Source organism: Xiphophorus hellerii, chromosome 8, assembly GCF_003331165.1.
Source record: "Xiphophorus hellerii strain 12219 chromosome 8, Xiphophorus_hellerii-4.1, whole genome shotgun sequence".
Lineage (NCBI taxonomy): Eukaryota > Metazoa > Chordata > Actinopteri > Cyprinodontiformes > Poeciliidae > Xiphophorus > Xiphophorus hellerii.
The window spans coordinates 11,896,943-12,033,398 of record NC_045679.1 but is presented as its reverse complement, the minus strand read 5'-3'; the positions used below and the strand labels follow the sequence as shown (position 1 = coordinate 12,033,398).

Here is a 136,456-nt window from a genome sequence, read left to right as displayed (position 1 = left end):
TCTGGTACTATTACAAACATGCATGTCATGATTTCCTTGTTCCTGCCATGTTTCATGCTGCTCCTCTGCTCTGGCATTGCTAATCCAGCTCCTTCTAGTAGCTGATTGCTCTCGCCTGTGCTGCTGCCTATATAAACTCCTGCTCTGCACTTACTCAGGGTGAGATTGTCTGTAGCCTTCCCTGTCACAGCCTTCAAGCAACCCATGAGTTCCTGATCATTTACCTGACCTGTTTTCTGCCTTCTGACCATTGCCCTTGCCTGATTCCTGACTGCTCTGTGAGTTACTCTGCTGTTGCCTCTAAACCTTGCTCCATGTACCTGAACTCTCATTACTGCCTTACAGATTTTAGTTCTCTTCTGACTTCCCAATCCTGGTTTCCATCATGTAGTGTTAAACTCTATGCAGTCCTGTGGGTGAAACAATCCCTGATAAAATTAAATTTTTCAGTATTCAACAGCTACTTCTGTGAGGATTCATGTTTCTCTTTCAAAAGGGAACAATTCTTCCTGTTCACCATTCACTCACCTTCCTGTCGTTTGTCTGACCAGAAAGTCAATTCTTAAGAAGCTGCCATCCATCGGTGCATTTCGCACATTCTAATTTTAGTCAGTGAAACTTGCTTAACCTTTTTCAGGCTTGTGGCTCTGTTTCATACATTACCCTTAACAACATGGACATGCTTTATTTGCATAAAGTTGAGTATTTCACAGCTTCCATCAAGCAAAATGACATTTAAAAAAAAAAAAATCTTATAGATATCTTCAGAATAGCGTTTAAAACAAGTACAACTGTACTTGTAAAACAAATTCAATTTAGTATTGAATTTGTAAGTAAACACAAATTCAATGCCAACTCGTTGGCTAGTGACCACCTCCAAATCTACAATGCTTTTGTCATCATATTTGTTGTTGAACACAGATGAAAAGGTCTTACTATACATTTACAGTTGCTCAGTTTTATTGTGTTTTTCTTTTTCCTCCCAAGCTGTGTTTTTGCGCTTCAAGAGGAGCCTAAAGGCAAGGCTTAAACGTCAGCACAACAGGAAATCAGACTTCAAAGCAGGCAAGCTCTGGCTTTTTCTATTCAATTGCATGTCTGGATCCAAGAACTCAACATTATAAAATAAGCTGACAGAAAAAAATCAGCCCAATATACAAGCTTAGGATTGTATATTGAGGGTAAACACAGAAACACACATCACTGATATTCTGCTTATTTTCTGTGATGCTTCGAGGAACTAATTTTATTATTAAACTATTGCTATTATTGACGAGCTCTGTCTCACCAAACTATTTATTATGTACATTTGCAAATTAATTCAAATCATCAGGTAATTATCATCAAGGAGCCATCACTCCCACTTTACACCATATTATTTACAGTTGACATTAAATGTTAACATTAAAAACAAAATCATTTTCATGGTCATTTTCTGACATTAAAAAGGATTAAATATGTCCTGTTTTAGGGGAGTTAGTGAGATCTATTTCTATTTGCAAGGAGTGACGAGAATTTCTTTTGTGAGAATTTTTGGGCAGTGCATTCAAAGTCAGAAATTTATATAGATTTGTATTGCTATTTCTGCAAAAACCTGGGTAAACCCAACTAATATCATGAAATAGATATATTTCTTCCCCACTTTGTAATTTTGGTCATTTCACATCGACTAAATTGGAGGTACAATTGTAGATATATTTTAAAGTAACATTGTAAAAATAGTTTGCAAGCTTGAGAACACTATCCCCAATGAAGTACTGGAATTATCCTATCATATTTAATACGACTTTTGCTGGATGGTCAAAACGGTTATTACATGAACTATAACTGATTAAATGCTGAACCTAGATTAACTTAACCTTTTAGATTCAGACATATCATTCAGTTTTTCTTCTATAACGTCATATTGAGAAAAGAAATTATCCATTCATCCATCCAAGCCTTAAACAACTATTTTTCCCTCCTTTTAGTACAAGAAAGTAATTGGCATTCGCCAGGAGTTAAATCCAAGGAGGCCCCTGCAATCACCAAGTAAAGTGTTGGGTCATATCCATCAAATCAAGGTAAGCTTATGGTTTGTTTAGTCATTGGGGTCCTATTCTGTGAAACACTCTGCCACACAAGCTAATTTGTTGCAACTGCATCTATGTTTTTCCCCATCCTTTCAGCTACATTTATATATATATTTTTTTTAAAGTTTGTCTGTTTCAATGAGCTACTTTTGTTGTTTTTAACCATCTGTTATTTTTGTTATTTTTTTAAAAATACGTTTTCATAACACATTGAGCATATAATCGGCACATCAAATGTACAGACTTGATTCGACAAAAATTTTTGCAATCAAGTCTTTTTCTACAACCATAAACTTCACAAATGAAAAGCAATATTCATCATCAAACTTTCCCATGCGGCAGCTGGCAGATTAGCTTTGCAGTATGAAGTCTTGTCACAACCTTATTTTTCTCCCACTTTCAGTCATGAATCTTTAATCAGATTCAGAGCAGAAGTGTTTTCTGGCCATGCAATTAAACTAATATTTCTTCCTTGAAGAAAAGTTTTCACACTCAGTGATCTGTCGCACGATGCGTTACCATCCCAAAATACCATTTCATCATCGACCAATGTATTTTTGGTTGATGAAATGACAACAGTGTCCAAGTATTCAATGAACAGCTGCAAATTTATTGTAAAAATAATTAGCTCTACCTTCTCTGATCCTAGGTATACACATCATCAATCAATCACTAAAAATATGCTTGCTTTCTTAAGGATGTCAGCTTTATGCATTTCTTTAGATTTTCTCAAAATAACTGACTCATCTCCTTGCTAAATGGATACTCATGTTTCACTGTATAAGACTTTCACTCAATCATCCAAAATCTATGACACCATCTTTTCAGAGCATAAAGTTGTCTTCTTCAGTGTTGGTCTCTTGTCTCAAGGCAAATTTGTGCTGTCCTCCTCATCACACCAGCCTTTCAAAACCCATTGATGAAAAGTTGCATACTAGCCACATTAGTGTTCAAAGTGTGTGTGAGTGTGTGGGGGGGAAGTAGCTGTTTATAGTCTGGAAATTATCGTATGTATCATTGCAATGCGAATGTTATACTTCAACAATTATATTTTAATCCTGATCACATTTTTCTCTTTTTTTCTTGTTAGAAATTAGCTTACCATCTTTTCTTATTCACCATTCCCTCTCAAAAATACATATATAGTTTTAAATTGTTTTCACTTCTTTCTACATCTGTGATACAGTCTCTTATGTGTAAATTGTATTCATTTCTTTCCACAAGTTGCACTTGAAAATAGGTGGCTACCTCTCAGAAAAAATACCAAGAGCTTTTACAACATGGAAGTCAAGAGAACAATAAAAAAAATAGGTATCTTTCTTTGAGGGAAGTGTTTGTTTAGACGGGCTTTTCATAGGACTGAAGAAATGTCACCAAATTAAACTAAAAGTAATACATAATCCAAACATTTTTCAATATGTTATCACTGACCATTTTTCTGAAAAACCTTACATTTCCATTTGTAAATTACACCACAAGGCTGCATCAAGTTGATAAAATATTACAGCAGTTGTAAAGCTGCCTCACTTGTCTCTTCAGAAGCCCTGAATCTCTTTCAAGTTCCCCTAGCATGTAAGATTCAGCTCAGCATAGTTCTGCCTCCATCTGGGTCTCTGTAAAAATAAAACCTTGGTAATATACAGAGATTTCTCAGCAGCCCTAAAAAGTAAAGTAAAAGAAACTTTGTTTCTCTGGTGTCTTGCCTTCATTATGGCAGGAATTATTTTTATATTTAAGTCTCTAGATGGAAATATATATATGTGGCACTGTGTATTGCTCATGAAAAACTCTGACCTTTCATCTACTTTAACTATTTTTTTCTCCAGATCCTTTTAAATAGCCAAAGTAAACCTCTTTTCCAAAACAGGGATTATCATAGAAGCTTCAAAATATTTATATTTTTATGACCCTGACAGTCATACTCAAATGCTCTTTCAATATCTGTCAACATTTCTTAAGGATCAACGATCTTGTGGATCCATATCTCCTAAATGGAAGAACTACACAAAATGTTAATATAAAAAAAAGAGACTTTTTGCTCAATGGGTAGAGAAAGAATTGTTTCAGTTTTTAATATATTTTATGGGTTTGATTGATTTAATTTAACAGTTTATTAATTCCAAATATTATCTTGGAGAATATAGTTTTTTTTTTGTTGCCAGTATACAATAAGTGAACTGCTAAAAGCTTTTCTGACATTGAACTACACCACTGCGAATGCCCTTCCCAATGACTGGCTGTGTTGCAGCCAACATATTCTAAAATTACGCCTCACATACAGTCACAAATAAGATGGCTTTAAACCTGTTAACATAGTTGACATTAGAATAAAAATTCTGTGTTTTCTTGGCCAGCTCTCTGGATGACACTGACTACTAACCTTCCAGTCCTTTGCAGAAAACAATAAGCCACAAGTGCAGTGGATGGCAATTCAATTCACACTGTAAGGGGAGTATAATCACACTATTTTTTCTCAAATTCACACTTATTTTCCTTCTTGGGTCTTTTTTTGTATCAAAAATACATGCACAGGGATGGTGAATGTATTTGTTCCTATCAGTAGCTGAGTTGCTGTTGCCTGTAGGTACCAATGCAACTGTAAAACAGAAGAATTGACAAGTTGAGAGAACCGCTGAGTACCTTATGGGATGAAAAGGAAAATCTGGAAGATTACATGTTTCATTATAAAAGGGAAACTAAATAAAAAAATAATCTAGTAAAAGATTATTGCTGAGAACAAGCACAGACAAATGACCCTGGATTTCAGCCAGACACAGACTGCTAATGGATTAATGGTTTGTCATTAGCCTCATGTCTTTACCAAGTGTGCTTTAATTACTTTATGGGGTGAGTAAAAACAATGTACTAAAGAACCACTTTATATTTACTGTAACAAACAGCCGAATTAAAATCATTACGATCCTCTCTTTTCTGTTTAGTCTTATTTTATGGAGACAGTTTTAACTTTAAGACTAGCTAGTAACCTCATTGACAATATTACATTTTACTTCTGTTATTCAACCATTAATGTTTATATTTTCAAACATCATGTAAAAGCTATTTCACAATATATTTGCCTTATAATTGGGATTCAAAAACAGTTGAAAAGACCAAGACTACTTAACTGTTGGACCTATTGTACAAAGAACACCAGCAGTCTTTCAGTCTAATTTAAATCTGACCTTTGAGGTGCTGCTGCTGAAAAAAAAAAAAGGTTTTTTTTGTTTTGTTTTTTTTAAGTAGACTTCAGGAGAATATTCTCACAATAAAACCATGTGTGCTTTAAAAGCTGTGTTTAAGTTTCCTAATTCTTAACTGATCCAGTGCATAACTGACTAGAGTTTTGGTCACATTATTTAATAATCATTCTCAAGTAATTCTATACTAAAAATAAAGTATAAACTCTGTTTTACACCCATCTTTTACTCTAAGGCCATACTTGGTTTATCCACAAACTTACTTGGCTTTGTCTATGTTTAACTAAAAGTACCTGCTGAATCTATATTGGTAATGTAGAGAACAAAGGTGTCCCTGTTTATTTTCAAGAAATTCTTGATGACCCAGCTCTTCATGGTCTCACTCCTACCGTAGCGTCTACCCAGTACTTCCTGGCCTCCTCTACTGCACTTCATCCATATCAACCATGAACCTGAGGAAAGGTCTTACTTCTAAGTAGCCTATAGTGTTGATATTACCTGCACTACTGTCCTCATTTGCATTTTTTTGACCAAGCCATATGGAAATGCATAACCACAAAACTTGAGAAAGAGAAAAAGTCTAAGCAATTTTATTCCAACAGCATGCAGATAATTGTGAAAAACTATGGATCCCCATGAAAAAAAAAGATATATGAATATGCAGGGTCTTTCCCTATGCAACACAAATTACTTGGTAAATTCTCTCTCCTACATTTCCAAGAACTCTCAGAATAGATTAGTGGCAATAATTAGTTTAATTATTGAAAACACCTTCACAAAGAATCAGCCACTCATCTTAAAATTTCACTCTCTCTTCTCATATTAAAGTCCTTTTATTCTTGTTTTATTTTGAGGAAATAACAGAAATACTTTTCACCTTTTATCTCTTGAAAAATGTAAATGTGGCCCAGCTCATTGTTCTTTCTTGTGCCAGATACAGAATTGTAGTTTCTCTCTTTAAGATGTCCCTTCTTGAATATCTTTGTCTGCTTGTTCTGATTTGAATATTAACTGTAACTAACCACTTAACTGTTACAGCATTTAGCTATTTAAATATGCATGACCTGACCTAGCAATGGGCCTTTAAGATAGTTACCAGTAGTAATCATTAGTCACAAATACCAGCTCTACTGCAAACATGCCAAGTGTGAAAATTCTTAGTTTTGCTTTTCTTATTTAGAATACTAGTTTAAATACTATAGAAAAAAAACAGTTCTATAGGGAACAATGAATTTGGGATTGAGGCGTTAGTCAATACTGGAAGCTAGAAGAGATGCAGATGCTTATAGATTTGAGTTCAACATAAATTCAGGGCAATGGAAGGAAAACAAAGGGCCTGATCTAACTGACTCCATAAGATGAGTTTATTCTATGTAATTCTAGCACAATGGCAGTGACACAACTATCTGAAGGCAGCTTGATTAGACAAGTGTGTGCTGGTGGAGATCTGTTCAGGCTCTGGAGCACCTGAGGCCACTCCCGCCAGCAAAAAATAAAGAAGTGAAATAGTGAATGGCTGGAAACTGGAGAGAAATCGAGGCAGAAGTGGAGGATATGACAAAACAAAGTTCCTATGTTTCACCCACAGTAGTGTTCTTGGTATGCATTGAAATGGTATCCTAATTGACCATGATCTTTAGCCTTTTTAGCAACATGAGTTGCTGAGTTACACGGGGACCAGGGCCTTGGCACATCTCATACACTCATTTGGAGTCAAGAAGCATAAAAAAATCCATACTCGGTAAAGCATTAAATGAAACTAGCTATTAATGTCCCCAAAAAGACATCTCAAAAGCTCTTTCCTCATCGAATAACAGATTACTCCCCATTCACACAGTGACAATAAACATATTTAAGCTTCATCTTGTTAGAGTATATTGTTGTAAAGAAGAAGGGTCATGGATGGCCACTATCTTATCTTATTGAAAACACAAATGTTTTGGGTCATGAGCAGATATTTACTTTGTCCTCAACTTCCTGACTTCAAACAAAACATTCACAAAGTAGCTTAGAGTTCTTTCCAGTAACACTTTATTTGACGGGTTGTGAATAAGACTGACATGACACCGTCATAAACATGACATAACACCTGTCATGAACATGAGTAAGTCTTCATGAATATTTATGACTGTTGTCATAAAGTGTCATTTGGTAAATCATGACACTTTTAATACAAAGTTGACATTATTCAAAATGTCTTTGCTATGACAACTTGACATTAACCTAGAAATCAAGATCTGACATAAATTTGTTATAAAAATATTACTGATTAAATTTTAAAAATTATGTAGCTTTATGTTATTAAAGCTAAAGTTTAATCAGTAATATTTTTATAACAAATTTAGCAGCGTTTGAGTCATAGTTGCCCACAGACTTATTTTCTGCCTTGGAATCATTTTATTTGCATTGATCTCAATTCATTCAGATCCAAATGTTGACTGTTTGTAGTGCCTGACATGTCAAAGGACTTGCCCCTACTTCAGATTGATCCAGTAAATAATTGTTTGACCACTTGGGGAGAATGACAAACTGAATAGTCCAAAACAATCGTGTGATTATTCCACATTGTTGATGTTACATGATGCCATGTGCTGCATCTGTTCAACTTACTGTTTTGAACCAAAGTGAATTTTGTGGACAATCATTAATGTTGCTCAATACAACAGTCTGGAAATAATCTCATCGAAAAAAAGAAAAAAAAATGGAGACAGTGAAACATTTAATATTGTCGTGTTCTCCAAAAAACTTTCATAAATCAGTAGGAATCATTTTTAATGTATCTGTTGAAAATACAGTGATTTAACTAAGATAAACACTAAGAAAGAATTTTATTTATTGAAAGATGTCACAATAACATTCTGAGGAAAAAGTGAGGACAATCTCACTTCTAATAGGTACTTTTAACCCTCTTGACTGAAATAACTTTAGAGGGATGCTTCTTGGAGTCATGTATTTTCTCTACTATCAGTCTGCTTATTCAAAGCGACTTGCAGCTGTAATTGATGCAAACAATAGTTCTTCAAAGTACTGAATTCAGAATTTAGGGGGGTGAATAGTTGTGCACACTTTCTGTCATTTCTTTCTATCTGTTCTTTGTTGCACAATAAATGAAAATTGAAAAACTACTCAAATTGGCAGCACAATCACATACTTTGGGTTATTTGTACTTTTTAGAAAGCAGACATATCAAATTAGTACTTATGTGAGGCTTTTGATCAAATTGAATCATCTGTAAAGTTAATTACTGTGCCTTGACACCTCAACTAATCTAAAATGACAGCATCGTCTCTCAATTTGTCACACGTCTGTGCTCATCCGCACACACCTATAAACAACCCCCGGTAAATTGTTAATGCCTTAGACTTTTTTTTTCCATCTGTTTGCTACGATGTGTTTAGTAATTAACAAATAAGATTGTATAAACTCAAAACATTATTTGTTTGCTCACTTCAGATAAGGTGTGGCTTATTTAAAGCTTAAGCATTTTTAATCTTTCCAACTTATCTAAATCTGTGAATTGTGGTAGATTGAGAGTTTTAAGCAGCTGCATGTGTGTGCCCAAAGTATTTCACCTTTTTCTTAGTTTTTCAAGGTGCATCAGCTAAAAAATATTATTGACATAAGAAGGTTTTTGAAATGGATACTATATTCAAAGAAGAAATAAATAAATAAAAAAAGAAAAGAAAACAAACTGAAAGCTTGTCTCAATTTTTCTATTCAAAGACAAATTTTTTGAGACACCTGGTAAGGATACGTCAAAAGACATAAATAAATGTATCCTTTATTTTCAGTAACATTTCCCATTTTGTCTTTCTTCATAATCATTAAATCATGTATTACATGACAATCCCAAGCTCATGGGATTGTCATGGCATTATGTGCCTTTTTGGTCCTGCCACAAACATGACACTTTCGTTCATTTTGACATGTTAATGTTAATTAAAAACAGTTTAAAGTTGACTGAAAACAGAAGATAATCTGTTTTTTTGTTCCACTTTCTTTTCTGACCTGTCCAGGTGTACCCCACCTCTACTGAACCGTTCGCTGGAGATAGGCACCAGCACCCCTCTCGACCCCATTTTAACAAATTACTTGAGTTAAGCTAATTTACTGCAAGAGCCTTTAAGTAGAGGTGTAGAAACAACTCAAAGTTAAATAGTAGTCGACAAGTCTAATTCCAAATGGCATAAGATAAAGACAACAATCACAGAAGCTTCATGTTTCAGTGTTCGTTTAAATAAAGTTTTCAGTATTTTGTTACTGTGAGACGTTGCTGATTCATGGCAGCTCAAATACACAGTTAAGGCTAAGAAGAAAAACAAAGTCTGTTCAGCTGTGAAATAGATTTCAAATTGCATATAATTACTGCATGATGAGCCTGATACATCCAACATGAGGCCCCTTCACTTGCATTGGATTCATTAAAAATTTAATCACTAAATCACCATGGTGTACTAGAATATTAAACAGGGTTAATAACATTCTTTTCTGTTTCAGAACTTATTTAGCTTTAGCTATCATTTAACTAATTTTCTTTGAATCTTGATATTTTGTAAAAATATGCTTGCGATTCCAATAAAATGCAAAAAAGGAAAAAAAAAAATACAATAATTGAGAAATACTAAGAAATAATGTTTTGATTTGGGTGTCTTTTGGCAGGAAGGTCAGCCAAGATGAATAAAAAAAAACACTTGTGACTAGATTAAATAGTATCATAACTATTGCACAGAATTTAATAGAGGTCACAGTGAGGGTTCACTTGACGCTGGGTGTTGTACAATTGCTCAGCATATTGGTCATTTGGAAAAAATAAATGTTTGGCATTGTGACACTCTTCCTAAAAAATTAAAAGATGACAACTAAACAACAACTAAATCTACTATAATTCACGAAAGCATAAGGTAGTTTCAGCCCTTCAATTTTAGTTGGGTAAAATCATGTTTAGCATTGGCACCACCGTGTTGTTGAAGCACAAAATAATAAAATGGCAACTAAAACTTGAACATAAAACAATATCTGTAAACATTTTCCATATTGTGCACAGAACACTGGTGTTTTTCTTCATATTAAGGCATTTAGACATACAGAGTTGGCAAAATTTGAATGGAGACAAAACCTTACACAATACCACAAGTATTTTCACTTCTTGATGTCTCACAGTTCTTTATGCTTGTTGGGAGCAACAACAGGGGCACAGTGATATACTGTAGGTTAAAGAGACATTGCAGGGCATGCTCAACTTGCATGATCCTCTGGGATAGACTCCACGCCTGCAAAAGAGATTATTTATCTTACTTGGTTCAGAAAAACTGAAGGATTTTCCTGCTGGAGTTGGGGAAAAACAGTTTCAAAGAAAAGCATTCTTTTTACCACAACCCAGTTCTGAATTTTCGACAGAAAATAGATTGGCTAATGGATGTGAAATAGCAAGGTGCAAGCTTAAGGTCCAGGGACGCGGTGATTAAAGGAAACAAACAAGCCTGGCCATGTGTGAGCAACAGAATGAAATCTGTAATCTTACTGGCTAAGAAAGGATCTTGGAGTCACAAGAGGGCTTGAACCTGTTTGCTGGTAATGGAAACCAGATCAACATTCATAATGTGATGCAACACAACATGACAGTCTGGGAGTAGAGCTGTATTGAGGTTGTAACACATTATATCAAGTCACCTGCTCACAGCTGAAAAAACCAGAGTTTAGTCACCTAATAGTTTAACCTGTCACTCTAGACTGACAGGTTAAACACAGGAATGTCTTTGTAACTTTGAAACTGATACTTAACATGTGGATGATTACCAAGGGCAATTTTTATATAAATGTAATAAATTTGATCTTGTACTCATCATTCCTTCAACCTTATCATTTACCTAAATGTGGCATGTTTACCTTTTACCCATCAGGGTGACATTGGTATTATTTACTACCACACTGCTTTGTGAATCCTTACTTTTCAGAGGTTAACTGGCCCCCTTCTCCAGGGAGCTGCAGCTATTTTGTGCCTATAAAAGCTATTCACCTCTCCATGCTCTTCTTAATCACCATCTTCCTCCTGTAAATTCTACTGTTCATCCTCAAACTCTCACTGCTTCCACCTGCTTCATTCTCCTTTGACTCACCATATTTCCATGTCACCTGTCTCCAGTTCCAAGCCCTACATCAGGATAAACCACCAAACGAGCCAAAAACTACACATTCAACTAACCCCATACCCCGAGTCTTCCTCTCCTTCATATTGAACTACACCATGTGATGACAATCATAAAGCATCAGTCTTCAGTCAGAAGCTTCTTCCTAGTGAGATTGCTAGAGGAGATATTTCTTGCCTACAGCATCTATCCACAACAAAACTTTTTTTGAATGAGTTACATTTAATTTTCCATTGGGATAAGTAAATTATTTTCGAATATAATGCATATATATGTAATTTATATATATAATTTATAGGCTGCACAGCCCTTAGAGATATGAACATGTCCTCTATTTTAATGAGGGAAGTAATTCTGGAAAAAAATAGAGTTCATACTGAAGAGGTTTGATAACTTAAGCTGTCGTAGTTGTTAATATTTTATTATGAAAAGTAAAAAGTAAAATGATTTAAATAGGTGTACCATCGGCTCAATCACATGAAAGCATGAATTTGTAATAAGAGTGAAAAAATGGCTTTTTAAGTATGTGTCCTCTCTCAATACTGAGAAACCTGTCGAATAAGCTATTGATATAAGAAAACAAACTATCCTTCCTCATGACATGAGCACTATGTCAAAACATAGCCTAAAATCTATTAAAAAATTTCCTAAAGAGTGGGTCAAGCGGCAGTCAGTATTTTAAATTCAGTAGAAACATTCCCTTGTCTTCCATGTATTAGTGAGCATGTCACTGAAATAATGAACATGGTTTCTTTTTTTGATGATAGTTGTTTTCTTGGAACACTTTCATTTGATGTACAACATGATATTTTTATAAGAACCATACAATCAGTCATTGGTATTAAGCCATGTCAGTTTTGCATCTGGAAATTAATGAATTAATAAAAAAATAAAGCTCTACAAGATGCCACTTCTGAGGCAGACCACAATGTGTATCAGTTAAAGGCTGACACAGTGGTAACGTGATGGAAATGGAGTGCTTAGTTTTTACATTCTTTGATATGCTGTGTGGTCTGAAGGCACAATAAATCCCCTTTGCTTAAAATTCTATCACAGCTTTGCAGAAGCATTTGAAAAATCAAAGACATGCTGTGATGTATTGTCTCCCTGTGTGTACTTACAAGACCCCTTGTGAACATTAAAGATGAAGTTTTAGTCTGAACATCCATAAGAAAGAGTTATGCATCCACTACAAAAAAATCAATAACTCATGCTCTGGATAAAATTGAATGTATCACTGGGAGGTGTTGTAAGTCTTTAAGGCTGTACTCTGCAGTGATTAACTGAGGCAGCTCAGCTGCTGCAGGCTGACTGGTGAGAAGGGGTCTTAACAATGCCACACATGCACCCGTTTTTAGTTAGTATGCATGGATATGTGTGCATTAATCTGTAGGAACAGTATTTTGTTGTAAGTAAAGTTATTGTTCCTGTTATTCAGAAACAGTGAGTGTCTTGAAGGATCATATGGGAGCTGCAGAGACAATACCGTTTCTTTATGTAAACCAGATAGCAGTACTTAATTGGTCATTTCACTCTGGCTTTTTTTATGTCATAATCACCAACTTTGTAGTAGTTTACTGGGATTTTGTACAATAAACCACCACAAACAAGAAAGGCAATTTTTAACAAAAAATCAATCAAAAAGGTGGTGTGCATTTGTATACAGCACTGTATCCAATTGATCCTAGTTATCAAACAACACAGTCAGCTCAATTAATTATTCAAAATAACTTTAAAAGTTAATATCGAAGGAATGTCACCCATTATAAAAATACAATCTTTGTCAGGATTTAATTTAAACTCAGAATAAATGAAGTTGAATGTTTCACTGACCACTGTTCAATCCAGCATCTGAAAATTAAAACAGTTTGGGACTACCACACACCTGCTAGCTCAGATGGACATGGCTGTCCACAAAAGTAACTGACCAGGCAAGATGATCAATATTAGGAGAAACACCCACAAAACCCAGCAGCAGAGGAGCTGAAGAGATCCAGAACTCCAGTTGGGAAATCTTTTGACAGGACAGCTATTGATTTTACATTCCACCATTCTGACCTTTATGGAAGAGCAAATAGACATTGGTAATTGCTAAAAGAAACCCCAAATAATTTTAATGTTTAACATAAATGGGAGACAAAGAGAGAGCTGAAGAGTATCTCCGGAAAGATATATGCCCTGCCCCTAACCTTCCCCCCCACAAGGGGTCTTTTTGTGGGCTCTAGTGTCCCTTTTTCAAAGTAGGCTGACAGGAAAGGGGGGAAGACATGCGGTAAACGTCGTCGGGTCCGGGAGTCGAACCCGCGACAGCCGCGTCGAGGCTACGTTTTGCCTGAATGTGGGTCGCTCTAACTCCTCCGCCACCACGGCACGCCCCCCTAACCTTCCCCTTTTACCATTTTGATATACGAAAAAAGATACAATTGATATTTCTAAACTGGAACAAACTTCAAGAAAACCGCAAAACGGTCAAAACACAGAGTTTCTTAATAGTACTTAACTTTGCAAAATAAATAAATAAAAATCAATCAAAGCAAGTCAGGTAAGCAATGATTTCTTGTTCATTTTGTAATTTATTTCAAATATGTTCTATTTTGACACCCAGAGGACAGCAATGAGTGATTGACTTGCAGAACTGACACCTCCAGGATGAGCATGTGTCCACATCCCTAAGAACGACCATAAAACTATATCAAGAAACACCATTAGCTGATACATAAGTTACCTGAGGTCATGCATGCAAACTGCCATATAAGTAAAGAGAGAAAATTACATATGTGTAATAAAGGCACTGTTCTTGCTGAAGTTTTAAGAACACTCATAAAAGCTGACTTTGTCACATCCTGACAAGTATAAAAACAGCTTTGCCCTCCAGTGGGTGAAAGATATCCACTGCTTTGCCGGAAATTAGATTGCACTGCTGCCAACTGCCGACTTCTTTATTTGTGTTCAGTGTAGCCTTCAGTGCTTCAGGTTAGTGCCAGTAACAGTAAACAGAGGAGTTGTTGGGAAGCATTTCTGTTAATGATGTGGCTATTTACCTAAAAGCCTTTTTGACATCAGCTCTTTGGTTATGCTCGACAAAAAAAATAAGAGTTTATGTGTGATTGGTTAGCCCGGATTCTCACAATGAATCTGAAGCAGTGCTCAGAACAAAAACAGTTGGTTGTGTGTGTTTGTTTTCAGTGCATCTATTACTGTCTGCCACATAACCGGGGGCTGAATATATCACTGTTTTTATCCAAGGACAAATTCAACATCAAGTAGTTCAGACTCAGACACAAAAACTCCCTTGCACAGTACTGTTTTGAAGTTAATAAAAGCCAAAGTGCCTTATTTCAAGGCAACAAATTAAGGACATATTGGTTTTTGATACAGCTACACTGAGGCTGGAAAAAGAGGATCTAAACTGGTCTGATACACAGAAATGTAACAATTGGAGACATCCCGAACCTGCCACAGATATTAACTCATCGCTATTTTTTAAATAATCAGCATGGAAATACCTGAGAAAATTTAACTCCTAATCCCTGTAATTAATTTTCTTTAAATCACACCCTATTTTCTTGTGCAATACCTGCAAAACTGTACGGCTTTTGATTGTTGAGCAGCAACTCATTCCTCTGAGCCATAGCCTCCCTTACGTATTCTATTCTGCTTTTCAAGTTGCAAACTTGAAAACCAGTGATTGGATGCCTGCCTTCTACCCAGCTGTTGCAACATCAAGCGCTTGAGAAAACCCCTGCATATTGTGTGAATTAGGGCCACTGGTGGGCCAGAATCCCAACAGCACCCATTTGCCAAAGGTGATGTCAAGGTGTTTTCATGGTTGCTCAGCTCCATTGCAGCTTTGTTGACATTCTTTCTATACTGCGAGTAAAAATACTTGCTTTGCTTTATGGCTCATCTTGCAACTGGAGACATGATTATTAAAAACAAAATGTATTCTTGCAGGAAAATGGAAACTTGTTGACCAAGAATTGAACCATTCTTCTCCACACAACAAGTACTGGAAAACATGTATACAGGACAAATGACTAAGTAGTAGAATATTTTCTGCTTTCGCTCAATATGGACCCGGCCTCTTTTTGATAGACTATAAAAACACGACTGCTTGTTGTTTAGAGATACATGAATCCTTAGTTAGGCATAAAGATGGACATAGCTTCATAATTCACAAATCTAAAAACTAATGCACAATGTAAAAATTGTTCATAACAACTAAGGCTTTACAAATATTGAATGATGCAGGAAGAATGTTTAGCATATTATAAATCTGAATATATGTGAGAAATACTTTTGATTCAAATCAAACACAGATTTTGTAATGTAAATGTTCTTCTGCTTGGCTCTGCTTTGAAGTTTGAATGGTTAAGAAGATGTACATATTTTATGTTTGTTTCTTAAAAATTCATCCTATCTGCTCTGAACTCAGTTGGGCATAATCCAACACAATTTACATGACTTGAGAAGATTTCCTCCTCAACTTTGCTTCTTTAATGGTCAAAGATCCCAGGCTCATTTAATACTCTGTGGAATAAAGCAGCAAACATCAGCAGGATACCATCTAAGCTTTTGTTAATAACGATGCAGACTGCATTGTCAAGATGGAGCACTCTGCAGGAGGCAGGATGGCTCAGTGGTTACCTCACAGCAAGATGCTCTTATGCCTCAACCCAATGATTATTTGAAATTTGCATGTTCCTCTTCTCTTTGCGACATTTTGCCACCAAAGATTATCCAAGACTGGATGTTAGGAAAATATTTGTAGGAACCTTATGGGTACGTGCTAATAAGAGTGGGGTTTTTTTCTCTTCATATTAACATTAATAATTTAAAGAAAGCACAACTTAATTATGCCACTGTTTTAGAGTGTGTAGCTTGGCAATCCTCAGGACAACAGTGTTGCAAAAACATTTATAGTTTTAATAAAATAATGTGTTTCCCAGTGATGGTTGTTTGTCATGTTAAGAGGACATTATGAAAATAACAACCTTCAAGCAGATATTGAGCATACTATAATGCACCCCCAGAATTTCCATGGATTCAGGACCACAGATGGAAATCTACAAATACCTGAGACTCCTTAAAATGCTTAGAACTGCCCATTTCAGTGGTTCAGACACCAAATACATCCACAGTGACAACCATCTAAATATTACCTCAGTTTTTTAAAAACATATGTTAAATATGTTCCATGAAAAATCTACAAATGGTGTTTGCAAATAATTTGCAGTCCTTAGATGAATCTGTAGGGGGTCCACTGTATTCATTATGTAGTGATTGACTGATTCCCGTAGCAGGAAAATGCAGGTAGTACAACAGCAAAAAAAAGACATACATTAAAAAAATCACATTGATAATCTAAGATATAAAGAGACTAAAAGCTAATAAGAAAGTATTTTTATTGGTCTAATGTAATATTGTTAAATATTAAATATTGTGTTTTCATTAGCAGCCCCAAAGTAGTAGTGTACTACCCTGTTTATGGAAATGTCTAGGTTTAATTCTGGCTTGTACCGGACCTGCTTTAATTAAGTGATTAAAAACTGCATTGGTATCTTAAAATAAGAGCAATTGACATCAACATAACGTAAGTTCTGAAATAGCGTTATTAATGTCAATACCTTATGATATGAATTTCATAGCCAGTGGTACATGGGAAGATATTATTACAACAGTGATGCAATAAGACCAGCTTATTCTGCCAGATTTTGATTTACATATATAAGCATTTATTTCAAATAAAACAAAGTATGTAGGGAGAGCACAGTTAATTTATTTCAGTTTGGTTCGTTTTTGCCTAAAAAATTAATTGGTTCAAAAAAGTTTTCATGAGAATGGGTTCATCAACAGGGGGTAATTAAGAGTATAAATAGAAATATAATATGAAACAAAAATACCCAAAGAGCAATAAAGAGTTCTATTTAACAAAAAGACAAACAGTGAAGAAATAAATAAAGCTTACCACTGAGCTTCTATGTGACAGTGATTGTGAGCCAGTGGGACATCTGATGTGTTGTGACATACGCCTATCATGTCAGCACTGACATGACTGCTGTGAATGAACACTGTGATGCCAATCATTCTGAAATGATGTCTGACAGCATAACAATCCAAATACTATTTCTGACTGAAAAAAGGTCAGGAAAACGCCAGTAGAATGAACAAATCTTTAACCCTAAAAATGCACAAAGCATTTTTATCTGGTGGCTCAGTGGGCTGCAAAAAGCTGCAAATGCATTTCTAACACAAGCTTCAGCTGAATTGTGGTTTTATCCTTGCATCAGAGGTAACTAATAAGTTTGAATTAGTTCTTTTTTTCAAATGACAAAACCAGAGGGAAGCTGAAGAAAAACACAACCTGCTGTACGGATGGAAATAAAGACTCATTACGGGGAACATTTCCATGTGGAAAATTACTTTTCTGTGGGTCTGTCTGTTCCCGTAAAAATAGGGAATTGAACAGACACAGAAACCTGCATTTCTGATAAGATCTCACCATTACTAATGAAGAAGGGATTAAACTGTGCATTTCTTCAAAGGTTTATTGTGTTCATGCAAATGATACATGCAATTTCTCATGTACTATTAAAATTGTAAAATAATTTGTTTTACACACAAAACAAAAATTAAAAAGCAAAAATTATAAAACCAGTTCTATTTGGAGTTACCAATGCTTTTATTTAAACATTTATCCAACACAAAAAGAGCATTTGGAATCATCTTTCTCCAAAAACATACTTATACGATGAAGTGTCTTCTGAAACTGAAGAAAACAAAGAAAAGATAAAAAGAGAAAAAAAGAGCTTTGAAATGGGAAAATGTTGAGTGGATGTGTGACCACTACTATAGGACAACAGGGAAATTAAATGGTCAAAATGAGAATTTGCTTTCTAGAAAGACTCTGCTATAACGGAAACAGAGAATGAGTTTCAAGAAATAATTACGTAAATCCTACGACATCAGTTTTGTATGGACTTTGTTTGTTTTCCCTTTGTACGCATAGGTTCTCTCTGGGTGCACCAATGTCCTCCAAGTATTTCAAGTATTAATTGGTGAATTGCTCTTAGCTCTGAGTATTTGTGTGCTTTCTTTATTGCTTTTTGCCTCCACAGGGCTGTGTAATGGACTGACAGTATATCCAGTGTGTATTCCACCTCTTGCTCAATATCAGACCCCTACAACCTTGCACAAATTAGGGAGCTACAGATGACGGATGTTGACACTGTTGATAGTCACAGGTAAACTGAACTTACCGCAGCCTATTATGTCCCTCAGACAACATTTCTTTCAGCTCACTTGTCTCACATTTCAGCTGGAAATTTGACTACTTTTTTCTTTGCTGTTCTGTTGCACATTGATCCTCAGGTTTGATGTTTCCAATTGAAATGTCATGTTTAAGCAATTTTTGCCTGTGTTCCTAGCTGAGCACAGCGAGGCTAGGAACATTTTTTCTGTCACACATTTTTCAATTATAGACATGGAAATAAATATAACTATAATACACTGAAAGCTTGAAAACAACTGAAAATGAAAGGTTATAAAAATGATGAAAAATGCCCTTTAAAGTGCAACTTTAGCATGGCTAAAAATACATTTAGGTGATGAATGACCTTATGAACAAGTTAAGCAGAGCATGGTGATTTATAATTTTTATCCACTTTGACCTTTCCATTTCGCTTTGTATTACATTAGATAACCCTCCTGCTGTGGCATGGACTATCGTCTCACCAGCCTTGACAAATATATGATGGGATTTCATATAAATTAAAGCCACTCTTATCAAAAATATTTATTTTTTAGTGCAAGGCCGTGCATTATTGATATCATCTGATTGGCTGATTCACAGGATCTACTTCCACCTGACTGAATTTCTTATGGCTGCACATACTCAGATCACATTTAAAATTCTCTTTATTTTCATCTCAAATCAGGTTTACTAGCACAACTCCCTTCTGGATCATGGCATTTAATTACGCTCAATTACTGAGCTCTGAGGCATGAAAGATGTTTTTGGCTCACTATTGTAAACTCTTGACTTTTGACTGACCCTTCAGCTTTTGTTACATCCTTAACTCAGCTTATACATACAGTTACAGATTCTGCCATTGTAACTGTACTTGAAATCAATTGTTCTGGTGGAAACCTGGTGACCCCAAGATGCCACTCTTTGCTGTCGTACCCTGACAGTGAGATTTAGGGATTTTTTTTTAACCTTCCCTACCATAATTCTCACTGTGCGTGCTGACAAGATGAACGAGTCCTTTTCTAGCTTTAGTTGTCGCAGTCTGATCTGTTAAATTACCAAAAGAATAAATGAATGAATGACTAATCAAAAGCTCCTAGACATTATGAATGAGGGATATGGACTTACAATTTTATATCATATTTTGTAGCACTCATTGTGATAATAACAAAGGTATGAATGAAAAGTATTTTAAAAGCCACCTTCAGAGCATTACAAAAAAAAATCTAAATAGCAGTATAGCAGAGAATGCTCTCAGGTGGAGCAGAGTGTTCTGCTGACACCTGTAATCTATCTACCTCATTATCTGGAAGATAAGCAGAGCTAGTTGCCAGTGTTTTGATGTCTGAGAGTTTACCATTGTGGTGACTGAGCCTTCCAGTGTTTGTTCCTTGCTTTGAGTGCTGACCTTGATCTAATTGCTACCTGTGTTCTTCTTTAAAAGTAACCCTTTCGTTGTTTCCTGGTCTTTGATTCCAAAATCAAGTCTAGAATAATTGCTGGTTTGCTTACCCTCTGCTGGAAACCCTCTTCATCTCCTTGTCACTGCCTACCTGTGTTCATGTGACATTGTTCAAGAAAACAATTATGACCTAATAAACTTAATGAAGCTATGGGGAAAAAGAACATTTAGAGCACAGGTGTCAAACTCCAGTCCTCAAGGGCCGGTGTCCTGCAGTTTTTAGATGTGCCACAGGTACGAAACACTGGAATGAAATGGCTTAATTACCTTCTCCTTGTGTAGATCAGTTCTCCAGAGCCTTGCTAATGACCTAATTATTCTATTCAGCTGTGGTGCAGCAGAGGCACATCTAAAAGTTGCAGGACAGCGGCCCTTGAGGACTAGAATTTGACACCCCTGATTTAGAGTTACCTTGAATGTGGAGCAGTTGTTGTTGACTGGTCTAAATGTTTCATAATTTGCTGATCTGAGATATTTACACACAACCTTCTCTTGAATTTACTGAAAATTGTCCAAAAAATGTGAAAATATCCAGTGAATAGCAATTTCAAGGAAGAAAATGCTGCTTTTGATGGCAAAAGTTGCTCAAATAACTTTTGCCATCAAATAAGTTATTTGATGGCAAAATAACTTATTTGCCATCAATAATGGCAAAAATAATCACTCACTACAACCAATGGATGCAGAATACCATTTGTGAAAGCACATGTCAAACCTTGAAGTTAATGGGCAATAGCAGCCGAAGACATTGGGTGATGATCTTGTCAGCTAGAACAATACCCGAGGCTAGGCTACAGTTTGCACAGCCTCTCAGAAACGATCTGGAAAACATTGTCTGGTTTGATGAGCATCTACTATTGCTGTGGCATTCAGAAAATAGGGATCCGTCCTGCATTGTAACAACTGTTCAAGTTGTTGCTGGTGGTGTAATAGTATGTGTAGCATTTTTCTTCACACATCTTTAGGCTTTTTAGTTCCTTAGTCTACCTGAGTGTCATTGCTTACCATGTATATCTGGGTTATGGCTTCTTCTAGCCGAGTAACACACTATGTTTCAAAGCTAAAAGTCACTCAGAAGGCTGTCTTGAACATGAAAGCAAGTTCACATTACCCTGATAACTTCTACAGTCACCAAATTATCAATCACCTGTTTTGATTGATTCACTGATTGCTTTATTTTGAGCTATGTAAAAGAAAACATGTTGTACATGCTGTGCACATTAAACTTCACACTTTTCCAGCTTAGAGATGCAGTGGAACTGGATGTTCACTTTATGGATGTGCAAGCAAATCTGCAGCAAGCATATGATGCTATCATGTCAACATGGACCAAAATCCCTGAAGAAATAAGATATTTTTGAATACAAAATGTGGTTTAGCACAGTGTTAGCAAAGTAGTCCTAATGAAGTGGCTAGTGGGTAGCTACATACATCTGGACAGAAAGAAATTACATACAACCACAATTTTGAAAATACCAAAGAATGGACCACGTAACCTAAAAAAATGCTTTCAATTTTTGTTTGACAATACTTAAAAAGATACTTTGACATATCTGATTTACTTTCCATGATAATGATGAAATGTATCATTTCAAAGCTCATCTTTGTGAGCAGTCTTGAATAAAATACCTGTGTTATTTCAGGTCGCTATCTAAAATAACTGAGACAGCTGCATCAGAGTCTGTTACTGTTGCATATAGTTTGAGGTACTACTACTGTTTGTTTGAGTTACTTCAGACTTGACAGATGAATTTCTGGCTATTGCAGTCTAGTCTGAAGCTCTCCAAACAAATATGGTTTCATTTTAAATGTATTTTTAGTCCAGGTTGGTTGGTTAGTAGGAACACAGAAAACGTGGTCATATGTTTCTCTATTTTAGACATATAAACATTGTACATGTTTTGTGGTGTTTTCAACAGCACCGTAGTACTTATTGGAAATAGAAGACTAAGAGAAATGAAAGTTTTGACCAATTTTGTTCTTTGTCTCTGAATCACATCTTTTTTTCACAATGTTGCTGAACAGTTTTACTTCATAAATTAACAAACAACTGCACAGTAAAATAAATACGGCTTGAGTATTTCTCAAGTTTGGAAGATCAAAGCAGGGAGTTAGGGTTTTAAACATGGCGATCACAAAATCTTGATTGGTTGCTCTCTCTCCAGCTTCTGACAAAAGTAGTTCCTTCCTCTGGTCTAATCAACTTATGCAATAGCACAAGTTCACTATTGCAACCGGGTCAGTGGGAAAAAAATAAATAAATCTTTTCTTCCTTTTATACTTTGTTATACTCTTCCCCTCACCAATTTTTTTTTTATTTTTCTTTCATTGTGCATCCTAAAAAGAAACCTTCTCTAAGGCCTTGCCTTTTGTCCAAATGTACCACAAACTAAATTATTCACAGATACTATAAATGCACAGTTGGCAGACTTTACTTGTATTGTTTGAAGTCTTGCTCCAAAAACAAAAATACCACAGGGAAACAGGAACAAGGAGTTCATTGTTGCCAGAGCCGACCTGCTCTAAAGTATCTCGGCTTCCAGTTATTCCATGCTCCACCTTCTGACATCAATATTTCAAGTTTAATGCACAAAATATAGACAAAAGGAACTGTTTCACCCACTGAGCACTATTTGGTCGTGTGTACAAAGGATATGAACAAAGGTGCATTTGCATAAAGGCACCCGGACGAACCTGAACTACATTTCTGTAAAATTTGTTAAATATTTCTCTTTTCTGCCCACTGTAGAATTTACTGTGAGGTTTAAACACCCTTATGGGTGAACCCAGGAAAACAACATTCTGTAAAATGGAAAACCAACAATGATAGGATAGGAAAGAAAAGCAGAAAAGGAAAGAGTCCAAACACAGTGACAGGCTGACGAGGCAAACTTGTTAAATGATGTGGGAGAATAAACAACAAGGACAAATTTTCTCTCGTGTCCAAGATAGATGAGAATGAAATGTAGAAAGGGCGGCTGGAATCCTGCTGAGTGTTTAAGAAGCGAAAAGAAGGAGGAGGCAGAGTGAGAATAAATATTCTATCCCTTGTATTGCTCTGTCTTGCTGTGCCGTCTTTTCTCTGCTGTGTGGGTGTGAGCAGAGGCGGATGAAGAGGTCGCCTGTGGTGTGCAGTAGAAGGATGGTTAGGGGATATTTGTGTCACTGTGTGCCCAAACCATAATGCGCCTAGAGACGAGCTGTGCCAACATACAATGACAAGAGGTATTTGGATCTTGATACACACTTATTTGTATGCTTCTAAAATGTTTTTTTTTGGATGCCTGTCCATTCCTGTGACCCATGGTACAAAATAAATAAATATATAAAAACAGCAAAACAAAAAAACCCCTCTATGTGGTAGAAGAGGGAGCAGGAAGTTCCTGTATGCCGTGGGTCACTTTGACAGCTAGTTAGAGCATGGGTCTTCAGAGCATCTTACAGATCCATATAGTTCCCTGCAAAGGGAATCTGAAGTGGAAGCTGGCAGACTAAGATATTTATAATACTCTTCAAGGAAGTCATTGACATTGAAGTTCTCAAGACACAACAGAAAACGATTTAACTAATTTTTTTTGTTTAAATTGCAAGCCAACATTGAAGGTTTAAGGTCATAAACAAATACCTTACACTAGCTCTTTATGCACTAATTATTAGAGCAAAACCAGAAGTGTATGATAATTCTATACACTATAGATAAATAAGACACAAAAGATAAATAAGCAGTAGACTTACTGAGATGGTTATGCCCTTTTGGGTAGGAAGTGAGGATCTGAAGGCTGAGGGTACTTGCCAATGCCCGCTAGTGTCTGGGTTCCTGGCTGGTTTCTTGATTCTGGGCTGTCTTGTTGCCAGGTACTCGTATGGCCCTTGGCCACAACAAAACTTTAACTGTATTTAAACTAAATTAACTGCAAGAATTTCATCATTTATTTGAAATTCTAAAAAAGTACGGTGTTATCTTTGCCAACCACTCACTGGGATATTGTCAAAAGAAGCACACACATGCACATAATTATTCATACATACATCTTGCTGTGACTCCCACCCACAAGGAAGTACAAATGCTAACTCACCACACTTAAAATGTGAAAATCTGGCAAGAAAAATGAGCTTGTGCTGATAGTTACAAATTTAGTTGCAACAAAATCATGTTGACTCAAATTAATGGGAGTTTTGAAAAAACACAAACATGATTCTGCATAATTATTTTTGCAGTTTGATTTATGAGACATGCCTAAATTATAATATGTTATGCAAACGATTTAACATCCAACTTTAGGACATACAGCTTTGAGGAACTAAAAGCAAACATTGTGGTTTCCACAAACACAGTAAGGACAACATGCCCACAGAAGTAGCTAAATTAACTTAAATGCACTAAATATGGACAACAAATGCTTCATGAAACTTTCTATGTTGTGCTAAAGGACATAAGTTGGCATGAAGTAGTTTTAAATTTTAATGAAGAAAATTAAAACTGATTTCAAAAACTTCAAACTAAGTCTGTGTAAAAATATTTGTTTTTATTTGTATGCTTGTAATGTTGATTGTGTATTAGGCCCACATGAACAGTCTACGTTATATTTTGGGAAATAGCTTTATTTAAATTGTCTCTTGTGAGATATTTTGTTTAATGGTTTATTGAAATCTCATCATTTGCAGCATTTTGATGATCAACATAACAAAAAATAAATTTACTCAGATGCTAAGTAACTAATTGCTTTTGTCAAGTTCTTTTTAGTAAATACCTTGCTGAGGTGAGAAATTTAGAAAAGGATATCAGAGGCTGCATGAATCAGTTCACATCAACTAATTTATTGAAGGGTGTTGGAAAGGTGTTTAGGACAGACGTTCCTGAGACTGAGTTTCATCCTGAACTAAACACTGTGGATTAGATATTATTCTTTCAGTTAAAGAAGTTTAGTCATCCATTTCACATTATCATTATTATTCTTTTCTACTTTTGGAAGAAGATTGTTAAATTGTATGTATTGCCCGGTAATATGTTCTTATATTGATTGTATATTGCAGGACTACAGATGAAAACTAACCTTTATGACTAACTCTGGCATACTATGTAATTTGCATTGTCCCTTTTGAAATAAATACACAACATATTGTAGAAGATGTTTGACAGCTCTGCACAAGTTAAACTTTTTCCCAGTGAGGGTTGGACAATGTCTGGGTCCTTGGTCCTATTTATAGAGTTCTTACTCCAGACCTCACGATGTAGATTTTGAAAGGAGGGTGTCTGGATTGGAAACCTCAAGATTTCATCTTTTCTTTTTACAAATGAATTCCCGTGGTTTGGTTTTTCATGGATGGACAGAGACCTAAAATCATACTGCAAAAGTGTCAGTATGTTTGTATGATAATGTTTAATGGCTGTGTGGGTGGATTCCCTGTCTAGAGAAGGAAGTGATTGTTCACAACTGTTGGCTTATTGTCCTGGCAAAGCTTAATAGTCTCTGAGATGGTTATTCTCTCTCTCTGTGTGGGTGGGAGTGTGTTTGTGCCTGTAATTATTACAGGAGACGAGACAGGGGTACATATGTGTGTGTATTTAGGTGCAAGCCCATCTTAGTGTGAGCTTCTTCTCAGCATCACCTGGGTTTGTCTCTTGGGATTAATGAGTTGTGTTTATCTGCCTGCTTCTGCAACATTCAGACGCTCTGGCCTTACTTAATCAAACTGCAGGTATGTTTTCTCTGCAGGAAAGTTGAATGCTGAGAAGGTCTGATCGCAATGCCACAGAAATGCAAAGTTTGCAGAGCTAAGTCACTTTATCTGTTTAGCTAAAAAAAAAAAAAGCCCTCATATTATCAGCAGGTGCAAATTGCATGTTTATTCAAAGCATCCCTTAAAACAGCTTAACTTGGCAAACATGTTAGTGCAGGAAATAATTATCATATGTGGGATCCACGCCCCTGTTGTTAACTAAGCCATTACTGAATCATTAGGAATTGTCACTGTGGAACTTATTCTAAATAGGGCAGTATTTTCAATATCACATTTACATAAATATTATTATTAATATGAGGTTCTAGCCTTGCTAAGAGATTTAGTCATGCTTGTCTTGGATGGGACCTTTTATATGTACAATTAAAACATCTTCCTCACGTGTGAATTATTTTTTTGGTTTTGGGGTGTCTTGTTACATTGACTGCTTTGCAACTTTAAACTGCTCTGAGTTTTAAATGTGTATGTGTAATTTTTCTATCCAGACAATCACAATGTTGTTTGAGGTGTCAGCCCAGGGAGGGGTTGTTTTGGAGTTGAAAGAGAAATAAATGTAATACTCTGCTTTTTAAATGTTTTAAATGGTGTCTGCATAGTTTAGTCTTGCATTTAGTGACATTATTGAGTCATTGCTGTAAAATTTGGGTTGCAGAATAACTGTTTGTGCTGCACGTGTGCAGTACACATGATATGTGGGAGCTGTTAGGCTTATATAATGAAAATTTTCAACAAATCCAAAAAAAATCCACATCAGTAGTTTTTGTTGTGATCAGATTGTGTATGTTAAAGTGATAAATGTGTGGGATGAAATCTTACTCACATGCTATACCACTGAAAAGAAAGTTTGATACACAAAAGTGTGACATGGGTATAATATTTGACCATGACCCTAAACTGAGGAACGAACCAAACCATAATTTATGCATACTACAACACCTTCTTGGTATAAAACATTGTATTTTTAATATGAACTGACAATACAATAGTCATTAAAATGAAACATATCTTTGCCCAGCGGTAAAATCTGCTAACATAGTGTTTTCTCTGTCATCTGAAATAAATGATGGTCTTACTTGGAAACTGAGGAGCAAAAAAATAAATCAATCAAATTTTCATGTCCAGTTAAGCATGAAGAAAAATGTGTAATGTTTCTTTGAATTGTGTTATGAAACCTTATTAGACAATAAAATACAAACTGAACAAAATATAACTAATCATAAACTTAAATTATAAACTATGGTTGAAGAGAGACCGCAGTGAGCATAAATAAAACACACAGACTTCATAATGCAAATATGTATAGAGTTATTTATTTATAAGCTAATGTTTCTTCTGAAGCGTAATGTCATTTGAGTTACTAGTTCGTGGAAAAATCCAATTTAGTGTAATGGCACTTTGTAAAAACAAAATATATAGATTCATACTTTTCCGTATTTAACTCACCATTCTATACATCCACTCTCCCATGTGGAGGTCACAGTCCTGAGAAAACTGATGGTCAGTAATACTATGGAGACCTTTTGTCTTCAAAACGTTTTGATTTTGTCTTTGAGCGCATGGTTTTTGTCAAGCATCTTGTGAAATTTGAGGAAACCAATTCAATATTTTATATCTCATTATAAACAATGTCTTGTATTTGCTTGATAACTTAGTAGCATTAAAGCACAACAGTGATATTTCTAATAATGTATCGGATTTGACACACATAGCTACAGTCTTCTAAAAGATTCTGTTTTGCTTCTGCTGGTGTATTACACTTGAACAGTCTGCAGAACTGTAAGGCTAATGTGTGCATGTTTGCTTTCTATTTAGATACAGCTTGATTGTAATTTGGCTCATGATGTTTGCTGAGTTTTATTTGTCGCACATACAGAAAAAAGTTGTTCTCCTGCTTTATAAATATGGCACTTTGCTTGTATTATATAAGGAAATTACCTGTGTTTAAACTGGGCTCTTTTCAGCTTTCTTTCCCCAAGTCAACAGCTGTACGGACAAGAACACAGAGAAGAGGAAAATTGACTTAAGGAGGCAGAAAATAAATCCTATTGGAAAGAGTGAAAAGAAATATTAATGGAAAATCCAGATTTTTTAAGATGAAATAACTTTCAATCCCAAAACCCTACCGACTTGTGTAATGCACATCCCATGTATATATGAGATTAGGAATTTTTTAATTGCTACACCTGTCATTAACTTCTTCCTTAGTAATTGTTCAACTGCCATGATGTTTGATGTAGTAGTCATCACTTATTTCCCAGTCTGGATCTGGAATTTTGACAGGATCTTGGCAAAGCAAAGAATAATACTTCCAAACAACACTTGACAGTTCACATATTGTTCTCTACCCACTTTTGTTGTTGAATTTCACCCTCTTATGTGTTGGATTATAACAAAGGTTAGCTAAAGTTTAGATTTGGACATCTGTAAAATTGTATCACAGTTTATGCTGTATACATGTGAAATGGTATCCAAAAGAAGCAAAGTGATTGTTATTGACACGTTAAGCCAACCATAAGGCACAAATGCAAGTGAATGTTTGCGTGAATGGATGAATAACTGAATATAGTGTGAAGCGCTTTGGGATCCTCTGGACTTAAATCAATATACAAGTACAGGCCATTTACCAATGCAAATGTTGAAAACAACAACCAGGAAGAGGCCTTGAAGAAGTTATCTACTGCCACAAAGAGTAAGACAGATGCTTGTGAACAATGCTGATGCTATCAACACACTCTTATGTCAGGTATCAGGTTCTCTGCTGGCAAAAAAAGAGACTAAAGTCATTGATATCACCGCAAGCAAGTCACTCACAATGTATGAAGGAGTTCACTCCAAATTAAGTGCCTGATAAGAAAGTGTTGGTGGCTTCAGCATTGTTCACAAGGGTCTGACACAGGGTGCAGCTGTGAGGGGAAAGCAGATGGCTGATTGAGGGAGAGAGAGAGAGGTGGCACAGAGGAGCAAGGAGGAGAAAACAAACTAGGGAACAGATGGATAATAATAATAAAAAAAACATTTTGTGGTCAAAGAGATTCTTAAATCCTTTCTTTTAGTTTTTAATTGAATAATAATAATAATAAAAAAACACCAACATTTTTGCACAAAAGTATCACATAAACACAGTCATGATCCATCAAATTTTTCAAAGTATGATAACATTTCAAGATATGGTGTAGAAAGTGGATTATAAATATTATTGTCTTTTCCTCCTTTGACTGAAACGTCCTTTCACATGGATAGTTTGGCCAAAGAGGGAAAAAATAAGAAGTGAAAAAAATCAAACCCTTGAGGTTAATGTCAGAGAGGAAGCTACAGGCAGTCTACTTTTGTACATCTTAATTATTCAGAAAGACAAGATTTTTTGTCATCATTAATCTCCAGCTTTGTTAAAGTTTAATTGTATGACTGAATCATGGTTTGGGGCTATTCCCGGGGCAATGGTCCAATTAAGATAGAACTTTAAGGATTCATGCGATCACGTTTTGAAAATAACTTTGGGAAAAAACACTGCAGAAATGTGCTCCGTTGCATGTATTTGTTTTAAAACCATGTTTTTTCATCACATGTGGAGAAAACTGCTAAAGTTACAAATATTTCCTGAACTTTGCTATGTTTCGTTGAGAGGTTACTCGTGATTCCATACAGAAAACTGTGTAAAACGTGGTCCTTTCTGTAGTGTCCCACATCAACTGGCCTAGTTGATTTGTGCACAAATAGGAGGGAAATAAGAAAAAAGCGGAAAATCACAGGAGGATTCTAAACTGATTTGACAGAGAATTGGTGTGAACTGAAGGACAGTCTCTCCTGCATGCTGAACAGAGTGAATCAGATAAAAAAAAAATCAAGCCACAAATATTTGTTTAAAAAAATAGCCTGTCAGCTGCACTATACCTCAGGGAGTCCATCTGTCCTATTTCCTTTGAAATTACTTTTTTATACACACGCTACAGCATGATAAAAAAATAACAATCAGAAAATAAGAATTATTAAAACATAACAAGATGATGTTTGTTACTGGTTTATCAATTGGTGACTGTATGTTGTTTTTAAGACTGGTTATTTTTGTGTTTTTATGATATAAAGCACTTTACCTTGTTGCTGAAATGTGCTATACAAACAAACTTGACTGATTAAAATCTTCAGCTGGCATGCCTCTAAGTGCTACTCTGATTGGTTAATTTAAACTCAGATAGAACCCAAAAGGTGGTGGTGGCAAAATCATTTTGTAAATCTGTTTCTCTTGTCCCACTTGCATAGAAGAATAAGATCTGTCTACTAATAATTTTACACTTCCTGCAAAGCTACAATGGGCCTCCTGAATGCTTCTCTAAATAATGTACTTCTCCTTCTTCATAGTTGCTGCATTCTCTGAAAACTATGTTTCATTGTTCTTCCACTTTGTCATTAAACACTACTTTGAGTTGGTCCATCACAAAAAAATTCAATAACACAAATTGAGGTTTGTGGGTAAGAGGTGAATAAAGATATAAAGTTTCAAGGCATAATAATACTTTGTCAAGGCACTGTAGCAACATAAAAGATCATACCTTTTAAAGCTGTTTGAAATCATTAACTCTATAGATTTTATAACTCTAAAAATGATAGCTGCAGTTGTAGTGTTCAGTATCAAAATGTTGACAGCACAATGAAAGTTTATGATGTCATCTGTTTTCAGAGAATTGAAAGATTACTGGAGAGTGATCACAGAGTGGTATAAATTTTGACAACCTTGTATTAGAAGGTACAGTTACTGGCATGCTGTAGTGAATGAGAAAACACTAGTTGTCACAGGACAGTTACATGCAATAAAAGCCAAAAGCACTAAGAAATGATTTTCAGCCCCATGTGAGCTACAGTCCCCTGCAGTGAGAAGACCAATATTCAGCTGGGTTTCCACTTTTTAAAGCATTTCAGGGGCCTGTCATATATAAATGAGCTTCTGTACACAAGGCAAGATAAAACAAAAAACTTTCACACTGGTAGAATTTGCAGTATGGGAAAATATTTATTTGCTATCTATTTTTGTTATTTTCATAAAGCAACATCAAGAGCTTAGACTTGATGTGTTTTTTTTTCTTGGACAACTTAAAAATACATACATTAATTTACATTAACATTAATAAGAAAGAAAAATTAACATTAATAAGAAAGAGAGGACAAGGTAGTATGGAAAAGTATTCACTGAAACACTCTAAATGTTCTTACAGAAGGAGTGTGTTTTTTTCCAGGGCTGACATCGGGCAAGGTTGGTAATACCACGGTTTTAGATCTTGAAAAGTTGAAAGAAAGGTATTCATTTGACAAGAGTTTATATGTCTTTACATTGGCTTATCTATTTTTATTTTCACATTACTCTTCCTTGCTGTACATAACTTCTCTAAAAGAGAAATCATCTTGCCAAATATCAGCAGAGCTAATCATTCCAGACAGCCTTGCAGAAAGATTTGCTCACTTTAAAATTATTTTCACTGTCTCCCATCCATCAGTACCTTTCAGCTGTGGGTTCCCTGTTCATTATCCTGATCTTTCATCTCTGTAGCTGCAGGGCAAACAGCAGTTTTTTAGGGTAATCTCCACAAACAGTTGCACTTGTGAAATCCAAATCGCATGTGCACACATGATAAAACACAAAATGCTCGCAATAAGCCTTGATATTAAATGAGTACTAGCCTCTATGAGATCAAGGGGGTGGGTATGACACCATATTTCATAACATGGTGGACAGATTCCTCCAGGCTCTATTCTTGTTTTTAGTCTGATTGCTACAACCCGTCTAGGGGTGGCCAGATCATAACATGAAGGATCCATCCTCTTCAGATCCCAAACAGCCAACACACACGAAGTTGAACATTTTATAATGATATTTATTTTAAAAAGATGTATTTTTGATTAAGATGTTACAAATGGAGCATATGGCTTCAGAGTGAGCTATAATGCCGAAAACAACAAACAAAAGGAAACTATCTGAATATTGATCGAAACTTACCTAATTGAAAGTAAATAAACCGAAAGACAAAAACGTACCCCCCTAATTAAGAAAAGCATGAGAAAACTAAGCAAACATAAACGGCAGCTCACTCCTACAAACTCCACAACTTTACATGGTGTTAACAGACACACAGTGTGGCTGGTTGAGATGAGCTGAGGATGGATGGCAGGTAGTCCGCGTCTGCAGCTTTTACATCCGTCACCTCCGGGAGGCCACCGATTGGACGTCTCAGTCGTCTTCTAGGAACCAATCAGAGACAGGGTCCTGGACCCTCATATTTACATAATTAAGTTGACGACACCAGTCGTAACACTGATACATCTTGCTACCTTTACTTACCTTGGTTTCAGTAAATTCAGCAAACCACTGATGCCTCTAGACTCAGGCTGTATCTAAGGGAATTCCACTGGTTACATCATGAATTAGTCAGGGAGCTTGGAAGGAAAACAAGAACATAATTAGGGAAGACCACCATCACGCTATGTATCCTGTAAGGCATTAGTTTCTGCTGTATATCCCCAAAAATAAGCACAGGCAGAAAAGCTCCTCATATATGTCCAACCTCACAACACTTGTGTTCAAATCAACAGAATAATTGATCTAGCAGAAGAAAATGAAAAAAGTTTGGGTGTTCTCATAGTAAATTATCTTATATCACAAAAAACGTGGTGTTTTAAAAAGGGCCTGGGGTCTCTGGAGGAATAATGGCATAGAGGAGCAGTACTACCTCTAGAACTATCCACTCCATTCCTCTACCTTCTCAAAGAGATCAAAATTGTACTCCAATCAATTTTCAGGCATTGTCAATTAGCTGTGCTGATAAGGAATGTCCTCTTCTTCTCTGTTTGATTAACTGTCTTGTGATAGTGTCTGTCCCCATAGATTTAGTGGCAGGTTGGACTTATCCACTGCCATCTCCAGCTGTGTAGTTCCCACCACTTTTAAGCTCCAGCTATCAGTCATGATTGGAGCACTCCGATGTGATACTAAGGTCTGGCCTACAGCATTAAGACATGCTCAGTAATCCTTCATGTCAGCCTGTAATGCACTGAGAGCACCTGGAGTGATGGATGGTCATTGTTGCCCACACTCCTTCATTTGGTTTCAAGATCTTCTTCCTGCTGTTACACTCCTTCTTTCAGTTGAGTCCTTTCTCATTTTTTCCACATTGTTCCATTTGTCTCCAGGTTTCTTCCTATGTTTACTTCTGCCTCCTCCCTCAGGCGTGACTTTATTCCCATGGTGGTAACGATTGGGCCGGTCTCACTGCAGGAAGCACAAAGAGAACAAAAAGCTATGATTACACAAACAGTGTGTCAAAAGCTACTGTCTGTTCATAAACACAAGTAAAACAGTGTGGTAAAAAAATATTTTTCTTGAGACTGCTTACATGGTGTTTGCTTTTTCTTTTTTTTTAGTTTTTTTTCAACTGGCATATAGATTTTAAGATCAAATTCACAAAGAAACTTTCTTGCTATGTTCAAATATACCTTCTTCTTTATATTTTTGTTTAGTTCTTTGGTCTGTGATTTTGTCTTCACTATGTGTGTGGGGGCTCCAGAAAAGCCCTCTAATTATGCACTCATTTAGACAGATTTTTTACTTGTTGCTTTTTATTCTCTGTGCTAGGGAAAAAAAACAATCATTAAAAAGCTGCAACATACACATTACAGATTTTTAAAGATTATTTAGTCTGACAGGTCAGTCTGGCTGAATGTCTGAAAAAATGCAGTTTTTTTTATATTTGTACTATAGAAATGCCTATATATGTTCTGACCAAGTCTACCAAAAGAAGTTATCTTCCCACATTATTCAACAAGAGTACAAACTATTTTTTGGGAGGGGGAACAAGCTTTCATTATGCATTCTCCAAAATGATTTTCAGCATTGTAAAGATGTGCTAAAATTATAAAATAAACTAACCCTTCTCAATAATGAGGATGGTAAAATATGGCAAATAAAAAGATCTCTAGAGGTGACTGTAGTTTGGTGGAAGAAACCCAACTACAGTGTAAGGTGGCCTGACACAGTCACTAAGTGTCGATAACAACCAATTCACTCTATTGATATGCCAATTGTCTGGCAGCCACTATCAATGCTCAAATGATCTGGACTAACGGATTACTGATTCCCGTTTTAATAAGAAGATATGAATCATCAAACAGGTTGATTAAGCTCTACAATATATAATTGTTCTTACTTAAGTTCTGGTCAGGATGTATTTTTTTCACAGAATTATGCTGTGTATTAGGATACTTCCTAGTTTGATACTTTGCCAAGATGTTGTTTTAATTCTTTCTTTTATTTTGTCAGGAAAAAAAAAATCCCTTTTTAATTAAATCCTTACAGTGTGAGGGATAAAGACACGCTGATATGAGTAAAGAGAATGGAAGTGGAATTTCAAGTCTGACAAAGAAGGATACATTTTCTACACTGCAATGTCAAGACTAAATACCAACAAAAGACCAAAAGCATTTCTTAAAGATTTTTACATCTTATTTTATGATCTATTCATAGTGAAATCCCACGGGGGAAACACTTTATATTTAGATGTACATTTCTGTCTGCTCCTTCCATGGCAGTGCAGCTCTGTTTCCAGTGTGCGACTTTAAGAGCTACTTAAACAGATTACATTTGGAATATTATTTCTCCTGCAAGCTGCACTGATCAGATTGGTCATGGATCAGGGGGCAGATGGGTTTAAGCAGAAATAGATATTGCAAAGCTCCTGTCTTCCAAATGTTATTGCAAACCATTAAAACATTTTGCACTCTTCCCTCTTTAATACCATTTCCTTCCTCCTGAGAGGAATCTAGTTTTGCTTAATGGAATTCCAATAACAGACTTGATGCTGCCTTAATGAAAAGCAAATTGAAGGGAAACAAATCAAGGAGTAGTCTGACTCTCTGTATATTTGAATGTACTTATTTTAAGTGTTATGCTTTAAGGTGAAGTAAAGCTAAAGGTATTAAATATAACAGTCTGGTTTTGGTTGTTTTTTCTCTGTATGAAACGAATAAAAATTGAATCTTAGACTTTTTTTTTGTGATTCTCATATATTATGGTAAGGAAAATGTACCCCAAAATCCTAAATAAAATGATCCTATAACAGAGGCAGGATAATTCAAAATTGTAACTTGAATCATGCTGGGATTTCTTTTAGTCTTAGCATGAACTGATTGAATGTCTTACCACAGTTAACCTGCCCTAAGAGTCAGTTGTGGTCAAATTATATATAAAAAAATACATTATTTTCTTTTAGCATAAGCCCCTAAGGGAAAACATCTACTCAATATTGTAACTACCAAAAACTATTTGAAAACAGTAAAATACCTTGCTTAGGATATTGACATTTTGATCCCTCTTGCTGCACTGGCTCCTGGGACTGATGGATGTGCCGACTGGCCTTGATTTAAGCATCCGAGTTGATAAGGCGGACTGTATTAAGACTGTTTGCAATCTAACGGGTGGGTAAAATGGTCCAAGGGAGAAATGATATGAGCAAGTAGTAAACTAGTGAATGCACTTGAAGAAATTAAAAAGAGGAGTGGAGGCTTTAGCAATTACAGAAATGATTTCTGGAAAGTCAGGAAAGCTGGGACAGCTGAACGGGTGTTGCATGTTGAGAGCTGAGATGTTGTGAAAATATAATAACTTAGAGCTGTTTAGACCAAAGGCATTTGGTCTAAAGTATTAGTCATTAGTATGACTAATACTTAATACTAATTAAGTATTAGTATTTTAGTACTAATACTAGTATTGGTACTAGTATTAGTATTAGTACTAATACTAGTACTACTACTAGTACTAGTAGTAGTATTAGTATTGAAGTACTAATAGCACTAGTATTAGTATTTTTGACTAATACGTAATACTAATTAAGTATTAGTCATACTTAATTAGTTAAAAGCAGGGAAACATCTGGTGGTGTCCATGCATTGTTTTTTTATCAATCAATTTTATGTGCAATATAATCTTGCTTATTTCTCTGATATGATTAATCACTGACTCATTTGTTACTGTTGATTCAATTCCCAGAGTGAATGGGCAAACGTTGAGGTACACCCTGGATTGATAACCAGTATGTAGCCAAAATCAAGACACACATGCTCACATATGAAAGAAACTTAAAGTTGCTGAGCATATTAAATCTAAGGGAAACTGGTAGCCCAGATGTGCCAGGGCAGTTATTTTCTCTACAAAAAGGATATCTCAAGATGGTATTCTAAACCTTGACTGACTTTATTAAATCAAGACTTCATCTGGTATAAAAGCAGACAGGTTGTTCAGCCAATCAGATTTGCTTTCGTGCTAAAAACAAACATTATATATTAAGCTATTTTATACCAATTGTTCCCATGATTTTAAGTCATTATTTGTTTTTGTTATGTGTTTTTTTTTTTTTTTTTTTTCTTGGATGGCTTTTAGTTCAAATTTTGTCATGGCATTACTTATTCAAGTTTAACCTTTAAATCTTCTGTTAAGAGATTGAAAGGAACAGATGCTGATAGAAAGAAGGCCTTCTCATCTCAGGACCTGAGGTTTATCAGTTATTTTAAGATAACAGAGGAATCAAGCAATTTTGAGATTCTTATCCTTTAAGGCTTGTGTTTTTACCATTTCTGTCTCCTATTTATCACCAGGTGATAGAGAAACCAACAATACACAGTGTATCAACTGTACTTCTTGTTATTGTATATTATCTACTGGGATGAGGGATTTATGGAGTTCTTCACTTCTAAGCTTTGACTGTGAGTGTGTGTTTGAGTATTAATGAAAGAACTTAAAGTCCCCAGCCTGTGGTGCAAAGGAATGGAATATCCTCCAAAAAGATGCCTTCAAACATTCACAGTAAGTAAATGAAAATGTTTATTTCATTTTAAATCTATTGCATCATTATATTTTGTTTGAGAAGACTGGATGATAGGTACGCCATTTATATTTACTTTAAAAGATTTGAAAATAAATTGACCGTGATCACACTATTAAAGGTCATTTTGTCAACACGCAAAGGACAGCCCCTTGAATTTCAATGCAAATAAAGGTTGACGATTTATCTTTTTTTTCGGAATGCAAACAAACTTAGGTGATTCAAGCATTTTAGATGAGTAATTTTCATAGAAGACACCTTCTATGAATCCACGCAGACCTTTCAAAAATGCAATGTTTTCCTTGAAGCCACCACTATGAGAAGGAAAGGCTATATTTCTTAATCACTTTCAATCACTCTGTAGGAGGGCTGTTGCTGCACAGATGCATTCTGATTATCGCATCAGCTGAAAGGTCAATCTACAGGTTGACTCTCATTCCATCATATGCTGCCATTAATGAGTTTAAAAGCTTTCCTACACGAACACTATCAGCATTTGCTGCTTTTGAGTGTTTTTCATCTAAATGCACTGCACATTTTTTTTGAGCACTTAGTCCTTTCTTTTTAATTGCATGTGCTTTTTTCACTGTATATAAAATTTACACTGAAAGTACAACAGCCAAGCATAGATTTGAAGCATAAATGAACTACGAGCTCATGTGAATTTATAGTTTGATGTTACTAGTATGGTCAACAGACAAAACATAAATATTGCATCAATATTAATGGATGGGTGAAATTTTGGACAATGTGATCTGGAAATGCAAATAATTTTCCTCTCTCATGGAGAACTAAAAATATCTTAAATGTAATCATTTCCAGGACCTTTCCAAGGTTCAAGTAAATAAAATATTCTTAACTGAATTAAACCTTAATTTTCACAGTAAATTTGCCATGTTTTGTTTTCTTGTTGGACGCAAATGCAGGCAGAAGTTAAGGTGGAAAGTTTTAATAATAAAACAAAAGAGCTGTCACGGATGGAAGGGGACAGTAACCAGCGTAAGTGTCACAGACACTCCAGCAAGGAGCAAATGAAAACCAGATGCTTAAAAACTGAGGCAGGGGTGGAAAATGAAAAAGGAACTAGATGAACTAATCACAGATGTGGTACAGCTGTGGCAGAAAGAAGCAGGGAAACTGAGTGAGGGAGACCAACTAACACAAAGGGAGCTGAAATAAAGGCCCAGAAGGAACTACAATCAAAGGGGAAAAACTAACATTGATTTAAGATGCACAATGAACAGAACCGAGAAACTGAACACAAAGGACTTAACTAATATGGGAACACTTTAAAATGATGGACACATAGAAGTAAACAGAATATGTCAAGAGATACAGAGCATAAATGAAGAATGAGAAAATGACCAGGATACAAAAAACAACACACCCAAGGATCATAAGAAAAATTGTTTCACTTGAGATAAATAACACTAATTTCTTAATATACTTAACAGCTGCATGGTGGTTTTGTGCTTTCCTTTCTTTTTCCTCTTCAGTGTTTTTATCTATCTCGCAGAGAAATGAATCCCATCAGACATTACAGAAATGTACCACAGAGGCTGAACACAGCAAACTTTAAATCTTAATTTCCTGTGCTCAGAAAGCGATACCGTGCTCTTTCCAAAAATCAATTTCAAACCAACAAACAATACATTAGCATGCTGAAGCCGCAGCAGGGCTTGATGCTGCGAGTCATCGGTGAAACACGGGTGGAATGTGTGGAACTTCAAGTCGTCCTCAAAGTTCATGGTATTTAGATTTTTGCCTCTGTCAAAGCACAGTCTGTTTCACACATACCCCATAAAATCAGTGCAATCAGCTGGAGAAAATGGTACTGTTCCACATCCTCAATCTCTTTGCAGCAACTTTTACTTTAGGATAAACAACTGCAGCTGATTACAAGTAATCTGATCATTTAAGTTTTCAGCATTTTACTAAAAACAGAATCAAGAATCCCCATCAGCTGTACCTGTTTCCTTGGTTTAGCCATAAAGGTACTGCAAAAGTTTACCTTTTTCATGTTATTTATTCTTTTATATAAATATGCTTTTTTTTGCTTCATATGTATTCACAGTAATTCAGTCACTGAGCTTTCCAGTGCTAAAAGACATCCATTAAACATTAAACCTGCTCCTCCTGTTGGTTTTAGTGCTGGGCTGACCTCACTTGTTATTGAGTTCATTGTGCAGAGGCCATTTACAATTGTTTGCGATCTGAATTGGCAACCATGCTGTGCCCCGCCGATGGTGTACGCTGTGGGGGGATGCTTTCTGGTGCAGAATTTGGCAAAATAAAAACACACCTGCTGGTCTAAAGTCTAATTTTCCAAAATGTTTGATGTGTTAAATGTGGTAGCATGGCATCATAACTGTGAAAATAAATCTGTGGGACATAGTCTGTAGCACTAACAGCCTGGGCAGTTTGTTGGATGGAGCCTGGCAGGTGTCTTCATTCTCTGATTCCTGCAGAGGAGAAATGACTGAAGTAAGTTGACTGGCTTCACTTAACTACAGAAAACCAGTGGGTGATTTTCAGTTGCTTCAATCTCCTTCAACTCCACCTTATGTCTAACAGAATCACAATGTTTTTTTTTAAAGTTAGCATCCTGCTGTAAAAAAATAGAGTTGCAAATATCTGAACTATTTAAAGTCTTGTAAGGAGTTCTATATGTTGCTTAATCTGTTTAGTCTCGGGTTTGTAAGACACCATTGTCAAGAAGTACTTAGACATGGCCGTGATTCAAAATGTATTGTGTGCTTATGTTTATTCACATATTCTCACTTTTTGTCACAGAACACAAACACATGCCCAAGTGATGCTCTTCAGCTCCTCCTTTATGGAAAATCAAACTGTTCCTTCAGGCAGAAGGGATTAATCTTTCCAGTGATTTCTTGATTTGTTGGGTTTCTCCCAGTTGGAAGGATTGAGAGAATTTCCAGAGGTGAGCAGGATACATCCTGATCAGATGCCCAATCTGTCACACTAGCTATTTTTTTTAGCTCTTTTTGAAGTAGGAGAGAAAGAGCTTTACTCTCAGCTTCTAAATGTTGAGCATTGTGTCGCTGTAACAAACTCCTTGATTTGATCCATCATCTGTTGGTTTCCTCCATTGACAATCATGTTTCTTCTCAGCTTCATGCTCAAAGTTTGACCACTTCCATTTTTGTTTGATTTCATTCGTTGACATGGTCTTGTTTACCTTTTTTTATTAAATGTTTTTCTTTTCCCTCTGAAAGAACTTATCCTGCTACCCATCTCCTTTGAACAGTCCCATAAAAATGTGTGACAGAATCAGTCATCTTTGATTTTTCAGGTGTTCATGATGTTGTCTATCAAGTTGGATGCAGCTGTCCAACTGCAACAGGTTGTTAGTCTTCGTGTTATGGGTGATTATAGGGGATGTCTGAAGGCTTTTCCTATCTCTCAGATAGGAATTGACAAGTGGAAGCCTTGAAGACAATCACTTACATTGCTTTGAAAATGTATTCATACTTGTTAAATGTTTTTCACATTTGTCATGTTCCCATTGCGATTTTCAACATACTTTTTCAAATAAAAGTCCAAGTTCTAAAGACAACGTTTTTAAGTAAATAAAATCTATTGCAACTGCCTTCGGAAGTCACCCAATTTAAACGGTTATTCTGTAACGGCCTCAGAGGTTTAGTGGAAAGCATTGGCAAACAAACATTATCATGAAGACCAAAGAAAGAAAAAGTTGTGCACTAATATTTTTAATTGAAATCTTGACCTACTTGCAAAATGTCATGTTTGAAACTAACACTGAGCGTCAGATCCGGGTTGGTGGCAGCATGATGATAGGGGGAGGCAAGAGCTTGGCAGAAATAATCAATGGTTTGTGGTTAGAACCTGACAAAATGAGGAAAAGATCAAGGTATTGCATGAATCATGTTGCTTGGAAATTGCAAAGACTTCCATTAATGAGGTTCACCAAAGAAAAAAACAGTAAAAACAAACGTATTGATGGTATTAAGTTGCATATTGACAGATGAATTCTTTATCAGGTAGATTTTAGGGGCATATGTGTCATGTTATTTTTTATTTACATTAAACTATTAAATAATTTTACATACAAAGGGAAGTTTTGGTTACCTATCACAATTTACTTTCTTATAAAACTTAAGACTTTAAAAGCTCATGGCTGTTTTTGATTGCAGTTATAAATGTACAATGAGGATGGCTTTTTCCATGTTGAAAGCAGTCTAATTGTTGATGTCTGCCAAGCTTGCAGATCATTCTTTTATGTTATGCTGGTGCATTGGCATTATGTTCAATCATAAACTCCCATCTGTCCGTTTCACTCTTCACAAGGCCCTCGGTGGTCTTTTGCATCATTTTTGACTGTGATCTACAACTACAAATGTTTTAGTACATTCTTCAACTTAACATGTGAGCTATGTAGATGAAATCAGTGATTCGTTGCATTTTACTTTACTAACTCTCACTGCTCATTAAGAACAAACAAAAACAAAGTTATACTGCAAGGCACATAAGACAGAAGGGAGGATGAAATAGGGAAAAAGAGATGAAGATAAAATGGAAATATAGTAATTACAGTCGCTGGCTTTAAAAAGGCCAATACAGTAAAGGAAGTTAAACAAGCTTTGCATTCATTGGTCCTGCACATGTAAGTTGTAAATAAAAGTTAGCTCATTCTGACAAGTGTCGATTTATTCAATGCTCTATAAAGTTTTTTGATTTAGTGCCAGCCACTAAAATGGCCGTCTCTTCAAACCTTTCATATATAAAGAAACTGCTTTTTTCTCTACATTTATCACAGAAAAATCAGAGGGGAATCTCTGAAGAACACATCCAATAAAAATATCAGCTATTAAGTGGAGAAATCTGTCTTGAACACTAAGGAGAATAAATAAAGTCAACATGATTAATAAACAATGTTGAGTTCCGATGAAAAAAAATACAAAATGACAAATTACCTAAATAAGGCTATCATAATACCAAAAGATTCAGATATCACACAACATCATACAAAAACATCTGAAGGTTTCTATTGATGTGATTAGCTCAAGTGTTTCAGTAAAAAAAAAAACCCACAGATTTTGAATTTTGTGTGCATAAAACCTTTATTGCACGTTTTTGAGATATGTGCAAATGGCTGTGCACGGTTAAAATTAATATTATTACTGTCAAAGAACAGTGCTTCAAAATGGTTTTGGAGATCATGGAGAGCATGGAGCAGTATCAATCCAATGTGACAGGTGCTTAAGTAATAGCAGCATGAAATCACTTGGTTCAAAGCAATTGTTGTTTAAAACATTTATACTAAGAATGCTGGAGATTTCAATAAGGAGATTTAAAACCTAAAACAATAAGAAAATGTTCTGCATGTCATATTATGTGTAAAAACTCCTACCTCTTAGAGACCCTTTACTTGAAAAGCTCAGTCTGCCGATAAAACGCATCAATTAAATACAAGGTCAGTACAGGAGCACTATCTTCCAAGGAAGTACAATTTAAAAAACACACAGCAGGATTTAATAAAAGTTGATTTTATAAGAAGTCTTAAATTTAAGATCTAATAAAACCCTGAAATATGTCCCCTTTTGATCTTGTGTGTTCTGTTGTCCTGCTGCACTGTGGACCGATATTAAATCAAGTTCATTCAGCTGCGATGTACAAATTGATCCCACAAACATAGAAAGAGGAAGCTTCTCTCCTTTGCCATTTCTCCTGAGAAATACATACCTGCCTTCTGGTATTTTGGTTTCCAAACATGAAGACAGACAGGGACTTTATTGTTTATTTTTAGTGTAGGTGTTAAAGACGAGTGGTGACGGTGAAGGATTTCTAGCAAAGAGTATAGATGAGAAGGGAATAGGTTGGAAATGCAAAACATGGCTGGAAAGATAAATGACACGTGAGAAGAAGTGCAGTGGCATAGCAGAATAACCGGCTGAGAGAGTTGTGTGTCAAATGAGATGATTGACGGTAAATGAAGGGACGCTGGGTAAAGCTGAGCAAGCATGCTGGAGAAGTGCAGGAATCATGAGAAAGAAAATAGACAGGAGCAAAAATAAGGAGGCGTTAATCTGTGAAAAACACAGGTGGACTGATCAGTTTAAGCTGACATGCTGAAGTTGAACACTGGCTTATGTACAGTTACCGGAGGGACACAAAAGAAAATAGAACATATAGGCATGCACACATCATTAATGAAACAGGGCAAGAGTACTGAAAAGCCCAGTAAACATAAGGAAAAGAAGAAGCTTTTACTTTTAGAAGAAAGTATAAGCTATATTGACCAACTTTATGCAAAATATAGGTTTTCTCACTGCAGATATAAAACAAGGAAAACTATAACAATTTATTTTGTACCATCCTGAGGAAAATAAATTTTTATAGACTCTGTTTAAGTCTATGCAAACTATTAACTGAAAAAGGACTTTAAATGCAGAGCAAAGAAGATTTTCCTCTCTCCTAAAGGGATGCATTGCTGGGCTTGGACAGCTCTCGCTAGCCACACCAGCAGTAAACATCTGGTGTCATTTGTTCTCCATCTGTGGGTTCCATTTATAACAACTTGCTGGTAGATGTTCCTGTCTGCAGTCTGACGGTTTGGTTTTCATCTTCTTTTTTTCCCCCTCATAATTCTGTTTGCCATTTTTTACATATATATTTAGTCTTAGAAATTCTTAGTCAGACTTTTGCCATTGAAAGTGTATGTTGTAATAATACTGTATCAGTAACTTAACCAAAGCACATCTCACACAATCTCCTGAAACTTTAACATTTGAGGCAGAATTAGTTTACTTGTTTTACGACCTTTATTATCTGGGTTTTGTAATCACAAATTTAAAGGATGCATCAGTTTTAGGATCATGACAAATCAAGACAGTTACTTATTTCAATTTATATTTGAAATAAACATTACATTTTAAAAAAATTATGAAAAGCACCAGGAACACTAAATGTCTTCCTATGAGTAGCTTTAGCTTTATCTCACTGCTATACCCCTTAAACTTGTTTGGCATTTACACATAAAAAGCTATATCAAAATACAGCCATGTGTAAAATAATAGAACAAGTGCAAACACAGAAAAGGAAAAACACAAACTATAATTTAAAAGATACCAATAATATATAAATAAAAACAAAACAAAAAAATGAATATAATAAAATGAATAACATAAAATAAAATAACAAAACAACAAATAAAAAAACATTTCCAAAGACCTGCTCTACTTGGCAAAATATAACCAAAATCAGTAAGCCTGATCACATGTCTCATCCATTTTAACGGCAGTTGCGCCCCATAGCTAACAAGCCCTGAGCACCAAACAGCTCCGACACTTTTTCACCTCCCGGGGTGTGTTCCTATGAACTTTAAATAACCTTTAAACTATCATTTGATTGGAGGTCATTTGCCTTTGGGCAGGTTTTCTCTAATTGGCTCATTTTCTCCTTTCCTGATAGTGACATTTTAGGCCCTCACATGCCTGTCACTTGCTTCCCCTTCTGACTCAAAGTTGTCTTTCCCAACAGCAGGCCCTGTGGAGAAAAATCATTAGAACTTTCTATGAAGAAATGTAATTGTTACTGTTTGTTTCAGAGTAACTCTGGCTAATTTGTACCCTGGAGTGATTTTTTTTTTCCTGTTAGATGTGTGCTGTTCTAATTGTATTGGTTATGGGACAAATGAGCCAAAACACCTAATATTTCAATCGATATGACCTTACATAACCTTGACAATAGTTTATAAGTATATTGTAGTGCAGAAAAACCTCCTACATTTAGAAGAATGACATGTGAAAGCTCAAAAGTAAAATAGCTCAATGCTAATACATTTTGTACAGATGATTTCATTTAATGTATTATGTTTTAATAAACATACAAATTATCTTAGGGTTATTGTAAAATAAGAATTTTTTTTGTTAGTTAGTTTTTGTCCATCTTTATGAACTGAAAACAACTGTTCTGGGTCACCTGTCTGCAGCCATGTGCCATGTTTTGTTGTCTAATTGTGTCCCTGGCAGGTAGCAACAAAAAGACCCTGTGTGCCAAGAGGGGGCTTTTAACTTGAAACATCTCCAACCAAGAGTAGAAAGGCTGCACATATGGTCACATGAAACACAGGCATAGCAGATGAATGAAAAACCCTCTTACTGTAGTGCAGTTATATTAGTTGGCTCTTATCGTGCCAACTTTCTGAGTGCACCTTTCTAAGAGGCACAGCAGGAGAGCAGGCCAAACCCCTTTCTCTGGGTTAGAGTGCTCTACCTCAGGAAAAAGTGGAAAGATGGAAGAAGCCAAAATGTTTTATTTGTAACATAAAATCCTTCATTTTAGGCAGTGATAGCTGTTTATCTTTCTCATATTAAACCACTGTGTTATTAAATGTCATTACAGGTTCTACTTGTAAAATTATTTCATTTAAATATTGTCTTCTAAAAGTGTCCTGACTCCTTAAACTTTTTGACGTTGCTGCAACTTCAAACTTCCATTTTATGTACTTTTATAATAGAGGAAAGGGGATTTCTCCCTTTATGAGCATTTGTCATTTTAGGCAATAAAGTGTTACAACACTATGTTGACAATTCATAAAGCTAATTTGTTTATTATGGAAATTTGTACAAAAGCACGCCTCAGTATAATTACAGCCACTCATGCTCTGTTTTAGCAGTGTCTGAGTGATGCTGTGAGGCATCAAAATAAATTTTAAAAGGCTGTCTGTCACTTTTTTCAGATACTGTCTTGTGTCACACTGCTCCCAAAGTAGTTTTCATAAGTTTTGATTAGACAAAGATTGTTCCGCCTTTGTAGCTTTCTGACAAGTGTTAATTTTCACAGCTGCGGACCACTGTTAGAATACCCAGGGGAAATTCTTCCTCAGTTGCTATCTTTTTTTCTTTTTAGATTTATAGTCTAAAATGCGCTGAGATAAGTCTTTGAGCTGAAGTCAGCAGAGACCTTGTCAAAACTAATGACACTTCTTTTAATTAATTCAAATAAGCACTCAAAATAGAACAAAAATAATTAAAGATAACCGGTCTACGCTGTGAGCCGGCTTCACTTGTAGCTGGAAGGCGGTTTTGCTCAGCAGGATGTGACACACACGTTTACAAAAACACACACCCACTGCCATGTGAACTTTTTTATTTATTTCAAATCAAACTAAATTTGAAATTACATGAGGTATAATTTTGCACTAATCAAAACATATCACAGTAATGCAGGACAAGCAAATATCATGTGCATAAGGATTTATATTTAGAAACAACAGCTGCCCTGGATGTGTCCAAGTGAATACTTTGGATTAATAAATGGAAATGTAACGTCACATCTTATGTTGGGAAAAATCTGACTCTGAGCAGAAATAGCAATGTGGCTACAGACATATGATAAAAAATAGTTCCATCTGGAAAAAAAGAATTATGAAATGCAATAAAAATAAAAATAAATGATCGATTTAAATAGCTGAAGCTTGATCCATGTTCTAGTTTTTAAAATAAGTTTTTTAAATAATTTAGTTTTTAAGTATCCCGTATTTTGTAGCAATGTGTCATGGTGGGGGTTTGAGCAACAAGCTTGTCAGCAGTAATGAGACTGGATAAAAAGAATCAAGGAACAAAAGTGGATTTTAAAAGGATGCTTTCTGAGCAGTAGCAGTGATTGTGGGTCCCAGAACAGAATGTGACTAAGAAGAAAGGATCAGAGTTGCATCAAGACACAGGGACTTAAATCAGAGGACAATTCTCCTTCTTTGGTATCTGTCAAGTATTTGAAGGAAACTTGTACAAGTGTCATTTTTCCTGGCAAGAAAGTGAGATGAGACATGATTAAAATTGCACCTGGATGTTCAAATCAGTGATAAATGGCACTGAGTCAGTTTCATATTTCAAAAACACAATCAACTGGCTGGATATACAAGCTCATTTTATATGTATGTTGTTCCTTCATTTGAAAAGTGATTCTGGCAGCTTGTGAGGCAAAGAGGGGCACAATGAGCACAAAACCAGCATTTACTATGAAACTAAATTCAGGTTCCTCAGAGGATTCATTGTCATATGACTTAGTTCATATGCAGAACTGAAAACCCCAATAAAAATAGTTTTAAAGGATTGTTGGTTAGCTGCTGAACAAATGATACAAGGAGGTGAAGATGTTTAGAATCAGAATTCACGGTACTGATTCTTTCATATAAAATTATTTCAACTTTTGGTTTCCGTCCAGAGCCAGCATGGAATACACGCAAATTAGGCTGTTTTGAGGGTCCAGGCAAGTAGGTGTTATCAGGAAGCATTTGAATTCTCATACCATATGAATCTTGTTTTTTATTGCCTTGTTTTCTTTTAAAAATTTGAGTTCAATGAATTAGTGAAATAACCAATTTCCCTCATTTATTTAAACCTTTCCATGTTCTAAATCTCTTTATCCAAGCTATTAAAGTTCATTTTTTAAAGTGCAAAAATCACCCAGCAATTACACAAAATTGTATTGTTTTGGCTTATGGCCTTATCTGCAAGTGGGCAACCAAATGAAATTCTGCCTCAGCTCCATTTAAGCTTGGGCTGGCACATTTTTGCTTTTGTCACAGAAAGGTGTTAACTTTTTTATTCAGTATATGTCCATATTCATCATGAAACTCAGATATTTTGTTAGAATCTATTTACAAATTGAGCCCATCACTCAAATCTGCAGCAATAACGTTCTTGTGGAAGTACATAAATAGTCAAAACTACACATCGAGAAACAATTGGCTTTCTTTTCTCGCAGCCATATTAAAAGGTAAAATAATTCCTTTTTTCCCATATGGGATCAAAGACAACTTGCAGAACATACTTCTTCAGTCTTTTCTCTGTGGTGTTAAAGACCTCTGAGCACTTTCCTTTCATGCTCAGTTGTCTGCCATTGCCACTTTCCTCTGGTGCTTTTACTTTCATTTTATGTCCTCTCTCTCCCACATGAATTCACGGGATCACGCAGCTGATATCCTCCCAACAGCCCTGTTATCAGGACGTTTTTCAATAGAGCAGCTGAAAATAGAAAGAAATGGTTGGCAGGTTGCCTCGCTGTTGTCACCTTTGGGTTACAGATAAAAAAAAAATCCTGCAGCAGCCCATGGGACAAATACCATGAAAGTGCCAGAGTTTAAGTACTTTATTTCTAACTTTACTTAAAACATTGAGGAAAACAGAGTTCTAGCGTTTGTCATTTCATGATGCAAACAAAAAGATTAATTGTCGCTATTTAGTGACTTAGTTTAGAGCAAATGGTAATGATTTATATCACTAGTTTAAAAAAATTTAAATGATAAATTTTAGGTACGTTCTGTGTAGTAACTTTCCTACAATGTGGAAGTATTTTCCCCCTCACTAGTCGTTCTCTTCTGCTCTGCACCTTTCATGTCGTCCATCATAACAATTGTTCTCTCAGCTGATCCTCATCCTGAGGAACATTTGGATTCTGCACAGATCCATCCTAAATCCACAATTCAAAATTTATTATATTTTCAAATCATGTTTGCTCCCATTCTGTTCTTCTGATGGGATAAATAATGCAGAGGAAGCACAGCACAGTTTAAATATTAAGCTCAGTGTCGAAACAGCTTTGGAATGGTTATATTCCAAGGATCGATTTTATCTACAGTCCTGTCATTTTTAATTCATATGAGCAGACATACTGAAGAACTTTAAGACAACCTAAAAGAACAAGAGCATAACAATTATTTATGTACTATCATATTCTTTCTGAACATTTGCAGTTTAGGAACCACACTGTAAAAAACTGTAAATACACATATTTTCTTTGATTTCATACTAAATACATACAATATTTAATAAAAGTTAGTCACAGATTTCAATAAGAATTCAGAGGCCTGATTTAGCATCACATGCAAACCTCAATATTCATGCACAAACATAGTTAAATATATGATTTTTTTTTCCAGTGGTGTGGGTTGCAGCAAATTGTTAGTCTGTGTTTGTACAGTGGAATGTTAATGCCTTATTAATTTAGACTTTTTCATATTGTGTACTGCATAGTACTGAATATGTACATACTGGTATTAGCTCCTTTAATACTAAACTTTGAGTCTAATGAGTTAGTATCTAAAATTGCCTTTTAACTCCAATAACTTGTTTGTTCAAACTAAATAAACAGTTAATAAACATTACATACTGAGTTAGTTTCTGACATCACTGACATCAACAGCATTGTAGAACTACCCCATATTTTAGTTTAGAAAAGTATTTTTAGAACTCTCACAAATAAACATGTTTAAATTATTTAAAATTGGTTACACATTGCTTTGTACACAATGTGTCTAAAACATTAGGAGGGGGTTCTGTATGTTGTATATACTGTATGTCCATGCTTAAACTCATCTGACTAAAGTGCTTAATAGTAATTACAGTCATAATCAATAAACTGGAATGTGCATTCTGATGAGGTGGATTTGATAGATTAAAACTAAATTTAATTTTTAAAATAATGGAGAGGTTTTAAACACACCTTTCATTAAGCCCATATTTTCTGTAATAAAAATGTCTTTTCATTCATCAATTAAATATTGCATTTGTATTTTAGAAGTCAGTCTCTTAAACCTGAATTGATATAATGTCATTGCATGGAGGGATTAGAGTTTGACACTTTGAAATCAACTTGATGGAAGAAGAGAAAACAAAGCAAAAAGAAATAATAATAAAAATTATTAAAAATATATACCCATAATGGCAAATATTTGTGGATGTCACAATCAAACTTTTGATAATTATATAAATTTCAGAGGAAACTCATTCCTTTGCTTTGTCAGTGACCTCAGAAGTGTGTAGCTGTGCAAGCTTGACAGCTCATTGGAAAATTAACTGATACTGAAAATGAAGTGCAGTTCTACAAATAGCAATCTTCGCTGCCTTGATGCTGTGCTACTTACTTTATTCTTGCCTTGGGAGCAATGATGGCTGTTTCCAGCCAACCTCTCAAGAGGATCAACTTTTTTTAGATTCAGACACTGAACACTGAGGATAAGGAACTGGATCTATCTTCCCTGCAAATCAGTAAACAAACTCTTTATCTACTCTACAGTCAAATTGGAAAAATCCTCATGGCTACTGCTCTTTTAGATTTGCTCAGATACTTTGGATGTCTTGACTGAGAATATTTTTTTTTCACGGTCCTCTTGTTGCTGACATTCTGTAGATAGACAGATGTGATGTTGCTGGTTTTTAGGTCTTATTGCACACTGGAGCATGTTTATTCGATGCAGCAGATCTTGTTCTGTTTACTTGCAAAATAGACACCTCCTTCCTACTACATGGCAGTCTCTTCCTTTTCCTCTTTCATCTTCATCACATCCTCCTCCTCTTTTCTCCAGAGGTGTCCTTGATGATCTTCACATCCCCTCCTCTTGCTTAACTTCTGGAGTCTTCCCTGCTGTCTAACACTGTAAATTATGGGTAAATTTTGTCAGCAGCTTGCCACTAGTTTTAAAATTTGGGTTCACTTAAAAGATCCAGCACACATAATTCACCAAAAATTAACATAGGTGATAACTCTGCAGTGACACAAGCGATTTGAAATTATTTTCCCTATCAAACACACATTCACTCTGGCTGAGCTAAAGAATAAGTTAACATCAAAATTATGAGCTCTTTTTTTGCAAAATGTCAGAGAGCTATAAATATCAACCTCATATATCAATGTTTATTCTCCAGGTAAAGACGTGCTCAAGTTTTAATATATACTCTGCTTTTTTGCCTCTGAGAATGAGTTTTTCATATAAGCAATCAGCAGTAAATGTCTTTGCTGAGGTAAAGTAGCAGACATATTTATTGTATTTTTGCACTCTACAATGCTTTTTCAGGCTTTTGGCATGAAAGTTATCTTAGATGTATGTTAATGATCTTGTTCCCTAAAATCATCAACACTTCAATCTAAATGCATTTCTATATTGTTTTGATTTAGGCTTTTTTTGTTTGTTTGTTTTGGCATTGTTTTTTGGAGAAAAAAAAATCAAAATAAATGTGTAAATATATCAAGAAGAGAACTATGGCCCAGTGCAGGTCTGGTTCATTTGCTACAATTTTCAAATGCCTGAAACTGCTACTACAAACAGTTATGGACCAGTATAAACACCATGCAAATGTCCAGCCATCACAAATGTCAGAAAGGAGAAGGTCTTTTCAGACCACAAGAATTGAAAACTTTCTATATTTTATTGAGAATCCTGCAATCTGCTGGAAGTAAAATAAATATGTTTGGCCACATAACCATCAGTAGATATATAGAAAAAAGAGGGAATCTTGCAAGTCTGAATAAAACCATCCCAACTGTGACCTATGGGAGTGGCAACATCATGTTGTGTGGGTGTTTTTTTGCAGGAGGAACTCCTGCACTTTATAAAATAGATGGCATCACACATAAAGATCAATGCATTAAATAATGATGCAATATTTCAAGGGGCCAACTAGGAAGCTATAAATATAAATGAGTCTTCCAAAGTGATAATGACCCTAAACCTGATGCCAAATAAGTTACAAAGACAACAAAGTCAGCGTTTAGATGATGCAAACCTCAAGTCTGCTCTAAATTTTGTGGGCAGAAGTGAAAAATGTGTGTGAGGAATGCATTCTACAAAGGTGACTCAGTTACACCACCCTCTGTCAGGAAGAATCTTGTGGTAATGTTCAGAGAAGAGGAGGACAAAAAAGATGAAAAAATGGATGAAAACACATTAAGTCAGTGATAGGCTACAAGGTGAGCTGTGGTTTTGCAGATGCTATTTACAACTTACCAAACAAACAAATGCTTGATTATCTGCATATTTCAGATTTCTGAATCTCAGTATGGCCAGGGGGCTTTGTGTTCCAAATTCCTTGTTTTATTTCATTTCATTTCACAATTTGCGAGTTTCCAAAGCAGTCAGGAGAAGCGCTGCTGTCATAAAATTACTTTGTGTGAAGTCCTTAACACTAATATAAAGATATTCAGCAGGCTGTGAAATCATTTAGCAAACCAACGTAAGAACCTGTTCACCTAAACGGTTTGAGATGCTGTATAATTCTGAAGATTAAGCTATTCACCCTCAATGCCAGCCCTTAAGAGTTTTCTGAAAAAATAAATTATTTTAAAACGATTTAATATTATTGCTTTTTAATTTGGTTCCTAGTGAAATGTGTAAACAGGTATATGATTACAAGTATAGCCTAATAGGCGTTGCTTATATTTTTCCTCTTTTGTACAGTAGAGTACAAATCAGGTCAATTCTTAATTAATCTCAAGAAGTGTATATGGTCTCATCCCTTATCTGCCCCATTTTAGTTTTTGCTTTAAGAGACTTTCTCTGGAGCTTGACAGGAGGAACTTTTCATCCCCCTTAATCTTTCCATAAAACAGCATGCAGGCAGGTGCATCTCAATAAATTTGCATAATATTATAAATATTTATTACGATTTAAATATTGGCAAAAAGTTCATCCATTTCACTAAACAACAGTGAATCCTTTCACAGTGGGAATCCTTTCACTGCATTCCCAAGATGCTTTTGACATCATCTAATGGCATGACAGTGGCTTAATACAATGACTGCTACAACTCTAACTTTGATTCTGGATGTATCTGTGTTCACTTGTAGTACTAACTGAAGCACCAGTCCAAACTCTAGAATGGGTTTTGCCTTATAATCCTTTCAAGGCTGCCGTTATTCCATGTGCTTGTGCAAAGTTTTTTCCTCCACTGAGCTTTTCATTACCTTGCTTAGATTCAGCACCTCGAGAACAGCCAGTTTCTTTAGCAATAACCTTTTGTGGCTCACTCTTAGCTGAGTCTGTCAACGACTGTGTGCTGGAAAGCTGCCAAGTCAGCAATCTCACCTTGTTTAGGCCACAATGCGACCATCAAATAGAATGTCACTTTAGGTTTTGTCATTATTATAGCGAATGTTGTCACCATTTTCATGGTTCTTCAATATTATCGACCTCTTGTTATCTTTACCTCTTTTTATTTTTGTTTAGGTCTCTCCTCTATAATGTAACCGTAATTGAATTAAGTTTTCAACAAGGGGAATATTTCATTATCCCTCTTTTGCAGAGCAAATGTGAACTCTTACTGTTAGACACACTCTCATTAAGGCTGGAAACACAAATAGGAATTTATTACGATTTAAATAAACTTAAATAAACCAAACTGAGTGAAAAAACGACAAGCTGTATTTAAATAGAAGTAAATGTTCATGCAATTTTTTTTCTCCAAAATGTTGACTGGTGTTTTTTGTTTATGATTTAAAATGAAGTGCACTATGATTCAATGTCTGTGAATATGAAAAATATATGACGCAACATATTTACAACATTTATGATTTGTTTACAGTTTGTTGATGAATAACAACTCAAAAAATAATCTCTTAACAAACATGACCTTTTGTGGAGGTTGTGAAGGATCTATTTTAAAAGTATTGTTCTAGTTTAGCAAATCTGCAGTTATCTGCAGCAGCTTTTATCCCTATTTTTAAATTTGTCTCCTGAAATTTTCCACCTTTTTGTACGAGTCAGTCAGTACAACCCCCAGCCCGCGTCTGTCCCCATCTTGATCTTGAATTATGCAGTACTGAGGTTGAGATCATGGAGAGAGAATCCCACTTTAGAGAGTGCTTGTGCTGTGACAGTCTACTACAACCTTTTATATTGTTTCTCTTCAGTTGAAGATTTAAAATCAACACAATACAACACTTCACAAAGAGAAAAAGGGCTCAAGTCAAGTGTAACATAATTTACCAAGTTCCCTCCCCCCTCCCAACACACACATAGTCTTTGTAGTTGTTCAAATATGTTTTCAGAGCTGTGATATAATAACACCCACCTTGTAGGAAAATTACATTTTAAACTGAGGAAACCACTTCGGATTTTTTTTTTTTTTTTGCATTGTACGAAACTAAAATGAGCATCAAGACTCAAACTTCTTTAGATATTTAGAGCTTTCCAAAATGCATAATGCTCTTTTTTCTGTCTTCCTACCAACTGAGTCTTTGTCTTATTTATTTCTCATTTTTATTCCCTTTGTTCATGTTTTTCTGAGAATTTCTGCCCACTTACCGCCTCCATTGTGAACTTTAAATCTAAGTGAATTTTCATAATTGCTGAGCTTGGTTCTATCGCAATAAATTATTAAAATATTCCTAACTAGTGAATGTTTGAACCTTCCTCAGGTTTAAAGCACTGATTAAATTTGGGGGATTAAACAAAAAACAAATAAAATCCTTGTTTATAAGAGCCTGTTTGCCCTTCGAGGGGTAAAACAGAACTTGATAAGGTTCTAAAGTTTCAGACCTCAAAATAACTGGTTGCTCAGTAACTGTATTCAATGGTCAACATAACAGGAATAATTCTTAGAGAAATAAACTCTCTAGACTGAATGAACGCCACAATACCTCTTATCACAACCATAGAAAGTCTTAATGAGAAAATAAAATTCCATTCAGTAGAATTAATTGCATCAGATTTTAATTTCCGTCCCAGAACTTCTTTTTATCTCGTGATTCTCATTACATAAATGCACACCTGCCTGTCATTGTGCACTATTATCAGACAGTTGTTCATTTATCAAATTAACACATTTATCAAGTGTAAATATACATAAATAAAAAATTCTGTTCTCATAACAAAAAATGAAATTAAAATTCTTTGTTGCTTTACAAGTCTTTTTAATTTGTCTTAACATTCAGATGTTAACTAGCAAATTGTTATAAAATAATGTTTAAGCTACATTATTGAGAGACTGTCAATATTACTTCATTGACCCTTTATGGGTTTTCAACTTTCACAAGTTTTGTAATTTAATTCTCATGTTGTGGTAAATAATATGAAAGTACAATTTGAATTCAAATGGATAGATGATGGCTCCAAATGTGTTTTAATTATGTAACAACATAATAAGATATGTGTACATGCTTTTCCAAACCCAATCTAAAACCTTTTCATTAAATGCCATGAAAATCCCAATTGTTATGTTCAAAGACTTTTCCCTCAGTTTTTCATGTGAACTCTATTTGAGCAGCCAACATTAGCAACATTCTAAAGACAACTAAGAAAGTATTTTTTGATGAATCCCAAAGTAAAGATCCCAGAGGGAGTTGTCCCTGCAATCTTCTTCCCACTAGGTCTGCATTGAAAAAGAGTCTAAATAGTCAAACATTTGTATTCACACCTCTCAGATGCCTCTGCTTCATCCCTTTATCTGCCTATTTAGAAGTCTTTTTACCACTGTGAATGCAGCCTTAATCTTTTGAGATCCTCTTCTTTATGGGTGGAACAATGTGTCCTGACAGCCAACAGGACGATGTCCTCCCAAGGGCATGCACAACTGTGACTGCTAACCAGATTAGAAGGTTCAAGATAGCATCTCATGAGAAGACCGAAAGCGAGAAACAAAGATTGTAATGATTTTCAAAGGAAAAGAATCAGCACAATACACCATTCTCAACATCATTTTAATTTACTGGAAATATTGTTGTGTGATGTACTTGGTACCAAAATATGTGCGCAAATACAATGCATGTAATGGTGTGCATATGAAAATGAAATTCACTTAAATATTATCCCTAGCTTTCTTGTAATTCACCTTCACTTTTACTTGTCCTAAAACTTTCACAAAGATCGCCAAATAGTTTTTAAAAATGAGCTGATTAAAACATTTAGAGGATAAAGTTTTAAAACTACTACAGAAGCTCTGTGTCATGTTTTTGACTTGAGACATTTGTCTCCTCTTCATCCCTTTTGTCTATTTTACCCTGATGTTGCTGCAGAGATTACGCACTATCCAACTGTCCTTGCATTTAATCCTTTCCAGTATCAGAGGATTTACTTTGCTCTAAGATGTTTAAAAGTAAGAGGATTCAGCGCAACAAAACCTTGAAGAAAATAGGTAAACCAGGTAGAATTAGAGATAATTCCTTTTAATTTCAAGAGAGTAAGTCAGGTTTTAATAAAATATTCATTACTTAACCCCTTAATGCCATGATTGTCTTTTTAATAATTGACCTTATTTTTGGCGGCTCCCAATGGTAAATCCAATATGAGATCTGAACATGTTTTTGTGTTGGTTTGTTGTTTGTTCGTGCAGAACATAATCATCTGCTTCATCAACAGCTTCACCCATTACAAACTAATTACCTTTCCCATTATCAACAGACAGGCAATCTTTAAAAAAAAATACAGCTTTTTCATACAGGATGACCCTCGTCACACTGTGACAAAAACACAAACACAACAGAAGCCTCTACAGCAGAGGCGTTAGAATTGTGAACCATGGTGGCTTTACCAATTAGATTCAGATTTTCACCTGACAACTGCTCTATTTTCAAGTAATTTTAAAGCGAAATGAATTTGAGATGAAACACAAACACTCAAAAGGTTTCGGTCAAACGTGTAGGCTGACTTTTACAGCATAAAACCCGAGCAGTTATTCAACTGTGTAATTTCCTTTAAATCAGCAGGAGAAAAACTTCAATTGAGGGCATGCACTTTGGATGTTGAAGTTATACACTTGATTATATGCTGTTAATTCACTGAAAGCAATTTTGATTTTGGACCAACCACTTTCTGGATACCTTGTGCTTTGATGTGTGAAAATACCTGAGTTTATCCTGAGGCAACTCTGATTAATCTGTTAGAAAAAAAACCCATTTTGATAGTTAAAGACTCTAGAAACAAAAAATGTGTTTGACAAAAATGCTTTAATCAGCATCACATGGCTATTCACTTACAAATAGAGGATTAGAATTTGGTTTTCTATAAGTACATATCTATTTGGTTGTTTATAAACCAACTGTAAAAGTCTTACAATTGTTTCCCTCAAGGTATTTTGTTGGAGCTTCTGCTTTTAAGAACGTCCAATTGTTCTACGTCTAAAGAAAGAGCGGCGTCCATATTCTAGGCACAAAGGAAAGCTTTTTACCTATTCAGTTTGGATTTTGTCCTGTTTGTGATGATCATGAATAAAATTTCAAGGTCTGGTTGTCAGGAAGAGGGAGTTTGATTTAAGGACCTCAAGGTCCACATTAAGGCTTTTTGCACTTACTGTGGTACTGTGGCTGTCTTCAATCAGCTCTCAGTGTCTTCAAGCAATAGCTTTCAGAGTACAGTTTGTAGTAGATTGTAGCTGATTCATCTTACAGTAGCAGGGTGAATCAGCTACTGTAAACCTGAGGCCATGTTTTCATCCTTCGATAGTCAGATTACTCCCTTGATGGTGAGTCTTTGTCACAAAAGGGGTGTTGGGGACACCCCTTTTGTGCCTTTGTCACAAAAGGGGTGTTTCATTTATCTCAGTTTCTTGTTTCCAGTCATTGTAATCACTGTAGAATGTAGAATTTGCTTTAGATTGAGGAGCCTCATCATCTGGGCAAAGCTTAAAGGAAAGCCACTGCTTCTCCACATAGAAAGGACTCAGCTGAGGTGGTTGGGACATCTAAAAATGATGCCTCCTAGACACCATCTTTGTTTTTTGTTTATGGCTCATTAATATAAGACCCCAGGATACACCCAGGACCAGCTGAAAAGATGTTTCATCATTCATCATTTGTTGTCTGGAAATGCCTTGGACCTTTACCAAATGAATCAATTTCAGAGAGGCAAAATACAGTAGATGGAGGATTTTTATCCAGTAGTTTTGCTTTTTCTCCCTTTAGAAATGTTAGCATAATTTTAGCTTTTTATTTTCTAAAACAAATCTATTAAAATGTACTGCTGTCATTGAGATTGATAAATGCTAACCAATTTCTTAGCTTTTATCAACATTGTTGCTTTAAAAATACATGCCATATTCAATTTTATTTACTACATCCAGTTGAGTCAATCTGGAAACATCAAAACTTAAAGATATCCATTTTTGAATGGATGAAGAACAATTGGTTTTACAATGACGAAATATCTTGGGAATTAACTGTTGCTTCATATCCTTCAATTTCAAAATGTGCAGAAAGACTGTGCCAGATGAGTGCTGGCATGGCTTCGTACCATTAGTGACACAATCCAAAATCGGCCTTCTGAAGCGAGAAATTATGAGTTTACACTTCAGACATGGAGGGATTTATAAAAACTGCAGTTTGCTTGATGCTTGGCCCGACAATTTCATGTCAGCCAAAGGTAATTTACAAATTAGCCTAAGCTAATTAGCTCCTTGCTGGTGATCTAGCTGGCTTCTTTTTCCAAAGCTATGATTTTGGCAACTGTTTTGTGTCAGCCTTGTTTTCTATTCCAAAGTCCAGGTCATTTTGTAAGCCTTTGGGATCCTGTGATGAATCTAATAAGGTAAGGGCATTTGTGAGTTAGCTTGGAATGATTCTTGAGACTGATTTTGGTATTCTCAGGTAATTACAAAATCAATTTACAACGAAATAATAGGCTGGCAATTGTGGCAAAAAATTATGCTCAAACAAAATGGGATTTTCATATCTAAATTACTATATACTAGGGCAAGGGTGCCCAGACTTTTTGAGACCAAGATCTACTTTTTCTCTCACTAGCCAGCTGAGATCTACCGCATGACATGAAGACATAAAAATTGTAAATTAAACTCTACTGACTTTTTTTATATACGAATATACATCAGTTATAGCAGAAATAATAAAGTGATAGTAAACCTAATGCAGTATCTTCCTCAGTGGGATTCTGACACTGGGAGGAGGTTACTGGTTTCTCAGTCAGAAGCTGGTTGCAAACCTGAGGCCAGCAGGTGTCAGTGAGTTATGGTAGATGCGAAATTTGGTTTGATGATCTCAATATGAGAAACTACAGACTGATAGGAGGAACTGTTTGTTAACTGTTTGTTAAAACTTAATTAAATATATTGATGTTTGTTGTATACTTACAAACGAATGAGGTGATTAGTCCAACTTTGTCGTTTATTGAACATTCAGAAATTATAGCGGCTGTAATACACCACAAGTAAACTAAGGTAAAATAACCCGAACAGGTGATCAAATCAAAACCACTCCTACCTTTTTACTTTTTTTTTGTTAATGGATCTGAAACGCACTGAATTGCGCAACACCTTGATGAACAGTAATTACTGAGATTATTAATTTTAACACGTTTTGTTGATTTTTAAAAAATTATTATTATTCTTTAATGAAGCTACAATCTTCTTGGTGAATAGTTTGATAAGCACGTCTGAAGAGGAAGTGCTGGTCTCAGCGTTTTGGCGGCGTTCAGTTTTCAGGGGATCGACTCAAAACCTTCCCGCGATCGACGTATTGAGCACCCTGTACTAGGCTCTTTGAACTGCTCTATATGTAGATGTCTATTTAATTGTTAAAGGGTGTTAAATTCATTTTATTTACCCTTACATGTTAAGAAAGGTCCAATCTACAGTAAAAAAAAAAAAAAACCTTACTTTTTTTTTTACAATAAAATATGAGGTAAAGATAGATGAACAATTGATTCTTACAGGGATGGGATGATCCTAATTTGTGACCTTCTGGTGATTAATTTGTCAGAGCCAAATATTTTTGCAGTTTTTTTTAACTGCAGATATCAAGAATTGGACTATTCAGTAAAAATCTTGTATCTTCCTTAAATCATTCAATATGCTCCTGATGCCATAAGGAAATAATTTTGTTGCTGCTTACTCATCCAGTTAATTGCAAACAAGGCATTACCTCTCAATAGTTACAGTAAAACATATTAAGCCTCCATCGATGCACAGTCAATGCAGTTGAACAAACATCAGATAATCTCCAGCTTTACTTGTTAATTAGCATCTATGTATCTAAATGAGCAACTAAAACTGGAATTTAATTAAAAGTCTAATGCTCAAGCCTTGTGGGATTGATCAAGTTTGTCATACAGGCAGACACTACGTATTTAGAATACTTTAATAAAATAAACACAAACACGCCTGGGATGATAAGATATGTAGACTCTGAACACAAAAGTTTACATATAATAAGTAAAGTCCACTTTTTCACAAAGGCATCTTTACATTCGAGCAGGTTGAGGGCAGACCAAAAGATTTAAAGGAAGTCGTTATAATACCTTATATATATTGGATTTGGTGGTGGTATTCTGACAAAATGTGTAAAGGTTCCTGGCATAAGAAACACTTTTGCAAGGCATTATAGTCTGGCAAAAGTGACCATAAGTCTAAGGAGTTAGAAACATTGCACAATTTCTTTTGAAATTTGCTCAAACTAACACAAGTCACCTTTTTTTCTCTTGATTGCTTCTGACATACATAAGAAATATTTAAACTAAAGTCAAGATATTATCTGAGCACAAATGACGTCGGATTGAAAATGCACCCAGGAATTACATGACATTAAGCTTAAAGTTTATTGTTTTCTTTTGTCTTTTCTCAGATCATCCAAACTCACATTCAGACATCAAAACTTTTTTCCTTTATTTCATCATGAATAAATTATTCATTAACAAACATGTTATATATTCTGGCTCCTTCATTACGGAGTAACACAGCTGCTCCTCAGCAGCAAATTTTAGTCAAAGACACATTAACATTTTACCGCCTACAATTCATCACTGTATTACTAATTCAAAAACAGACTGTAATTGCCACACTCTGAGGCAAACCTCTGACTGTCTAAGCTATCTCACTTGAGGCTTGCAAGCCCCAAGCACAGAAGGAACTTTGCTTTAAAACTGTGAGCTATTAAATAAATGCTCTTTTTTTTTTTTTTTTTTTTTTGCCTAGTGGTTAACTTCTGCAGCTCTGCCTCTGAGTTATAACATTCTTTCCTGTGGCAATGTGGGTAGCTGTTTACATTTAGCATTAAGTTTAGATTGGCAAGGCTTATGGGATTTAAAAGTTGCACAAATGGAGTTAAGGGGTTTAAAAGTAGCACAAAGTGTAGTATGGAGCTAGCAGTGCAGTGTTATGCGAGCCAGCAAGTAACATGAATATTTAGGAATGTGTCTGTGAGCATCCATTTGTAAAAGGCATGGATGGGTGCATTTCTTCTAAAGAAGGGGCTCTTCCTGTGCAACAATGCAAAAATGTCTTGAAAAACCTGGTGGAAACAAAGCATTTGGTTCATTTCTTTAGCCGCTGGTTCAGCTGAGATATTGCTGTTGATTAGGTAGAAAAATATTAACTTTTCGTACCTTCAAAAAAAGTCACTCAATGGTTAGCACTGACTATGCATCAATTCATACCAATATTAGGGACTTTTCAATCCCCTTTGACCATCCATGCTTTTCTATAATCTACCCAAAGTCTAAGGGAAATGGGGTTTTGTAACTTATTGACCAGCAATAGGTGGCCACTAGTTATTTTGATTTAAAACTAAAGCTCTAGCTGCAGATTGCAAACATCTAAAAAACAAACAAACAATAAAAAAGCCAACAAAGACCATCCTATTGTATTTCTGGTTATTTTGGTTATTAATTGATGCTAGTTGTGAACTCTTACTTTTAGCAATGTATGCACATTTATGCAGCAAGGTGATCAGAACTTTTTTTTTTTTGTTTGTACACATTTTTTGTATTTTCACTTGAATTGTATGGGATAAATTTACATACATTATATGTTGGAATATTTTTAACATATAGTTTTTTAACATCACATAAACCTGGTGTTTTAAAAGTGATGCGTTTGGTTTTAAATTGTATGTACTCTATGAATTCATCTTCTATGATTTAGTCCCTTTTCAGTGCTTGAACATAACCTTTTTTTTGTTTCTATAACAGGGATATGCCAGGACACTTCCCCACTAATAGAGTGTATGCAAAAGAAAGATGAAAACTATAAAACACAATTTCACCACATGTTAATGTTAGTTAACATCTAGAAAACACAATTTCACCACATGTTAATGTTAGTTAACATTCAGTGTCTGTAGAGATTTTAGATATCCCTTGGCTGCTTTGCTATCTCCTTTCATTGTTTCTGCTGAGGTAGAGGTGTCTCCATGTAAAACTCAACATCCTTTTCTTAGCTGTTGTTCATTTTTAAGTTTGATTTTACACAGTTTGTTGAGAGACATCAGAAAGTGATCTATTCAGAATATCTAAATGCCTCAGTTGTCAAAGCAATGTATCATCACGCCACATTCTCTCAAAAATTTAATTTTACATCCACTCCCCCCACCCAAAAGCTTGTAATGGTTTTAAAGTAATGATGCATTGCAGGGAACTTGCTTCACACATGTCTTTTTACAGACGTTCATTAAAAAAGATGTTTGGAAGAGTGGATGGGGCTATTTTTGACAGAGTAGGTTTTTGATGTCCTTTTGATGCCTCTCTGTTGGAGTGGTGCCTCTCTACCAGCAGGGTGCCAGGAGAGGTGTAAATGTTTGAGTGGAAAGTACATGCAGGGCTCTGTAATGTGGTGTGTACTCAGTGCAATCTGGGAGCTGACAACTTTCACTTTTACCTTGTGCCAAGTCTCTGCTAATTTGTTGAAACTACTGAGTTATGTATGTGCAGCCAAAAAACAAACAAACAAAAAAAAACTTGATGCTGTTAAATTGAAATTGTTGTTGTTGCTGTTTTCTGTGAACTTCCCATCTCTTTTTTTGAGTGTGTATGTGTGTGGTAGTGAGGTGTCAGTTGAATCATACTAAAACTTTAACAATTGGGAAACAAGGGAGATATTTTTCTGGGTGTATTCCCATTCCAATTAACCAGAAACACAAAGGCTGAATCTTCTCATTTGTGTCCAGAGACGTGATTTTGCCTTTGCACACAATAAACACAGAAATGAAAGTATAAAATAAGAAGGTTTCATCACCTTGATTTGCCATCACTGTTATTTGGTGTATTTCTGCAGATGGCAGTAGGACCACAGAGAGGAGGCAAAGGATCTTATTTTTTTTTTACATACTATTTTTCTCATAGTGTACTATCAGGACACGGGGATAGTAATAACAAATATGCAAAAATCCTATTGTTAAAGTTTGCAACTTTAAATATGAAGGAAAAATAAGTAAAAGATGGATCACAGCGAATATAAATAATATAAACCTGCAAAACATCTGCAAAACCACAAAACACTGAATTATTTCTTCATGTGCTATGACCCGCATAACACATGTTTTTAGAAGAACATTATGCTAAGTAAATCCTATGAACTATGAATTACTGAGTTATCTGTATACTGCTGAATGTTCAAGAAGCCAGTATTTTTAAAATATATCTACCAATGTTTGCCTAATAAATCACATATTGGACATTTAGATAAATATATATATTTTTTTATTTCAAGGCTGCAGTAGTTTGTCTTGTTTACATATTTGAATTTGTATATTGATATTACTCTGTATCAGTTGGAGTACTAATGGCAAACAGCACATACTAGAGTGTTATTTTCTCATGTTTTATTGTTCTTGAAAGCTTGTGTAGAACATTTAATTTTGTTTTTACTGATCTGACAGCCAATCAACCAATTTGAATGACAAGTTCATATAAGGGCAAACTTGACAAAACATGACAAGAAAGCTTTGATACATTAAAGTTCATAGACACTGACTCTGCAATCATGCAGCTGTTGTTTTTGACTTGCACAATATACTGGCATTTGGTCACCAGAGTTGGTGGTAAATGGGCCAACTGAATAACATAGATAGGTCAAAAGCATCCTGCTATGAAAGTTTAGTTTGCTTGATAAACAAGCACTTAAATGAAGACAAATTAGTCTGTGGGGTCTTGTCTACCTTGGGAAGCAACCAATTACAGGTGATGGCATTACCATTTATACGATGGATGTTTGCCAAACATGCTTAGTTAGAAAGAGACACTTTTTGTAATTTAGCAAAGGCACAAAACAATAATTTGTTCCTCAAAAGAAAAAAACAAAAACCACAACAAAGTGTAGGGAAGTATAGATGTGATCTGTCTGACACTGAGCAATTGCTCGTCTATTAACTGGCTCTAAACAGAGACCCCATTGCATCTCATACAGAATCAATTTAGAGCCATTCAATAGTTTTCTCCTAGATGCTTTCACTTTGAGGTACAAAGCAGGCTCTTAGGCCTGTCACAGGAGCCGAACCAGAATGGTAAATTAGGCCTTCAGCTACATATTCCCTCTAGTAGCAGCTCTGTACCGACACCATATGCTGACTGCATTATACAAACACCATAATAGATTGTGTGTGCGAGACAATAAATCATTTTCCATGACAGTTTCAACAGGTAGTTACAGTGTCTGGAATTATTGGAGAAGGAGTCTGATTTTTACTGTCTTTGGCAGTCCAATAAGAAACACCGGGCAACATAAGCCCTATCAATATTCTGAATATTTTAGCAAGTCTTAATTATAAATGAATATTTGACAAACACAGTAATTACAAAATGGAAAGAAAATTTAGCTGTTATTTCATGGCTATCTAGGTAGAAAATTGGAAAATGTCAATATGAATACACAGCTACACAGCTTGCATTTTATCTTGTGGATCACATATAAATGTTGGGCGTGACCACTGGTTTTCATCTTGTGAAAATAAAATGATGATTAACTTCTTGTGTAATCAAATAATGTTATGTTTGCTCTACAATAATTCCCTGCTGTTGAATTTTAGAGTGGATACAGTAAAAATTCAAGACCAACATGTACAAGCAACAAGATAAAAAGTCAAAACAACTAAAATAAAACACAATCTCAACACAAAGTTATGTTACACATTCATTTTTTATTCATCATTTATTCCTGATTGTAAAAGGTTTTCTAAGGATGCCCAGCTGATTGCAATGCAACTCACCCTCTTTGGGAGACAAGATTCTGACATGGTTCAAAATCCATAACAGAAAAGTGTTTTAATTTTGTTATGTTTGTTATCCTTTGAAAATGTGTTCATGATGCTTAGCATCCTACCAAAAATGTTTTACGCAGTTCTTCTATCAGAACTAGTTAACCCTTTTATCTAATCTAAATTCTAATAGTTTAAAGCCTAATGCTTTTTATGATCCTCAGTTTCAGCAATAATAAGACTCAATCGCTGACATACTGACCACATATTCTTTGGAGTATTAAGAAGAGAGGTTTTAGTTTTACAGAAAAAAATATAACCACTACAGACATTGCATTGTACGGTACATAATTTAGCCATAATTACTAAATTAGTACAAAATGTATCTCATGTTTGTTTCTACACATCTTATAGACAGTTTGAAAATGTCTGCAGACTCCCATGTCAAGCTACTTACATATTTAATTGAGATGTATCCTCAATTAAATTGAGTTACACTCTGTGATGTCCAGTTTTTGATATATGCCACCACTCAGCCAGCCCTGCAGTCCTTGCTCTGTCAAAGGCCTGTCAGGTTGCCATTCCATTAGACTCCAACCAGGCTAAAGTGAAGAATGAGCTCTCTGCTATACTCTGACCACAGCCCAGTCATAGCCACTGAAGTGTCCTATTCATCATTTGCTTGAACTAAAGGAAAAGGCACAGCACTTATACGATTGTTTCCCCAGAAATTTTTAGAAGTATAAAAAGTGAATTTCCAAAACTGTATATTAGTAGACATTTTGCCTCTCCCCATATAGTTGTAAGACTTATTCTAGTGATTGTGCTTTATCATTTATGACTTAACCATTCTACATTTAATGTACAACTTCGGCTATTGGACAATATTTTAAGTCATTAATGCTTTGGATAAGGCCTTATTCATACTTTCATGAATCTTTTTAACAGATTGCTGTTTTTGCACCTTTGGTCCAAATGACAAAGATGGTTTTGATAAAAAAAAAAAAAAAAAGAAAACCTGAGATTTCTTCATGATTCAATTTGAAAACTATGTGGTGAAACCTATTGGACTGAGGTTAGATATTAATGATGACACAACTTATACTTCAAACACAGTCAGTGTCAATTTTTGAGCAAGAAACTACAGAAGTTTTACACTCACCTTGTTTTTTTCTGAATTTTGTTTCCATAATATATAAAATGTCTATCACCTGAAGATGACACACTAATTCAAGATCCTCATTATTATATGTTTCTCCACCATGACTGAGAAAAACCTCTTTTCTCAGTAAAGCTCCATCAACACCATGTCAAGTTTGGTCTCAATTTGGTCTGATCTGGTCAAAGGTACTTCCTGTGATCCTGTGAATAGGTATTTTGGTGCTGCAGTTCAGTGAGTCAAATGCCAAGTCTGAGCTTCACGAAAGCAGCTATATATCCAGAGACACTGGTCAGGATAAAATGCACTTTACTCCATGGTAATTTAATTCTGCTGAGAGCCGCTGTCACATAGCATTTCACTTCTACATGGAAAAAAAAGGGCACAGGAGAAGGTCAATTCCCTAGAAGAGAACTTCTATTGATTAAAATGATTTTCGTAAAAGTAAATAGTTTTGTCTAGTCTAGCCCAAACAAAGATACAGAATACACTACTTGTATATTATTATGTAAAGAAATGTATTAATCACAAAATAAAGAAAAACTGACTTCTGACTGATTCATGTTTTCAAAGAGCAGAACTCAAGTTTATTTAAGATAAATTTAAGTCTATTCACTTTGTTGAGTAAAATGCATTGTATAAGAGGGAAATTAAATCAATTCCAAGTTCATGGCTTCATTGGATTTTTGCTTATCCTCCTTGTAGACAATGTCATTGATTCTGCTGGAAAACTGTCAAATCAGTAGCATTCCCCATCATTTGTAGGTGATGTAGGTCAAAAAGGTTTTATTTGTCTGCTTTATATACAGACTTCCTGGAAACCTGAATTTGAGTTTTACAGCTGTAAGCCATGTTCATAAAAATTAAGAGGAAAAACAATTTTTCATAACTTAATATAGATGATTATGTATTTGATGACAGTATAAATCAGACAGTATGAATTAGTTATATAATTTGACTAAAATACAAAACAAGAAACAAACTAGAACAAGGTAAAGGTAGCAAGTTTTGACTCTTTGAAATCAGACCATCTTTTTTATGCCTTTTATCCTATCATTATTTATAAGCTGGTGTTTGCAGACATTTTTTATTCACTGTGTTTTTGTACAGCATGTCATTTGAAGACAAATCATAAACACTTTGATGATAGATGGCAGTAGCTAATAGATGCAAAAAATCTGTCAGAGTTAAGATTTAATCACAGCATTAATCACTGAGATAAGGTGAACAAAGCAGGTAAACAACCCCAAGGTGCCGAAGTCAACTTATCTAATCTACATCATTCCCAGACAAAATCTTGATTAGAAATGTGCCGTTTGGGAAAGCTATAAATATTCGTACATTAATTTCATACTTTGTTTAACCCCACGTGAAAGGGTTGGCTCTGTGTAAAATAATGATAAGAGCTCAGGGGTTCTATTAAGCCTCCGACTCATCCTTATAAATCCACTCACCACTGCAGTAAAATCCTCCCTGACTTGTTTCAAAACACTTGTGACGGCTGCAGCATTGAGACATTTGCCCTTGATGGCTCATGTCCTGTCCAACTTGTCACTCATGAAGGTGATCACCTGAATTTATAGCATGAATTTAGGCATGAGCGGTGCAAAAGAGATGCTTGGTCTCTGCTGGTGTATAGTACGGCATGAAGGGAATGATAAATAGAGTTAAAGAGTCATTTCTAACAGCTCTGTCTGACACCTGCCATTTAAAGATAAAGAAGAGATGTCCCTGCTTTCTGCAGTCGTCCACGGTCATTGCATGCTTATAATTTTGAAATGCTATTTGCTGCAACAATAAATCCAATACCAGTTTTTCTGCATGGATATCATTCTCTCTTTTTCCTCACCCTGGGGAATGTTAACATGCTGTGGTAAGCATAACAAGAAAAAACAAAGTGTCTAAATGTGGGAAGATTTGCATTTTTCACTCATGCTGCCACACAGTTTCTTGTCACAAGAAGATAGGAATCTCACTGTGGGAAATTGGAAGATTTATGTTACTCTCCACGGAAAGGAATCTATCTAACATGACAGTTTAATCCTCTCAGAAAAATCCCTCAAGATCAAAAGCAAGTATTTCAAAAGTTTCTTTGTGTTGTTGCCATTATGATTTGTTGCTACATAATAAAACAGAAACTCTGACAGCTAATTTTGAAAAGATTTCCTCTTCTGGGTTGTAGGATGTGAGTGAGTTTCAGCTTATTCTTCTTCAAAGCATTAACTTTTAAAATCCTTACCCAAAACAATAACTTAAATCTCACTTGTGTGTCATTGTACATTTTCAAATTAAATGTCAATTTATCCATTTTTCATTTAGGAAGAAATTACATACAAATAAAAGTAGACATTCACATATATTTGTTTTCTCAGAGTCCACAATATTCTGCCTACACGTTTCTTAAGGTGAAAAGAAATTATCAAAATTATTTCTATTTATGCAATTCTAGTATAGATGAGAGAGAGATGTTTCTGTTGAAATGTATAAAGGTTCAGAGGTTTACATATATTTCCTTATTGGTAGAGTTGTTTTTTACAGCATCATTTAGTTGTTTAAAAGCCAAATTATGGTTTTTGGCATCATTTGGCAAAAAGCATCATTGTTTTGGGTGATTCTTCAATCTTCTCACAGTATTTGGCTGGAACATAGACCCATTTATTCAAATTTATGCTGCCTTCACTCAGTTAGTAGTGTCTTCAGGCTTGCTTACCTTTGTTTCTTTCAAATGGTTAGATCATTAAGGCCAACTATGTCCGTTTTAGTTTTAGACCACAGAGCATATATCCACAAGGTAAGGTTTATATCCCTGAATGCATCTGCAAATAACGTTTTTTTTATTGCTTTGAAATGATGGCTTCTTCCTCTCTGTTTCAGTCATGTCAGGACAGAACTGTAGATAATAGATACCTGTAAATAATGCAGGTCTGTCTGTCTGCAGGTTCACAAAGTCTTTTTCTTTGTTCTGGGGTTCACAAAACTGGTTTATCTCTGTGGCACTGAGCCTGTCTCCTTCCCTAACAATGGTTTCCATTATAGCTTACAATCGCTTGGGATGATCGCAAACATCTAGAAATTGTATACAATAATGTATCAGACAAGCAGAGATCCACAGTTTTCTTGCTGTTATCATACCCAAATTTATTTGATGGTGTCACACATCTACAGCACACATACTGTATTCTGGGAGTCTTTAAATAGACTTTTTTTTGGGAAAACCTTTAATCTCAAACAGTGAAAAAAGATTTTTCAGTCTATGTAAATAACTGGTTTAACTCTGACAGAAAACAAGCAGTTTTGATGGCTTTTGACTGCATTAACTATGGCAAAGAGACTAAAAGCCTTTTATGCCAAGCTCTCAGCATGTACTCATGTCAAAACCTTATGTGACACAGAACTTGCTTGCAGTTGGAAATATGGCCACAAAATCCCTTTGTGAATGTTTGAAAATAGAGAACAGCACAGCCCAACTTGTAATTGATTTATTTTATTTAATCTAGCAATATAAAAAACTCATGGGCTCCCATTCTATCCTTTTTTATGTCACATATGCACACACCAACCAAGTGGTGCTTTCCTGACTAATTATTTTCTACTGTGAAAGGAATAAATTTGGGGGCTCATCTTGCAAAAAAGGCAAACATAACAGCAGTAAACATTATTATCATAATTATCGGTGTTCACGGTAAGTTTTTTTTCAAGGACACTCATGTGTAGAAGATGAAAAGTGCAAACCTAAAAATGCAGGTTTTTAACTGTAAAGAGTTGGATGGTCTCATCTAGATGACCGTCTTGACATTTGGAGGAGAAAAGGGGAAGCCTGTAAGTCTGTGAACATCATCCTGACTGTGGAGTATAAAGGAGAGATTTTTGCACTGCCAGGTAGATGTTGACAAAAAGATAATGGGGCTGACCATACTACCAAGTTAGTTAAAAATAATAATATCAGTGTTATGGATTGGTCATCCTCATCTTAGTCTCATGGAAACTTTGTACAAACTTGACTCAGTTACACTGGTTCTGTCAGGAGGAATGACCCAAAATTTCAGCAAACTAATTAGCGAAGCTTGTGTGAGAGATGTCCAAAAATGGTTAAAAGGACTATTCTGTCAAACTCAGAGGAAAGTAACATAAATGGAGACTGCTGCCTTGCATAGCATCAGTTTTTGAGGCAATTGTGAAGAAAATCCTCCAAGGTATATCATTAAACTCTGCTAATTAAAAAAAGGCTTCAGCTAAGCTTGAATAGAGTCCAACACGACCTATATCTCAGCCTTTGTAATACACACACACACACACACACACACACACACACACCCCCACACACACACACACACACACACACACATCCACACGTACATGTAGTGATGGCGATTTCAGAAGCTCCCCCTATGATCTCAAACTTGAGAAATGTGGGTGTTATTTTAATGAGCACTCCAAAGCATGAGTATGAATTGGTTTAACATTTCAGTGCGTATCGCATAGGATAGAATTAATCTTGTAAATCACTTGAGATAATATAGCCAGTGTTTGATATAATATTTAAAATGTTCTTTTCATTTAAGATTAGCTGCAATACAACAAAACATTGTCTAAACCTTAAAGCCTTCTGTCTTCCTTACTATCACTCCCATGTGTTTCAGTCTGTTTGTTTCTAACAACAAAGTTTAAGATAATACAGCCAGAGGTTAAAAATAAGAAATAAAAAAGGTGAAAACTGTATGGATATACCAACACTATGATCTGTCTTCTTTGTATAAAAGTACTCTGACACCTCTGCTGTGAACTTCATTAGTCTTCCAAAACTCCTTACATTTCTTGAATAAATTATTCAAAGGGCAGCTTCTGGGCATAGACAAAAAGCCTTGTTATGATTATAATAGTGCACTGCTTCTTATACACACCTGGTCATTAAATCTCTTATTTATCAAGCAAATTATTTCAACAGAGCTATCTGAAAGCATTAAACTGATACTTATGAGTAAAACAAACACACACATACTGAAGGAAACTAAAATACATTTAAAGCACATCTCCATAATATCTCAAAAATATACAGCAATTACGATGTTTTTATGATTGATGTGTTTGGTATGGTTACTTAGACAAAGAGAATCCAGATCAGTTCACAAAAAAGAAAACAAACACAAAACTAAATTAGCTATTTTTATCTCTATGTTATGTACTTTGTTTCTCATGGCATATATTTTACTAAAGATTCAGAACAACTATTTAGTTGTTTCTTTCCTAGATATTCCCTAAAAGTGCTGCTACCATTAACTTTTTTCTTTTTTCTTCAACATAAAAAGTAGTCCTGATCTTGTCCTAAAGACCCTTTATATTTATAAGATATTTATGTCTCATGAAATAGAAGTGGTGTCACGCAAAAAAGTATTTTTTAGGAGAGATAAATTAAAGATTACACCACCTGGCTTTCCATGCCCCGTTCAGTCAGCTGGAAGAACGTAACAAGAACAATTATTTAAGGCAGATTCGACATAGAATGGGAATTCAAAAAGGAAAACGAACACAAGCGTAATACAAATTAACCCCTTTTCGTAAAAAAATAATGCAACTAAAAATATTCAACAATTACATGCATTTGTTGTAAATACATTTTTCTGAAATATTGCTCTATGTATGACGCTTCAGCCGAAAGTGCTGTCGGGTTTAATAAAGTTATGATACTCCCTTCCCAATATGGCGACACGCTGAGTGCAATTTGTGCTAATCGTTGCTAGTTGCTAAATCATTTTGACTATATATGAGATATTTAGATTCCAGGAAGTCATTGTCGTGTGACTATTGTTATATTGTTCCCTTTAGCAAAACTAGTTTTCTAGTGATTTCGAGATGTTTCGCCGCGGAGCCGTAAAGAAGGACCCCAACAACAAACCTGTAAAGAAGGACGTGAGCGACAGCGATAAATACGCCGATCTCTTGGTTTTTGGTTATGCCTGCAAACTGTTCCGAGACGACGAAAAGGCTCTTTACCACGAGCATGGAAAACATCTAATCCCATGGATGGGGGACAAGAGCATCATGATTGATAGGTCGGTTGAACAAACGTAGACTGAAACATTATGCTAACTGTTTCTGCTAATCGTTAGCCTGTTTCAAATTTCAAGGGACTACTCCAGAGTTTATGTTGCAGAAGCCTGACAAGACCCGAAACAAACGCCGAATCCTTTATTTCTGTCTGCTAACTTATCTTTAGATGTGTTAAACTGAAAAATGCTATATGTAGTTTATACAACAACATGCTAATATGCAAAGGCCATCAGTCCTTGCTAACTTTAGCCACAACAGAATAACTACACGTCAGTCAAAATATTTAATTTGTCAGATAAAACTGCTATAGTACGAAAATTTAACGATGTCAAAAATGGATGAATAAGATTGATTTTTAGTATATTTGTTTTCTAGATTCTAAAATCAACATTTGTCTATGATTTCACATTTCTTTTAAAGCATGTATTTTAGACCTCTACTTTCAGTATTTGAAACCAAATGCCATTATTATTCATATTTATTATGTTGAACTAGAATAGAAATGCACCTCATAGATTTTGTAGCTGATTACTGACTCACACATACTCAAAAAATCTTAACTTTGAATCTTATTCACAGATTTTTAGTATCTAATTGGCTGATCAGTAATCAGAGTCGATCCAGGATGATGTATGACAATCCCTACCACCAGAACCTTTCTTGGTGCATCTCTGTCTAGAACAAATAGGACTATTCTGGTCAGCTTTGCATACTGGCATGTTACATGAATTTCCTCTGGAAACCTCTGATTGCTAAATAAATATTATGATTTTCACTCTGTCAAATTGTTTCTTCCCTTTCAACTGCTTTGACTTTCAAGTGATCAATTTGACATTTTAGTTTGTTGATGGGCATCATCCCAGAGAATATTCTAACTCAGAATAAGTTCCTCTGGTCAAAATGATTCAAAACTTTGCATCAGCGCTGTTTTCTTGTTAAATTGTGCATCTTATTGCTATTGCTATGTATTTACTTGAATCATCTTGGTCTGCAGTGGTCCAGCCTTTGTTGCGTTTATACACGATTTGTATGTGTGTCTTTATCACATAATCAAGTTTTTCCCCAGCAAGTTAGGCTTAGGGGGTCGTTCCAAACCCTGATTGTCAACAACAGCACCCCATTTCTTTGCCTTCATGAAGAAACTACATCAGAGAGATGCCATAGAGGGACCCTGGAATATATCCTCCATTTGGGTTCTTACGGATAGGTATTTATGTGCTCGGGTTTGTGTGAATGTAACTTTCTTTGCAGATTTAGAAGTAATGATGAGTGTTACAGGGGGGATTTGAACCCTGTAAGGTAAGAGGCGAGTTGCTTTGTTTGTCTTCTTTTTCTTTTTTTGTATTTCTTGTTTTTGTTTGAATCTAGGTTTGCTTATAAAACAAAATCTGAACTGTAATCATTCTTAATCTTAGGAATTTTAAGACAAGAATATATGTAGTTAAAAAAAATCAGCATCAAAATATCTTGGTAAGTAGGTCTAGGTTTTTGTTTAAAATGTTTATTTGTTTAAACTTCTTTCACTCTAATCCTGTTTATCATTCAACAGATATGATGGGCGGGGTCACTTACATGACCTTTCAGAGTATGACAGTGGCTCATGGAATACATCCTACCAGCTGTCAGAGGAAGAGGCCAGGATTGAGGCGCTGTGCGATGAAGAGCGATACCTGGCTTTGCACACCGACCTTCTGGAAGAAGAGGCAAGACAAGGTATGCAAGATGCTTTTCCTGGCATTCAGCTATAAATTCAAATATGCAACATAAAAAAGTTAAATAATCGTTGAGACTGATATGTTTCTAATGGCATACCTTTATGAAAGAAGTGGGGAGAATGGCATCCCTTTCTCCCCATAATCATTGTTATTACAGCAAGGACTACAGTACATTTGTTTTGTTGTGATTTGCCTATGTTTGTCAAACAATTTACACTAGGACACATTAGTAATGTGAACTCTTGCTTTAGAGTTCACACTACATTATACACTTGTCTCTATACATTGCTTTATAGAGACGAGTCAGGACTGCAGAGTAGGTTTTATAAAGACAAAATCTGAATCTGGGGCCAGCTCCTCTTCTGTTTAGTTAATTCTTTTTGGGGGGGGGGTCTAGGTTTTTCCTGCAGTTGGGTATAATACAAAGTGCCTTTTTGAGGGTTAAAAACAGAAATTCTGTCATAAAACCACTGTATTGTAGGCACGCAAATGCTTTTAATGCCTACACATACTGTTTATGTGTTAAGGTTGGACTTGCATGCAGATTCCCACAGCAATAAACAGCCAACTTTGATGCTGTAACCCATCCATCTTAAATGAATTGTGACCAGCTTCTCCTTAGGAACATTGCAAAGTCAAAGATTTACACAAACGGTTGCCTACAGTTAGAAGAAAACAGCATATGTATCATACTGAATTATTTACAACAAACCCTGGCTTTTGCATTTACTTGTCATTATGCCTTCTCAAGAGTGCTAGGATGTAATTTTGTATGGAGAAAGGGAAATAGGCACCAGACACCGTTAACAGAATATTTTCCATATTTGAACTTTAAACCCCCCCCCCCAAAAAAAACAAGGAAAATTTTGAAGCCTGTCCGTCACTTTGACAGATTGTAATTCACACACCTGACTAGTGTAAATGCGCAGACACTTTCAACTTCATGCACAGAATACATCGTGGAGGCAAATAAAATCAATTATTACAAAAAAATAAAATATTTCTGAATATTATCTCTGACAAATATATCTTGTTGACCATTAGCTGAAGAGTTATGGACAGGGTGCTTTAGAGAGCAGCTTGATTGCACTCCAGAACACATTCAAAACTTTGGCTGAAGTAGTGTGTTAAAGCTTACAGTATACAAAGAAGAAAAAAACTAAAGAGAATACTGTATTTTGTTAATCTATTTATAGCCTAAATAGAGGACTAGGTAGTTTATCTTGTTGAGGAAAGAAGGAAAGTAAGGAGCGGAAATTAATTAGGCTCTAACGACCTTATTTTGAATGCAGTGCGCTGCACAACTAAATGCGCACGCAGCTCCCTGCTCATCATCCCAAAATATTTACACTTAGTTTGCCATGTGCTTCGCAACAGCTTCCGACTCAATCATTAACCCTTCTGCACTTAGCACTCAGGAGGACCGCAGCAGCTGTCACGGTCGGACAGCGGGGAGGCAAAACCACACAAAAAGCCTTATCAAAGCGCATGCCCAGACCAATCACAGGGTTAAAAGCTTGCAGGTCCAATTGAGCCATCTCTTAAGACCAAGGGAGGGTAAAAAAAACGGGAGAGGTTGCACTTCTTACTCAAATGGTGGATTAAAGCAGTAACATCATAATTAAAATAATATGTTGGGTTTAATTCAACCTCAGACTTCTGATTAACTAGCGCAGATTTCTGTTCTGAATGACGTTGTGAGGCTGCGCGTTCAGACCCTAGCAGGTGAAGTGCTCATAATTTAAGTGGAGTTGTTTAATTTCATGTATTATATGTAGTCATTTAGGCCACAGTCAGTGGTTTTTGTCACTGCAGATAAAAAGTTAGACGTGTTCATCCGCTGTATGTGTGATATAATCTGGATTCACGGTTCGACTTGCTGAATATTAGCTAAACCGCATAAAAATTAAATCCAACTGAATAGCGTATGTCAATATCATTTAAAAATTGACGGGTAAAAGTAAAATATGACAGATTTATTCTGACGCTGTCAGTCAAAATGAGGGACAACATAAAAGTCTAGCATGACCTCTGATGGGCACATAAAGTTAGTCCTGCCAATAACTGTTTTCTATGCACCTTTGTTCTTCTGTGTTTAAAGTGGACCATCTCTGTCTCAGCCTTAATAGCTAATGCTTAAATCCATTTTGACTTTAGGATGTCTAGGACACTTGCATCTCAGACGCTTTACATCATAGTTATGCTGATTATTTTGGTGACAAAGTACTTTTTGTGAATGACAGACTTAATCACTGCCATTGAATTAATACATAGGTGTTTTAAGTGAAATATGGTGTCCTGTGCCCAAACTGACAGCAAAGAATGAGACAGCTAATGGTTTGAGTTACGCACACTCCTTGCAGAAGGTTCATTGTGCAGACTGTTCTGCCCTTGAATTTGGAGGCTTGACCCCATTCGCTCTGTCTATTACCCAGCTGACCAGTAAAAGGGCAACAGGAGAAGTATTGATAGATGTCATGAATTTTAACAGAAAAGTTTCTCCTCTTAAAGTTTCAAAGAGCCTCCTCTACGAATGTATTTGTGAAAAAAAACCCAAAAAACGAATGTCATTTTAAAAGGCAGCTTTTGTTGGCCACATTCAAATCAAAGCAATTTGTGAGTTTTATTTCCAACATAATGCAAGAATTTTACCTTAATGAAACACTCCACATCAGAACCAAGAAGCTGTTTTCAGACCAGCGATAAACAAAACCAGGAGAGATTTGTTTGTGTGGGTAAGGCAATCTGACCCAACAGCAGGTTGCACTCTGCAAGTCTGAACTAAACGGCTACAGCTGCAGGGTACAATTTTTATCCTGGGATGTGAGTGAAATCAATATTTGCTTGCAGGTTGCTGAACTGGTCAGGTTTAGGCTGCTAATGTAATATACTGCCAGCTTTATTTTCAGGCAGTCTAGATGTTGGCCTTGTGTTTACTTTCTTGTTTTCGTCTGAAATGTGTCTTTGCACTGAATCCTGCTCTTCCCCCCGGGGCTTTTTGTAGTCCATTCTGATCCTGTTCTTTTTTTCTGTGAATGTAAACAAAATATCTAAGTGAACAAACCACTAAAAATACTTGTAACTAAATAAACTTGAAGTATTTATATATATTTTTTTGATACTGCAAATAAGGTTATGTCTTACTTTGACTAGCTTTCCTTTAAACTGTCATTCCAGACCTGTCTTTCCAAAGGCTTTATTATTCTGAAGCAATGAATTTTAGTCGTCCGCCCATATTTTTGACTTATTTTACCCATTTTTCTTTCAGACTAGCCTGTCAGAGTGATAGGAGACACAATGTGCATGTCATATTTATTCGCCCATAAGCAATATTAAAAATAGACATCCTGATGGATGAAGTATATTTTCCTCTTTGTCTTGACAATTTCCATTGTACATTTGGGATGGGTGATATGGACTTAAAATTCATGACATTATTTTGTGGCATTTAAATAATGCCATAAAATAATCATGAAAAGTTATGATTAAAATTTATTTAAAGCTTCATCACAGACATTTTTGGCCACAGGTCTGTCAGTGCATACAGTGAGAGCACATTTAACACAGATTATGTTATTGAAATTGAATATCTCACTATGTGAACGGGCTACTTTGGTACACCAATTAGAATAATGGACGTAGTTGTGCCACTAAGTAGAATACAAATCATATTTTACTGTCAGGAGACAGTTACAATTATGTATCAAATGTGTAACAACAGACATCTTTATAAAAGTTACCTATTGCAATTTTAACAAGCAATTTGCGCTTGTTAAAATATTGACCTTGTAGCTTATTAAATATGTTACAAAGTCTCAATTAGTTCTCTTTATTTTATGTGAAAATGCAATTTTTTCTGTATGTATGTCTCCCTTTTACAGAGGAAGAATACAAACGATTAAGTGAGGCCCTGGCTGATGAAGGCACTTACAATGCAGTGGCCTTCAAATACAGCGCTGACTACTACGATCCCTCACAGCCCACAGAAGAAGAGGATGCTAACAAGGAACATGGTGAGAACTTGTTACAGGTCTATTATTCTTACAACAGATGCACTCATCTGCTTGTCACTGGCAGATACTGATTACTTTCTGATCGAAGCAGTTAATTCCTGTTTTTTGAAGAACTATAACCCATGCAACCTTTTGTGTAAATGGGTTCATTTTAGAAGATTATCCTCATTTATGCATATGTTTCTAACCTTAATTTGGATCTTACTGCACAGACACATGGAAGAACATGCCATTTGCTTATCTATCTGCAGATATAACACTTGTGAGTTTTCATTTTTGGAACAGGGAGAAAATTTAAATTTTTAACTTATGTGTAGCTCTAAGTATAGATGAAAACTATATTTACTTGTGGCAATAACACAAAGTACAAACGTTGTCAGAATCAAAAGAAAGTAAGTGGAAGGAGAATATAAAATTTATTTTTCTTGTGTTAATGTTTTTGCTGTGGGAGCTCTTCTGGTTTTTTTTTACTTATTCAAGTAACCTTAAAAGTACAATTAAAATACCGGGTTTGATCAATATTCTGCACTATAAAAACTGAAACAAAACCAACTGACAAAAGACATAATATAGCAGATAAAAATAGGAACTGTCTCAAGAATGACAAATTACTCACGAAGCCCTAAGTATTGCAAAACAGAGAGAAATAAACGTCTTGTGTTAATGCTTTAAAACCTTAATCATTTAATGGTTTTATTTATTAAATCTCTTTATTGCAAGTATTTACATACAAAGAGTTACAGAAACAATCAACAGCCATTCCAGGAACACTTAGAAAACGGTTCAGGGTATGGAATTAATTTACTGTATATATAGGACATACTGTGATATTGTATATAACTATTGGTGAAAAATGGGAAGAGCGTTTTCCCAATCATTCCATAATGGGTCATTTTGTAGCAGGAAACAGTAAGTCATGCTCTAATACTTCGGTGTGTTTAATGATGGTAATAAAGAGAAGAGGTACAGGGCTGTTCTTTATAGCTAGTGTTTGGTAATGGCTTTCTTAGTTGCCGCCAGCATGACCTTTAAAAGCAGTGTATCATCCTTACTTAAATCTTCAGAGGTATGCAGAAATATATTATATAAGCATATTGGAATGTTATATTACAGGAGAAGCTGTGATTTCTGCAACGACTGAGGCTACATCCTTTCTGAAGGTCTAGATTTTAGGGCAGATCCAGTAGATGTGGGAATGAGCAATCATTGGCTGTTTAAATCCTCTACAGAGTTACATCCTGTTTGTTTTTCATTTCTGCTTTTTATAAAAAAAAACAAAAACATCTTTTGTTTTCCCCCAGCAGATTTGAGACTATCTTTTGAGCTTGAACCTGTTCATTTCTGTTCAAAATTGCTCTGGGATTGTTGGATAATTTGAGTTCATTTTTGCCAGCAAACATAAAAGCATTTTAGTATATTCAGAAAACATTGCACTTCAACCGGATCCAAGCACATGACCTCTTACTGCCTCAGTCAGCTTTACTGACCATGTAGCAGTATTATTGTTGGTGATCAATAAATCTTAAAATCTATTTTGTAATAAGCATGAAAATAAAGTAGAATTCTCTTTTGAGCCATCTGACTGACTCTGTGCTTCATTAGGTTGGGAAAAAAAAAAAGTTCACATGTCCAATTAAAAGAAGAACATTTAAGTAATAGAAACAAGCTGATGGTGGGAAAATTAATATGCCTTTAAAATAACCTGCATTACAAGACCCAGTGGCCTAAAATTGAAATTAAACTTCACAAAGTTTGGGGAAAAAAAGTAGTCTCTGGTGCACTCCTCCTCCTCCAATTTACATATTTGATGTAGTGGCTGCTGGAGGCACTTCCAATAGGCCTCCAGGTAAGCAGTGGTGCTTTATATTCTCTTCGAGGAACATTTGTTGAACAGTGGTATTAAAAGGTCTGCTGAAAATGCCAATATTTGAATTTGCCTTTTGGGAAAAGGCCTGTGTGGTTTAGGTGGCTGAGTTGAAGCACATCACTGGCATTATCAAAAATGCTGATTTATTAAAATAAGCACAGACCCTTCCCACAACAGTACCCTCAAAGAAGTAGTTGACGGAAACAGATGCAGACAATATAATATTATAAATAAGATCATTAGCCCTATTTTATGTCCCTGAGTGAAAGCCAAACACGCCAGAAGGTTAATATCGGTGTAATTTATATGCTCTATGTCAAAATACAACTAATGGGTTACTTCAGGCATCGCTGAAAATTCTTACTCCATTACTTGGCAGTCATTTCATAACACTCTACTTGATTTAATTTCCTTTGAAAATTAAGATCTTTATTGGATGATTTGCTTTAAATCTGTTTGCTTTGTCTCTACTGTCTCAGTTGAGTTCCCTCTTCAATAGAAGAGGGAACAACAAAACCATAATAATCTAACTAAAATTTTTTGACAACTGTTTTTTCATGTTGGTTTTCATAGTCACTAAATTTGATCAGAGATGTGACATGAGATGGAATGAATAGTAGTCAGCCTTGTCAAAAGCTAATTTAAAGATTGTACCCATGGGTCATTACACGTGTCCAGGCAAATGAAATCCCTTGGTCTGGCAGAATGTTTGAGTTCTTTTTACAGCTCATTGTGGCTTTGTATTAAATTAAAGAGCCCCTTTATCATTCTGCAAACTCCCTGCAGTACTAAATGAAAAATTTAATCTCGTCTCTGTCTGACCTCTATGTTGTTATCAAGATGAAGGTAAAGGCTAGGGTGGTATTTCACTATGATATATTCCTGAAGTGAAGAGAATGATGGAAGGAATGTGTCTTATTAATTTTTTAGATTTTTCTGAAATTCTGTGTTCTCTTTTTCCTTGTTCAAACCTTGTTGAAATCTTGTATCAGATTTTTATTTTGTTTCAAAGGATAAATAAGAAGGATTCTCAATGTTTTTGTTCCATTTTCTTTTCATACACACACATACACAGAGGAAGCAGAGCCTGAGGAAAGTGAAGAACCATTTGTTGCCCCCCCAGGACTTGCTATCCCACCAGATGTGGAGCTGGTGAGTGCAAATATATCTGCTGCCTCATGGCTAGTGTAGCCTATTGTAGTTATATATATATATACAGTACAGACCAAAAGTTTGGACACACCTTTCTAATTCAATGGGTTTTTTTTATTTTCATGACTATTTATAAGGCAAGAAATCCCACTTATTAACCTGACAGGGCACACCTATGAAGTGAAAACCATTTCAGGTGACGACCTCTTGAAGCTCATCAAGAAAATGCAGAGTGTGTGCAAAGCAGTAATCACAGCAAAAGGTTGCTACTTTGAAGAAACTAGAATATAAGGGGTATTTTCAGTTGTTTTACACTTTTTTGTTTAGTGCATATTTCCACATGTGTTAGTCATAGTTTTGATGCCTTCAGTGTGAATCTACAATGTCAATAGTCAAGAAAATAAAGGAAACTCATTGGATTAAAAGGTGTGTCCAAACTTTTGGTCTGTACTGTAAATATATATATATATACATACATACACACTCACACACACACACACACACCTTATGAAGGCTCTGTTTCTTTTAAGGTGAGGTGCTATAACACACAAAATTCTTGCTTTACTGTGTTCTTCAGTTTTACAACCATGACTATTTTGTTATTATATGAATGTTTCTAATTGAAGTGAATTGACAATGAACTTGAAGCCACTTGGGATTTTGTAAATAGAAGACATTTACCTGTACACTGAGAGCAGAGTAATTGTGAGTGGTGACAGTTTATTTAAAATCCATTTTACCTGTGCATTTCTACAATTTGGAGTCCATGACTTTTTAAGTATAACCGCTATGAAACAGTCAGAGATTAATGCTGTATTCATCTGATTTTAGAGTTTTTGATTTACATTAATAATTCGGACCTTGCAGTGGAAAGACCTACAATAAACCTGCCTTGGTAGATTTAAAGTGAAGGATGAGAAGCATTCAGGAATCCATGGTCAAAACAATGTGGAATGGTTGTCAGTGGCCAGAAATCAAAAATGGCCGATCTGTCTTTTTGTAAATCTTTGCAAGAAAGAAAAAAATAACAACAAACTATTTTAGGCCATTACAGTAAAAAACATGTCTTATAGCCTTCCTGCAATCAGTGGTCATTAATTATTAATATTTGGAGCAGAGGCAGTGTCGCACCTTGAGTGAACAGTCAAAGTAAACTGTCTTTTGCTGTTATTTTGAATGAAATACAAAATGATGATAGTCTTAACATTTTACACTGGCTGAAAGATTTTATATTACTGATTAAATAGCTGTGTTGTAAAATAGCTCACTTTAAACGTTGATATCTCAGTTATAAGGTCCACAGCAAGAATGTTGTGGGCAACAAGACCTCATGCTACTTTCTGTTTTGTGATTGGGAAAAAAAGAAATTGGCCTTTTGATGTTTCGCCTAGTTACAGGTTATCACAGGTTAGGGGAAAGCAAGTTGAAAGTCATCCAATTTTCAACATTTGCAATTTAATGATGCAGCTCTAATTTGTTCATAAAATTTATGGCCCGTATGTTGCTGAGAATGTAAATAGCCTGTTTTAACTGGCAGAAAAAATAAAGGTTCCTAAAATTCAAATATTTGTTGTGTTACATAAATGGAATAATGTATTTTTATTACTATCTTAAAAAACAAGAAAAGCAGGAACCTGATTTATATTTATATTAAATTTTTCCAGCAGATTCTGCCATATATAATATTTTGGTAACGGTAACTACTGGAAAGCTCGGCGTATGAAATAGGACATTTTTATATCAGTTGCCTAAAGCAGAATACAACTTCATGTTGACGTAACGTCTAAAATGGAAATAGTTGTACATAATTCTAAAATATTTAAACTGTTGTTTGTTCATTCTATCTGGTGTCTACAGATGGAAACCCAGTGACTCCCACTTTCTTATGCATGAGAGGAAAGAAAACAACCTAATTGTTGTCATGGGGTGTGTGCATATTCAACAGCCCAATATCCAGTTCAGGCAATAAAGCTTCAGTGGAAATAAATTGCCTTCATACGCGTCTTTCTAATTGCATTTCACTGGTACACATTTCTCATATTGAATGTTATAAACAAAACTTTCTTTAAACATGTTACATTCACTACCTTGACTGAAACCATATGCAACACCACATAGAAAGTATTATTTTAGTGTTTTCAGATTTATTTTTGTGAAGCATGCCAAACTTTCTACCTAATTTCTGTTACTTTGCAAGACCTAATATTTTCATCTGTAACATTTAAATCTCCGTTCTGTGTGTTATCCAGCTTTATCCAGCATTCTTATTTTAGTTTTTCTAAATAAATACCTTTGCACATAACAAATTTTTCTCAGTTTATATTTCACTTTTGTTTATAGTAGTTTCATTAATTATAGTCATGAACAAATCCTCTATTAATTATTTTTGCCTTTTTTATTGATTTCCACAATGTTTGCGATGCACTTTGTATCTATTGATCGTCATTCTGATCTCCATTTAAGCAGTTGAATTTTGCAATTGTGACCTCTGATCAAACCAAAATAACTTTCTGTAATATATATGATCTGTGCCACCCATAAAACTGCATTTACTTAAAGTAGCTTGAAACAGTCATAGATTAGTCAGTGTATACAAAATGTCTCAGACAGCTGTGAAATGACATGATTGAAACAAAATGTCCTCATCCACACTACTCCATTGTAAGGCCCAAAAAAGTGAAATAATTTAGATCCATCATGAAGAAAAACAATAAATTGTTTCCAAATTCCAGAAACTAAATTGTTTCTTTTATCTCTTTTCCACTATTGATCCAGTGAGAGCAGCAACAATTATCAGCATCAAAGATCCATACTCTACATATCTGACATCAGTGCACTATTCGTGTTTGTCCAGCTTAAAAAAAGACTCCTAACATAATTTTAAAGAGCATTAAACATCACCTACATAGTTATTGCAATAAACCCCCCAACAAAATACTGTGACTAACTTTTTCTGTCCATATCACTCTTCCCTACTGCGAAAGGACCAGCACATCTCTGGTGCAAAAATAGATTTTTTTGTTTTATTTTTTTTCATTATTCTATTGGATGTAAGCTGTAAACATACAAGTACATTTTCTACACCCTTTTCCCTCAATTGCACATTTAAAAAGGGTTCTTGTATTGGTGTACAATTGGTTTTGGTTTTTGCAGGAAGCTGGCACCCGTTTTAGCCAATTTCATGACTAATATTTATATTGACTTTTATCTTGATGGGATGTGTATTCTATTAGAAATACCCACACTTCTACCAACTTTCTTGGTAATTGCTGTAATTAATCACTGAAAGCATACATTGTGCAAAATAATACACGAATAGTGGACCATCTCTCATTCCACTGATTTTCATCCTGAATGTTCTTTTATAATTAATATCACAATTGACTTAGAGCTCTTGGCATGAAAATGTTTCGGACATCAAATGCCTTATGTCCTTGGGCGAAAAGGCAGTTGTTACTGTATGCTGCATCTTAATGCTTGCTAATTCATACTTGTACAACTGATGCTCAGGTTTTACACATTTTCTTACACCTGAGTTATTTTAGTACTTGTGCAATTAATTTTTATTCTTATTGTGCAAGTGAGAAGATTGTTACTGCATTTATGCTAATTTGTTTTTCCCTTCCTCCAGCCGGCAACCATCAAGACTCATAACATCATCGAGAGGACGGCCAACTTTGTGTGTCAGCAGGGGGCTCAGTTTGAGATCGTGCTGAAAGCTAAGCAGGCCGGGAACTCCCAGTTTGACTTTCTCCGATTTGACCACTATCTGAACCCATATTATAAACACATCTTGCGGGCCATGAAGGAAGGTCGATACAACCTTGTCTCTTCTAACAAGCAGGACCAGTCGCAGGGTGAGTTTCACAAATCCTTTACTGAATCCGCAGCTATGGAACTTTATTTTTGTTTTTTGTGTGATCCAGGAAAACGATTCAATGATTCAAAAGCATCATTAAAGGGATAAGGTTAATGACGTTCATGCCCATGATACCCGTTTCCGTAGTACTTTAGCATATTCAGTCCCAACACTATCTGCATTAATATTTGAAATGTGTGTATTCATTCAGTAAAAATCATTGCAGTATTTCTTTTCTTGCCAGACTCAAATTCAGAAGATTCTGATGATGATGGAGATGGAAGCTATCTTCATCCCAGTCTTTTTGCTCCTAAAAAATGTTCTCGCCTAGAGGAACTGACAAAGGTAATTTCAGAATACAGATGCTTCATTGTCTGGCTGATTTCATTGAATTTTTTTATTGTATATTCCAGGCCCTTTTTTCTTAGCATTTTTAGAAACCCTTTTCCCTTGAAATTCTGAGATATGAGTGTCCTCAACATCTTGAAGCAGATGCTATAAAATTTTTAAAAACAAGTACATTAAACAAAATAAACGGAATTTGTCTTGTTGAAACTTCACATGCAGAAATGGGAGTTTTATTTGTTGGCAGGCACTTTTGTCCCCTACTATTTCTCTATAGCCGTAGTTTCATCATATTTTGTTGTATTTGGACTGATTTTAGTACATTCTTCAGTGACTTGATGTGTCATGTTGGGAAAGGGTGGAGAAGCTTTAAATTTTTAATGTTCTGTTTGCCAACAACAATGATAAACTATCTATTAGTATAGTTTTATTTTATACAAAAGTAACATCACAGAGTTTAAGATTATATATTTTTTATTGAATAGTGACTTTAAGCTACTGTTTAAGAAAATCTTTTGAAAGTTATGTGCATCCTCATCACTGTTCCTTAGCATCCTATAATTACTGCCTGTGTGCTGATGAGACTAATGTGTAATTGTTTTGCATTTCCCTGTTATCAAGCTGTTAGATTTTTGTTAGTGCTTTTATGTGATTTGTCATGAAACGTGTTGATCTCTATGCAGTAGCAGTGAAAGCATGTCTTCATAATCAGATTCTTTTACAAAAAGTTGAAGAACACTCATTTCTTATAAGGAGGGATTTTTTTTCACATTTTCTAATTAGGATTCATTGTCCCATAATTTGTGGCTTTATTGTCTAAATTCTTCAGAACTTTGACATTTAACTGAGGAAGACAACAATATAGTATAGCTACACTGCAAGAAAATGCAGTCTAATTATGTTGTCATCATCTCCGGTTTTAGAGATCTTTAAAGACTTGGTATAAACTTTTTTATTGTTACAGTAAAATGTTTTCATCTAGTGATAATCCTAAGTGGAGTGCACTGATAGAGAAATTTGGGTCGATATTAAAATTTGGTGTTAGTGCTGCTGTTATGACCGACAACCAATATTTACGTACAGTTTTGACAGTGTGTAAAATTGACCACTCCTCTCATAATTCTCTGCTTCAGTTAAACAGTCTGCAACCCAAAACACAAACAGAAACAAAGTGGAAATGAATATTTGTTGTTCATTTTGGCCCAGTTGTCCATCCATCCATTTTCTGTACGCCCTTGTCCCTTAGAGGGGTTGGGAGGGGTGATGGTGCCTATCTCCAGCTACGTTCCGGGCGAGAGGCGGGTACACCCCGGACAGGTCGCCAGTCTGTCTCAGGGCAACACAGAAACAGACAGGACAAACGATCATGCACACACACTCGTACCTACGGAGAATTTAGAGAGACAAATTAACCTAACAGTCATGTTTTTGGACTGTGGGAGGAAGCACGGTTGTACTTGGACAAATTTATTACAAAAATGACTTGCATCAGCTGATACCGAAGTCAATGTTGTTGTTGAGGCTTCTGAGTGGCTTGCACCCTGCGGTGAAACCTTTGTATTGACTTTCATGCAGTTTTCTCTTTATGGTATACTTAAATATTGACCTCCTGGACAGTGTTGTTGACTTGCTTGGCTGTTGTGAAGGGGCTTTTCTTCACCATGGAAATTATTCTGCAGTCATCCATTTCTATTGTTGTTCGTGCCCTCAAATGAAAGCTGAGAGTATACACATTATGTCCATGTCTGTTATATAACTATAATTGAAACATGTTTCAGTAAACAGATGAACTAAGTTTCAGTGTCCAAATATGTATAAACCTAACTGATTCTGGAAAAGTGTTGAATTTTTGAAATGGAAAAAAAAAGTTCTTAAAATGGCATATAAAATTTTCCTTAATGGTCTTGTTGTTCTGCAGCCTCTTAAGGTTATGGACCCAGATCATCCCCTGGCAGCAATTGTACTAAAAGCTCAAAAGGAAAGAAATGGCACAGCAGCTGCAGTCACCGCTCCTGAGGAACCTGCACCCACTCCACCAGTCCAGTACTCTGCTGACCGTGAGTACATGTACAGAGAAAACTGAATCACTTCTATTGCATCTCTCAGACTGCTGGTCAAGTCAGAGTTAAATGTATATGTAAAAATTTAATTTGCGATAATGTTGAAGAGACCAAATTGTCTATTGTGCAGTATTGTATTAGTAGTGGGATTTTACAGCTTTTCCAAAATTCTTTATATTCTTGTTTACCTGCATCAGTAATAAGAACTAAACGCATGTGCTGATATTAATCTGATGTGCTAAAAACAAATGTGGCTAAGTGATTGATCCTGTATTCTAAAACCTGGTTTGCAAGATGCCAGAAAAAGCACAAGTGTGACCAGATTTTTCTTTGTTTGTGTAATAAACCTCACATCACTGCCCCTCCCTCATCTGTAAAGGACTGCACTTTTCAGTTGCTCACAAGAAGTTATGTATTATAATAGATGCATGTCCTATATTTTTGTCTTGGGTCTATGTATTCAAATAACAAATATTAAAGACACCAATATTTAAATAGCAAGTAAATATTTGTGAATACATCATGCTGCTGCATTTGTAGATTTTCACACCATGGAAATCTCATACCCTTCCTTATCAGTGTCTTATTTTTTTTAATAGTATTTACTACTCCCCTATATGTATGGATATCTACAATTCAATTTAGACCTCCTTTCACAAACATCAGCTCTTAATCTTGTGCTGCATGACAAGTGTGTAAATCGGAGTCCCTGCTTTGACTTTTTATTTTCCAAACTATAAAATATAGTGTCATTAACGTCAGCCAGCTCAGTGAGTAATGTGCTAATATCACACTGTCTCTACTTTGACATTGACCATTTATTTTATCCCTGTCTCTGCATTTCTAGTCTTTCTTTTAACAATAAAAGATCTTTCAGATTAAAAAACTTCTGACAACTAAGACGACCTTTTTATATATACAGGTCACATGCGCATTTTTATCACCTCCTTCTGATAGAGTTGTAGGATCACAAGGGTTGTTGTTTTTAATATCGGTTTCATCTGTATGTACAGGACACTGATGTCTTTTTAAACCTTTGGGCTTGTGTTTGTTTTCTTAACTTGAATCATCAGTGAAAGAACTACTAGAGGCATTGGTGTTGCCCTGTCTTTCATTTTCACTTTCCTTGGAAAAGTCATTTTAACACAGCAAATGAGCCAAAAAAAAATTTGGCATTTGTGTTATTTATAGTACATTTCCATTTCCACCTCCATCAGCGGGTGACTTTTCCTTGACTGATCCATGCTCTTTAGCAAGGTTAAAATGCAAAGCCTGCATAATTCAAGAGGCTGAAATGATTCCGTACAGTGTCAAATTAATGTTTTAAGCTCATCATGCATCCATTATCATGACATCAGCGTCTGACATAAAAACACCCCAAAATCACAGCCTAAAGCAGATATTTAAATTATTGATGCCAGTCTCAACAAAAACTGATAATTATTTTCCACTTAAAGCTATTATTTGGTTGTTTGGACAAGAAAATTAGTTGCACAATATTGTTCCTGTTCAAAAGCATAACTGTGTTTGTATTCATCAAAATCATCTCTATTGAATGAGCTGAGCTGTTTGTCCTTTAAATGGAACATTTGGGTTATTTCTAAGATCTATTACAGTGATTTGTAAAATGTTTAACTTGACATAAAACGTTTGACGTATATTCAGTCCCCTGTGTACTCCAATACATCTAAATAAAGACACTGTATTTATAATAGTTTCTTCTTTTGTCTGCAGCTGTCTACTACGGGTATTACATGCTTCCAGATGGCTCATACTGCTTAGCTGCACCTCCACCTGGTGTAGATGCAAATTCATACTACAACAATATGACTTCAGCTGTCGTTTCGGCCCCTGCTTCCTCTGAGCCTTCGTCCCACAGTGAGAGCACTTCAACACCTGCTGTAACTGTCACTGTGGCACCACAAGCTGCAGCTCCCCCACAGGTTTCCACCCCAGCTACTACTACTGCTGTGAACATACCAGAAATCAGGTATCAACTTGATGAATATATATATTTTTTTCTAACATTTGAATAGAATTGAAAAATACTTTCTTAGAAAATGAAAAAGACACTATCAAATTGATATGTAAAATAACTTTTTATGTGCATACTGGCGTGTATCTGCCGTGTTGCCCGTTGATGACTTGCTTTGCACTTCCACATTTTCCCCCAATATAGCTCCAAAGTTGAAGCTCCAGTATCCACACCAGCGCTGCCAGCCATCATTCCCCCACCACCCGACATCCAGCCAGTCATAGACAAGCTGGCTGAGTATGTTGCGAGGAACGGACTGAAGTTCGAAGCTAGCGTCCGTGCTAAGAACGATCCTCGGTAATTGTTTTTATGATGCACAAATCTGTTGTGTAATCAAATTGTAATAAATAAAAAATTGTGTCACTCCAGTACTTTTTCATCATCTTTAAGCTTAACTTGTGCTTCTGTCTTTTGTAGGTTTGATTTTCTACAGTCGTGGCATCAGTACAACGCCTATTATGAGTTTAAGAAGAATTACTTCTTGCAAAAGGAAGGAAAAGCTCTATCAGAGGTATGAAACTAAAGATTCTTATATACATATTAACCTAATGTCTAAAAGAAGAGAATTAAGGTTTCCTTGTCATTACCTTTTTTAATCCGTTTGTGTCTTTAGTGTTAGTCTTTTGTCTGTAGGTTTAGGACAGATTTTTAAAAAGCTAGCTAATCACTCACTTCATCGGGAAACTTTAGCTATGTAATATTAAATAAGATGATATCATAATAGTTAATAATGACAGTATTGACAGTTTGTTTTTAGCAGCTGCAATGCAAAACATAGATACCTGAATAAATGTTGTCAGCTGTTGATCCTGCTGATCTTGAATACAAAGGATGTTCTGGATTAACATAAAATTTGCTTTACAAAGCTGGTAATGGGCAAGTTCAGGTTTGTTTTTCCAGTGCAGCCCAGAGAATTCCCATGTAGTTGTTGCACTCAGTTTGTAAACATCTTTATATAGTAAAAATGTGACTGATGTTAATTATGTGAAGGCATGTTTTGACAGTACAACCAGAACATTTTCAGATTCCATAGAATGATGTGAATTACATCTGCTGACACAAAAAGCATCTCTTTTTTTATTCTACTGGATGAATCTGGCTGCTTTAAAAATGTTATAAAACTATGAGGTTAAATTCAGCCACTATCAGCTCTACGTACCCTCTTAATTTTTTTAATTCCATGTATTTAGAAGTAATTCTCATTATTATCTGGAGCACAATGTTCATATTCAGCCATCGGTTTAGCTTTAGCGATCCTGGGAGAGAAATTATTGCTAGGTCTGAATGAAAAAACTGAACTATTAATATGAGCAGTTTTTATATCAGAAGGCGTCTGAGATTGAGAAAAGGTTGTGTCATTCAGTGCACTTGGTCAACCTTGAAATTAGTTGCTTTACGTTCCAAATATTCTTGGATCTGACATGCTGGAGTTGGAGACTTCCTGATCCATAATATTTAAATAAGGAAAAGAAAAAATACTGTGAGAATGGAAAATATTATCTGCCAGGGATATTGTCAAAAGTTGCATTGAGTACAGATTGATAATCATTTCAAAGTCATCTATATTGAGGATGAAGGCTTTTTCCACTATGATAACTGAGCCAGCAGAATCTGCTTTGTGTGTGGAATCTGCTTAATTTGAGTCCTGGGCACTTTTCACATGTTTTTGCACACATTGTTGGTGCAAAAATAACCTCCCCACTAAGCAGCCACGTCTTCACCTTTGGAATTTCATAGACTGACAGAACTTAAAAATAGCAAGTTGCAGAATCAGCTGTGTTGATGTTTGGTGTTGTGCGTTTTGCTTTGCCAGCTCTCTTGTTTCTGTACACATCTGCCATTCTGCTGTTCACACATGCTGCTGTTGCTGACGTGCAACAGAAACAAAAAAAAAAACTGCTTTGCAATCGCAAAATGCGACCCTCTGAGAAGACTGTACAATGAAGCAAACATATAATTGCTAAGTGACCTTTTCCTCTACTAACCAGCTCTGAAAAGTTAAGTGGTGTAGACCCGACTGGTACAAAGAGGTTTTATTTAGTTTCCCAAATCATGGCAGCTGTTTTGAGTGAAAACTCTGGAAACTCATCACCTTATATTTCTGTAGCAGCTGTAGTTGTGACAGTGTAGGCATGCTTCTTATTCTCAGGCATTGAGACAAAACATGCGTTACATATCACAAATGTGAAATGAAACATCGAGGACAAATATGATTTCTTAACACAAAGCTTCTTGTTTTGGTCAAACAAGTGAGTTGACCAGGTCTCTCGTTGCTGAGATGCCTGGTCAAGTTGACAACTGCTATTTTGTCAGTGTAGATGCAGGTGCAGATCTAGAGGGAAAAGCAATAAAAAATGGGTACCAATGAGGTCATCAACGTAAGTGAATTATATGCTCTCCAACCTCTTCGTTGAACAGAGCAATGATAGCTGCACAATGTCCCATTTTATTCTGCAGCTGCAACAACTCCAAAGCCAACCTACCAATTTGAAGCACTCCTTGACTAAGATGGATCTCATGAATCAGGAGTGGGAGGAACAAATCTGGCATTCGGCATCTTAAATGACATTTTTCTACATGTAATACATGCATCTAAATTTGACCTGGTGTCGATGTTACTCACCTTCTGCACACCTATCGTTCAGCTTGTTTCCTTTATGGATTATTCACAAAATATTTATAAAATTTCTCATTCTCCACCATGTTTTCCATGCATCAATCAATCCATCCATCAATCAATCAGATTGGTCATTATCAATCCATTTATACACTGTTGTATGTACTATTTATTCATGCGTCATGAAATATATCTACTTACATGGAGTTCTCAAGTAATTAGTTGATAAAAATGTGACTTTCTCAAATGGACTCTTTCTCTCTACATCTTCAGAAAAGTAAGCTTGGTTTGTGTGCATAAGTTGGATTTCTAAACACCTGAAGAAGTCCTACACAGTCTGGCTGGTTGTAATTTCCCCAAAAAGCTCGAGTTCAATTAATGGGTCACTTAACTGTCCCAATAATTAAGTGTGCTTTGACTTATCATAAGTCACTTATTAAAATTAATAAGTGCTTTGACCTATATTAAATAAAGCTAGGCAGATTCAAACATGGTTATCCATGTTTGGTTAGTCTGAGCACAACGTCTGGTTTCTCCATTTCTTCTTCAACACACTATTACACACAACTCTGCTCATTAACATTGAAGAAATATTTTTTGTCACACCGACATTTAAATAAAAATCATCCTACTACTGCTTTTTTTTAAAAAAAAAACCTTTTACTTGCGTTTCTAGAAGACAGAATCTTTAAAATGGCAGATGACAATATTTTCTGGAGCAAGTGCATTCCTTCAAGGTCTCACATGCACCGAGAAGTGATAAAGCTTAGAAATTTTTATCATCAAATTTAAAGAACATTAATTCAGCATTTTATGAGACGCATTTAAGTTTAATTAACTTCAGAGTTATTGCATTTGAGACAATCTCAGTCTATGGTAGATTTAATGTGATGTCGCCTATCAGTGAAGTGTGTCCAAGAATTTTTTTGTGCATTTCTCAATGCTACCCTGATATAAAGGTTCAACGAAGTTTTTGTTTTTATTTTTACTTTAGCATAAATTAATCAGGAATGAGAAAATGTGTTGAAACTCTGAATTCAACTATTTTCATTTTGTGGTCAGGATCTGTAGAATATTTCTGCAATTTCATTGCAGACATTTCTGCTTTCTGTCAGTACCAATATTCTATCTTATAGTTTACAAAAGGCAAGGACCTCACAACTAAAGAAAGCTAACAGGTGTGAAAGGTTACCCTCTGATCTGTTTGAGATAATCTTTATTTTTCAATCAAGTCTTCCTGGGATGTTTTAATCGGTCTTTCCTCCCACTTATTCAACTCTGAGCTTTGATATTTGAGTTCTCTAAAGAGGTTATCTTCTGGGGTCATTCTGATTTTGCTCAGTGACTTTAAAAGTATAGATCACTCACAATCTAATATTCCTCTCAAATGTTCTTTGAACCTTTTGAAATGTATCTCATGAGGCTACATCTTTCCCTTTCATTTGACCTTCATCACCCCTCGTCCCATCAATTCTTCCCACGTATTATATAATAGCCAGATGTTTAAGCTGAGTGTGTTAGATTCTATAGGGAAACATGGAAAGCTTTTTTGAGAATAATTAGGCAAGCAGGTGTATAAATGAGAGTCATGGGAAGAAAAATGCAGCCTTGACATTATAAGAAAGATCAGAATATAAACATGGCTATTTGGATAACTATGTGGATTATTTATTAAAAATGACATGCCATTAGTTTGCTACATTACATTACCAATGAATATAAACTGTAGATGTAAGGAATATTCTGCCACAGCCTCATTTATCAACCTTTGGGTTTTTGACAAATGTTGAAATTGCAACATGTTTTAAATTAATCATTTTTTAAAATTATTTTTTGTAAACCTAACTTCATGCTTCTCATTTAAAAAAATGGACCCTATCAGAACATACTACAACAGGAAATTAAAGAAGTAAATGTCACTAATGAGTTAAACCTAGCTTTCAATAAGTCAGAATTTGATTCCCAGATCCCGATTGGGTGGAAACGGTCACTAATTTGTTTGGTGATTTCATTAACTGAGGAGGACAGAATGGCAACATAAACAATCTTGAAGCATAATCTAGAAGTTACAGATAGTTTTATACTACATGTCATGGGTGAACTAGGTTTTTTTCATCTGCTGGAATGGCAAAGACCCCCAAACATCCTTCCATGCCAACCAAGGAGTGGCTGAAGAAGCACAACATTGGGGTCATACACTGGCCAAGCAAAGCTGCAATTCTCACTCCTACGGAAAGTATGCCAAGTAGTTGGCATGAAACTTTAATTTCTTTAAAGCATTGGGTCAAAATCCTGATGATGAACAACAACAAACACCTTACCCCTGTGCTAACATAAGTTTCCCTGCACATTCAAGGTCATGTTTTGCTGAGTGATAAAATACTTATTTATTGAGCAAAGTGAAGATCAAAATTTGCACTTGTGTAAGATCAAAACTTTTATCAAAAGATTTTAGAGTGATATCTGGTTGATCATCTTGTCTTCGACCATTTAGAGTAAATTACCATAAAAAATATTGTGCTTCTTATTTCCTTTTATGTGGACAAACTTTACCCTACTTTTGCATTTTTCCAAATATTGCATATCTTTAATAGTGCCCAGCTTCTGTTACAGAAATATTGTGGAACGGAGAATTTGCCCAGGAGTCTCCTTTCATGTTTTCCACATCAGCTTTTTTTTTCTGCAAAATTTTAACCTCAAATTTAGATTCACCCCTGTATAAAGATAATTACAATGATTAAATAAAATGGCTGTAATTTTAGTGTACCAATGAAAAGAAATGACCTTTTGTAACATTTCAGCATCATCCATTTGTGGTACTGCACAAGGCGGATGCGTTGCAAACACTTGTATGTGTTAAATAGCTTTCCTAACTAACTTTTTCACACACTGCTGGTGCATACCTAACGGTGCATTATGTAACAAATGAACGTATTCAGGTTCTACTGAAGTCTCATTTTCAGCACCATCTGCCTCTTGTCAAAGTTTTGCTGTTTTTGTGGATTCATCACAGAAAAAAAGCAATAAGTTTTGATGGATGTCCTACATTTTACTGATCTGCATTTTAACAGTTTAAACTGATCTCATTTGAATTATCTCTTTTGCGTCCTTTTCATGTAGAGTCTGACAACAAACGAAGATAAGCTTCAATCAGACGACTCAGCTAATGACGCCAAGCTCACAAAAGGTAACTTATTATTGCAAAACACACAAATAGGTCATTTTGTAATGTATTAGTATTCAAAAGTTTTTCACAATTTGACCTTTTGCAGCTACAAACTTTAATGTGTTCTATTTGGGAACAGACCGATATAAAGTAGTGCTTAAAATTGTGACGTGGAAGGAAACGGTTCCAATGTCTTGAAAAAGTGCATGTTTGTATGTGTTATGCCCCCTTCAAAGATTTGTTAAACAAAGCAGTGAAACAGCAGAACTATGAATAAAATGGAACACACCAGACAGGTCACAGATGAAGTTGTGGGGGAGTTTAAAGACAAGTTAAGATGTATAGCAATATTCAAAGTGTTCAAATAAGCTCTGTTCAATCCCTCATTTGACATCTACTTAAGCTACCAGAGAAGCAGAGCATTAATTGGAGAATATACCATATTTAACTCTGGAGGGGCTGCAGAGATCTTCGTCTTAGTTAAGAGAATCTGTTAAGTCAGCTATCAGTTATCTACTTTACAAATCAGGTCTTTGCAGAATAGTGGGAAGAAGGAAGTGAATAGCCTCTTTTAGAGAGTCCTTTCTTTCTCGGATCTATGCATGTTTATCCACTCCACTTGATAAACTGACCGAAGATGGGGCTTTGAAGTTGTCCGCCAATATTACGCCCCTCATCCATCTCAGGATGGTACTCCTAACCCTAGAACTGTGAGGGACAATATGCCAAAGTAGTTTGACATAGTACAAAAACATCTGGAGCAGCTGTTTAGTCTACAAGTGAGAACAGAACAGTGTCATATTATCCCCTTAGTCCATTTGATCTGAGAATTATGTTGATTAGCACAAACCAATGTAGATAATATTATGCAGATAATAGAGCTTAGTGCTATGTGTGGCATTTCTTCCTAAGGGTAGTGCCAACACGTAGATCAATGCTGCATGTTGTGAGCCACATCCTTTGGTTCTGCAATTTCAGCTCCATGATGTGAAACATCAAACTGATTCACAATGGGGGCTTCATCATTCCCCAAAAAATCCTGCCATGGCAACCAAAGAGTGACTAAAAAGCACAACATTAGTCATACACTGGCCAAGTACCCTGGTAATTGATGGCAGCACAGCGTCATTGGGATTCTTTTCTCCACTAGTTAGACTAAGGAAAGCTAAATATATATGAATATTGGTAAGAAATGTAAACATTATTTGTTATTTTTATTTTATTTCAACATTATGCAGTACTTCAAGTTGGTGTAGCACACTAAATCCCAATTAAATGTATTGAAATTTGTAGTCAAAGTGTGGTGAAATAAAAACAAGTGCAAAGAAACAAATTTGCAAGGCATAGTATATGTTATGCACTTCAGTTGAGATTTTTTTTATGACTGTCCTTCTAAATAAGATGGAAAGTCCTTGAGCAAATGTGTGCATAATTGCCCCTGAGCATTTAGTTACTTTAATGTGTGTCTGTCGATGAGCTTTATATTGTCAGTTTTGTACAGGCACCCATGAGTGTGGTTGTGTTTACGTTGACAATTTCATTCGATGATATCGGGCCACAAATGTCTATGCAAAGATTAGACTGCTTACCTCTGTGCTGGTGGGAGCCATAAACATGCACAGGCTCTGTATGGAAATGAGGCATCCATGCAGACTGATTATTGGGATGCCACTGATCATGAACCAGGCTGGGGAAAACTAATATTAAGACAGAAAATAGCCCAAGTAACCTATACAGCCCTTCACTATAAGGATCTTGATCCTATATTAAGGATATTGCTTCGGGGAATAAGGCACATAGTCTTCTTTCAACTCTGCTAGAGAAAATTTATTTGGTAATGAAATAGAAATACATTGTATCCTACTGCTTCAACTGCCTGTTTTCCTGGCTGTTTATGATTGGCTATTTTTTTTATTTCTTATTAAAAAAAAAGTCCCAGTCCCCTTTTCTTCTTCTGCCATTTGGCCCTCCTTTCTCTCTTCCTCTTTCACCTAATCTCTTTCTTGTTCAGTTTTTTAACCTTACTTTTCTTTGCTCCAATTTACTAAAGAAACCAAAATAGGCTTGGATGATCATGTCTGCCCTCTTTCGAACCCTCCTTTGGTCTTTTTTAAAATCGCTTAACTTTTGTCTTTGTGCTTTCACAGCCTCTTTTGCCCCCATCTCTTTTGCCATCAAGCCAAAGGAAAATGACCTGCTTCCCTTGGAGAAGAACAGAGTGCGGCTGGACGATGATTCAGACGAGGACAAGGTCAGTTTTTAATTTGTCTTTTATATAACATCCACAGTCATGTGTAGATGTTGTGTTTTTTAATATCAAAGTAAGCACCTTCCTCAGAATACAGTTTTAACACATTTGACGGTGATTGTTGTTTTTTTGCTGGTAGTTTTTGGAAGAGGAGGGGCTTGATGCTGTGATAAGTGGAGCTATAGTGGTTGAAAAAGAGCCTCCTCCTGTGATTACATCTGAAGAGAAGAAACCTGTTCTAACATTAGAAGAGCTGGAAGCAAAACAAGGTAAATACAAAAAACAAATTAGACTGACAATCTTGAGCTCTGTTTTATTTCCACATTACTTATTACGCAGATACAATCTGTTGACTGACTGGACCTTGAACTGTAATCTTATAAGGACTTTCAAGATGTTGAACTGGCTCATTTTAACCTTTTATGGTGCGGGAAAACATGCTCAGTTTTTTGCACTTACCTAAAACACATGTTTATGTCCTATTATTTATTGTGGGGATGAATTTGTGGTCTGGGCTTCTTTGGCATCTCTTACAGCATCATTGTGGTGTGACACAGAAGTCATCCACCTGTGGTGTAAAGGAAGTCCTTGTATTCTCTGAGCGGTTTAGGTCAGCCCTGTTTTTTGGACAATCAAGCACATCATACTATGGTTATTAAGTCACATATTGGTACTTTTTGGAGTGTGAGCAGCTGCCAGGTCTGGTTGGAAAATAAAACCAGCATCATTATAAACATGGGCAGCAAAGGGAAGCATGAAGGTTCTCTTAAATTCCCACTTCCGGTTAAGCAGCTGTGCTGACGTTGGTCTTGAGTTAACACAACAAACCAACAGCAGCAGATGTCATAGCTCCTCAAACCCTTACATTACTCTTCACCCCTTGATTTTGTGCCTCTCATCTCTCAGTGACTCTAGGACCTTAATTTCCTTTCTAAAAGCAAATTAAATTTTCAATTAAAAACAAGATCGTTGACCACTGGGCTAGGAATGCAGATTTCTGGCTGATTAGTTGTCTTTAAAAAGCCTGACATGCCAATACCGATTTTGACCAATAATGATTTTCTTGTCTTAAAAGTCAATAAGTTGGTCACAGTGTGACTATTGTTAATTGCACACATGCAGAGGTGACCTGGTGGACAGTACTGTCAGGCAGCCCTCACTCACAGCAGAGCAAAAGAAGACAGTGGTTGATTTTCAGATATTTGCAGAGGTAGATAAGATTGGTGGATAAGACGTCTCTCTCATGTAAGCATCAGCCAATCACTGATGTCACAACATCAAAGAAATCTGAGCCAATTTATTGGTACACTGCTACACTGAGCAACTGTCCAGTCCTCTTTTTTCTTAGTCTAGGCAAAGCATGTTTGTTGTGTCTGAATCAGACTTGGTTAAGAAAAAAGAAATATTACTCATTGGTGGCAACTGTTAAGTGAGCAGTCTTTCCCACTCTTGTGTAAACCATGGTATATCATTTCTCAGTTGGTCTTGTGTAATATTCAAGATTTCATTTTCCAAGTAATGATATTTCAACCTAAGCTTGTTAAATATACAGTATGTGTGTGTTATGAATCTATAGGTTGTTTCACTTGTTGAAATGAAATTCTGAAAAGAAAGACAGTACTTCAAAGTCATTTTTACATGTGATCACTGTCATCGAATGCTAATGAAGTAGAAATTCAGTATTTCCATGTTGATTTATTAAGGAAGCTTGTTGTCAAGCATGGGCCGTTACAGCCTAATATAACCTTTTGCAGGCTTTAATTAGTTGGTCAGCTTTTATCACTGCAGTTAATAAAACCTGAGCAGGTGCAGGGATGGCTGTCCTTGAACTCTTCATCACAATTATCGTACTAATTTTCATATAATGAAAAGGCAAGTGACCAACAAACAATTCTCTTCAGCAATACTCCATGACTTTGTGTTCTGTCACCATTCTTAGTTCTGTGAATTTGGAATAGCAGACTAAGTCATTATTGCCATGCATATCAGATTTTCCTGATTGAAATCATTTTGTAAATGCTTTCAACAAATGCCCTTGAGACAGCCTGTGTCTTTAAAGAGAAATGTTTTGCACTTTATTATAGTTACTGATTAGATCAAAATCATAATAATGACCTTTTGACTAGAAAGACAGCTGTTAAATTGAACCTTAAAAGACAGATGGATGGTCAAAGACAAAGGTGCTACTTTCAGCATCAATGAGGTTGTCAGGTTTCTTTAGGTTCACTGGAACAGTTTTAGAATCTAATGGCTTTTTTTTTAAATTGACAGGCAGCCAGAGAAAGAGGCTGCAGCAGCCTAATAAAAAGCTGACCAAATTGCTTCTGCTGTGCAGCAATGTGGCTGTCAGTCAGTAGGCTTAATTTGATCAGATAGCATAAGGATCAGTAGCAGACAGCAAACACTTATCTGTGGTGATGGCGTGAAGAAAGGCCACCCACATTAAATGGTGTTTGTGATAAACAAACTGGAGATGCAAACATTTCCCAGTAGATGTGCTGTTTTGATCGTGGGCAGCTGGGAATGATTATCGATGTGTAAGTTGTACCAGATATCTCTCATTTTAGTTCACATTTTGGGGTTGTTTTAAACAGTTACAGACTTTGATGGTGATATAGTTTGACTTGTATGATTAACCAACCAAGAATCATCAAAAGTGAATGACTTTCATTACCTTTTTATTTTCACTTTCTTCAGTTCACTCCCGATTTTATAGAATGCAATTTATTTTTTATTTGAATTCAGTAAGATAAAAATTGATTTTGTCAAAAAGAAAACAAAATATATAATTTTTTAAGACCATAAACATTGATAGTTCTCACAGATTGAGCTCTAGAGTACTCTGTAAACTTGATTTAGATTTTTTTTTTCACTTAGTGTAAGTGTTTTAGTTTTTAACATATACCTGACTTCAATACTATAAATTCACAACTTGGCTGTTGATGTTTTCATCTACAGCAGTTTACTAATTAAATGCGTGGCCTATATTGCAGTTTTTGCAAACTGTGTGCTAACTGTAGGCTGCTGTTAAAAATTGGCATACCTTTTGTCATCTGTGTCTCATATGCTGATCATTTAAAAATATCTTAAATGAGATTCTAATCCAGTACTTGGAATCAGATCCGGCATCCTTTTCCAGCATTTTCATGCTGCAAAAGTCTCTAAAATTAATTGGATAATAATTAAATACCAAATTCTTGTCTCATTTTTCCACAGCTTTTATATTTTTATGCATCTAATTGACGATGATTCTGAAAATACAACAGCGAGACGAATGAATGCCAATATTGTGTTTTCATTGTCTGGGGTACAGATGGATTCTACTCATCCTGGCTGCTGTTCACTGTACTCAAGTGTGATTTGCCTCAGCAGCTGGCCTATTTTTAGCGTGTTAGAGATTACTGTATCCCCAGCAGTTGCATAACCTAAAAAAGCGGAGTTTTGGTTAGCATTTTCTTATATATTATGATTCTACATTGGACTTCCTTTGTTTTCATTTGTCCCTTAGCATCTCAGCATTCCTTGCTGTTCTTCTTTAACCTAAGTTCTTTCTAACCCCAACTTCCTTTTACTGCATTTAATTTTTTCACTTACCAAATAGTTAATATTTTCATTATTACCAACATGTATTGTCTCCTATACCATATTTTCTATCCTACTTTGAATTTTTCTGTATAAAAACCCTAAATTGCATGACAATATGTTTTGCACAAGATGCAGTTGGGTGTTAAAATTATTTGCAGAACTTCTGTCAATATTTAGCTGTTGCGAACTCAGAAAATTGCCTGAAATTACTTTGGTTAGATGTGTCAGTAAATGTGGAAAAGTACTTTCGGTATCTTTTTTTTTCTTTTTTTTCTCCTGTTTGTTGCTTCACTTTTGATTTTGTCTAAGTATTTTTTTTTTCTTCCCGTCTTTCTTTTAGTCGTTCTTGTTATAAACAGGCTCCTATTTTCTACCTCCTTTTTGAATGTCTACTAGGTGGACATTCAACTCCTAAGTAGTTGAATGTCTCAGTGGTCAAAACATAAGAGGAAAGTGACTACCTTCCAAACATTTCTCCTGTGTTTCCTTGTTCATCTTGTTGCCTTCAGCCAAGCAGAAACTGGAGGATCGCCTCGCAGCTGCAGCCAGGGAGAAGCTGGCCCAGGCATCTAAGGAGTCCAAGGAGAAACAGCTACAGGCGGAGAGGAAAAGGAAGGCAGCACTCTTCCTGCAGACGCTCCGCGGTCCAATCGCTGGAGAGCCTGAGGCCAAAAGAGCGGAGCTAGAGTCATATACACAGCAAGAGGTAAGAACAGAGGTCTTTGTGATGGGTCTTTTTCTCAGAATAAGTTTGGAAAAAGTTAACACTCACTGACAATTTACATAATTTCTAAGAAGATATGCTTGAAAAGTAAATTATGTTAAAATAATGTCGTAAGTATTTTGAGCTGAAAAGCATACAGAATATTTGAGTGTTGCATAAAACCCAAAAAACTTTCCACGTTTTATTTTTTTGCCGTCCTCCCTCCCTTTTTTCCCCTTTTTTTACCCACCTCTTCCTCTTGTACCAAAGTAACTTGAGGTCAAAGCATGTAGTAACAATTTTGGAGAGTGATTCAAAAGTGGGGAGAGACAGTGTCATGTTTTATTCACATGAGACTAGGTCCCTTGTATCTTTTTTGCCTGAAGTGTCTGACACGTCTGTATACCATCCTACCTGGTGACTAACCATATCTCGTCTTTATTGTTTCAAATACCTTGAATAACCTTCAACTTAGTTTCACAAAGATTGTAACTTAAAGTTGGGTCATTGCCAACCTCTTAGAGACAAAATGTTATCAAGGAAACTGTAATTATTTGAGTGCAGACTTAAAAGTAATTATTTTGCTTTCAAATTCCTGAAGACAACAATGGAGTTTGGTGTCTTGCTAAACCTCTCCAAAGCAGTGCTGCTGTACTCTAATACATTCTATTATGAGACAGTGTGTGTCAGATGTCATCCACAAAATACAGAATAGAACACATATACCAATGTTTGAAGGCGAGATGTAATTGCTGTGTTAAACTCAAAGACAGACTTTATACATTGACATACCGAGAATCTTTATGTGATTTTGAAAATATCAGTCTTCTTTTATTTCCTTTTACCACTGCTGGGTGCAAGCCATCACTGTGACCCCTTTTAGGCTTTCGTTGTCATAAATGTTTTATAAAGCAACTCTTCTCTACAGGAGAGAGCTTTATGTGTGACAACAAGTGTCAAAATATTGAAAAGGATAGGTGGGCAATTAAAGCAAAAATACTTTTTGAAAATCATCTTCTCATTTTTTTTATTATAGCACAGAATGCACACTCATACTCTAAAAGGCGACAGGCATTAATCATTTTGACATTGCACTTGTGTATGTCACTTTTTACTCATGTTGAATAATAACATCTCAAAGTGTCAGCTTAATAACAATTTACAAGTCTTTTCTAACACAATTTTCAAAACAGAACCTCAAATAACATCTAAGACAGCAATACTTGTATAAACATTAACTTGTCACTCTCATTTTAATGAGAAGTGATGACAAAATCTTTCAGACTGTTGTCTATTTTACATTTTGGTTTCAAAAACTGAACTCATGGCCTTGAGATGCCTTAAGTCTATCTGCTGAAGTCCCATTTAATGGAGCAAGGCTTTTTTACACTAATGATTCCATCTTGCACTCGTTCAGAGGAGCAAAGCAGAAAGTTAATACATTCTCTGGCAGAAATTGCAGCTCACCTTTGATCTTGTTTTCCACCTTATAATTTATACTATTAAAGCTACTATAGTAGGCATGTTGCTGCATCATAGCGGTTATTGAAGAACTAGGTGCTCTATTGCCACCTTAGTACTAAGTACACCTGTAAGTACTGTTCACATGATAAGCTATATAGGCTATTCACATTGCATGGGTAAGACTCAGTGCTTGGGGAAGAGGGCACACGTCTTTTCAAATTACACCTTGAACACAGCATACAGCTGTCTGCCAAAGAAAAGCCCCAGCGCCTTTGTTCACTAATGATGAGAAGAAGAAAAAAAAAACATCAGCAATAATATCATCTAGCTATGAAAGTTGGGCTTGCTCCCCCAGCTGCTGTACTGAAACAACAGTGTCTTCCACACTGATGTGAGACAGCACAGAGCTGTGTGGCAGACTGAGAGTCTGCTCTAAAATTAAAATCAGTCACAACTCAAACAGCTCTCTGTGATCAGGTTGTGGTCATTAGTGCGTAAACACACAGATATGGATGGGTTTTTTTTTTGTTTTGTTTTGTAGAATTTCTTCTGATGAAATGATATGAACTACCTCATCAGAAAGCTGTTTTCAAATTAAATATTTTGAACTTGGCTGCAAGGCGAAGAAAAACACTGTGATATGGTGCATTGTGTTACACTCTACACATTGTTCAGTTCTGTACACCATACCCTCCTCTGGGAAAAAAACTCGAACTATATTCTAATTTACTAGTTAGATTTGTCCACTTTTATTACTAAATTAAAATCAATGTACTTCCTTAAAATGAGGCCAAAGTTGATGTTGTTTACTTGTGATTAGCTAAGGCCATAAAACAAATATTACAAATATTATTTCCAACATTTAACAGTAATTTATACTGTTAAATTATGGAAATGGATGTTCCACATCATTGGCTGGCTTGTTAACAAATGCTTTTGTATTTCCCTGTCAAGCATACTGAATTAGTGGCTTAATGCTTGTCCGTATAATGGCTGGTCACAACATATTTTTTTTAATTCAAAATTAATGCAGAAATGTTATCAAGAAGAAAGTCTTATTCCCTGAAGTCAAGGGAATAAAACTGTTTTACACCCTTCATGAGTAGAGTAGAGTTGAGTATTAATTGTCCCACAAGGGTAGATGGAAATATAAACATTTTTAAGAGCAGATCTATCTCTTTAGAAAAACCTTTCAGTGGTTTTTGTTAGAATTCATGCCTTCATTATTTGTATTTGGATTTTATTATTAAAGTTTTGACCCATTTTTATCTTTTATTCTGTTTTCTTGGATGTTAATTGCAATTTTTTGTTCATTTTAATTTATTTCACATATTAGTCTTACCTATTTTTTAGCCAAGTCATCAGATATACATGTCTTACATTGTATTATTTTCACTTTTTTTTATTTGGCCTTTCTTTTCTTTAATTCTGTAATCTTATCTGAACTCCATATTACCTCATTATAGACAATTATGCTTAAGACTGTGCTACTTTTGTGGTCATAGCCATTTGCAAGTCTGTGGGTGGTCATGTGAAGTCTGTGTGTGCAGGGGTGTGCATGCGACTATAAGTGGTTGGGTTGGGCGGGAGTTATCCTTTTGTTTCTGTTGCTTTATGTTGAACACTTCATCCTACATTTTTTTTGTTTGAAATGTTCTTTATATATAAAGATTTATTTATTTTTAGTTGATGTGCATCCCAATTCAATAACAGAAAAAAAAACCCATTTGAATTTATAGTACAATAGTTCATCCAAATCTCAATCTGACAAAAAGGCTTGTCCCATTAAATAGTCCATCCTGACATTCCCCATTGTACATTTACAAAGCAAGCCACGTCTGAAACTAGCCAGTTTCATTTCCTCTCTTTGTGTGGGAAGAGGTCTTTTGTGACAGAGCTTTCTTATAGCTTTGGATATAAACAATATAACTGATTGGGGTGAAATTGAGGGGTTTGTAATATGAGGCTGGCAGCAGGAGGGAAAAAAAAACATTCATTGCCACAGGAGGGCTGTGAAAGAACAGTGACAAATTTTATCAGAGCAAAAGAAACATCTATCCTGTAATCTAAAGGTCGGAACACAATCCTGACTAGAACTGTCTCTCATCTTTTTTACATCTATTTATATTTTTATTCCTTATACCTTTTAAATTTAATCTAACTTTTGGTTTGATAAGACACTTTGTGCATAACTCTTTTACGATTTCACAGTGTCTTGAAAATATACTACTTCATCACCAACGTGGAAACCCTTTCTAATCTGGAAGATCCTGTGGCACTAGAGGCGATGCCTGCAGTGAAGCCAGTTTAATGTCACCATGAAATGGAAAGGTAACACCAATAAAGAAGAGCCTGCTCAACAATTGTTACCTTCAAGCACAACTGAAATTAGTTGTGTCCCACATGGAAAAGATAAGACAGAAATTGAGCAATTTGGCCACAATGATGAGAAGGACGTTTGGAGGAGTCAGAGCAAGAATTAAAAATTTTAAAGACATTGTTCCTGCTGCTAAGCATGGCAGGGGCGCCATTATCCTGAGGGTCTGTTTGCTGCTAGTAGTATTAGTGGACTGTAGAAATGGGTTGAAGATTGTGCACTATCTCGAAATTAGTCAACATTTTGCAATTAAAACTGGACAAAGATCCCAAAATCATATCGCAGTTTTGGATATAGCTCACGAACATTATCCACCTAGAATGGCTGCAACCTGAACCCTGTTGAAAAATTATGGTCTGTGCTCTGCCAAGGAACCAATCAATCAATATAATCTCCAACGTTTCTTATGAGAAAATAGTCACATATTCAGGCAGAACTGGGCCAGGATCTCAGCATGGCTAGAAAAAGCATGTTATTTCTCTACAGCCTAATAAAGGACAGATTGTGAGCATTTGATGGGGTGTATGTTTACGTTTGACCCTGTATTTATCATTTTCACACTAGTTTAAGTAAATGAAACCTATAATAAAACAGAACTTGTGCAACCATTTTTTTCTTTTAAAACTCTTGAATGTATCTTTGTTCCACCATGGGAAAAGAACGGCTCAAAATGCAGAATTAAAAACCCTCAGATAAATGGGATTTGTGCACCTGACTCCCTGTCTACATCTAAGCAGTATTGTAGTGATTCTGCTTGTCTTATTTTTTTTGTAGAATGTTTTTTCTGTTAAAATGTTGTTGTTGTTTTTTTTGATGCAGTGGCAGTTATTAACATGCAACCCCACATTAGCGTATCACATCTCTAAATGGTATCACATAGAAGACACAATTGACATCCACTGCACATTGAAGGTTTTTTAAAAATTTTTTTATGCAGGATGAAGTGTAGTGCACATAATGATGAGCTGGCAGGCTCGGCTTAGACACTTTTCATGTGGGCAGCTTTATTCCAGGGGTTTCATTCAGTCATTAAAAAGAGAAGAGGCTGCATTTGTATGCTGAATAAGTTTATCATCCTGCAGCTGCTGGCACCGATAATGAATTCTTGCATCTTTTACTTCAAAAAGGCACACTTTTTACTAACAGAGTGGGGACTGAATTAGTCCTAACGTTTTGATTGAGCTAGATAATCCATAGAGTTTATGGTATTCTTTTTTTGCCTTTATTTCCTGTGATGATTTTGGTGTCGGTACTTATTGTATATTCTACAAGAAGTAGAATAGTACTTCTATTAGTAAAAAGTTTTTTGTTTTTTTTTGCTATGATGGTACCTGTTTATCTATTTTCCTCTCCAGTGGCAAGGCAGGTGTAGTAAATGTTATTAAATACTCAGAGCACACTGTGTGGAGGTGGTGAACCAATCAGCTAGAGTGACTCATAGTAATGAAAACTGACGCTTAAATCTAGAAGCTTTTTCATTTAACTACAGTTTGTCTTTTCTCCTTTAGCAAAATGAGATATGTTTTATAGGTTTTTTTTTTAGGATTCATAGAGGCTTTTCAAGCTTTTGTCATATCAAAAAAGTACTAAAAGGCAGGAGTTCTTTATAGTGTAAATAAGACACAGCATCCATTTGATGTGTAGAGTGAACTTTCATATGATGGATGTTGGATGTCGGATCCTCTTGTTGTCACGTCAGGTGCATGCAGAACTGGCCTACTGCCTAAAAGGCCAGGTGGCCGTAGGTTGGCTCCTGTCACTGCTGCAGCAGCACGCTCATTCTAGTCTGCGGCTGCTGCAGTGGCCCTCAGGGTGTACTCATCCTCTAGGAGTACAATAAATATTTAGTGTAAGGGCTTAGCGATCAGTAAATAGATGCAGTACTTCATAAAAGCATTCATGCCCCTAGAGCTTTTTTTACATTATCACTCTGCAACCAGAATTTTTATGCATTTTATTGGGTTATTTTTTTGGTGTCACATAATTAAGTGGAACAAATGATATATGGTTTGAATAAAGTTTCACTTGTAATGGAAGTTGATATGTGCAATTGCGTTTAGCATCCTTGACAGAAGCACCTTTCTCTTTGCTTACATATATCAAGTCTTCTGCTATACGTTTCTATCAACTTTACACGTCTAGAGACTAAGAAAACTTAGAAAATCCTTTGCAGAATTGCTCAAGTTCACCTTGTCTGCTTTTACTGCATCTGGCAGAGGGAATACAATAAGTACAAATATATCAATTTATTCAATAAAGTTAAAAAGACATTGAACTTGCGGAGAACTAACCCACTAGTGGGAAGTAATTTCAATTCTGAGTGTATGTTTCTGCAGGTACATTAATGCTTACAAGATCCTCCTAATTAGAGGACTTGTTCAAAATCAAAGATGAAGTCAGATAAAAAAACAAAACTGCAGCCTTGTGCATCGATTTGTTCATTTTGTAGAGGCGCTTTTTGGAGCCAGGGGTAGCCAAATTCAGAAATGCTCAAAGGTGACCAAAGCTGCTTCATTTTTGCAAAGAAGTGAATCTCAAAACATTGATGCCATCTTTGGAAATCACAGGTAGCGTTGTGGCTTACTGTGAGTGGATTGCAGACCTGAGGACAGATGCTTATGCCATGTGTTTGCAGAGTTGGTTGAAGTAGCCATCTTGGATCCAGTGATGCAAATACTGCATGTTTCCTACAGTGTTTATTGTGTTGAATATGCAACATGATTGGAGCAGGCAGTGTAAGCTGTCATGAGAAGACCAAAAAGCTGTGTAGTTTTTTGCCTTTTTTTGTTTGTTTGTTTTTTTGGCTGCTGTTTATAATATTTTGAAGTACAAGCATCTTGTGATAATCTTTAAATTTTGCACTCTACAGGGACTTTATATTTTATTTTATGTTTATTATAGAACATATGAAGAGGATCTTGAGTTTTATAATTGGCTATCAGTGAGAGATTTTACAACTTTTCAGCTCATGTTGGGGTCTTAATTATTATGCAGTGTGATAACAACTCCAGTTTTCCTCACAGTGAATCCTTTTGATAATGTCTTGTTAATTAGTAAGATGCCCACTGCCTACTATTTAGATAATTCCTGTTTATGGTTCTGTTTTTAACATATAAAAAAAAACAAAAAAACGTTTTTTTATACCACAGCCTCTCATCCCTTCTGACCATGCTCGTCTTTTGATTTGTAACTCATATCTGATCTTTCCATATGAAGATGCCAGGTATGATTTTGTTTTTTTTTACCACATCTCGCTTTCTTCCATTTCATTATTTTTTTTGGTGCTAAATCACACTCCTAAATAATGTTTAAATTGAGCATTGGAATAAATGTTGCTCTTTTTCTCACTCTATTTATTGTCTTATGCGTCTTTGTTTCTTTCCTGCCAGCTCCTTTACCAATTTGCCTCTTTCTTTCATCTCCTTTCATCATCCCCAGCTTACTTTCTTTCCCTGTACGCTTCACCCATTGCTTACAAATTTAAGTTCATGCGTAAGAGGTGGCTGAATTGGAGAAACACATCTACTCTGTTTTTATTTTGTTGAAAAACTGCTACTGTTTTAAAGATAGTGTTCAGCGCCCTCTAGGCTTCTTGTCACTCCAGATAAAGATTTGTTAAATGTTTTAAAATAAATGTATCTTTTATTGTAGATCTATAATCTTAGACAGAAAAAGTAAAAAAAAACAAAAAAACACAGCTTTTAATTTGATTGCATTGATAACAAAATAAATGTATCTGAAGCATTTTTGTAATTTTAATTTCTAATTTGATAAGAGTGTCTTGGAAATTATCATTTGAAACATTTCACTTTGTTTTCTTGGGAAACGTAACACAACTTGGAGATTATTATAGCCACCCGTAAAAAAAAAAAAGAAGTATACTGCATTTATTTTGTTGCAGCAAACCGTAAGCAAGATAGTAGGAATGATAAAAGATCTATAAAACTCAGTATTATGAAATTAAAACAAAAATAAACCTTTGAGGCAATGATGGCTGCACAACAACTATTAGACCCAATCTACATTCCAACTTCTTTTTTGGTGGTGAGGCTTTCCTGTCATTTCTGTCGATCTTTTGTAAGGAAAAATATTTTTTCATGCACAGACATTGAAACAAAGGTCTTAGAAACTGCCCTCCAAATAGGTCCAAGTAACCCTTTAATTTTTAAATTGCTCCCCTATATGAAGTTGGTATGACTGTTAAGTTGTTAATCAGCACCAGCAGTAAAATATGTATTCACTGAAAATGTTTCACCATTACAGCCATTAGATGATGCATGTGGATGCTTTCTGTTTACTATCATTTTCACTTTACTTGAAAAACAGAAAAATTGTATCACATTTTTGTATTTTTCAGATGATCAAAATAATTACAAAAAGTTGTACTCCGAAGTTCTGAAGTTTAATGTAATGTGAAATAAATATTTTGCTCAGCGTACTTTGACTAGCATTAATATACCTCATGTATGTTGAAAATTATTGGACTTAAGGAGTAATATCTTCTAAATTGTTTTAATTGATATTTTACTATGTAGGGTATCCATTTATCAAAATCAATCAAATTTTGTTTGTATAGCACATTTCAGCAGCATGCCACTTCAAAGTGCTTTATATCATAAGAAACATAAAAGCACAAAGTCATGCAACATAGAATCAACAATCAAAACATTACATTAAGTCAAGTGGCATCATTGAATTCGTAATTGATTACGTTTCAAATACAGCTCTAAACAGGTGGGTTTTTAGTCGAGATTTAAAGAAAGTCAGTGTTTCAGCTGTTTTACAATTTTCTGGAAGTTTGTTCTAGATTTGTGATGCATAGAAGCTGAATGCTGCTTCTCCTCGTTTGGTTCTGGTTCTGTGGATGCAGAGCAGACCAGAGCCAGAAGACCTGAGAGGTCTGGAAGGTTCATACAACAATAGCAGATCTTTAATGTATTGTGGTGCTAAGCCGATCAGTGATTTATAAACTAACAGCAGTATTTAAAGTCTATTCTCTGAGCTACAAGGAGCCAGTGTAGGGACTTTAAAACTGGTGTTATTTTAAAAAATTATGCATTTCAAATGTATTAAATTATGAATTAATACTGAATTGTTTTTAAATAAAATTTCCTGTGTGATATTATTCTTCAAATAATTTTTTACCAGGATTGCCAGGGAATGTGTAGGATGCTGTAAAACTCACTGTTCATAATTGTTATAAGAACAACTGTATATTGTTCTTATAATTTGATCCATTATGGTGTAAAATTTCATCTTGATGCTTTTGTCAACATGCCCCCTGTAGGAATTTACACACATTAAAAACTGATAACCTCTGAAGCACTCTGAGGCTGACAGTGACATGTTTATTTCATAGATGAACTAAAAACAGCTAATTTTTTTCCCCCAACCTTAATCCAGCAGCAGATGTAAATAAAATGAGCAGGCAGGCTCACATTGGGGTAATTAGTTGCAATTTGCAGCTGACAGTTGTAACTGTGGATATTCTCAGAGGGGCTGTGATGTTACCCACACTCTTTTCAACAGCTGAGTAATGTCTCGCCCTTCTTCCTCTTCTTCTTTAAGGAATAGTCTGAATAGTAACTCCCCAAAATCTTGTGTGTCTTTGTTTCAGCATTTAGGAACCCATGTCTCTTTCAGTGGGTATGCTGTTATAATGATACCCACTTAATAAAATCTGCTTCACTGTACATCTAGATTATTTGGGTAGAAAAAGATTGGGTAAAAAAAAAATATTTCACAAAAATCCTTTCTTCTATTTTATTATAAATTGTGATAAATATCTGAGATGTGATTATTTATTAAAACCATCTCAATGACACAATTACGCTCCCGGCAAAAAGTAGGTCCTTATTTTCCCCGCTGAAGCTGCCTCCCCAAGTTCAAATACATGCAATGTTTTGTTGTTTCACCAATTCAAAATTCTGCGATCAGCATCCATCCATCCATCCATCCATCTTCTTCCGCTTATCCGAGGTCGGGTCGCGGGGGTAGCAGCTTCAGAAGGGAGGCCCAGACTTCCCTCTCCCCAGCCACTTCTTCTAGCTCCTCCGGGGGAATCCCGAGGCGTTCCCAGGCCAGCCGAGAGACATAGTCCCTCCAGCGTGTCCTGGGTCTTCCCCGGGGCCTCCTCCCGGTGGGACGTGCCCGGAACACCTCACCAGGGAGGCGTCCAGGAGGCATCCTGACCAGATGCCCGAGCCACCTCAACTGGCTCCTCTCGATGTGAAGGAGCAGCGGCTCTACTCTGAGTCCCTCCCGGATGACTGAGCTTCTCACCCTATCTCTAAGGGAGAGCCCAGCCACCCTACGGAGAAAACCCATTTCGGCCGCTTGTATCCGCGATCTCGTTCTTTCGGTCATGACCCAAAGCTCATGACCATAGATGAGGGTGGGAACGTAGATCGACCGGTAAATCGAGAGCTTCGCTTTTTGGCTCAGCTCTCTCTTCACCACGACGGACCGGTACAGCGCCCGCTTGACAGCAGACGCTGCGCCAATCCGCCTGTCGATCTCCCGCTCCCTTCTTCCCCCATTCGTGAACAAGATCCCGAGATACTTAAACTCCTCCACGGATGCACATTAATGCAACGGATGCGATCAGCATCCGTTGCATTAATGTGTAATGTTGACAAGGCCTCACATGGAAGTATTGAATAAATAAATCCTTAATCAACACACAGCCTTTCATTTCCTGAAGGAGACAGGCCTCAGTATTGATTTTTCACTGACGTACAGAGTTTTGGGAATTCATTGTTGCTAACGTCAATATAGGGGACAGGATGTCTAATCTGATCAATCATTTGTCCAATCTTTTCTCTTTATCTTCAGATTGTTTAATTGGAAAAAAGCCGCTTGTGCTAAAATAATATTGTTTCTTTTTTCTCTTTAGCTGCAGGAAGCCTACTCTGCTCTGTCCGGTTCTGGATCTCCTCAATTGTACAACGTGCCACCAGCGTATCCTCAGGATCAAAAATTGTCCCAACGAGCAAAACGCTCTAGGGAGCTCCCAACCGGCTCATCATCATCATCTTACACCACGTCCAAAGGCCCAGAGAGACACAGGGAGAGAGATCGGGACAGAGATCGAGAAAGAGATCGCGATAGAGACAGAGCAAGAGACAGGGATCGGGACAAAGGGAGGGATAAAGACAAAAAGAAGAAAAAGCACAGGAGGAGATCAAGATCAAGGTCGAAGACCAGACACTCTCTTCCTAGTGCCTACAAAAGAGGTCACAGGTAAGAACCCACAGATTAATTGGCCCAGAAATTATTGTGATAAATAATATCGTTGTTTTGAGACCGTTGTTAACTGATTAACTAAAAGTGGCAAAGTAATGGAAATATGCCCTCTGAAAGATTAATAAACCAATTTCTAAAAAAACCCCAAAACATTTAACACTGTAACACTGGAATTTGATCAAGTCTGTGTAATCAAACTTGACCTTAAAAATATTTTAACCATTAGGCTCAGACAAGGAAACCATTCAGTGGTGCTAACTGTTTGTACTAACAAAACATAGTTTTGTTTTTTTACTCCTTCAGTTGTTGTCTAAATCTACTGAAGCTGTGGAAATCTTACACAAGCCCATATTTAATTCATATTTTAAACAGTAACATTTGTGTTTATGATGGGAATACTTCTCCACAAGCATGTTTTACTGAGAGACCAAGCCAAAACAGACTTGCAATATCGTTTTTCTCCCTGCATTACATCATAGCCAGCTCCTCTTCATGTTCGTTGGCCCCTGAAGCCAAAAGCAAATTGTTAGACTGTAGCTGCTGACACTAAATTGTGCAGCGTATTACAGTGTCACAGTGTAACAGCTGGATGGATGCAGAGACATCTGGTTTATCATGCCCTGATAGTAAGTGTGAAGGGTGGAATCTTTTCACCTCGGTCTGGTTAACTATGTTGATTAATGGAATTATCAATGGTTTTGATGGAGCACTTTTTAATAACCATTAAATAGCATTGAGGGGCAGTAGATTTTTTTTTTTTTAGGATTAATAGTGCATTAATAATATCTGTCACACGCTTCCTTTACCTTTCACACAGCTCTTATTCACCACCCACTCTTCTAAGCTGCATAGGTTATCCCACTGTTTTCATTTTAGGATAAGGAAGTGTACCAAAGCATCCCACATTAATCTTTTTGTCTATCATTCTTTCAAGATATAATATGCTTTGGTTTACATGCTAAAAATATATGTTGAGGGTCACATACCACATCTCTCCTTGTGTGAAAGAACCAAGAGAAAATAAGACATTAATAGCTCAGTTTCCATGTCAAGATTAGCAATTATCAGGCTTGGATTTTGTATTAAAATACATTCAGAAGGTGCATTTCTATGGATATTTAAATGGTAGGATATAAGGCAACTCCACACTGCAAAGAGGATGGTTGCATTTGTTTTTATTTTTTAATTCCTAGTGCTCACTTGTAGTATTGATCCTAGACACTGCTTTTAAATGAGGCCCTATTGCAAAATAAATATTAATTTGTGTATTCTCTATTATACAATTACTTACTCCCCTGCCTCCACCCCGCCCAATATAATAGCTTTAGACTCTGCACAGAAATGTAAGGCTTTTTATTAAAAACTAAATTAAAATGGGAGAAAAAAATGACAAAGCGGACAAAAAAATAATTGTAATCCTTACATTTAGTTTGGAATGTCTTTCAACGTTTTTAATTATTCTTTTTTCCATACATAATTAATTTTTGTTGGCTGATAAAGATCTGACCCAGACAGGATTTGAAGTCATGTCTTCATACAAGACCCTGTTCTCAGTAGTCTGCTCATTTATGTCATGTTCTGGATGTTTGGTTTTGACTCCAGAGCTTATTGCTGTTAAAATTGGACCGCAATTTCTTTTTTTGCTTCCTTTACCAATTTGTGTTTGCAAAGGATATTTGCACAAATCACACAACTGTGCATGGTAGTCAGTGGACAAAATGAAATTAGCTCCACCCTTTGTGCAAAGAAATGGAGGAGGGTAACTAATTTCTTAAAGTAATATTTACTTTTTTCACAGCATGTTTTGTATTATGTAACATCTACATGTCAAGAATCTATCTGAACTGACTTTTATTATCGCAATGAAATTATTTTTATTAGAAATTAATTCTTATTCTTAATGTAAACTGTGCGGTGTACAAATTTTAAAATACAGCTTGGTACATTAAGTCTCCAGTGTTTTGCTTGCTTTTTAAACTGTTACTGTTTTTATACCTTTCATTTATTTGTTTTAAACAGATCAGCTCCCATCTCATATATATATATTTTTTCTCTCTTTACGTATTGACTCCGGCCCATCTTATGTTTTTATTGTCCGTTCTTATTGCCAGATCCCGTTCACGTTCCCCTGGGAGGAGGGAGAGGAGGGCTCCCTCGCCTGAAAAGAGACGTGAGGAGAGAGATCGTTATCATCCCAGCAGCCGGTCCAACTTGCCCAGGGCACATTCAAGATCCAGGTAGCTTTAACTGCAGTTGCTACCATTTTGTCCTGAGAGCAAGAGTCACTGCGCCGGAGATTTCTCGAGTATTTCTCATTTCAGCTGTCAAAGTAGACAAGGTCATTGATGCTGTCATGTCTGATGTGAATTCTCTTTTTTTTCCCCCTCCATTTTAGCTTTTATATTCATTTTAAAGTATTGTTTTCTTGAACAATGGTGCAATTTGCTTGTCATACTATGATCTATGTTTTTAGAAAGTCACATCTTTGTGGGTGGCTTACCAGTGTTTTGCTCTTCATCTCAAAATTTTCATTATTCGAAGTTGCGGCAAACACGGTCACGCATTCTGGTACAAACTGTTAGGTTAATGTTGTCTTTCTGCTGATTTCTTCCAGGTCCCCTTCGGAACAAAAAAGAAACTTGTTATCTTTGTCAGGGCAGGTGCAAACAGCAGGATTCTCTGTCTCTCCTTATTCTTCACCCAGAGTTTTGTCGGAGTCTGTGAGCCCTGCGTCCAGCTTCAGCCACTCAAGGTTATTCTTCCCCAACTTTTAGTAATCCACCTGAACTTTTATAGGATTTGCCCCATATGTGTCACATCAGTGCCTCACAAAATGATTTATATGCCTTTAAATTTTTCATGTTTTTCCATGCTACAACCCCAAACTTCAATGTATTTTATTAATATTTAATGTCATAGACCAACACATACAGTAGTAGCAGAGAATCTTTTGCTAAGACTTGGTAACAAAGTGTTTCCTGAAAGTTTGCTTTGAAGATTTGAGTGTTTTAATCCATATAATTTAAACCTCAACCCACACCATGACCACTAATAAAGGAGAAGTTTGGATATAAGATGAGCAAAAACCATAGAAAACACTGTCTCCAATAAAAGAGAAGAAACCAGAGCAGCAGAAAAGGTGCACTGAAAAATATATTCCAACGTAGTACAGCAATTTGTCCATACTTGTGTGCCCTTGAGACTGCCAATCAGCAGTTCCGACTAGCCACATGAGGAGTTTCAATTGAAGAGCAGAAGCCAGTGTATTATTGAGGATGTTTTCCATTGCACCATCCAAACTGTTAGGATTGTAACATGAGAGTAACATCCTTGGACTGGGATTGAACAAAACTGAAAAAAGCTATTTGAAGGAGGAGGCATCGACAAAACCTCAAGTATAAAGGATCTAAGAGTTGACTGCTGCTTTCTGTCGGACCAAGGGTCTGTATATATCACAGTGGCAGACATGGAAGAGAGAATCACAAGTATGAACAACTGCAATGCACCAGGCCCTGACATGATTAACACCTACTGAATAACTGATTGCACTCTATAAACTGCTGCCAGCACAAACGAACAGTTGTTAATGCATGGGACCCCAGGCCAGAGGCAATCCCAACCTAGTCATTGACCTGCCTCTGCAGAGCTTTTCTTGCTTTTTTAATTTCAATACCATAAAGGTTCTTTTTATTCTAATACAAACTCTTCATTGAAACTAGTAAAAATGGCTTCTGCAGTTGTTTTTAAAAGGTGTTGTTTTCTTTTATGTTGATCTATTACAACTAAAGGAATATTAAGATTATTTCTGTTGTCTCAGCTCAGGATGTTTATTTTAGCCAAAAATAATGCTATCTTTACCTTTTAGTTATTTTTTAAAGGATTAGTCTGCCATTAAAAAAATATTTTTCAGTTTCATATGAATTAAAGACAACATTGGACTTTTTGCCTGTTTCATCATTTTTTTATTTGGTCATCAAATTTTTACTTTGTCTTTGCAGACAACTCACCAAATGACTGAATAGATGGAACTGACTTTTGTCAGTTTGGACCCAATTCAAAAACCCCACAGCGTCAGTCGCTGTCTGTTCTGCAGTTTCACCTGCTGTGTTCAATCAGCTTGATGTGCACGTTGTTCCCCTATTTTAAAAATACTATGCTAAATTATGAAGTGCTTGGGCTGTAGAGAAAATAAAAAAAGCTTTGAACAGAACCGTGATGGTAAAGTTAAAGCCTGCAGTTTTGGCACTGTTTGCCTGATTTTACTTTTGGCTGTTTTTAGCCGGGTAGTTTGGCCTCTGGATGGATATTTGTATTTTTACAGGTCAAATGCCATTGTCTTCTCCTTTCTTGTTCTTTTGCTCTTTTTTCCTACTAGTACAATGCTTGATGCCTGTCCAAGTTAAGCATTTCAGAAAATATCATGAATATTGCATGTTCGCTTCTGGTAACACAATTGATTTTTTTTTTCTCTCTCTTTATTTCTCTTCTCTGTTCTATTCAGGGGTTGTTCTCAGGAGAAAGACAAAGCAGTGTCTTCATCCATAGTGTCCTCTGTGCAGTCCAAAATAACTCAGGTATTGTTCTTTGCTTTTATCTCAGATGTATCCCATGCTGAACTTTACGGCCTACCTAATAAGTGCACTGAGTAGAGTTCTTTGTTTCCATCATATAAACAAGAAAAAAAATGCTAAGTGCTGTGCACTTTAACATTCAGTTTTTATAGCTTTTGTTTTGGGGAGTGCTATATTAGTTCTTTTTTTGTTGTTACATCAACATGTCCTTCGGAACCTACAGAATAATTCTGGAGGACATTATGGTGTTATCTTTGGATTCGTCTTACAAAGTTGCTCGGTGTGCACACTTGCTTGTGAGCGATCTATTTGGAACGTTAAGGACAGTTTTGGTAAAAAAAAAACCAAAAAACAAAGATCACGCTTGAGTACAATACAATGTAAAAAAAAAAGGATACAAGGAGCATTCAAAAAGCATTGCACAGTCTTATGCTTTATTACATTTATAGCAATATGTAGAAACAGTTACAGCAGTTTATCTTCTGGTTATACTGGTGTTTTCCATTCATGAGTGTTTTAACAAAATCCCATCTATTTTCTTTGTGAAGAGCTTGCATTTTGAAACCATCTAGACATTATCATCTGCTATATAGAAAAGCCAGGGCCAAGATTCTAGTTACTTACATGCCCTTGAGTTTTCAGCTATTTGTAGAGGATCATTGTGTGCAGATCAAGGGGCTGAAACACAAGAACTTCAGTCTATTTTGACCACTGCAGTTTGTTGAACTATTTTAATGAGAACCTGTGAGTGTTTAGCCAAGATGCAATAATTTTCAAGGGTTGTGAAACATCTTTGCTAAGTTGCAATTTTTTTATTTCTGTTTCCATAAGTTTGTTTTCCAATTCAAGACATTGTCATATACTCGTATAAACCTGTATCCTAACTAAAATTTTATGTGCGAAAAATCCCAAAAGTTTTATATGGAGCCATGTTCATTAAAATAAAAATGTCTAAATAACAGCTATGAAACTGCAGAGAATCATTATGTAAACCCTCAGCCAACATTAAATGTTGCATCCCATCTTGGACACAAAAACCCAGTAAAACACTTTGTTTACATTCTATTTTTTCCTTCTTTCTTAAAATTACTTTACTCAAATCTTCTCTGTATTTTCCACACTCATGGTTCTATTTTCTCCCAACTCGTTTCCCTCTGTATCCATTAGGAAATCTTGCAGAACACATGTGCTTAACTATTGTGTATTCATTTATTCCTGTATGCAGTCTGTTGATAAATTATTGCAAACAATTAGACATGATGATGAAATTTGATTCATTCAGTTTCCCTAAATATGTTATATTGTCCCATTATGTTATGGTTTTAGTCTGCACATAGGCATTTTAGGGGTGTAATCAGCTTTTATGAACATATGACATTACCACCACTGATTAAACCAGATTAACTTTGAGAAACCTCATGGAGGGTTAAAAAACACTGCAGTAGACTATGATTAAATTCTAAATAACTTTAAATAATTTGTTCTCAAAGTAGTGTAAAACATCCCATAGAAGACAACTTCATTCCCTGTCTGTCCAAGTAAAAGGACTTGGAAATGTTTTTTTTTTTAAATGCGAGTGATAAGACCTTGAACTAGAGAATTGCTAAAATGTCATTGCAATTTAAGTGTGCACAATCTTGCAAATGCAAAGCACTGCTTGGACACAAATATTTGGTCAGTATATTTCGTGTTTGATTCACTTAAACACTGTCGATAATATCTAGTCGGATGATCCTCTATTGTCTTTTATGCTAATTTGACGTAGATTTTAGTGAAAAGCTGCTGAAGCTTAAGTTGAATAATAGGATCATTGTGATAATGCAAAAGGAAAGATTGATCAAAATGTTACCTTATCACAGCTGATATTGTCATCTCAATTTTCAAATTAATATTGCAGTGTCTAGTTTTCTAATATTGTGCAGTCCATCCCTAAAACTTTACTTTGGTAAAAAGGTGTGGCTTTGACCCTCCGATCAAACCAAAACCTGCTGTTTTAAAGCTATTTGAGTATGAATTCTTTCTAACCTATCACAAGATCTTGAGGTGTTTTCTTGCCGACACTGAAAAGAGGAAAAATGAGCTGCTGTAGTTCATTGTGAGGATCTGGTGACTTTTATTTAGACTTGTGAAAAATTCTCCCACACACTTTGTGGTCTCCCCCATAACCGTTTTGGAAATGCCCTTAGGACTGCTCCAAGTCTTCACTTTCTTGCCTGTCAGTTACAAACAGATTTTATATGAGAATGCTTATTTGGCGAACTCAAACTATCTTTGAACACTGCTGTTAAAGTGTGTGCTGCTTATACCTCAGAAATAGACGCAACAAAAAAGGCCTACCCATTTATTTTTCTTCCCTCACTCAAACGGTGACAGGCTACCTGCCATTATGCTAATGCAGATTTATCTCTAGACAGACATCACATTCTGAGAGAGGCAAATCACAGGAGTGAGAAAAATAGGACATATTTTTGTCTTGTAACGTTGTATGACGAGGTGGCATAAAATAAATGGATGTTGAGTTTGAATCACTTTTTTTTTTTTTCCTTAGCCTGACAAATTTGACTAATCTTTTTGTTTTGGGCCATTCATAGAGCTTAGAGTTTGTTTTTTTTTTACTTTCAGACAGTTGGTTGATTCCTAAATATGGAAAAATAATAAGACAAGATGACAATTTCACATCAAGAGTAATAGAACCTGTCGTGATGCAGCTGAATATTGTCAAATGTACACATTTGAGTTCAATAGACATGCACTACTCCAAACACAAGCAACACATACTTGAAAAGCATGACATGTCTACTTGTTATGCCAAAAATCTCCTTCATTCCTCCCTGTTTAGACCTACATTACATGCATTTTTCAATACACCAGTGAACACAACAGGAAAATACAATAGTTTTTAATTTATTGCTAATATCTCTTTTGCTAAATGTAAAAATAGTGTTTTGCTTTAGTCTTCATGATACTGTAGCATTTGTTGGCTTATAAACACATGGGGCAGTCTTAAAGTAAAAGCCAGGAAATAAATTTATACATAGATGGCTTTTTTATCACATCTAAGGCAATGTCTGTCTGACATTCTGATTCTTTGATTCTTGTTTTCCCCAGCCTGACATCAAACGTGGTCTAAATACCAAAACGAAATCTGGAAATTTGTGTTTATGTATATAGTTTCATAGTGTGCCCGTGTGTACATGCCTTTCAAAGGATTTATTCATGTCAATAATATCCATATTAATGTATTTGCATTCATAATTTGGGCTTAAGGACCAGGTTTGCAGGTTATTGCTGTAAATATTTACTTACTAAATGAGTACCACAGATAAAAATGTGATGAAGAGATATTTGTTCCTGGGAAAACAACAGAGATGCTCCAGAATTAGACGCTTTGACACTTGATGTAATGAAGGTCAACAATGTTATTCAGTAAACTGGTGCTACTTAAACTCTATTCAGCACTCGCACTGCTATTCGCCACTGCTCGTGTGGGAGAGAAGGAGCTTCAATCTGTCTCTACAGTTTAGGCAATAAACACAAAACAGAAAAAAACTACATATTTTTCTTTATGTTTCCCAATCAAGAAAAACAAACAAAAACAAAATGTCTTCTGTGTACTTATTATCTCTCACAACCCATTTATCTGCCTTCATTTCTACTCACTAACAACATTAGCTTGTTCATGAACATGCTGCGAACATGCTTTGAAACTAAACCACTCACTACATCTATCCCATTTGTGATGTTTTGCGAAGATGCATTGAAGGTTTCAGCTTATTTTCATCTGGGTAATGTCCTCCACTCTCTTTTTGTTTTTTTCCATATTTGTGCTAGGTTATTGCTGTGCCATTAGCATACATCTAATACTGCTTAACACATTATCAAAAACCCTAACCACTTAGCTTTTTAATATGTTAAATACCAGATCCAGCATTTCCTTTTCTTCTATTCTACAGCAGATCAAGTTGACCTATATTCTATTTTCACAAGTCTGTTTTAAATAAGTCTGAAATAATTTAGTCCAGGTTTGTCTAAGTAAGTGTAAGTGATGCAGTTCTTCAGTAACACCCCATCTAATGTGATCATAATGCCAAAAATATAATTGAAATGTAACAAATACGGGTTTCAGAGTTAAACTGTTTTAATTAATCTTTTTTCATGATTGAGTTTTCTGGTCAAATTTGATTTGATTTGATTTATTTTTTCCAGTTTTGAACAACTCAAAGAAAAAGACCCAGACCAGATTTCTTTAAAATATTGGACATTTACTAAAGCTGGGAGTCACATTCACTTAAAAGACTTTTCAACAGACCCAGAGCCCACAGAGATTATTCTTTGTGTTCTCCAAAAAGGAATAAAGAATTAATAGATAATACAGTGGATTTCAAATAATTCTGATTAGTTTTGACTTATAAAACAAACTCAGATTTTTGATTGTGGGTGTGATGCTACAAATCTTAAACCAGCCTTATATTTGTTTTCTAGCCACACTCTACTGCAACATTCATGTCTCCCTGAAGTTAACTCATATATGCAGTTATCTCTACAAATTCAGTCTTACTCAAAATCTGAAAATTATTTGTGACACATCTACTTATCGGTGTGACTGTACAAAATATACTCTGAGTTAGTAATGTCTTGAGTAACCAATTGTCCTCTTTATATTCAAACAAACACCAATGATTAATTAAATATGGGTTTACTCACCCTAGCTGCGATTCATTCATTAATATTACAGATCTTTCCTAAACATATCATATCCTTATTGTAAACACCCTGTTTATTGCTTGCAATGCGTTTCTTTGTTGTGTGTTTGACTTTGCAATGTGCAGCAACACATTCCACCCTTGCTCTGTCACTTCAAGTTTATCTCTGCTTTATCGTGTTGAGCCTTTCTGTCTGTGGAACAGAAAGTTGCTTTGATCAGCTCTAAATGTTGGAGGCAAAAGTTCAACTGTAAAGACAACCTTTGTTGAGGGACAATCAAAACCTGGTTATTATTGACTCTCGATGGTCACAAGTCCTTCCCAGTGCAAATTGCTTATGTGTTCAGCTTCGTCTCACAATTACTGCATAAAGTAACCCAAGAAAGTCTTTGTATTTATTTATTTACATTAAAGACATTGATGTTACGTGATTCATAATCATCCATGTCAACATTTCTTTTCAGGAAAAAGCATATTTTATCCCTCATCTTGTACAACCATGCCATTTTCAGTTACTGACATCACCTTCATTTCACATTCTCATGTTTTGTTTAACCTTCAACAAGTTGTGTTCTCTATGTCATTGTCTGATTTACTACTTGTGATAAAACTATTAGACTGGTAAACTTAATAAGTTAGCCAGTACTTAAAGAATGTATGACAGTAATTAGATTGTAGAAAGACTATTGAGGACTTTTAAAGCAGGTCATACAAGACTACAAAATTTCAACATATAAAAACCCAAACCAAATTTTTCTTAGGTTTAAACTAAAAATAAAATAATGTAGAAATGTGAATAACCAATACAGGATTTAGGTTTATGGAATATTTTTGCCTCTTTAGCACATTTTATAAACAGTTCAGCTCAATCAATAGGCAAATGTTTCAATTACAGCTCTGGTTTTAAAGGGACAGTATCATGTAAAATGGACTTTTGAGCTTTATATCATGTTATATTGTTAACTTATACCAGCTACTGGTCAGTGCAACATTGGTAAAAACGTTGTTGTTAAAGGGTTAACAAAGGAGCGCTGTTGTGATTATTTCCTGAAGGCGCAGTGTTGGAAAGAGCAGACATTTCTTTAGAGAGACAGAGGTCCAATTTCAAGGCGTTAAATTACAAAGTGACATTTCTTTTTCATCATATTTGACGTTTACAACATTTTTAGAACAATTGAATAAAATCTAGTTACTTGATTGTGCTATCAAATAGCACTATGTGCCTGGAATAAAAATAACACTTGTCATTTAAAAAATAGGCCTTAGTCCTTTGTTGGTTTTATTGTTTTCACAAGATTAGGAAGTGTAGGAAACTTTTAGGTCAACATGTCAGACATTCATTAAAGTCTTTCCTTTAATTGAAGCATAAAGGCTATTCATGTAAGGTTATTTTCATATCACATCAGGTCATCAATTATTTTTGCTTTATCAGTTTCCCAGGACATTAACTGTTCAGAAGAGCTGAGTTACTGTTAGTTATTTGCTCGATTTGTGGGAGATCATGTGTCTGTGTTTGCTCAGCCACGCCAGGGCCTTCAAGAAAAAAATGACCTTTTGAATAATTTGATGTGACAGCTCCTTCCCCCATGTGATTACAGCTGTTAATTTGTCTCGTCTGTCAGGAGAGTTCAGGGGTGGAATTTTGTCCATGCGTGTATGAATCACTCATGGGACGCAATGCAAATTAACACTACTTTTTCTGCAGTGCAAGCATTTGGCTGCCAGTCAGCAGAATTGAAAAAAGTCTACCTATACAGACGTGGGGAAGGAAAACAAGGTCTTCAAACTAAACTTTTCAGCAGATTTCTGCACTGGATTTTTAATTTCTTCCGCTTACAGCTGCAGCTTTTCCTGCAAATTTACATTTTATTTTTCATTTCGACACACCAGTTACTTGAAAAGTCAAAGTTTTTGTTTTAGTAATTCTAGCAGAGGTGTATCAATATGTTCATAAGAACTTATCGGGTGTTTTGACCTTTCCTGGTAGATTCAAGATTGACTCCACTGTGCAGCAACAAAAGACTAACATGGTTCTTTTTACAACGTCCTTTTAGCCAAGCCAATGGCATTTGGCCAGAACCCCCTGCTTTGCTCTTTTCTGAGAAACGCCTTCCTCACAATTTAACGGCTGCGTTTATTCATACAAGTTTCCAGCAAAGTCGAAACAAAAACAAATCAGTGAGCTTAAGGCCACTGCAAGCTGCTTAGTTGATTCCCTATGGGAGTGGTGTTACTACCAGCCCTTTTCACGCCTCAGGGAGTCATTTGATTAATTATACACAGAATAATTATTCATTGAGGAGCTGTAATGCAGTGCAAAGACAACAGAAAAGCGTTACAACATCAGCGTAATCCCTGTTGTCAGTTATTTCAAGTGATGGTAATTAGTTTACATATCAGTCTAGAGTGTTGCTCTGGTTCAGGCTGTGATTGCAGATCAATTGGGCTTGTAGAGAAAATTAGAGAGCATCCACTATAGTAAATCTAAAGCACACAGGGAGTGTTAGTGCACAGTAGATATGGGTCTGTCTTAGATTCCCACATTATTACCTTAGACCAAAATAAAACTAAAATTGTTTTCTTTAATCAGACTTTTTGAATTTTACATACATATAATGTTCCTTTTTTTTACTTGTTTTATCTTTTGAGACATTCTGTTATCAGAAACAAGCTTCTTGGCTGAATGAAATGTGATTTGAATCTTCTATCTGATATGGGTTTAAATAATTTTTTGACTTTTCTGTATTTCTAAATATATATATTTTTAATTACATCCATAATTACATACGTGAAACATTCTTTCAGGTGTAAATAAGTCTTTCTCTCATCCTAGGGAGCATTAAGTTGGATGAGATGAATAGGGGAACTGACCTGGAGGAAAACCGGTGCTGTAGCTGTTCTGTGCCCCAAGATATACTTTGCTAACTGCCATGCTAGCTACTAATTGTTTACAGTCTCTTCAGTGAGTCTTGTTATTCAGCAAATAAATGACGAAGGACGGTATTCATTCTCAGCTCATTTCTATTTGATTTGTATTCATAATTAGCAGAATTCAGGAGGATGCTGTAAATGCCAGCACTGTGGCCACTCCCCTGGGAGACTCCATGCTGTTTGTTTACATAGGTCAGTAAACGTAAATGAATCAGAATTATAATGAAGTCCCAAATGTAAAGGATCAGAAATTGGTTGTTCTGATCCTTACCTAAAAAATGACCATGCCAACACACATAACCACATTTTAACAAATAACTCCACACACCAAGCTCTGTGGCCCAGGTTTCTACAGCACATTTCAGGGGTTCTTCCGATGTTATGCCATGTACATATACCTGGTCACTACCTCATGTATTCTGACATTATCTTCTTTGATCCCTGTCTCTGTATAAATCCTCATGGTATTTTGAATTACTGCAGCTGAAACACTCCTGGAAATCTTCACAACATAACAGGAAGCCATACACTGCTTTGTTTACCTCTGGGCAGTGTTCTCCTCAGTACTCTGCCTCGTCTCTGACCTAAGGCCGTTCAGCTATCGCTCTGTTGGGGATTGCATTTTTGGTTTGTTCTTATTTTACTACCGTATTGTCCTTACCTCAAGTCGCTCCGGGATGTAAATCATGTCAGTCCAAAAAAAGAAAAAAAAAAGTGTCATGAAGAGGAAATAAACATATACATTTCACTGGAAGTTACATTATTTAGAAATTGTCAAATGTAACGGAGACCTTACTGATGATATGACCTGGTAAGAAGTTGTGTTCAGTTACCTTCTTTTCGACAAACTCATGGAAATTGTCAACCATGGCTTGGAAGTCTGCTGCCAAAAATGTCTGATACACCAATATTTGTGCTCTAAATTGGGGAGGTCAGAAATGACTCCACTCTGCCAGCAAAGTGTGCAGCAGAACACAGCGTTGACGCATGCATTGTCAATTTAGGGCCATGCCTTGCATGAAACAACAACACCAAGAACGCCTGCCTGGAAGGTCATTTTTTATTCATCTCCTTGGCAACTACCAGGATGAGGAGGCATAACTTCTGCCTACCTTGGTAGCATGTTCTTTAAGCACCCGGCTGTGGAACCCGTCCTCCAGCTCTGGCCATCTTCCTTTCTGCCCACCATTAGCTTTCCTCACGGCTGCAGATGGGAATGTTTAATGCTTGACTCATGTCTGACAGTATAATGTTTCGGTCAAGAAATGCTTCTTGAACAGGGAAAAAAATGTATGAGTTGCACCTGAATATATGTCGCAGGACTAGTCACACCATACCAAAGAAGTGCGACTTAATAATCAGGACTATATGGCAGTACAGTAAAAAGCGCCCAAATCTGTTTCTCTGGCCAGGAATACATAAAATGTTAAAAAGTGGTTCATATTGGTGAGATAGGTTATTAAACAGCTATATCACCTCTATCTTGCCATCTGTAGTTTTAAAGCAGCATCACCATAAGAACAGTGACTTTTTTTCTTCACACCAGGATCATCTGGGTTTTTTGTAACAGAATATTTTCAAAGAGCCAAATTAAGCTTTCTTCTAATTGTGTGAAAATAGCTTTTAATCCTGCTGACTAGCAGTGCGTATCAAAAGGTGAGGAAGGAGTTATACTGGAGTCATATATGCTTCACTTAACAGGAGAAAACTTTTGTAAATGCTTTTTCTTGCATTTTAATTAAAATAACTGTAAACTGTGGAAATGGTATGAAATAATTTAGCAGCTTTGAATGTCTTCTGGAATCATGAATTAATATGGCTGATTTTAAAAATGCACCTTTTGCTTTTGTCTTTCAGGATCTGATGGCCAAAGTGCGAGCCATGCTTGCTACATCCAAGACCTTCCAGCCTCCCACTTCCTAAAGAGGGCAGATCTTTTTTATGTACCCACTGCAGCCTCCGTCGGTCAGACAGCGCTATTCTCCAATTTCCTGGAGATTCATCTTGCTCTCATCGGTGTTTATCAGCGACGTCTTTATCTATGATTTATTATTTCAGTTATGTTTGCTCTGCAGACTCTGTTTAGCTACAGAATGTCCTTTGCAGTGTCGTAACAATGAAGCAAGCTGGAGCCGTAAGTGTCTAGTTTCACACCTGACTGGAGGCGGCGGCTCATTTGCTGGGAGATTAAGACACAGTTGATATGTTTTGGTGCAGCAAGAATCAATTGTGGAAGTAATCCATGTGTTATGCATTCTGTTTTATGATAAACCCGTAAAATGATGTCAGTCATTTCTGCAGCGTTATGTGGAGCTGTGGCAAGTGTAATTATCTCCTTCTGTGAAGGTTTGTGTTTGATATTTTCATTTCTCTCACATATCTGCTTTTCAATGCTGCTGTTTCCTTCTCTCTCTCTCTCCCTCTCTCTCTCTCTCTTTGTTTCTCTCTGTTTCCCTCTTTCTTCTCATTATTTCACCCTCTAACTGGAGAAGTGGTTTTAATTTTTTATTCATTCCCTCAGCTGTACGATGTGGCCTTCTATTTCTGTTCCTGGTTTGTACTGTAATGAGTTTGACGCAGGGCAACTTTGTAAACTGAACAGTCAATAAAGTCTCAGTTGTGAATCATGTCTGGTGTTTAATATTTTTTAAGGTTAAACCTTATGCAAGAGATAAGGAAATAAAATGTTTTTTTAAATAAACTAAATAAAAAAATGTTTTTTAAGCGTCTTGAGACTTGGATTTTAAATTAAATTTCAAAGCTATAACTGGAGTCATAGTTTGAAAATGACATGTAAAGGTCTGGAAAGATTCCTGGGAGTTGACTTTAACTCTAAATCTATTGATTCTAGACATTGATCTAAAACGGACTATTTGTAAAGATTTGAGTGGTTGCAACATATTTAAGATTTTAAACTGTTCTGTGGAAGATATTAGAGATACAATTGAAAACTGTGCAAAAAAATAGTAGATGGTGCAATTATCTGTGACTAATTCCATCATTTAGTTTTGTGATCTGCTACATCTCCCTGTTAGGTACTTTGTTATGAGCTACTAGCCACAATTAGGATAATTACACGAGGAATATTTCAGTACCGGTACTTTGCCTGGGATCAGTAAATGGAACAATGTTCGTTCGTTAACTTTTATGTGTGGGTGCTGATCTGTAGTTTTTTTTGGAAACCAAGTCATTCAGCATCCATTAACAGGTCAGGTGCAGTTGTTTGTGACTGTCATTCACGGCCTTACCTTTTTTAGTGGAATGCACTCACACCATTTCTATTTTTGCCCTTAAATAAAAATGAACAATGATGTAGTAAAAAGGGTTTGCAAGCCAACAGATTTAATCTGTTTTTACTTTTTTCCACACCCAAATTTTTCAGATTATCAAAGAAACCCTAACATTGGATTAGAAAAAACCGATTCAATACAAAGCACTTTTCGTTTTTGATGTGAGATCAGCTGTGGTTTTGACCTTGGCTCTCTCTGTCTGCTTCTTATTGTTAAAGCTTGAACACTGACCGTAACTGAGGTAATTGTGACCACCCGGTCATATTGTTGATGTGCTCTTGGAGTAATTGTGGTTGATTGGCCTGTCCTGTGAAGGTTCACCACTGCTTCATGTCTTCTCCATTTGTGGGTAATGGCTCTCACTTTAGTTCGCTGGTGTCTCAAAGTCTTATAAATGGTTTTGTAAACCTTTCTAGACTGATGGATCCCATTGACATATTTTTTTCCATTTTCAGACTTTTTAGATGTTTCCCTTTTGATTTTTATTTAACCTTTATTTTACCGGGCTAAAAAAAAAACCAAGACTCTTATTGACATCTTTCAGCTGTGCGAGAGGCGTTTGCTTGTGAAACTGGGCTAAGATTTCTAAAAGATGTTATTTAATCACAGTTCATTCGTGATTTAAAAAGGGCAATTGCCTTTAGGAATTAGTATTTTATTATTTTCCCTTAATGAATGAGATTATTATTTGGAAGCTGCTTTGAGTTTACTCAGGTTATCTTTATCTAATATTAAAATTATTTTGATGATCTAAAATACTTAATGTTGACCAGAACAACTGAAGCATGAAGGCAGTGGACACATCTAAGCTATTCTCTTGTAGCTCTTCCTGTATGATTCGAGTGAAACCTGAATGTCAATTCCTTTGAAGCTTCTGTCTTTTACTCTTTTTTTTGTTGACTTTTTTGCAGGTTTGTTCTGTTTTCAGCATCATCCATCTTTCCATCAACTCTGACCAATTTTCCTATCCCAGCCGATTCTTCATTGTGGGGCAAGTATTGTTTCGATTTAAGCTTATATGCGGTATTAATTTTATTTCACACAGCGTTTTGCATGTGAGCAAAAAGTTTAAATATGTACGTGCAAGTGCTTTAACCTGCACATGACAAAAAAGTTCATTACCCTTCTGGCTTTGCTTTAATAACAGCCTGTGAAAATGATCCTGTGACTCTGAGTTAGGAAGTACAGTGCTGTTGGGTAATTCTACCTTAATTGCCTTACACTATGTGTCAGTTCATAAGGGAAAAATTAGTCAGACTGATAATCAATTTCAAGGTTGTGTGGTCAAAATCAATTATGATGTTGACAGGCGACTTGAGGGAAAAAAAAGTTTGTTTTACTTTGTGTATAAACCTGTTCTCATCTTTTTGTTTTATACCTGTGAAAATAACAATTTTGTGTCCAAATACTTATATCATGCTGTGCTAGTTATTAGCATTATTGACTTAATTATAAAGAATATTTATTGCAAAAATGCTCAAATCCCACATGTTAATTGAACTTAATTATTCATATCTTAAAGCAATTGTTTTGTTCTCTATACCTATTTATCTTGGATCTAAACAATGTTTTAGATTCTTCTGAATATGATAATTATGAAACCAGATCAAAACAACCTAACTCAGGGAATCAAAACTTGAAACTGTGAAACAACTAAAACTGCAAAGGCATGAAAGGATAAAAATGAGCAGCACCTGTCCTGGTATGATTTTGGATGTTTCAGATCACTGCAATGGTGAAGCGACCTGGAAAACGTCATAAAGGAGTGCTTTGAGAATAGAAGTGCTCTTACACTTGCAAAACTTTTCATGCCCCTTGAATCTTTTCACATTACAGCACGAACTGCATTGTAAGTCATTAGGAATTTATGTAAGATGAACCCAAAGTAGAACATTATCATCATTTGTGAAGTGAAAGAAAAGATATCTGTGGTTTCAAATATTTTTCCAAAAATTATTTGAATAGTTTTCATACTGCATGCTCCAAGTCACCAATATAGTTAATAGAATTCATTGGTGTCTAATTTTAATTCCAGTGTGAATACAGCAGAGCGGGGGTTCCCGACTACTTCTCAGGACACGTAATATTTAACCAAGTTAAGGTTTTCATGCCCTTTGTACAATCTTTTGCAAATAATTATAAAGCATGCAACTCTTTTATAAAAAGTTGTTGACTTTGCTTTCTTCTGTCAGTTAAATTTTTCGTTTTTGATATATATAATAGAAGTCTTGAACTTTTTCCTCCTTATGATCTTAAATAATTCTGCTAATGTTTGATCTCTTTCAGTCTGTTATTAAAGTTTTCTTTTTATTGTAGACTTCATATGCAGTTTTTAAAAACCAATGAATTGCTTCCCAAGCTTACAATATGACGGGCCAGTTGATCTCAATACATCCTATCAATATGACTGGCTGCATTTCAGTGAACTTAGGCTGACTTTAGCGCTTTGTTGTCCAAAGGGTGCCTGGCAGAGTGTAAAATTGGGCTGGATTTGTTTCTGCTTTATTGGCCTTCGTTATCAACTCTGCTAATACTGCTTTGTCTTGTCTTTTCATGTAGTTCCTAATAGAAACCTAACAAACTTAAGAGCTCTGTTTTTAAATTAGTTTACCTAATTAAACACGGCCTTTTGGCTCTGTAGGCAAACTTAAGACTATGGAAAGTTTGTCTCAAGAAAGCACATTAAATAGTTTAAAACTTTATACAAACACACACATATATATATCTTTCCCACATTTGGGAGGAGACAATCCCAGTGGGTTACTCCAAAAGGCTGTCTGCCAGTCCCCCACAGTCTGATTCCTATTGAACACACATTCATCACACAGAGTTAAGAGTTGGCAAAAAACTTCTGCAGCTGGCATGGCTCAGAGTTGACTTGAAGGTTTGAGTGGTAAAGAGGGATCAGAAGCAGAGACAGGACAGCCTGCTGCGGTGTTCCTGTGTGACTGATCACCACATCAGGCTGGATCCTCCCCTAGCGGAACATTTTGAGAGCTATCTGACAAATAATCACCCATCTTGAGGGGCTTGTCACTCAGCAAAGAAGGCATGAAAAAAACATGCCTCTCTCCACCACCATCTGGGTAGGAGTGACCTTTCTGCAGCAGATGACAGCATCATTAAATTGTGGATGGGCTGGTTGGGAAACTTGAAAGGGTAGCGAACACTCCTTATCTGTGATCCAAAATGGGCCAGAATTAGTCTCGCCAGAAGCTTAATAAGACGTGAGGTCAGGGTGACCAAGTTTGAAGTTGTTGAGGTCGTTTCCATAATGTCAAGTACATGTGGATTCAACTAAATTTGAAACGGGGAGGAGATGTTTTTCTGACAATGTTTCATTTTCCAATTATTCACTACTTTTGTTGGTCTGTTTCAAAAAATCCCAATAAAATACATTAAAGTTTAAACGTGTAAGGTGAACAGATATTTTAAGGAAGACACTGTATCAAAAAAAATCATCAAAAACATTTTACACACACTTTTGCAGATACTTCACATACAAGTCTAATTGACCATGTCTCTGCTGACTCTACTGCACAGCCTTAGCCTGCCGGTATAGTTTTACAACCTCCAGCCTGTCTTGACTCTCTTGGTTTTAATCACACAAGAACTACAGAGCAGTCGTCTGCAATTTCACAACAATAAGTTTGAAGACAATTGAGCAGCTGTTTGGAAAGAAGGTGAAAGGCGTTAGCTACGCATTGAACACTGTATAGTCAGCTAAATCTAAAATGAAGACTTGGCTGACTGTTGTGCACCAATCCCTGTTTTTCTGGGACACAATGGATTGGGAGAAAAATATCCTGGGTTAGAGCCTCAGTCTGTGTGAAGTTCAGCTTCTGCCCAAGATATACATTGGGTTAATTGATTGCTTGCTTCCATGATGCCCTCTGATGGACTGGCAATCTGTCCAGTGTGTGTTCTTCCCCCCTCACCAGCACACTCGGAGGGGAGAAAGTAGATGTCTGAAACTATTTCATCTCAAAAATATATTCAAGACAGAAAACATGTGCTGTTGCTGTTGATAAACTGATAAACAGTGATTCATGGCAATCACTGTGCACACTACAGTTCTTTTAAACAGCTACACTTACACTGTCTGTGTGGAAGATTGCAGGGGGCAGAAGGAGCAATTTGTGCTTCTCACCAGGAAATAATAAGCTTTAACAACTGAGGGCTGGGAGTCAAGTTCAGAGGACAGACAACATACAGTAGTGAGACTCTTTCTTAGTGAAGAAAAAAGGGGAAAAAAAACGAGAACTGTTCAAATCCAGAGGTTCTGCTTAAAATTTCAGAGCTCTAAAGGGTTTTTAGAATAGCAAAAAATTTGATGTAAAGGTGAAAAGAAGGAACATTGTTGAAAATCAGCCAGAGTCTCTGTCGAAAGAGAGCCCTCTCTTAGAGGCAAGTATTTTTCTGATGCTTGACTAAAATAGCAATGGTCCCCATAAGAAAATAATTTTTTATGTATATCAAATCATTGTCATGCTAGAAAAAAACACATTTGTCACATGCCTGCAGAAACTGATAGTCACTTCTTCATGCCAATAATCTTTATATATAAATCTCTATATTTGTCCTATAATGCCAAAGGAAGGCATGAGAATCTGTGTTGTATGTATGACAGCAGCAGCTTTTCTCCTATGAAACTAATATTGACCTATTGTCAATAATAGTTGTATAATAGAGCACCAGACTAAAACTCAAAAGATTAGCAGATCAAATTTCAGCTAGTGATCTAATCGTAAGAAGCAGCTCACATATGAAAAAAACAATTAATCTATTAATTGAATTCAATAATTCTATTATCAGCCTATAAACCAGTGAACCATTACCATGCTCTTTGATTCACAATTCTTTTTTGTAACTTCCAGAGAAGAATGGGCAAAAACTGGATGCACAAAACTTGGAAAGACATGTCTTAAATTAAAATTTGCCGCTTAATTTAAAAATCCCGTATTGCCCCTTCTACTTCATGAATAAGTTGGTTTATCTGTCATCTAATATAAGAATAAAAAAATAATCTGCTGTTTTAATGTGGTCAACTGAGAAACATCTCAAGTGGTATGAATTTATTTGCAAGGCAGTGTACTTACTGATGAACCTGTTGCATATGTACTTGCATCTGTTGACATTCCATCCAGTTATCCAGGGATTGACATTAGCAGGAAAACACAGTGGTGTATCTGTTTCTAGCAGGTCAGATCTAAGCCATGCCTGTACCTCATTCTGTCAGCTCAGTCGACTGGGATACCGCCGCAGCTCGGGATAAAGCTAATATCTGATACCCAGCTGTCTGTTATCTTCCAGAAATCCTAAAAGCCTACCACTGGCCTCACCCTAATCTTTAACTCCTTCCACAGATTCTCAATCAGATTCAAGTTATTACTCTGAGTCACTCCAAACAATCAAACAATAATATTACCTCCAGTTAAAAAAAAAAAAAAAAAAAAAGCATTGGTCAAATTAAAACATTACATTGAATTCAAATATGCCAAGAGGTCTGAATACATTCTTTTGCTACTACCAGGAGCAGCAAAAGAACACTAGTCTTACTGGTCTCCTGACAAAGCAAATGAGGCTGAATTGTGTTAAATGCACTGGAGAAATCAAAGAACATAATGTCAGTACTTGTTTAGTGTAGATCTTAGATGAGACTAGAGCTTGGATGCCCTGCTTTGTGCTAATCGATCACCTAAAATCACAATAGCCCAATCGCTTTGAAGTTTGTATTGCAGCATTAAGGAACATGAAACAGTTCAACATGTAAGAGCACTTTTGTAAAACTATGTGCGAAAAAGCAGCGTGAAAATCACTGAATCTCATGCTGTCTGACTACAGCAGAAAAAAATTGTTGAAATGTTGGTATGGTACATTCTTACCACCTTTCCTTGATACGGTGCAACCCGTCGGTCAGAAATTCAGCCAGTGCTTCATCTGGCCAATCCAGTTCATGTAAAGGGAAACTTCCTTTATAATTTTTGTCTTTTATCTGTCAGCACGGCTGTGCTGGATTTGATATGAAAAAGAGGCGAGTGACGCCTTATGTGGCATTTTTCAAATAGTAATTGAGCACTACTACTGTGGAATAGATAAGTACGAGTCAAAAGGCTCCACTGAAGCAGATTTACATGAAGAACGAGCCTTTCAGTGCCAAACCAGATTGTCTAATAGTGCTTCTAAGCACGTTTGAAGTTTGTTTAATGTAAAAACTCTTTTTATTTATTTCTGAAGACAAAAAAGGAGTATCACTGATAAAAGTTTACTCATATCTTTAACATCATATATGGAAACTGAAGTAAAAGTAGGTGATATGTTTTATGTTGAGAAAACATTAGACTTAGAGAGCAATAGTGCAATTCTTCACATCAGTCATATATCATCTTCAGTTGTCAGCTTTACGTCTCGAACTCTGAACTCTACTATAAAGTTCATGCCATGTTGAATAGAAACCTATTAAAACCCATTCACCTCTGACTTTTGCTCTCAGTATGGAAGTGTGACAGTAACTTTCAGTTGAGGTCAAAGGTCATCTCCAGTCTGAATTGTCAGTAATGGAAACATAGGAGGGTTTGTCAACTTTATATTTATAATGTGCATTCTTTCATTCAAAGCTGCACAACTCACAGCCCAGCATTTGTAGTTATTCTTGCCCCCAGCAGTTTCTTCTGTCAGTCTGAGAAGTAAACGTATCAGTACAGAAAACTTTTCTGGGCTTAATTCCGGTCATTCACACTCACCTGCTGGTAGCGTTGTCCTTTTAGGAGAAGTGAATGTGTTAATTTTAAAAGAAATCCATTTCTTATTGCTCACACATTGTATATTCCTGCATTAGGGAAACAAGACTCATTTTTAGGAAATAAAAACAGCAAAAACATGATTGCTGGGACCCACAACTATGTTTTCAAACAAATGCAATGTTTATTTTTTTTATTTATTTATTTTTTATCATTATTTATACTTTACATCTTGAAGTTCATCAGACTTTCTGTGAACTCCTAATTAGAAATCCATGACTCCCTTAAGCTCTAGACATAAAATCAGATAGAGGTCATTTTATCAAAGTGCTTGTCACTCGATTTGATGAAAACCCAAATTTATCTTGCCACCTCAGGATGGCAAGGGAGGCAAAATAAAACTCCAAAGCTTTATTATTAACAGTGCCTTTAACTGTTAGAGAAAGGCAGCAAAACCGGACATCTTGGGGACACCAAACCAAAATAACAATCTTCAGACACTAGCAACATCCCAGCCAGTTTGGAAGTGATGGCAGTAAAACACACTTTCTGTCCTACCATTACAAATGTAGAATTATCAAGATTGCTACTTGACTAATATGACTTTAAATGAAACATCGTGCTTTGGTCCGGTAAGGCTACAAATTAGTTTGTCGGTAACAGATTTTTCCAACATAAAATGAGGTTCTATGTGGAAAAGAACCTCAGGCACTTTGTTTAGTATGGTGGAGAATTTGTGAAGCTGTGGCCTTGTTTCCTCTTCAAAGGACCTGCAAATATTGGAAGAGCTAACTGTATCATGACCTTTCTCAAATTTAATAGCCTGGTTGACAAAAATATAATTTTTTTTAATTATTATTATTATTATATATTTTTTAGACTTTCATCAGGATCCAAAGCATGGGGCCAAATTAAGAGAGAAACAGAGAATGAAGAGAATGAAACATGTGAAACGACTCGGAAGGCTCATGAGAATTAAAGGAGAAATGGTCCAAAATCATTCTCTGTATTATCCAACCTAGTGTCAAAGAAGAACAGTAAGTGCTATCCAGCTGGCACAACTGGACTGTGTGAAGTATTGACAGGAGTGATTTTGCTAAAAAATAATACTAATAAGAACTGTCTGTATGAACGCAAATAAAACCTTGAACTTAAAAAATATATATAATTAGTAACATAAGACTTTTAACAGACTGTGTCTGGCACTGTAAATAGAGCAGCATATATTAAAAAACATATCCAATTGTGCTTCATTCCATTAATTTAAAATAGGTATTTTCATAAAGATGTTATCTCATACTTTTAACTGATAACATTTTAAATGATAAGACTAAGAGACTAAAGAAAATAAAGTCTTCCTTTTTTGTATTCCTTGAATAAAAAAATATTTTAAAAATATCTTATTAGGACAATGTAAATAAGCCTGTCAGTTTTATAAGCTCCTCAATTTAGAAACTCAGTTTATTTATGAGACTGGAGCTTTCAATATAAAACAGATTTTGTTTAAGAATGTTTCTTTGACCAAATTTTCTGATATATTATGTTTGCTAAGCCTTATAAAGGACAGCATTGGTTAACAAAAATGTTTATTGATGTGACTGAGTAGAGTTTTAAGAGCAAAAACAAAAACTCATTCATCCAAAATACACATGGGACAGTTTATTTGCCCACAAAAACAAAGTTCAAGAAAAAAAAGATAAACATATAATAAATTAACTAACTGTTACGTAACTGTTTTGGAGGCCCACAAGTTGCTCCTATGTCTTTGTCTTAATCACAAGAAATAAAGTTGACTCCTGCAAAAGTCATGGCTTGGAAACTAAGGGATTCTACCTCTGTCTTTAAAGCTATAAAGGTGTCCATGCATACTTTTAAGTCATTTTTTTAAAAGTATTTGTGTGCATCTGAAGACATTTCTTGAAACATCCAGTTCTTACAAGAAGGTTTTTTCTTTAGGAGACTTAATGGAACAATAACATAATTTATGGACTCAATTTATTGTACTCTGATCAAAGCCAAAACTCACTTTGATCTTCTTTAAATGAGCTTTCTGGACTAACTTTTATCTCAGATGTGTATTTGAAATTCTAATAAAAAATCTTCCAAAAATAGAGTTTAGGACAAAACAACCTGATACCCTGTTTGCTATTCAATCTTCCATTTG

The 136,456-nt window shown here is 35.7% G+C and overlaps 1 protein-coding gene across 2 annotated transcripts; it reads left to right on the top strand.

Annotated features, from left to right (window-relative positions):
* The first annotated feature begins 71,235 nt into the window (after positions 1-71,235).
* sfswap (splicing factor SWAP) lies at positions 71,236-126,891 on the top strand. 2 transcript variants are annotated; one of them, XM_032569516.1, is made up of 19 exons: positions 71,236-71,608; positions 73,156-73,319; positions 77,203-77,334; positions 80,277-80,353; positions 83,985-84,210; positions 84,457-84,557; positions 86,476-86,614; positions 88,352-88,607; positions 88,797-88,949; positions 89,070-89,163; positions 94,390-94,456; positions 96,583-96,686; positions 96,823-96,952; positions 100,778-100,974; positions 111,708-112,054; positions 114,169-114,294; positions 114,672-114,809; positions 116,559-116,631; positions 126,120-126,891. In XM_032569516.1, the coding sequence occupies exons 1-19, from the start codon at positions 71,409-71,411 to the stop codon at positions 126,183-126,185; spliced, it is 2,790 nt and encodes a 929-aa protein (XP_032425407.1). In that variant the 5' UTR covers positions 71,236-71,408; the 3' UTR covers positions 126,186-126,891. The 2 variants fall into 2 exon arrangements, with proteins under 2 accessions (XP_032425407.1, XP_032425408.1); XM_032569517.1 differs by having other exon boundaries at positions 71,491-72,813.
* The last annotated feature ends 9,565 nt before the right edge of the window (positions 126,892-136,456 follow it).

What these genes read in the sequence shown, in the direction of transcription:
- sfswap (XM_032569516.1), top strand. Translation starts at nt 71,409, where the DNA reads ATGTTTCGCCGCGGAGCCGTAAAGAAGGACCCCAACAACAAACCTGTA. An exon ending in AGTCATATACACAGCAAGAG is followed by an intron (nt 100,975 to 111,707) that starts GTAAGAACAGAG and finishes TTTTCTCTTTAG; the next exon opens with CTGCAGGAAGCCTACTCTGC. An exon ending in AGGGCACATTCAAGATCCAG is followed by an intron (nt 114,295 to 114,671) that starts GTAGCTTTAACT and finishes GATTTCTTCCAG; the next exon opens with GTCCCCTTCGGAACAAAAAA.